Raw genomic sequence first — 138598 nt, 5'->3', positions numbered from 1 at the left:
GTTAATTTCCTTACTCACGAGTCTAACATACTTATATATGCAATTATTGAATTTGAATCGTTACTGCAATTGGCAGAGAGGAAAATGGGTGTGGAAGATGATTTAAAGAGATGGGTTTCAGATGAGCTGATTTCGCTCTTGGGCTCTTCCGAGCGGACTGTTGTTCAATACCTCATTGCCCTAGGTATATCTGTACTTATAGGAATTTTAACTCAAGAAATACTTAAAAAATAATTATTTTTATCCTTACTCTGGTTTCGTTTCATCAGCTAAACAGGCAAGTTCACCGGACGATCTGGAAAGCAAGTTCGTCGTAGAATATCAAATGCCATCATCCGCGGCGACCCGAGCGTTTTCCCATCAGCTTTTTACCAGAGTGCCTCGCAAATCCACTGCCGCTGTGAATGTAAAATTTCGTTCTTATCGTGTCTTTGTATATTATCTATGTGTGTGTGTACTAGAATGTAACCTTCCATTTCTATGGCTTCTTATTTCCTTAGCAATACCAAAAGCAAGAGAGAGAAGCGGCGATGATCACCAAGAAGACTTATGCCTTGCTTGACGACGACGACAATGACGATGAAGTTCGTGTTGCTGCCGAAAGGAAGAGAGAGCTGTCTCAGAGAGAAAGTTTCAGGAAGAAGAGTAAGAACGTTGATGAAGATTACGAGGTAGGTTTTATGGCTGCGTTTGTGTTTGTTGTTTATTATCGGTTAATGATAGTAATGATAATATTAATACCAACAATGGTTTCTTTCTACATGGTGTTGTACAGGAGATAGAACCTGTTGAAGAAAAGAAGCGGGTTAAAAGGCGTTCTTATTCAGACAGTGACGACAAGGAGGATTCCGAGGTAATTTCAAATATTGTATGCCCAATTTACCACTTCACAAAGCTTTCATTTTCTTTATCTTTAATTTTTTTTTTTTTTTTTTAATTTGAGTTTCTTCTAAAGAAAGTTATATGGTGGTTCTTTCATGTGCTTGAAGTTGTTGAGGAGCTATAAGAAGTTCGTTGGTGACCTGTTTCTTCTTCGGTATTTGATATGAATCGGGACTTTATTGCAATATTTTATTTTTCTTAATGTATGAATTCTGACATGCTTACGATGTTTATTTATGTGTTATGGCATTCAGTCGGAAGGAGAGTTGTTACGTGATCAAAGTGAAAGAGAGCAATTGGAGAAAAATTTGAGAGAACGAGACACATTAAGAACCCGGAAGGTACTATCGAACGGCTTATAATCACCAGCTCACATTTAAAATAAAAAAGTGATGTTTTGTATAAATCTAAACTTGCTAAACTTCATTATATTCTTCCAATGCCGACAGTTTGCACAACGAAAGCTGACCGAGAAAGAGGAAGGTGAGTAGAGTATCAAGATTTTTGCATTGTATTTCGGTTGATGTGTTAACGATACTGATATGCTTGTTATATATAACAGAGGAGGTTATCCGAAGACCAGAAGCTATGGAGCGAGATGGCTTAGATAATTTAAGGTGGATATCTTAAATTTAGAGTACTGTCAGATTTTTGGTTATTATATTTTAAAGAAGTTAGATAAGAAGATGGTCAGACTTCAGTTGTTAATATGATTTTGTTTCAGGAAAAAATCAAGACGAGAGTATTTGAAGAAAAGAGAAAAGAAGAAATTCGAGGAAATCAGGTATGGAAAGTTTATTTATAAAAAAATTACTGCTGCTGTTTGGTATTTAGTTCCATACTACTTCTGATCAGTATTTGATATTGAGTTCCCTTTAAACAAAATAAAAAATGTTTATTAATATTAAAGCATATTTCTAAGCTTGTTACTGCATCTTCATTGCTGCCCTAATATATGGCCTGTTTATGTTTATCTCAGAGATGATATCGAAGACGAGCAATATTTGTATGGGAATGTCAAGATTACAGAAACAGAGAGAAGGGAACAAAGGTAAAATTTCAGTTATTTCCAGTTGATGTTAATTGTCGGCTGTAAGAACAAGTTTTGGCAGTGGTTGTTAGACTAGTCTACATTTGATTCCTTCACTTATTCTGCTTAAATTCTTTAACGGAGTACAGTTAAAGGAATAACAAGTTATTTCTCGAAAGCCTCATTTGTTTGTATTTTTTTTTTCCCAATAGCTACAAGAAGCAAATATATGAGCTGGCAAGAGAGCAGACAGAGGACATTGATGATGGAAATGAGGTAATTTATTTGATGTACAAAATATTTAATAGGCTGTTCTGATTCTGAAAACTATTTTCCTTTTTTTTTCCTTCCCTTCTGGAGAGCAGTACAGAATGCCAGAGGCATATGATCAGGATGGTATCGTCAGTCAGGAAAATAGATTTGCTGTGGCATTTCAACGTTACAGGTCAGCATTCCACTCTTCCCACTATCCTTTTGAATGCGACCATGATTATAGTTAATTAGCATGACTGGGACTGAGTAGAACAAACTATCTAAAAGCTGATTATATGTGGGGGCGGAATATTTTGTTTTATTCACTGGGTAGTTTAAATAGATATACAGCTTAGCAATCGTAGTTGATAAATAGGAGATGGGAATCAAAAGAAAAGTTTAATAGAATCTTTTCGGATAACAACTAATCTTGTAGCGTAAGAACTAATTCATGGCTAAAGGCCAAGTCAGTAGACTAATTTACTATATCTCGATTAATACTAAGCCTAATTAACATCTGCTTAAATTGTGTAACATAGACACTTAATCATGACCAGCGTTAATACTAAGACTAATACACTGTGCATATTGACTCTATTTTATCTTTGTCTTTCTGTAGAGATCCCACTGCGACCGAGAAAAAGAACCCTTTTGCAGAACAGGAGGCGTGGGAGGATCAACAACTTGGTAGAGTTTTTTTGCTTCGATTTTTTTCTCCTTCAAATGTTCTTAGTTTTGGGTTCATTTCGATTTATCTAACATATATTTATTCTGAATTTGGCATTTTAGGCAAGGCAACTATGAAGTTTGGTTCAAAGAACAAAAAACAAGCAAATGATGATTATCAGTGAGTTTCTTTTCCTTCATTTTCTTATTCTTTAATGGTTCTGTCCTCATTTTTGAGGGAGACATTTTAAGATGCATATTGCGCAATATTTCAAGCCTGACCCTTTTATATAGTTAACACTCGATGCTTTCTACTTTAGGCTCATATTTAAGGACCAGATTGAGAAAATCGAGGATTCGCTTATGGATGGTGATGAGTTTATCGAGCAGGAGACTGAGCTACAGAAATCAAAAGCGCAATCAAAATTTGAAATACTTCAGGTTGATTTAGTTTTTTGATCTCGTGTTTCTATCAAACTATCTTTTTTCCATTTATTCATTCGGAACATAAGTAATTAGAAATATGTAAACTATTTTAGATACATATTTATATAAAGGAAAAAGTACTATAAACATATATGCTTTAGATGGTGTTCCATGAAAAAAAAAAACATGACTTGCCGCATATCGTTATTTCTGTAAGTTTATTTGTTTATATATAAAAAATAAAAAATAAAAAAAAAAGCAAAAAATAAAATAAGAAAAAATTCAGATGGCAAGTGTTACATTCTACTGATATTACTTTCTTTTTTTTTTAAACCATTCAGGAGGATAGAAAAACTCTGCCTGTGTTTAAATATCGTGATGAATTGCTGAAGGCTATTGACGATCACCAGGTTTGCTTCAATTTATTTTTTTGCTGTTTTTTTGTTTTGTTTCTTAAAAATGCTTGTCTAAAAGCGTTGGAGTGAAGTTTTTTGCAACGGATTATTATAAAATGTTTAAGAAAGCTAAGTATTTGGCATCACTATGGACATCAGCTAAGAACCTTTCAGCGATTTTTCGTTGTCTTTTGAACTAGTCTTTTCAATTCTGTCATAGAATAATCCTATTTCTCTATTTACAACAATTTCTTTGCTTTTGTAAGATCTTCCCATTCCGGGGTTTCACTAGTTAAAGAAATAAGATTTTGGAGCTGTTTTTTGTGATAGCATCATGGCACATGGAGTTCTCTTATGTAGGTTTGTTATGCCAATGGCAGGTTCTCGTCATTGTTGGTGAAACCGGTTCCGGGAAGACCACGCAGATACCTCAATATCTTCATGAAATTGGATACACAAAGCGCGGAAAGGTTTGGGTTTTCCTCATAATATACTCTGATAACCAACCAGCTCAAAAAAAAAAAAAATAAAATAAGAAGATGAAGAGTTGCTAAGGCAAATTATCTTATATTTATTTATTATGTACTTATCAGATTGGATGCACGCAACCACGACGAGTTGCTGCTATGAGTGTTGCTGCCAGGGTTGCTCAAGAAATGGGAGTCAAACTTGGGCACGAGGTATGTTTCCGTAGATATGCTTATTGTTTAGTTCTTTGCTATGAGATTGAGTGATCTGTAATCAATGAAGACAATGTTATTAGTTCTTCCTTGCCTGTAGTAACAAGTAACAACGTTATGTCAAATGCAGGTTGGTTATTCTATTCGATTTGAAGACTGCACATCTGACAAGACTGTACTGAAGTACATGACCGATGGAATGCTATTGCGCGAGTTCCTTAGTGAACCGGATCTAGCTAGTTACAGGCAAGTGCAAACATTTATTTATTTTTTAATTGTTTTCCAATTGCTTTTACGTAGAAACACAAATTTTATTGATAGGAAAAACAAAACGCTCTCTCCTCTCCCAAACTCTGATTTCTGCATCCTCGTACCGAAAATATGTCAGAAGGCAGTGGAAATTTATTTGTTGAAAAGTTTAAAATTGACAAGTACGAATTTCAGATGAAGGTGAAGCCAAGGTGTTAGCATTTTAACTTGGATTCTAAACCCTGAATTGCAGATTTAGTTTTCAGTACATCTTCAAATGAATAATATCTTATGATATCTCACTTGTGTCTTCCAATGTCGCAGTGTTGTGATGGTGGACGAGGCCCACGAAAGAACAGTCTCCACTGATGTGCTTTTTGGATTGGTAAAAGTAAGTAGAGAATGATTCTTCAACGCTTGTATATATTATTTTATCAATCGTTTGCTTGCATATTCAGCTAGAAATGTTTTTTTTAATCTGCCCGGTCGGATGCTTTAGGTCATAGTTTCATGTAGTATTGCTATTACTACTCAACAAGGAATTTTGGATTTACCCTATTGTTAACGTGTATAATGGTCTAGTTATTTGGTATATAGAATATTGTTACGTTATGATAGGAAGTAGTTATAGCTAACAAGTCCACAAGCTTTGTGTGTTTTTATATTATTTTGTGTATGCCAAAACCATTTGTGATTTTGTCACTAGTAGTGTACCTTCTATGTAAAATCCCAAGCCTAGTCAATTGCCTAGCTTACTTATATCTATATATAATTCTCTTTGAAAAAAATGGTTTTGCAGTTCCTTGATAGTGTTCTCGTGCATAGATTGTCTTTTTTACGTTGAACCATTCTTACCACAGAGGTTTGCCATAGTATGATATACAGGAATATATATATCTGACATTCATGTTTTCGCGGAACAGGATATCGCGCGGTATAGGTCAGATCTAAAGCTGCTCATCTCCAGTGCAACACTTGATGCGGAGAAATTTAGTGATTTTTTTGATGCTGCACCGATTTTCAAAATACCTGGAAGACGGTACCCTGTGGAAATACACTACACGAAAGAACCAGAGGCCAATTATTTAGATGCAGCGATTGTGACCACCCTTCAGATCCACGTGACCCAGCCACCCGGGGATATACTCGTGTTCCTTACCGGTCAAGAAGAAATAGAAACAGCCGTAGAAATTTTGAAGCATAGAGTTAAAGGTTTGGGGACAAAGATCGCCGAGTTGATCATCTGTCCCATATATGCGAACCTGCCAACGGAGCTACAAGCAAAAATATTCAAACCCACTCCCAAAGGGGCACGGAAGGTTGTTCTTGCAACAAACATAGCTGAGACGTCGTTGACAATCGATGGGATTAAATATGTGATCGATCCAGGTTATTTCAAGATGAAGTCTTACAATCCGAAGACTAGAATGGAGTCTTTGCTAGTGACTTACATATCCAAGGCATCGGCGAATCAGAGAGCAGGGCGTTCGGGTCGAACAGGCCCTGGGAAGTGCTTCCGACTATATAAGGCCTACAACTACAGCAAGTTGAGTGACAATACCGTGCCAGAATTACAGAGAACCAACCTTGCAAATGTGGTGCTTATGCTTATGAGCCTTGGTATTAAAGACTTGTCAAAGTTTGATTTTATGGATCCACCGCCTTCGGAGTCGCTGTTTGAATCTCTCGAACTGCTCTTTGAGTTGGGCGCCTTGAATAAAATAGGCGAGTTGACAAAATTAGGTAGAAGGATGGCAGAGTTTCCTCTTGATCCCATGCTCTCCAAAATGATAGTTGCGTCGGAGAAATACAAGTGCTCGGACGAGATCATTTCCATTGCTTCCATGCTTTCTATTGGGAATTCGATTTTTTACCGGCCCAAGGACAAACAAGTCCATGCTGACAATGCGCGCATGAATTTTCATTCGGGGGATGTGGGAGACCACCTTGCATTACTTAAGGTTTGGGATCTCTGCTGTTCACTTCACTCTCTTTTGTTCTTTTTGTGGTTGCAAATTGTATTTCCTTTCTTTTATTTGTTTAATATAGAAATACGATTAAACAGTCCTGATCAAATTTGCTCTTTATGATTTACCTTGTAGGTTTACTCTTCGTGGAGGGAGACAAATTATTCGACACAGTGGTGCTATGAAAACTATATACAGGTATGGTATTCTTACTTTTACTGCCTTAATTCTCATTGAGCTTCTGAAGTGATTATCTGGAAATTGGGGCGTGGCTTTAGCTGTATGTTGCTTGATTATCTAAGCAAACTTTTGGTGTCTGTTTAAAAATTGTTATAATGCTCTATTAATATGGAGTTTATTTACCGCTTATTTGATTTGCCAAAGTAGATCTCTGTTTTGGTAAAAACATCGTCAAAACTATTTCATACAGGAGGGCTCTCATGTAGCTGATAATGTTTGTAGGTTCGGAGTATGAAACGCGCAAGAGACATCAGAGACCAACTTCAGGGTCTATTGGAACGAGTTGAGATAGAGCTCGTATCGAATTCCAACAATTTAGAAGCTATAAAGAAGTCCATAGCATCTGGTAATTATCTTTTGTTTATTATCACCTTTTTAAATTCCAAATACTGGTCCAGATGTTGATGGTCAAAACTAAATCAGACACAATGTTCATTTTAGGATTCTTCCCTTACTCTGCAAAGTTGCAAAAGTGTGGATCGTACCGAACTGTTAAACATCCACAGACTGTCCATATTCATCCCAGCTCGGGGTTGGCTCAGGTAATAAAGAATTGCTCGTCTCCTTCTTTAGCTATCCTCGTTGGCATTTGGGACCTCATAAACATAATTTTCATTTCTTTGTTTTTATTTTTTGTCGACTACTAGGTGCTTCCTAGATGGGTGGTTTACCATGAACTGGTTCTTACAATGAAGGAATATATAAGACAGGTAACTTCAACCCGCTAAGGGAATTCATAAGCTCAATATTACCTTACCAAGTAGTTCTGTTTATATTTGGACTAATACACCTCTACCAAATTCCAGGTTACTGAAGTAAAGCCGGAGTGGCTGATCGAGATAGCCCCGCCTTATTACCAGCTAAAGAATCTACAAGACTGTATGATGTCTCTCTCTCTCTCTCTCTCTCTCTCTCTCTCTCGTTATTTAATGACTGATTAATTTATGTCTGAAATTTATATGCCTTTGCAGCGTCGTCAAAGAAGATGCCACGGGGACAAGGGCGAGCATCGCGAGATTAAGAGCTGCGAAGCTAGAAAATTGATAGAAATCGTTATGCTTGTGTATATACTAGTACACACGAATTCTGGTAAAAAAATGTGAAAAATATATGTTTGATTAATAATATGTCAAGGGTTTTGGACACTTGAGCCTCACATGGAGACTTTAATTTGCATAGGAGGATGAATGTAGCTGTAAGACTCTTTTTTGTCTCACACGACATGCACTGAATTTCAAAATAATTCTCGAGTATTAGTAATTTTAAGACACAGCAAATAGCGACTAATCAGTTTTAGATATCATAAAGTGAAATATCTGTATGAAGTAAAATCAAATGAAACTTCAAGGTTGGTCTAGTGGTGAGGGTGATTCTTGGGGTTTCTCCGATTCGAGTCTCTCGGTTGATAATGCCAAGGCCTTGTGAATTTTAGTCGGGTCTAACTCGGACACCACGGTTAAAAAAAATAAAAAATAAAAATGATTTCTGAGCCAGTCCGGTGTTTGTTGAAATTAAATGTAATCTTGTTTGGTTATCGTAGACTCTTGTTTTTGTTTCTCGCAATTGTTTGCAATGCTTGTCAAAAATTAAATAATACTAAATAAACATTGACATGAAATTAAAAAAACAAACAAAATTCTCTCATATATGAGTAAAATCAATATTTTTGCAATTTCATAAAGGAAAATGGCATTAATTAATAGTAATTTTGATAATTTCGACTAAAATAGTAATAATTATGTTTTTGAACATTTTTACTAGTAACTGTAGATTTAAATATTTATAATTGTTGTTAATTGTAAACTTGTAAGTCTACAGTTTATGATAACTGAATATTTTCATGTCTATAGTTACTAGTAAAAGTGTCCAAAAACATAATTGCTACTATTTTTGTCCAAATTATCAAAATTGCTACTAGTTGAGACCATTTTCCTTTCAGAAACATAATTCTACATTCTCATAAATGTGATTACCTTAACGAAATTTTTAAGAATGTAATTATTACATTACCTCCAACCAAACACACTCTTAACTTAATTAGGTAAACATATTTTGACATGAGAAAATAGCGGCATAAATACATGATGTTTGTTGGTTGTTGCACTTACATACCTATTGTCTAAAAGTCGGGGGATAAATACTTAATGTTTTTTTTTGTATCTCCGTTACTACCAAGCTGTTAACTTGGGATGTCAATGCCACATGTCAACATTTGGCAATTTTGATACTTAAAAAATAAATAATTAATCTATATTATTATTTTAATATATTAAAAAATTCAAAAAAATCCCTTCTCTACGCACACACAAACGGATTATAGGGCACTGCAGTTTAATAGCCAACAAAAATATTCATGTTTTGAAAATAGCCAGCGTTTGCAAACATTTGGAAAAAATAGCCAAACAGCTTAAGTGGCATAAATGATAGCTAATAAAAATTACTTTTATGACATTAGCTTTTTAAATTCTTCATTTTTTTCTCTCATAGTTTTGAATTCGTCACTTTCTCTCTCCTATTTTATTTTCTACTTGTTTTTCATAAAAACTTCAAAAATCTATATCTATCTCATATGAACTCTAAATTGAGTGATTCCAAAACGTTGGCTATTTGAAAATATATTATGTAAATATGTAGTAACATGAAGAACAATGGCCGCTCGAACAAATTTGAATATGAAACTGCCTTATTAAAATAAACTCGCTTATTTAAAGCGACTAATTCCACAAAACTTCCATAACTTAATGCTATTTAGTAGGGATTTGAAATTAAAAAAAAAATATAATTATTTAAATTCAAGCGAATAAGTCAAATTTGAAACGAAAATAAAATGAAAAGCAAATCAGGAAAGCCGAAAAAACCTAACATGCTGCCACGTTATTTTTGGCTATTTATCAAATATTTACTAAACGTTGACTAAAACGCAAACATTTATGTTTGGAGTGGCTAACGAATTTCCAAGTCAAAGGTGAAGCGATGTGTTGAATTCAGGGTGATTTTCCATTCATGTGTCAGCGTTGGTTATTTTAGAAAGACGACACAGCGTTGGTTCTCCCCGACCCTACCTAAGCTAAGGCCACTAAACTTAAGGATGTGACTAAATCAATAAAGTAATAAACGTATTGGTCCGTCCATCAATGGTGTCGGAACGTCGTTGTCAATATGTGGCTGATTACACTTTGCTTACCGCGAATTACGACAATACCCCTTCTCTTTATCCAGCTTATGCTTACCGTGACTGTCAAACACCAGTTAATTACGACAATACCCCTTCTCTCTATCCACTTATGCTTACCACTGGAAAACAATGAGAATGTCGTTTTCACAATACCCAGCGTCCTTCGCAGAATTTTACTTATATTTTTTCTTTCCCCAACCGACGCTAGAAGATCAAGATTTAAACTTTTGAGACTCGTTTCTTATATTATATATATATGCACATACTTGAGTACATGTAAACTGTAAACTATAACTTCATCCACTCGAGTCCTTTAACGGAAAGTATGTTAGTCAATACTCAATAGGAACTTCCTCCAAACAGCAATTTCTTATTTTTGTCCTTGTCACTTTTCTGTTTCTTTACTTCGTTTCTATGCAACTCATGTTCATTTCATTATTTACTTATGTTTGTGTTTATTTAAAAAAAATTGATTTTTGTGTAGTTAAGATAAGACTTAAGAGAAGTTTAATTTTCCTCCAATTTTTCAGTAGATTTGATGGTCTTTTTAAGTTTTTAAGAAGTTCTCTGCTACTCTCATTCATTCATTTGCAGTTGTGAAGCTAGATATATTGATCATAATTTTTTTTATTATATATTTTATAAGGTCCTAGAATCGAAGTGGAAATAAGAGGACGGTCAGTGCAACGGAATACGACAACAGATTCAATGTCGTTCAACGGAGTCATAGTGTTCATAATCAGTGTATTGTGTGCATTTATCCAAGTGGAGTTTCAGTCAAAAAGTTTGTCACCTTTTGAAACACACACTCGATTATTGCCCACTTTTTTTGTGGTGTTACTAGCTTACGTTTTCTCATGCGCAAAAACGACAACGACACCAATGATAGTTGAAATCTCATCCCATAACCATCCAAATGACAACGTTACAGCTACGTCGATCATTATGAGCAAAATAAGTATATTCTCCGGCGCTCTAGCTTCTATTTTGCTGATGATTATCGTATTTCCTATTCTAGGTTGGGTTTGTTTGGTGTTTTGGTGTATTTGTTTCTTTAAAATTGTATTGGAATTGATAAGTTTTCATGCACCTTTTTATGCCTTTGACGAACTGAGTAGAGCGATTGAAGGCCAATTCAAAGAGAGAGAAGAAAATCATGAGCTTCCTGTTTAACATCATCTCATTTCCTTTGTATATTATAGTGTTTTTTTTTTCAAGTGCCTATGAATTCGTGTCAGGTAATTTTATTTTGGTTCTTAAATTTTCCTTTTTGGCGGTCACCTCCTTAAATGATATATTTTTTTTTGTAATTTTAGATCCTCTATATATTATTGTTTAACAAAGTAACTCAAATAAAACTTTCGTTGTTTTAACCGAAATATATTTTTAAATGAATAACGGTTCAATAGTAAGGGTAGAATCATTTTAGAAACATGAGATACATGCTATATATTACAGAAATGATTTTGGAATTTGTACACCACGGCCCCCTTTTTTTTATGGTAGACACTTATTAGCAAGGATGACGCTAAGAATTTAGATTAGGGAGGCTGATTGCAAAAAAAAAAAAAAAAAAAAAAAAAAAAAAAATCAAGGGACTAATTTATAAATTTTTAGGATAAAAAATGTAAAAATTTATGAAAAAAGTGGAAAAAAAAGTGCACTTTTTTTGGGGGGCTAAAACTCTTCATGGACTGGCTCTGGCTTCGTCCTTGGTTATACTTACCTTATTTTAAGTTTTTTTTTTCCAATCAATAACTTTTTTTAGTGTAAAGTTATATGTAAATATGAGATATTACTATGAGAATGATATGAAAGAGGTATAAAAAATCTATTATTTTTAAAAATAGAGGCAATAATACCATTTTCACGATGATTTTGTAAGTGATGGTGATGCAAATGGTTAGGGAAAAATATGTGACTCTCATCACCTCCTATTTCCACTACAATTGGTTCAACATCTAGATTACATAGTCATTTAACTATTTACAATCTATCAATGGGTCATGTTGACCAAATTACCAAACCGATAACCTAATAAGTGGAATTTGTTGGATCCTTTGTGGCATAGGTTTAAGTTTGGCAAAACAAAGTATAACAATTGTTCAAGGCAAGACAAAGTATAACGGTTGTTCAAGGCACCTGTCATTTTCGTCTTCACCAAGAGATCAGAAATGTACTTTGCTTGTGACAGATAAAGACCTGTGCTATCTATGTAAGCTTCAATACCCAAAAAGTAATGAAGTGAGCCAAGCCTCTTCAAAGCAAACTGAGCATTCAGATCATCAATATGCCCTTAAATCACTTTGTCATTGTTTCATGTCACCAGGATATCGTCAATATAAACTAGTAAATTGATCAACACTCTGTCTCTTTCAAAAATGAATAGAGACATGTCAGCTTTGGAGTTTGCAAAATCCCAACCAACAAGTGTTTGCATGTCTCTCAAACCAGGCTCTGGGAGCCTGTTTTAGCCCATAGAGGGCATTCTTCAATTCGCACACATGATCTGCCTTTGTTGTGTTGATAACCTTATCCCATGTAGACTTCTTCTTAAAGCACGCCATTTAGAAAAGCGTTGTTGACGTCCAGCTGATGTATATCTCATCCTCTGTGCACAACAAGAGTGAGCACAACTCTCACTGTCTCAGACTTGATCACATGGATGAATGTCTCAGTGAAATCCACACTAGGATTCTGAGCATAACTCTTAGCCATGAACCGTGCTTTGTACCTGTAGATCGTGCCATCTGGTTTGAACTTGAGCTTAACACCCATTTGCTGCCAACAACATTTTATTATGACTTATATGGCATTGAGTCCCAAGTATCATTCTGCACTAGGGCCTTGATCTCTTCATTAATAGCTCCCTTCCGGTTGGGATTGGCAGTTGCTTGACACACAGAAGAAGGTTTTATTGGACCATAGGCAACGGTAAAGAGGTGCTTTATGGCAAGTAGGGCTTTAGGTTTGAATACTCCAACTTTGGAGTGTGTGGTCATGATGTGAGTATTTGTGATTACATGTGCAGTTCTTGGCTCGGCAAAGGAAGGTCAATGACAAGATTAGGTGAGATATTGAGAGGGTTAGGTGTAGATTGAACTCGCTGAGAATCATGCTGGTGAGAAGAGGTTGGTTCAGGTGTATGAGAAGGGCTTGGATCATTTGTGTGTGGTGAAAGGCATATGAGCTGATGAAGTTGGTGAAGTGTATAAACCAGATTGCACAGAATTTGCTGCTTCAAGAGATGCTTGCACGTTGGAGCTATCACTGTCACAGTCAATTCTAAAACTAGAGCATGGAACAAAGCTGTATGGAGTGTGATAGAATTTGACTCAGTAGATGAATTGGTTTTGAGGCCAAACAGTTCAGTGTAAGGAAATTCAAACTCATTAAAGACTGCATTTCTAGTGACTATATGCAACCTGATAAGCTAAGACATTTATATCCTAGAAAGAGACATTTATGTGACCTAAAATTCTACTTATGATTGTTGTATGGTCTCAAATGAGGAAACACAGAACTCCAAAAACCTTGAGAAACTGATAATCTGGCTTTCTGCAAAACAAATTTTGATAAGGGCTTTTGTTCTGTAACACAGGTATAGGAAGTGTGTTTATGACATAGGAGGCAGTATTAAATGCATCCCACTAAAATGACAAAGGAATTTTGCCTTGAGCTAACATTGTAAGACCTAACTCTACAATATACATATGTTTTCTTTCTGCACGCCCATTTTGATCATGAACATGGGGACAAGGGTGTTGAATATATATATTCCATTTTCCTTTTAAAAAAAGGCACAAAATATCCTAACCAAATACCATTTGGTTAAATTTAGCATAGAAGGTTAGGACATGCATAAGGTTACTAGATGCATTTCCTAACCTTCTATGCCACAATTACCACTTATCTGAAGCTAAATTGAAATTATTGCAGGTATGTGTACATGCATTACCATTTTGTTCTACAACATTGTGAACATCATGACAAACAAAACTACATTGTGACTCAACATTTGTATCTATTTGGACAACACTAAGAGACTGTGGTATAGACCTTGAGGGATGACACTGAGTTTGACACTGACTCTGATGCTTTTGAGAAGAATGTGACATGAGATAAAGTCTATTGTCAAGCACAACTCGAAGTAGCTCATTCCATGTTCTCTTTTCCTTGATCACACATAAATTTTGATGAAACTCAACATAAACAGTGTTATCAGCAGTTAGTTTTGATATACTCACTAGGCTCTTCCTAATATCAGTACTCTAAGGACATTTTTCTAGGCTACTGGTCTAGTTTTCAATTTGCTATTGCCAGGTAAAGTAGTAAAACCTACATGTGTAATGTTAAGCGTCTTACCATTCCCAACCATCAGTTTACCTTTGTCTTTATAGTCTGTGCTCAATTAAAAGCCATCGAGCTCTACAGTGACGTGATTGGTGGCTCTTGAATCCGCGTACCAGCTTGGATCGTAGACAGTCAGGACCGGTGAAGAATGCTAATGCACCTTTGGCATCAGTGTGTGTTGAGTTGCTGCAGTGGTTGTCAGTCGTTTGGAACGACTCATCCATTATGTTCTAGCACGCGAGCGCGGTGTGTCCCTGTTTTTCGCAGATTTGACAGTTCGGCTTGGAGTTCGAACCACAAACATACGTGTATTTTCAATAGTTTATATTGGCGCCTGGACAATTCTTAATATTGAGGATTATTTTGGTTCAACCCACTTCTTTAATACTCGTTCAAGTCCAAATATGCGATTTGGATACTGATATAATATTCAATATGTCTCATACAAACTATATAGTATAAGAATCAATAATTTAAACAACAAAATCTGTTTAAAATTTATAGAATGATATTAATATAGCGTTTCCTATATTTCGTTGGGAAAAGACTAAAATGTCGCTGGTTCAATGGTCAAAAACAGATGAATAAATTAGGGTAGAGCAGTTTTATAGCCAATATGAAACTTCATTTTGGCTAAACAGTCAACGTTTTTCAATAAATTACGTGAGGATATTTGTTATTGAAGTTAGATATTTGCGTTTCCTGAATAGAAAGCTCTTAATTATTAATTGAAACCAAAATGCCGAAGGATATTTCTATATCTTTATTTCGCCACATGTCACTACTTAGAGACATTTGTGATCCATATTTGTTTAGTGTAGGTAAATGATCCATATATTTTTCTTTTTATAAACCTCAGTTTCATACTATTGAATTAATTTTCTATTTATGGCTGATTTATATCATAGATTATCAAATAGCTGTAATGCATCTGATCTAAAAGGCGTTCACAAAGTCAAACCACAAACAAAGGCTATGAAGTTTGCTCTATGTTTTCTTTTGGAGCAAAAACAAGAAAGAAAAAAAAAAGGTTTGGTCTATGTTGAATTTGCTTAAATATTTATCCCAACTTAATTAATAAACACATTCAAGATTCAAGGCTTGTATCCTCTGAAGATGCTTTAAAAACGGCTAGATTTTGTCTTCCTTCTTTGAATCGCTGATTTGAGACCACAAAATCCACAGCTGACACCTGACAGTGATGAAGCATATACTTTTGCTAGTTTTCTTTTTCGTATATATTAATATATAGATATATATATATATATATATATATATATATACATATATAATATAAACATTAGAGCGGAGAAAAATATGATATCTTGCTAATTGCTATGCTCAAGCCTCAAACCCCACCAATCATGCACACAAGATTTTACTTCATTTTAATCCCGCAAGACGACATACACAACGTTCTAATCCACTGTCAGGTGGACTGACGGCCACCACATACGACATTTTTTCGTTTTTTCGTCATATGTCGTTCGATAGTTTGGCGAGACGACAAGTCATTCGGCTGAAAACATGCATAATTTCGGCGACAATTGAAAACAATCAAGGCAAAAAAACGCTGCGGCGATTTTCGGACTCTCCAAAAAAAAAATAACGGAGACGCTCAATTTTTCAGCGAGCTTCGGTGACAATAGCCTCCATCAGTGTCGTTTTGACACGTTGTAGTTGAAAACATGAATATGTCGGCGAGAATCAACGAAAGTCCGCGTCACTTTCGGAAATGTTTGTCTGTGTTGCGCTGTTTTCACTTTTTTTTTTTTTTTGCGCGGCGTTTTTGGTTTGAGCGTGTATCTAGAGCAATATAATGGTTGGAGAAGGAAGATATTAAAAGCCCTAGTGGGCCAAAATAAACAAATGCCCAAGTAGGCTAAATGAAAAAGAAAAAGTATAAACCCATTAAAGACAATGAACTTGATACTTACGTACTAAACGTATTTTTTAACAAAAAAATAGACGACATATATAAATAAATAAAATTACAAAAAAAAATTATAAATATGTGTATTGGGTAGAAATATATTTATATACACGTATTTATATATATATGTGCATGTATATATATATAATATGTGTATTGGGTAGACATATTTTGAGATATATATCTAAGTTTACAGATTGGAAAATATATGTATGTATATATGTGTATATATTTTAATGTATTCTGCAACATTATATGTGTTTGGTTTTCTATTGTCATGTCGGTTTTTCATGAAAAACGGTATATCAGTTGCCATTTTCCACATTTTTCCCGTTCAATTTTTCGTCATCGTGTCGGTTTTTCGTAAATCAGGAGGCTCGAAATAACGTCGAAAACGAAATTTTGAACCTTGACTCAACATTTAAATTTACATTTGATTCTGATTAATATTTCCAAAATAAAAATAAAAACTTAATATTTTTTTCATTGTAATATAAGTTATTAAACATGTCCATTGAAATCCTATGGAATTCATGTTCACGGACAATGGCGGAGCGTTCATAGAGATCAGGGTGGGTCAATGCCCCCTGAAATTTTAAAAATTACAAATTTTACCCTTAATTTTTTTACATTTTATAATATTTTTAGTTCAGATTTATATGATTTTTTTTTAATTTACCTTTTCTTATTTTTTTTTTCAAATTTTCTCTCCTCGGTTCCGTCACTGTTCACGGACATGCTTTGTCATCCGACAAAACAAATTAAGTTTGAGCTGGTTTACATGTCTGAAATTATGAGAGATTATAACTTTCTGAGATTTTTATTGTATTGTCCATGTTAAATGCTGGCTAATTGGAACATAACTTAATAGAAGGAAAACTTCTATTTTTTTTTTTTTGCCTCACGGAAGTACCATTTCCGTAGCTAACGGTATCGGAATGAATTCTTCCAATAGCGTTTTGAAAGCGGAAGAATGCTATCGGAAGTCATTCCTTCCGTTAATTTCCATTAGTCATTTGTATTTTTTAATTCAAAAAATTATGAACCGTTGATAATTATACATCTAACAGCTGGTATTATTTATCTCTTATTAATTATTATTTTTAATTAAAAATTGAAAATTACACCTTCCATTAAGCTAAAAAATTGTCTAACGGAAATATCACTTCCGTTAATATCCAGAAGGCAAAAAATTGTCTAATAGAAGTGCCACTTCTGTTAGACAATGGAAGGCACACTAATGGTATTTTCACTTCATTTCAATGTCCAGATGTGTCTATAGCGTAATTTGTGACTCTGTTGAAAATCAAAACACAAAAATTTTGTACCCTTCAATAATGATCACATTCACATGTTAGTAGTATTTGTGAGGGTGATGTTTATTGCTTGTCCTACAAACAAATAATGGAATTAGATATTCTGAACCGTTGATAATTATACATCTAACGGTTGTTATTATTTATCTCTTATTAATTATTATTTTTAATTAAAAATCGAAAATTACCCCTTCCATTAAGCTAAAAAGTTGTCTAACGGAAATATCACTTCCGTTAATATCCATAAGGCAAAATATTGTCTAATAGAAGTGCCACCTCTGTTAAACAACGGAAGGCACACTAATGACATTTTCACTTCCTTTCAATGTCTAGATGTGTCTATAGCGTAATTTACGACTCTTTTGAAAATCAGAAAACAAAAATTTCGTACCCTTCAATAATGATGACATTCACATGTTAGTAGTATTTGTGAGGGTGATGTTTATTGCTTGTACCTTCAATAATGATCACATTCACATAGTAGTATTTGTGAGGTTTGATGTTTATTCCTTATAAACAAAGTGGAATTAGATATTTTGTATAAAAAGTTAGATTGATGGTGATTGGTGGCCAAATGGGTCGAGCATATGCTACAACTCAAAAATGAAAATGAAAGGTTAAATTATTCACACACACAGCAAAAAAAAAAAAAAAAAAAAAAAAAAAAAAAAAAAAAGAACGAAAAGTTACATCATTTTTAGACATTGTAAATTTGTAGGAAAAAAAAAGGATATATTTGCAAACGTGTAGAAAAATAATCAATTACAATTATATTTGACTTAAATATCCTCATATTAAAGGTGCGATAATTAACAAAGAAAAAAGTAAATAATTTAAAAAATTCAACAATTAATGACAAGTGTTATGGGCTCCGAATTTCTAGAAATATTTTATTCTACTTTTTTAATTAAAAATAAAATTTTCACAAATTTCGTTTCTTAGCTTTATTTGTAAACCCAAAAACTCAGACTAATCTTCATTAAAGTTCCATTTATTTCTAAAAAAAATCCGAAAATTTCCAAGAATTTTTTTTTACAAAAATTTCTAGTTTTTCATAGACAGCGCTTGGAGTCTGAGCCGCGCGGCACTGAGAAGAAATGACGACTTAATGACAACCCTGGAGTTTTATTTTGCCTTAGTCTCGGAAACGCGGATCAAAGGAGCACATAATCGATGTTCGAGAGCGGGCCGAGAGAAAAAAAAGTGGTTCAAAATAAGAAAAGGGGAGAGAGAGAGAGAGATAAATTAGTTTGAGGGTTTAGTTATCCAACTCGTAGAAGAAAAAGTTAATTTGCACGAGATGGATGGGAATGACGGAGACAGCTATGGCGATCGACAGAGATCGATGACTTGTGGCGATTGACGACGATGGTAATCGACGATCGACGACGATATTGGCCACAGAGATCGACGACGATGGATATGGCAATCGAAGACGGTGGTGACGGAAATTGATGGCGGCATTCTCTAGATCGCCGACCTTCGATCATCAACGACGGCGGTTCCATGGCGGCAACAAAGATCCACGGAGATCGTGACGGAAATGAAAATCCAGAAGGCAAACGGAAAAAACAGCAACAGATTCCACGACCTATGATGAGAAACGGACACGAAAATCATGTTCTGTGAGACCGCCAACGCCACAAACAACTTCCACGAAAGGTACTGTAACATATTTGGTATATGAGTTCATCCGCGGAGGAAGCCTCGCAAATGTTTTGTACGGTCTGAGAAGTGAGGAGTTGGATTGGGGAATGAGGATGAAGATCTTTCAGTATTTGGCTCACACTGTTTGGTTTAGCATAATGGTATTTTTGTGAATTTTTAAATTTTGAGCTATTTTACCTCAATTTTAAAAAATTTAGTAATTTTGTTAAACTCAAACTTAAAAATGACTAAATAATCGCTTGATCCTTATATTAATTCAGTTATTCACTCACACAAAAGAAGATAAACTTGCTTTTAAAAAAAAAAAAAAAAAAAAAAAAAAAACCTTAGCAAAATTTGAGCTATCTACATCCAGTGACGGAGCCAGTATAGACCCAGCAGGGGCTTAAGCCTCCCCTCAAAAAAATTTTTTTTGCACTTTTTGCCCATTTAAAAAAAAAAATTACATTTTTTTCACTTGAAAATTTATAATTTTGCCCAATTTTTATAAATTTTTTACAATCAAGCCTCCCCTGATTTTTTTTTTTTTTAAATTAGCCCCCCTGATGGGTTTTTCCGGCTCCGTCACTGTCTACATCCATTCGTATATACATGGTAAAAAAAATCTCTAATTTCCATATATTACAAAGTCAAACGAATCACACACACACACACACACATATATATATATATATAGGACATAAATATAACCCCAGCTCACAACTTGAGTTTCAAATTAATGTAGCTTGGTTTGCAAAAATTAATAGATAATTACTTACGGTTATTAACAATAAAATACATTATAAACAGTAATTAACTAAAACTACTAATTACCTATAAAAATAAAATATGCATTACGAACACGAACATAAAAGTATACAAATTTGATTGATAATAGCTAATAGCAATAAATAATTGTTAATATACATTACGAACATAAAAAAAACACATAAAAATGAAGGGAAAAAAATACTTAATTGATGGATAACAGTTAATAATTTATAATACGGTAAATTTGAAAAATCAAGTTAAATGTTACTTAATATTTGAAAAGTAAATTCCATGTTGAACACTTCAGGAAAAAAATAAGCTCTTGATTAGATAAAATATTCAAAAATATTCTTATTATAAATATTCGAAACAATTAGAAAGATAAATACAAAAACTTCGAAATCATTATAAAAGTAAAGGCAAAAATTTTGAAAATAGATTACTTTTACATAGGTTACACTAGTGATTTCAAAAAATTTTGTTTAAATTTTTTTTTAATCGTTTAGAAGGTTTTGCCTTAAATTTATATTAATACGGGAGAGAAGCTTTCCTTATATTACAAAGTCAAACAAGTCACATTTAAATTAATCTCTTTATATATATATATATAGAGAGAAATTGTCTCATTTGTCACCAATTTCGAGTTCATATGAGATAAATATGATTTTTTTGAAGTTTTTATGTAAAAAAAAGTGTAGGAAAAAAGTAGGAGAGAGAAAATGACGAATTTGTTAATAAATAAGGGCAAATTAGACATTAATTATTGTCACATAAACATGTTGACTATTTCCCTAAAAGTTGTGAAACGTAAGTTAAAAACAAATTTTATAGTTTTATTTTGGTTATTTTGCTACAGTGCCCTTTAAAAATGGCTATATAATTGCTTGATCCTTATATTAATTCAGTTATTCACTCACACAAAAGAAAATAAATTTGCTTTAAAGAAAAATAGCAAAATTTGAGCTATCTACATCCATTCGTATATACATGGTAAAAAAAATCTCTAATTTCCATATATTACAAAGTCAAACAAATCACATTTTGAGAAGAAACAAAATCGGCCAATTACAGAGTAGCAGATAAGCACCATCTTTTAATCTTGCACCTCTGCTACCTATATACAAAGGACATAAATATAACCCCAGCTCACAACTTGAGTTTCAAATTAATGTAGCTTGGTTTGCAAAAATTAATAGATAATTACTTACGGTTATTAACAATAAAATACATTATAAACAGTAATTAACTAAAACTACTAATTACCTATAAAAAAATATGCATTACGAACATGAGCATAAAATGTATACAAATTTGATTGATAATAGCTAATAGCAATAAATAATTGTTAATATACATTACGAACATAAAAAAAAAAACACATAAAAATTAAGGGAAAAAAAATACGTAATTGATGGATAACAGTTAATAATTTATAATACGGTAAATTTGAAAAATCAAGTTTAATGTTACTTAATATTTGAAAAGTAAATTCCACATGTTGAACACTTCAAGAAAAAATAAGCTTTTGATTAGGTAAAATATTCAAAAATATTCTTATTATAAAAATTTGAAACAATTAGAAAGATAAATACAAAAACTTCGAAATCACTATAAAAGTAAAGGCAAAAATTTTGAAAATAGATTACTTTTACACTAGTGATTTCAAAAAAATTTGTTTAATTTTTTTTGTTAATCGTTTCGAAGGTTTTGCCTTAAATTTATATTAACACGGGATATAAGCTTTCCCTATATTACAAAGTCAAACAAGTCACATTTAAATTAATCTCTTTATATATATATAGAGAGAAATTGTCTCATTTGTCACCAATTTCATAACATTTTTCTACTTTTTATAAAAAAAAAAAAATTGGCCTAAAATACCATCGATATGTCAACAATGTTGACATCTAATAGTGACGGGCAAAAATAGATGTCAATATTGTTGACATAGATGGTGTCATTTTGGGCCAAATTAATCTTTTAGTGGAAAGTGAGAAAATGTTATGAAATTAGTGATAAATGGTTAATTTCTCTTTATATATATATATATATATATATATATATATATATATATATATATATATATATATATATATAGACAATATCTCACGAGATCGATCTTCTTCTTCACAGTTCATAGACACTCTCTCTCTCTCTCTCTCTCTCTCTCTCTCTCTCTCTCTCTCTCTCTCTCTGTCTGTGTGCGAAAGATATAAAAGAAAGAAAGAAAGAAAGATGGTTCTGACGACGGCGAGCCGGGAGGCGGAGGAGGAGTATCTGGAGTCGACGTTCGCGTCGCGGTACGTGCAGAGGGCGGTGCCGAAGTGGAGGATGCCGGAGGAGTCGATGCCGAAGGAGGCGGCGTTTCAGGTGATCCACGACGAGCTCATGCTGGACGGCACTCCTCGCCTCAACCTGGCCTCCTTCGTCACCACGTGGATGGAGCCTGAGTGCCACGACCTCATCCTCGCCTCCATCAACAAAAACTACGTCGACATGGACGAGTACCCAGTCACCACCGAGATCCAAGTAACTAAACTCACCTCTCTCTCTCTCTAACCCTATATATTCTCACTGCTTACCATCGACATGAAAAATAAGATATACTTTTGTTTTGTGGGTAAATATGTGTAATTTTGAAAACTTGACGGAGCTTCCTCGCTCGCGTGATTCTGCCGGGGATTTTTAGTCGAGAGGGAGATCCGGATCCATATGATATGAGTTCACTTGGGGTATTTATGAAAATAAAATATGATTTTGGGCTAAAGTTATAACATTGTGGGTAAAATGTAATGTTGACGGAGCTTCCTCGCGTGATTCTGCCGAGGATTTTGAGTAGAGAGGGGGGCGTTAGGATTTCTGATTATAATTTTTTTTTAAGGGGTGTTTATGAAAAATAAAAGATGATTTTGGGCTAAAATTAAAATATTGTGGGTGAAATATGAAATTTTAAAAAGTTAAGGGGCGTATATATATCCCCCGAACTTGCATGATTCCGCCAAGGATTTTCAGTGAAGAGGGGGAGTAATTCAAGAAAAGTTTTTTTTTTATTATTTTAATTAAATTATTATATGCATTACTCTATTTTCCTATTTCACACATTCAATTAATTAGTTTTGATAAGAAAGTTTATGATCTTAATTCTTTAATAGGGTCTGATAGTCCAAATCCTACCTTAAAAGTGGTGGCTGATCTACTTTTCTCTTTCTCAATAAATTTTGAGATAAACCTGTATATTCTTTCTTTTCTTTTTTTCTTTTTTTAACTTTTTTTTTTCTTTAATCCATCCTTTCGGGTGAATTGGTAAAGCGTCAGTTAAAGTTAAAGATGAATCATAATGATACAGAAAAAAAGGACTATATTTAAAGGCTGTAACGTTTTTTGTTGTTGTTAAAATTGATAAAATTTTACAAGATAAGGGTAAAAAAATTAAGTAAATTAGATACTAAATTAGTACTTAACAATTTATCAATTATTAATGCACTAATTTAGTTATAGACTCTAACAAATTAATATATATAACTAAGTTTTCTGTGGGAAAAAAAAAAAATAAATCCCAGTCATTGAAGTGAGATGACGACATGTTTTGAATATCATGGGAGCTTCCAATTCAAATTCCAATGAACTATTAATATTCCGATCAAAAAAACAAACAAACTATTAAATTAAGGAAGAAAAGAAGACATAGAGATTAATAGTTCCAACGTTATGAGTTATGGTGCTTGGACGTGGCTTCTCCTTGCCATATCCACCGGATACCATGCCCATTTGAATGACACGTGGACATACCAAGATATTTTTTTATATTTTCAACAAAATTTAAATTATTAAATTGACAAAAAAAAAAGACAAAAAATAATGAGAGAGAGATCGGGGTTGGACGAAGTTGATTGGTGCTAGTATCCACTAGCTTGACCTACTCATAACTTGAATTATTTTGCTACCATTATTATCTTATTTTATTTATTCGTCGGCAAACACTTTGTTCGTTCCCTTCTTTGTAGAATTTATTTATTATTTCATATTATTTTTCTAACAAAATATGACATGATTCTATTTCGAGTTTAAAGTAAACTGTTAACTTTGGTATATTTACGATAACACTAACAGTACTTTTCTTAAGTTTACAAATTAATTTATAACACAGAAAATAAATACAAAAAAAAAAGTCATCATCACTATTATCCCTTAAGTAAATAATTTTAAATTCAGTATAACATCCCACATTAATTAAACAAAAAATGATTAAAAAGCTAAGCTTAGTTTTCAAAATAACGTGGAATGGAAATGACATATCATTTAATCGCACTACATCAGATATGTTGGCTTTTGCGTATAATCTGAAGATTGGTTATATGTGAACTAATTATACACATTTTTTTTTTCTTAAATCGGATTATACACATTCAATGATGCAAATTTTAAGCAAAAAGTCACGAACGTCAATAATATATATCTAGACATATTCCTTCCTACAAGGACCTTCGAGGCTTCGACCCTAGTCTTCATGGTTTTTGGATCTCCATTGAGATCTCTTGATTTGATAATGTTTGAAAATTTATCTAACTTTTAATATAAATTTACAAATTATAGTTCAACTTGATAGTTTCCAATTGAATAAAATGAATATACTACACTAGCTGAAAAAAAAAATTACATACTATCATATAAAACAGAAATTTTGAAAAGACTGGATTAACCAAACTAAAAGAAAATTTCAAATAAAAATACTATACTAAATATTAATGAAACAATACATAGTACCAATTAAGCACCAACTGTAAAGATTAAACATGCCCGTTTTCTCGGTTAAAATTAACATTTTTGAAACTGATTATCCGGAATCTAACATAAAGATTTCTTGTTTTGCCCAACGCCGGCTAACTCGCAGTTAACTTTAAGTTTCACCTTTAACGAGGGTGTTTTAGATGAATATTTATGATTATTCACACACACACACACACAAACACACACACAAAATTGACTAAATTTGTTACATTCTTTTAACACCCTTCTTTTAAATACGCAGAATCGTTGCGTGAACATGATAGCACATTTGTTCAATGCACCTGTGGGAGAGACCGAGGCCGCGGTTGGAGTTGGAACGATTGGTTCGTCAGAGGCAATAATGCTCGCCGGTCTCGCTTTCAAGCGAAAGTGGCAACAGAAAATGACTGCCCTCGGAAAACCTTGTACCAAGCCCAACATTGTCACCGGAGCTAATGTTCAAGTCAGTTTCTCTCTTCTATCAAAGTCACTACTCATTATGTCAAGTAATTAAACCACATTGATTCATTGATCATGAATTAGTTTAGTGAATTATTAATTTATAAACTTGTTGAGCAGATATATATAATTATTAGTCAGCTTAAGAAAACAACAAACTAAAATCCTTGGACTGAATTATCTTTTCCTAAACATGTAATTGCACTTTAGTCATGCAAGCTTTTTTTTTTTACAACTTAATATGAACTTTTGATTTGGACAGTTTTTTCCTCTCTAAAAAATTTGTTTCAAAGTTTTAGTGAAAAATTACACATTTAAACACAAACTAAGTTTTAATGCCAATTTTAGCAAAATCCCTAATTATTTCATTAGAACAAAAAAGAAAATTCAAGTGAACTTCTCTTAGTGGGATATTTTATGAAATATAATAATTTATTGCAACTAACCAATCTCTTAACTTCTTTTAAGGATATAGTCAAAGTTTCATTTTATTAAAAAAAAAAAATAGTTCACAGTTTACTTTTGACAAGACTGATGTAAATTAAATTAATTATAACAGTTAATTTAATTTACTTCGATCTGGTATGTTATTTTCTTAATAAAATAAAACTTTTGCTATTTTTAAAAAATAGGATTAGCGATGGGACTACTAACCTAATTGACCCTATGAAATATTTAGTGATACTACCAAAATACGCATCAACAAGTAGTTATTTATTGACAAGTTTCATGTGCATTAGTTAGTTATAATTTGGAATTTAAAACACGCACATTTTCATCGAAGACATCAACAAAAGTACATAGGAGAGGTACAATTTGATCATGTTCCGCAAATAATAATAATCAAAACTAGTTGAATAACTAGGTATGCTGGGAGAAATTTGCTCGGTACTTCGAGGTGGAGCTAAAAGAGGTGAAGCTGAAAGAAGATTACTACGTGATGAACCCCGAAGAAGCGGTTGCGATGGTGGACGAGAACACGATCTGCGTCGCAGCCATTCTCGGGTCGACCCTAACGGGCGAGTTCGAGGACGTGAAGCTCCTCAACGACCTGCTCGTGAAAAAGAACGCCGAGACCGGTTGGGACACCCCAATCCACGTGGACGCGGCTAGCGGGGGATTCATAGCCCCGTTCTTGTGGCCCGAACTCGAGTGGGATTTTCGGCTACCTTTGGTGAAGAGCATCAATGTGAGCGGGCACAAGTATGGGCTCGTCTACGCCGGCGTTGGGTGGGTTGTTTGGAGGAGCAAGGATGACTTGCCTGATGACCTTATCTTTCATATCAATTACCTTGGCTCTGATCAGCCTACTTTCACTCTCAACTTCTCCAAAGGTATTTTTTTACATTTTTTTCTTTTCTTATTTTGCTCGTGAAGTAGTTATGGATAGCAAGTTAGTATCAATCTTTTTTTTCTTCAATGGAAATATAAAAAGCAAATAGCTTTTGTGATTAAAAAAATGTCATGCTAGTGACGGAGCGGGGTCTACTTATTTTTGTTTAGTGATTATTTTTCTAGAAAAAAACAATGCATAATTTTAATTTATTTGGCAGGGGTTAAAATATTTGATCCATATAGATTAATTTTATACAATTAAGTAACACGTTCCTTTCCACACAAAAAAAAAAATAAAAAATAAAAAATAACACGTTATAAATACAATGTTGAAACGACAATTTTTTTTTTCTTCGCGTTTGCATGAATAATTGAATGATGGTAACATATGCTTAATTCGAAGTTAATGTTTAACTGTCAATGTGACCCGTTTTTCACCATGTTGCTATACAGGTTCTAGTCAAATAATTGTTCAGTACTATCAGCTCATCCGATTGGGTTTCAAGGTATTTTTTTTATTTTCCTTTTTCCATATTTAAATTTCTTTAAGTCTAATTACTAATTTTAATAATCAAAACGACAGGGATACAAGCACATAATGGAGAACTGCATGTCAAACGCAAAGGCACTACAAGACGGAATCGAGGCAACAGGGAAGTTCAAGATCCTGTCAAAGGAGACCGGCGTGCCACTTGTCGCGTTCTCATTGAAGGACAGCTCGCAGTACACGGTGTTCCAGATCTCCGATTCGCTGCGGAAGTTCGGGTGGATCGTGCCCGCGTACACCATGCCCGCCAACGCGGAACACGTGGCGGTCATCCGCGTGGTGATCCGAGAAGATTTCAGCCGTACACTTGGCGAGAGGCTCATCGAAGACATCTGTAAGGTTCTGAAGGAGCTCGCGGCGATCCCGGCCCACATCGTGACCACAAAGACCGCACACGTGTCGGCGTCAGAGGATGGACACGTGGTCAAGAAGACACTCGCGGAGATTCAGGAGCGCGTGATCAACGACTGGAAGAACTTCGTCAAGGCAAAGAAAACGGGTGTTTGTTGATCAATTGAGAGACTGTCTATACGGACACGTGTGTGCGTGACGTGTGACTTGTCTCTCTATTAATGCTTGTTATGGTTTTTAAGTGTTTTATTTATAAATAAATAAAAAAAAGAAAAAAAGTGTATTACTTATTACATGTCTTGCTTGTGCTATGTCTTCCTGAAACTTGAGAGTTGAGACTATTGATGTTCTTTTGAATTATATGGGGCTTGTTTATGCTGTTGATTTTCTAGAACATTTTCTTCATGAAGTGAATGGATGAAAAGTAAGATGAATAATAATAATAATCAATTTTTATGTTTTTGTAGAGTGAATGCATATGAAAAGAGAGTGTCAGGGATTAAAAAAAACTATATGGATCTTTATAATTGATTTTAAGGTTTTTTTAGAGTGAATCTATATATCTATTAACAAAACTTCATTATTATTGCCCAAATATACCTCTTATTATTATTATTATTATTTATTTTCAAATTGCAAATATACCTCTTATTAATTTAAGGGTATATCACAATTTAGGCCATATTTAAACTTTTAGGTTAGGTTCATTTTTTCATTTATTTTTAAAATAATAATGATTATATATTTTGTGTTGTTACCTTTGTTACAAGTTACAAGTTACAACTTACATACGGGTCATTATTACACAAGAATCATAATAAATAATATATAAATTATTGTGGACACATAATTAATTTATAGATAAATATCTGCAAATAAGCTTGGACAATTTCGTGATTTAATATTTAATTGCCAATACCACAAACTTATTACTTTTCTAAACCATACCTTAATGTAAATGTGAAATACATTGATGAGATTTAATAAGAAATTAATTTGTAACTACCTATGCCATTTGACATCAGGTTTTGAATATAATTAGCATTTGAAAACTTATTAAAGAAGCACCCTTGGGTTTTGGATGAAAGTTTTTGAGAATAAAAAAGAAAAATGAGCGATCACTACAGAGAAAAGTCCATAGTTTTATTTATAGAATAAATGACATCTTTATCTCTATGTAATGTAGGTGTGTCGCTTCGGTCTGAGACGGCCCAGAAAGCACTTAATCAAAATCAACTTTGTAATAGGGTTTCTTTTTGAAAGACCTGTTCAAAAAACGAGTAGCCCCCTTTCTCGCTACCGACGGTCCATAATTTTTTTTTCTTTTGTTTTAAAGGTATTCAAACTATTTTTTTAGCGATTTAGTCATTGTGTCTATTTTTTCAACATTATCTCAGTTAAATGGGCATGCTTTTTCTCATGAAAGTGGGTCAAGAAGGAAAATGATTAAAATGCCCTTATAAAATTTTAAAAATTAAATATAAAATAAACATATTAAAAACATCTTTCTACAATGAAACAAGGCACAAACAAATGGGTTGATGTCACTAAATGGGCTGATGCCACTAAATGGGTTATGCTTTCACACTGAATCGAATCAAACAATAGATATCTAAAAGGAGCAAAAGAAGGTCATGGAAAATACTCAACCATCCTAATATACTGCCTCTGTTTTGCTCATCTTTCTTTCAATCTTCTTTCTTTGTATATAGGGAAAATAACACATTTATACCATGTGTTTTAGTGAAATGTCGACTTTAACCTTTGATTTTCAAAAATGTCGGGATCATACCTTCTGTTTAACTAAAATTATGAAATTATACCCTGAAATTGATAATAGTGTCAAAAATCTCACTTTCATTGATATTAACTCTTATATAAGAAAAACAGAATCAAATCCAAAACAGTATCCTAATTTTCAAATTTCCAATTTTGAAATAAAAATAGCCTTAAATTGAAATTAAATAATAAAATTCATATCTCCTAAGAGATGACTTCATTATGTGTTCGAATTGCAACTCCGAATCATGGGTTCTATGTTCGAATCTGCAATTTATAAGAAAATTAAAACCTTTTTCTTTTAATTTTATTACCTATATCAATTAATTTTATTTGGAATTAAAATTTGAAACCGTCCAAAATCTTTTCTTTTCTTCTTCTGCGTTTCTTTTCTTCTTCTTCTTCGTCCAAAATCTCTATCTCTCTCTCTCTCTTGCGTCCAAAAACCAGTTGTGTAGCAACTCGAAATTTAAGCTTCATTTTGTAAATTAAGTTTCTCAAAAGGACGGAGAGAGGGAGAGACGACGAGAGCAAGAGGAGCGGCGGCGAGAAGAAGACCGATGTGTTTCATCGGGACCGCGCGCGAAGCTGACGGAAAAAAAGAACTCCGTCGAGGCTTATCACGGGGGTTTCAAACCCCTAAAATTAGTTTGGGGTTCTCGTGGTTTGTCGCCGAGTTGAGCGAGGAAGAAGAAGAACGAGAATTCGGGAGAGAGAGAGAGTGAGAGTGAGACGGAGTTGAGCTCGCGGAGGAAGAGGAAGCTCGGCCGACAACTCAAGCCACCAGTTCTCCACCGTGCGCGCCTTGGCCGAGGAGACGAGAACGCTGCGCGTCGCCGTGGACACCGACCGGGAAGCGAACGCCGGGAAAGGAAGAGAACCCACCGAGGAGAGTGAATTTCACATGAATTGGGTAAGAAAAATCAAACCCGAAAATGGATTTTTAGATTAGGATTTGTTCATGAGATTGGGATTTTTGATTTTCTGGTTTGATTTCGTGAAATTGATGTACTCTGGACGTGATTTGAGCTCGGTTGTGATGTTGTTACTCGGATTCATGGATTAAGATTATTGTTTAGATTTTCTCTTGATTATTTTGGCCGAAAAATCAGGTTATGTTCATTAGAAATTGGGGGTTTTGATAGTCTCGAGAATTGTTGATATTGTGAGTCGATTTTGTGTTTGGAATTATGCTTGGGATTGTTGATTTGGGCTGTTTTCGAATTTTGGATGAATTTACCATGTATTTGCTGATTTTTGGACGTGTTTTGGACTTGGCCGTGTATGCTGTTTTTTTTTTTGCCGTGTGTAACTGAGTTGTTATCGATTTTGTTTGGTCTTCGTTTGAGTTTTGTTCTCGAGGGTCTAGGCTCGATTAGGGCGGGCTACGCAGAGCCCACAGCGGCGGTTCGGGTCGACGAGGACACGGCCCGAGACATGACGGAGCTGTCGCACGAGCGTCGGCGAGGCGAGGCCGGGTAGAACCAAGAGAACGTCGGGTGGATAACTGCGCCCAAATGTGTGTTTATACAATATTGTTGATTCTCAATTTTGATAACATGTGTTTGGTGTTGCCGGGGTTGACAGTAGCTGGTTTATTGACATTGATGTCAATAAACCGTCTAGTCAATAAACCATCTGTTTTATTGACATTGATGTCAATAAACCGTATATTTTATTAACATTGATGTCAATAAACCGACATGTTTGAGATTGATACTTCAACGTTATCATGTTATGAGTAACATTAAATTTTAAAGTATTAGATCATATTCAGAATTACAAAATGGTTACAACATTAAATTAAAACTTATTAAATAACACCATTTCCAGTACTCGGTGGTACAAAAGTCCACAGGTGGAAGGTTACGAATATGACATGCCGCAATCGCATGGGCGCATACTAAACTATCTGTTTGAAATTCTAAACATGAGCATGTTCTTTTTTTTTATTTATATTAATGTCAATAAACATTGGAACTTATTGGTAGTGATGTCAATAAAAAGTCACAGTGAGTTATTGAAAAATAATTAATTCTTGTTCTTTTTTATTTATATTAATATCAATAAACATTGGAACTTATTTGTATTAATGTCAATAGAAAGTCACAGTGAGTTATTGAAAAATAATTAATTCATGTTCTTTTTTTAATTTATTTATATTAATGTCAATAAACATTGGAACTTATTTGTTTTAATGTCAATAAAAGTCACAATGAGTTATTGAAAAATAATTAATTCCTGTTCTTTTTTTTATTTATATTAATGTCAATAAACATTGGAACTTATTTGTATTAATGTCAATAAAAAGTCACAGTGAGTTATTGAAAAATAATTAATTCATGTTCTTTTTTATTTATTTATATTAATGTCAATAAACATTGGAACTTATTTGTATTAATGTCAATAAAAAGTCACAGTGAGTTATTGAAAAATAATTAATTCCTGTTCTTTTTTTTATTTATATCAATGTCAATATACATTGTTTGTTTATATTATTTATAGCAAGATGATAATCTGACATGGAAATGTCTCGGCTCCTCAAATACAAGTAGCTTTTGACGTGGCTATCGTTTGTAATCTTTATTGGCAATGCCAAAAATGGTGTCTCATATTTGACCACAATGGAATGTGTGGACGGTAAGAGCCCCATCTCAGCATACAAGGCGTCCGTGAGATGGTTGTACTCAAAACTATCCGAAAGCACAAGTATAAACGATGCACCCTCCTTGTATACACATGGTTTAACCCATGTACCACTAAGCTTGACATACACTAAAATATCACCCATTACTGCATAAAAAGAGTGTAATCGGGATGTTAATTTCCTATTTTAAACGTTTAAAATTCATTTATAAAGATTTAAAATCATAACAAAAAAAATAAAAAAACTGTGAAGATTTATTGACATTGATGTCAATAAAAATGCATTTTTATTGACATTGATGTCAATAAATCTTCAAAGGATTTTCCCAGAATCGTTGAAGATTTATTGACATTAATGTCAATAAAAATGCAACAATGTCAATAAATCTTCAACGATTCCTAGAAATTTTCAGAATTTTTTCCAGATTTTCCATGCTTCCAAGAATCGTTCTTTCATTGTTTTTTAACTTCAAAGACCACAAAAACTTTTTTTTCATGAAAACCATTAAACCCTAATCAAAGTGATGAACTTTTTTCATGACGAAGCTTTTCCATAATCAAAGTGATAGATGAAGGAAAATGATAACAAACCTTCTTTCTATGAGCATGAATCCACTAAAAAACGAGTTGAAGATGAGAGATAGAGACATGAGATGAGAGACACGAGTTGAGAGAGAGAGAGAGAGAGAGAGAGAGAGAGAGAGAGAGAGAATAGGAATAAGAGTGGGGTTATTTTTGTACATAAAGAAAATAGGTAGTCATAGTTTAGGATAAAAATGGACTTATTTGATTTTGGTCCAAAATCATTGTAGAAGTCATAGAATACGAATAATCCCATATTAAATTCATTGCGACTTGCAAGGAATTCTACAGCTCAATAGGCCAAGCTCAAAGAAAAGCCCATCTAGATCGGGCCGGACCCAACTCTTATAAATAGATCCTTCACCCAGAAGAAAAAAGTAATTAATCTTAAACACAAATTACTTGATTCCAGAGTTCTTAAACACTGTCGATGACCATCCGAACACAGTTTCCTCTGATCGAGCACAAATCTCCTAAAATATTCTTAAAGTATCGGTGCCCTCGCCATGTTTTTTACTCTCGCGCTCGAATCCAAAGCCGAGGTTTCGCACACAAATTCGGTGGTGCTTTCTGATCATGGATCGCCATTTAGTGGTGGTTTCTGATTGTTTGAATTTCATATTTAGTAGCCAATTTCGAAGCTGCAATTAGAATTGAAGAGATATGTGAGGAAATGGAAACTTGGGAGGACAAAGAGACTGGAGAGAGGTGTGTGTGATCTATGGAAATTCGAAGGGACGAGAAGTCTACGGCGATCGATGGGAAATCGGAGACACCTCAGACGAGAGAATTTGCTAAATGAGTTTGAAGACGAAGGTGTTTTAGATACATTAAATTTTGTTTGGCTAATTGTTTAATATCACTTAAACCTTAATTATTATTTTAAAGGACCCTCATTAAGTAATTAGTTATTTTAAAATCTCTAATATTAATTGCGAACCTATGAGAAAATTAGAAAGCAAAATTTGAATTAATTACTACATAATCGAAATCAATTATTCTATTTAAACTCTTGAAACTTTTACTAATTTGCGATTTATTGAAGTCGCAGCCTTATTATTTTTCTTATTTTTTCTTTATCGAATAATTTTTCTTATTTAATTTCTTCAAATTTTGCGGGCAAACATCGCAAACTGAACCTAAAAAAAACTTGACCCAATTCAACGAGCTAGAGTTCCAAAGCATTTCTTCTTTAACTACTTGCCACTGACAGAACTCTTTTTTTTTTTTTCCCTCCTACAGCCTTAATAAACATCAAAAACCCCAATTTTCCCGCCAAAACTGCAACCCTTTGTCGCAGGGAAACCCTAGAGAGAGAGAGAGAGAGAGAGAGAGAGAGAAGATGAGCGGCTCGCTGGGGAAGAAAGTACAGAGGAAATGTAAAATCAGAGGCTATTCTCTCAAAGCCGACGCTCGCGACGAGATCGTCGCTTTCGCTTCTCGGTTCCCAGATTCCGACTCCGACGAAGCCATCGATCTTATCCTCGATCAGCTTCACCACCATACTCGTAACCTCTCTCTCTCTCGTTTAGCCAGTTTTTTTTTTTTTTTGTTTTTTTTTAGAGAATGTGAAATCAGTTTCAATTTTTGTTTGCTGTCTTTTTGGTGGTTGTGTATCAGTGAAGTCGTCGATTATCGATAAGGAAGCCGTCGACGCCATTGTCGCACTTTTGTTGAAAGCCGATTCTGCTGTCGAAGACGGCGAGGGACCGAGCGATGGCGTCTCTGCCGCGGGCACTTCGGCGATACGCGTGGTTGACGCGTTCTTGATCCCAAAATTGCGTTATGATTCAATCAAGAAGATCTTTTACGAGTATGTTGTACTTCTGAGAAATGGCAGGATTTTTTTTAAAATTAAAATATAGGGTTTGTGGTTTTCAATTGGGGAGTTTAAAATTTGGTAAAATGTTTTGGTCTTAGCTGTGATGGGCTTAGATTTTTCTCTGGTGTGAAAACAAAATTTCTATTACATATAGACTTGTTAGGTAAAAACCGAATCTTTCCTACACGTGTGTTGAATTTAAAAAAAAAAAAAAAAAAAATTCACGATCTGGATGCACTTTCTGCATTTATGAGATATGAATTTAAATTATTTAATCTTATTACATTTGTTCCCATATTTGTTTGGTAACATAAATTGGGCGTTCAATCAAAAGGGTTTTTGTTTCTAGGCACACTGGGAGTTTGCCCATTCACGGCGATGCTTCTGCAAAAGCATCCCTTTACCGGGACCGGTTTCTCTTATTGTTTCAGAGGCTCACTCGCGATCAGCATTTTTCTAAACCTGCTTTTGATTCAGAAATCTCCAACTCTGGGAACTGTGAGGTGATCCATATGTTACATGTGTTCTACAGAACATGAGAGGTTTTGGTTTAGCTGCTACCAGAGATGATTCACTTTTTTTTAATGGGAATTTCTTTGCAGATATCTCCAATACAGTCGTTGGTTGGGCAGATGGGCCGAAAATGGGTTATGGGTTTGATATCTCAATTGGAGGACGGTCACTTTTACTTGGAAGACCTTACAGCGTCAGTTGAGATCAACTTGTCAAATGCAATATCCTTTCAATGTCGTTAACATATCAGATAAATTTTGCTACTTTGTAGGTTCAGAGCTGGACTCATATCTGCATTATAGTTTTTTTTTTTTTAAAAAGGTTATATTAAATTTCAGCTTGTTCTTCGAGACTTTCATATCAGATTTTAGAAATTTGTACACAAATTTTGTAGTATGCTCTTTTTCTGCACTAGTTTTTTACAGGGAGATTCATTCCAGAAGAATTTTGTCAAGCTAATCCATTTGTGATAATTACATAGTAATTCAGGATGTTCTCCTTTCTTATCTACATCATCAGCTCTTAAACTGCTTGTTTATAATTTCATTCTCAAGTGAGATGCGCATTTGATTTTTTCCTTGACTAGTAATACAAGGTAACTACGGGATTTTTTTCGGAGAACACAATAGTTGTTGCCGAAGGGGAAATGCTTGTGGAGGGAATCTTTAAGGTTTGCGTTATTGTCCTTCTCGTGACTATTTAGACATTCGTTATATAAATATGGTTTAACATCTTGTTTATCATAGAACTATGGGACAGTACTTTCAGGATCATTGGTCTTTGGATATCAACTCTTAATTCTGACTTTTCGAGTTTTAGCCTCTCTGTTTTATCCCGCGAATGGCCAAATGCTATCTAGTTTGTATTTTTCCCCTCTTTTTATATATATTTTTTCAGTTTCTCTGAAAAAAAACATCATGTTTATCATAGAAGTTCTTCTTGATGCCTTCTGTTAGAACTTGTAGATGAATGCTTAGTTTGGTTTGTCGAGATTTAATATACTCTGTTTCTTGTTTGAAAAGGGCCAAACATCATAATACAATTTTCCCCCCAAGTTAGATTGCGAAATTTGGCGTGGAACAAAAACAATGTGAATTTATTTATTGATAATAATCAAGGTGTTGTGCTGTTCAAATGCTAACATTTTGTTTTTAATGAAGGTCATTACGTGTGGATTTCCTCCATTAGAGGACAGAGAGAAATCTTTGCAATCGCTTGCTGGTCATGACTTTTTTGGAGGCGGTTTATTAACAAAAGAGGAAACTGTATCCTACCAAAAAGTTAAATAAATATCTGCACTCAGAAGAATGTAGTTCATAATAGTAGCTCTAATTATGTAAAATCCACCATAAGTTGCTAGTTTTCCTATATGCTAATTAATAGCTCAGACTTGCAGATTTGGAGAAAAAAGCAGTTAACGACATGTTTGTCATAATCTCTGACTTGTGGTTAGACAGTGAAGAGGTGGTTGGCACTCCTTTTTGCAAATGATTAATTATATAGTGTAGTTTACCCTTGAATGACTTAATGTAACTTGGTTCCTGTTCTATTAGTGAAGGCTATGGGAAAGCTAACAACTGTCCTTGATGTCTTTGAGAACGAGGAGGTGGTTCCTTCCTTGTTTGTGTTTATGGGGAATTTCTCGTCCCACCCTTGTAACCTTTCGTTTCCTTCTTTCTCAAATCTCAGGTTGGTAACATGTAGAAAATTCTCTTCTTCATATAGGTCTGAAATTTGTTTCTTACACTTGCTCAAGTAATGATCAAATTGGCTATGCAGATCACAATTTGGCAAGCTAGGGGAGATAATTGGAACGCATAAACGGCTGAAGGAGCACAGTCGATTTCTATTTATCCCAGGCCCAGATGATGCAGGTATATATGCCTCCAAAGTTGTGACAATACCTTTCATTTTTTTGCAATTTGCATACATAGAGTTAGTTGTATGCCCGAGCCATTTTTTCCCTATAATTTTCTTATTTATTTATTTATTTTAGGCCCATCAAAGGTTGTACCCAGGTGTGCTTTGCCAAAATATTTGACCGAGGAGCTTAGAGATCACCTTCCAAATGCCATATTTTCGAGTAATCCTTGCAGGTTGGTTTCTAATACCTTAGTAGTTGAATTATCAAAAAAGAAATTATCGGTTAAATGAGTTCAATATTTCCATATTATCTATTATTTGTAGAGATATTTTATTCAAACTTGGATTTACAGGTTGAAAGGAAAGAACAAAGGCTTATTCTGAACACACAAAAAAAAAAAAAACAAAAAAAAGCCCACGTTGCTTCATTTTGTGTCATTCCACAGTTCCGTTATAATTTCCGAATCTGATGTTGACCAGGGTTATGGACTCAATTTCTGTTTCCCTATTCAAGTAGTTTTCTTTAAAAAAAAAAAATTATTGGTTTAAAATTTGGATCATTTCAAAACATTTCGAAGTTCTATCAGAGTGGGTCTTACAAGTAAACACACATAAACGAAAATATATCATGTCAAACATGAAGCTTGACGTGTCTTCATGCTCATGATTTTCATTTGGAGCGCAGAATCAAGTTTTATACCCAGGAGATTGTATTTTTTCGAGAGGATCTTCTGTACAGAATGCGACGATCGTGTTTGATGACCCCTTCTACTGAAGAAACTGAGGATTCTTTTGAGCATGTGAGACTATTCTTTCTCCCTTTTTTTTTCATCCAGTTTGTTCACTCGATTGCATAAAACTAACAAGACTCGAGTTTCTGTTGCAGCTTGTAGCAACCATAACCCACCAGAGTCACCTTTGCCCGCTTCCTCTTTTCGTGCAACCCATTATTTGGAACTATGATCAAGCCCTATATCTGTATCCAAATCCACACACGGTAATGCTCGTTACTATTAATTTTTCGGTTCAGTTTTAGTTAAAGATAAAAGTAATACCCACCTTGTATACACTGTTTGGAATTTTTTGTTTTCACAGCTGGCACTAATCTCACTTGCCGTTTCATGCGCAAAGATATTGTAACGCAATATACCATATCACAGTGAAAACCAACTATGTTGATCATACATTTCTTAAGCTCTTTTCTTAAATGTTTATATTGCTGATTGTTTCGTTTGGTGGAGTTGAACATTGAGCATCAGTCAGTTTCTAAACGTAGACGGTCAAAATTGTCGAAATAGAAGTTATTTGTCAAAGACCCTACTCAGATATTGATATAGGACATGCATTTTGTTTGTCTGTGCAGATAGTTTTAGGGGACAAGAGCAAGCAAAAAGCATTCAAATACGCGGGAATCACATGCTTTAATCCCGGCTCCTTCTCAGGAGACGGCACTTTTGTGGCATATCGACCTTGCAATCAAGAAGTTGAATTGTCTGCCCTGTAAGTCTCGATGTGCTAACGGCTAACTTAGCAGACCAAAATCCCAGCCTATAGCGATCAATCAAGCATGCCTTATTTGGTTGATGCAACGAATTAGATTCCATGTCAATTCTCAAATTGTTTTTGAAATATTCTTGTAACTTACCATGGTGTAAAAGTTTCAATTTCTGTTGTATAGTATATATATAATAGAAAGTGAATAATTATAATGAAACATCTAATTTTTGGTCTGATTATTTTTCTATTTCTGTATTAAACATGGAGTTGTGATCTTTTTGTCTGGTTATGACAAAAATAATGATTCATGCAAATCTCACTTGCCATACTGTTGTTTATTTTGTTACTATATGAAATTTTTTCAGGTTACTGATTTTCTATTGATGGCCTAATCAATCTCAAGTAGTGTATGTATGTCGACTGCAACGGTTTATTTTATTTTATGTTAATTTTAATTATATAAAACATGGATGTGCCGTATAAGAATGAGCCTTTTCCTTGTCGGCTAATGATATTTTATTTAGAGAAATTATTTCAATTAACATCATTTGATAAGTTTTTTCTAATTTTTTATTTATCAAAAGCTTGATTTGGCCAAAAATACTATTAAACCATTTTTATAAATACAATTTTACCTTCAACAATTGATGTCAATAATTTATATCAATTGTTCAACAATAGATGTCGATTGTTGACATCTATGTTAATAAACAGAGAACTCAAAATTCACAGATGTCTATAATAGATGTCAATTGTTGACATCATATTGAGGGTAAAATTGTATTCGTACAAGTGACTTATTAGTATTTTTGGCCAAATTAAATTTTTGGTGAAAAATTGGAAAAAACTTATCAAATGTTGGTAGTTGATGCAATTTCTCTTTTATTCATAGGAGTTTTCTTCCAGACGACGTCATTGAGTGCCATAGGAATATAAAACAATTTCTTCTAGCTACTCGAGTATTTATATTGATTGAATTTGAAATATCATGATATTCTTATAAGATTCAATGGAATACATTATCCACCTGCTTTTTTGAAAAACTCCTTGATTTAGTTAGAAATGCTAGCATAAAGTATTTGCCAAATCTATTGCTTTAATCACCAACAAGGAAATAGATGAAAAAAATGAGCATCATTCATTCGTGGGCTCTACACCATTATATTATTTGAACCACATGGAAAACACTGAGACTAGTTAGAAAAGGATATCATTAGGGGATAGAAACTAATTAATTTCGTTAATGGGGATTATTAGTTGCTAGAAAGAAATATATGATGACTACTAACAATATATGTATTTACACTAATCCATATTGACTAGTAGCAACAGGTTTCATGATTTTAGTGGTCGCATTCCGTTTTGCCCGTAGTTAATCATAATTAACAATTTGACTCTCAATTTTGAAATAAATGTTACAGTAAAATGGGTAGCAATATGAAATAACAAAAAATTCCAAATTAAAAGCTTTCTACAACCACAACTAAAAGAGATGTATGTACATATATGTTTGTCTCTTGGATGATAACAATCAAATAGTAAATGTACTCCACGGCGTTTTTCATAGAATATGTGTGAGAAATAGACAAATAATAAACTTTGATTATAATTTAAGACTACAATTCGGAATGTAAAAAATTACAACTAAAAAGAAAGTTTAACCAAATCGAAAACCAGAAAACGATAAGGCGTACGTGAGGATTGTTTTTTCACAAGGTGTTGGAATGGACGAGAATTGGTTTTTTGACACAACGGAATAGCATATGATCAATATAATAGCGCAATACGAGTTCAACTCTGGCGAACAAAAACTACTATTAGAATTCACACCAATTCAAAAATAAAATACTCGAGAAGAAGGAGTAGGTAGAAGACTTGTTTTTGTGTAGAGAAATAAATTGTACATTCAAACTGGCTATTTGAACTGTACATTTGAAATTTCATTCGGGAACTTACGTAAAATAAAAGCAATTCAAACGAAAAACTGGTATATTAGCGTTCGGTTATCACCGTCTAAATAATATATGGTGTAACTGATGTAAAAATTAAAACTCATGTTATTGGGAAAAATTACTCACAATAAGCCGCGTAAGATTTACAAATTGTAAAATATCCAATTTTTCTTTTAAAAAAATTATTCTACTCAAATTTGTACACGTTTCATAATCAATTACTCATTCTGATTTTGTCCTCCATACACGTTTTAAATGCAAATTAAATACATATTAATAATATTATTTAAATTGTGAAAGTATCGTCAAATATTGGCTAATTAGAAGTTTAGTAGTTTAATTTAACTTATTATATATGGCTTATTAATAAAATTTACAATGTTCTATTAATTTTTTTAATATACTTCAATAATGTTGAACGACCAAATATTATATAAAAAAATAATAACCATTTAATATACTAAATGATATTAAATGATCAAATGTTATATAATGCAAATAAATATTATTACATATTAATTTTTATTAATGATTGAATATATAATCAAATAATATATTTGAGAAAATTTGATGGCACTGCAACAAATACTAGCAACAGCCACGACTTTGTCGCGGCTGTTGCTCCGTTGTTGTTGCGGCTGATTTCGGTCATATTATTTTGCCAAAAAACCTATTTTCTCGTCATTTTTTTCCGCTCTTTTTTTCGGGTAATTTGTTGTTCCGCCAATTTTTAATATGCTTCAAATGTAAAAATAATTACACAAATAAAATCTTATAAACCAAAATAATATATATATTTCATTCATATGATGAATTCATAATCATACTAATAAAATGTCTCATACTAATAAACTAAAATATAATGTATTAACAAACTAAAATAAATAACGCACGCGGCGCTAATAAACCAAAATATAACATACTATCAAAGTAAAGTAAATCACCACTCGTACTGACTTCCCAAAGCAGACCGACCAGTTCTCATCTTAGCTCTCTTCCGTGCTACAATAGGCGCACTCCCAGAGCCAGATCCTCCTCCAGCTCGCAGTGGACGTGAAACCGAGGGCGGGGTCGTCTGTTGCCGAGGGGGTGCTTGAGATGGTTGAGTCCTCAGTGGTGGTGTGCTCTCCGAGCCTGGTTCTGCCTCAGGTGACCATTGACGTGACACTGGAGGTGGAATCCTCTGTGTTGACGTAGATTCCTAAGCTGGCATGTCTGCTTGAGTAGGCTGCGTCGGAGTACTACTAGCAAAAAGACCAGCACCGAATTGCGTACATAAGTCTACAAAATCATGAGAAATCGGAAGCGGAGCACCTGGAGTCATCATCTTGAATGGTGTCATGAGCGTACGAGACAACCCCAAATAGTGCTCGCGTCATCTGATTGGGCTTACGTTATGCTGATGGTGGTGTTGACGATGATGATGATGCGGCATCGAGTCGTTATGCATTGACCAGATCTCTGTGCGGCATAATCGGGCCTATCTCGGTAATATGAAAATAGCAACAATCACGACAAGTTGTGGCTGTATTATCAAAAGTCGCGGCTAGTTAGCCACGATTTATCGTGGTTATCTCCGAAAATAAATATTGTGGTTGTTGTCACTGTAGTGACATTTTTGATGAATTTAATCACCATTTAAGTATCCATTCAAATGAGTTAAATATTTTGCTGATTTTTTTTTTTGTTAAAAAAACACATAAAATCATTTAATTTATTCATTTAAATAATAATGACCTATTAATGATATCCCAACTACGATATAGCCAATAAAGCAAGAAAAGTGTTATAATTTTTTTATTTTTATATTTTTATATTTTTTTTATTTTTTTGTAAAGTTCGTTGTGGCTTGGACTTTTGCAAGCTCGACATATACACAAAGTAAGAAAAGTTTGCAATAGAGTATGACTTGTAACTTAAGTTTTATTGAAGGTTTAATGACGGCCTTTCCTCTTAATTTATAAATGAGTTTAATGTGACTAAAAAAAAATTCATTCTTTGGACTAATGATTTCGTTTACTGCAATATCAACCAATACTTGAGCCGAAAGAAACAATTTTTAGTGCACTTATCTTTCTTCGCAGTAATTTATATGTCTTTTGCTCGTATGCAATGTTTGAAGTTTTCTTCAACCACAGGTCCAATACATTTAACCTATATCCTTCAAATGTTATTTGTTAATTTGGTCAATAACTCCATCCTTGAACTGACCGCAATTCTCCAAAATTACTCAAACTATAGTGCCCCGTTATATGTAAAAAAAAAAAGAAAAAAAAAAAGAAAGATAATCACAACACAATGGAATAAAAAAGAAAATTAAAGCTTTTTTTTTTTCAATATTCAATATTGTGAAATGTAACCATAAATAATATTAAAAAAAAACCTATTTAATGACTCTTTGATTAATGAATTATGATTTCGCTATTTAATGACTCTTAGATCACCCAAAAATCAATTTAGGAGAAAATCGTTACATGTGTAACAGTTCAGAGTGCATTGATGTCATTTATCCTAGAAAAAACTAACATAAAAATTAGAGTTGTAAACGATTATTTGTTCAGCATAAATGTATGTCAACAAAAATTAATAAAGAAGCAAGTCGTTACACACGTAATAGTTCAGAAGGCTGTCATTTATCTTAATATATAATTTAGTAACTACAAGGCCTATATGGACTCAAGTTCTACTGCTAAAGAAAATGTAAAAAAGGTGCTATATTACATCACGGTTAGTATATCCATCACATGGCCAAAAAATAAAAATGAATTAATTACAAGTAATATTGTATAAACAATTACATATATTTACATGTATATCCCTGTCCTGTACCTAATGCCATCTGTAGCTCAAGCTCAAAAAGTGATTTACACTCAAAGATGCACTTCCGTACATTTTCATATAATATAAATATTTTTCTCCTTTACAAGACAATTAATGTTTCTGTTATTTTATAACAGTATTTAAATACTCCAAAAGTGTCACTAGACTAGAGATATGAACCAGCAGACCTTATTTGACATTTTTCAGATCATATGTAAACATCGTCTATCTCTTTCCACATTTGAAGTAAAAATAAATAGTATGAGTACACAAGATTTATTGTTTTGAAGTTTTTAAGCACCATTTAATTGACGTATTTATTACCAAAAGTCCAAGACATGACTTTTTTTTACTGTTTATCAAGAATTAGATTTGTCAGTCTCATCCATACCTAATACACCCACTAAGTATTATCTAACCCCTAATTAAGCTAGATATTGATTGAGTTCAACCAATTAGAACTGATCGAAAGTTTCACTAATTTAATTGGTTAATAATATTATCAATTCCATAGGTAGTTGTACTAATTCCAGGATCACAACAATTTCAGGAAAAAAGAAGAGATAAAAGGAATGTGCCTATAAAAATCTGTTTTTTTTTTTTGGATGGTTTTACAGCTGAGAAGTTCAAATTACTTGTGGACCCAGAAACACCCTACATCCTAATTAGGTGACCTAGTGTCAAATCTATTCAATTATAGTTTCAAGTAACAGTTAGTCAAAACCTGAAAACTAATTAATGACTTGTTAGAAAAGAAAAGAAAAAAAAAGCCTGAATCACGATTCACATTTAGTGTAGGTGTGTGCACATATAATATAAGTATATATGTAATATTTCATTCTTACATATATATATATATATATATATATATATATATTTATATAACTATCATATTAGTCGTTAAAGTACAAATTACATTTGATGGAGTTTTGATCGTTGTCATTTCGAAAAGATCACATGGCATGTATGAGGTCTTTTAATACAGGCTAAACCAGCTGGATATAAGTATTAAGAGACTAAGTATATATACAATTATCATACAATAATATAGGGAGAGTTAAACACATGACACATATTTATCTGTAAAATTTTAGTCTAATTATTTAATAATTAAAAAAGAACCTAAAGTAGTAAGACAATACGTATGTGACATTTATAAAAGAATTAAAACTTTACTATAATTTTAATATTTAAATAATTAGACTATAATTTTAATCGAGTGTAACTTCTTCGTATACATTTAGTTACCAAGAAATATTGAGTTGGGTATAGTTTATACAGAAAATCTTGACTTGCATGGGCAAACGATATATATAATATCTAGGGCTTGTGATAGTGTTGGATATAAAATTGAAAGCTATAAGAAATCCAATATTTCTTGCAACGTGCAACAACTGTTTGATGTTCTATAACATAACCGTCACATTTCCCAACGAAATAAACAAGAGTTGTGGTACAAGCAAAAAGAAAGTACAGAGAATTAACTCTTAAACCTCTTTTGGTAGTGTGTTGATTGATGATATAGTTGCTGATCTGATGATGACCCGGAAAAAAAATTAAGTTGGTGAAACAGGTGAACAGTCAAAAACACACACACAATTCATATATATATATATATATATATATATTATATAAACCATCACCAATGGAACAGTATATATATTGACTACAAATTATTTTGCATGAGTACCGTTTTAACAGTATAATATATGTTAGAACTGTTAGAACGAAAGACTTTTATTTCAAGCGCTTACTAATGGCATGAATATCGATAATTAATAACTATACAATATATATATAACATAGTCAAATAATTAAAACTGCCTATTTAAATAGTCGCTGAGAGGTAATCAGTCAATAACTGTTATAATAGACAAGATGGTCTTGTAACTCTTTATGAATTTTTTATTTAATTTTTATTTATTTATGAAATTGATACAGATTGTGTGAATTTAAAGTCAGATGTTGTATGTGTGCATTATGGTTAGTTTGATAGTTGAAGAAAACGGTTTTATTAGTTGCAAATTATTAAAGGACAGTTAGCAAGGTTGGAAGACATTGAGAGTTAGATATTTAGAGATGGTAGTTGAAGAAAGGAATGTCTGTATGTAATATGTATACAATTAATTAATATATTTTCTTCTCTTTTTTTCCTCCTTTGTATCAAAGCTATTCTCCAACTTGGCAGAATGTTAGGCCAACAGTCAACTGAAACCTTAATATAATACACGAGCATATATATTTAATTGATCTATGTCGCATTAACTTCATAATTCAGAAACTTGATGGTATAGTTTATCTGTGCCAAACATTTTAAGTAAATTGCATTCAAGTGATCGCTATACTTAAATGAAAACTTATAGGCGGTGGTTTTTTCTTCTTCTATTTATTGAAGTGTGATGTAATCTTTTTATCTCATTCACCTAAATTAAACTTGTAAGCAAATTGGATCATAAGGAAACTGATATATGAAGTTAATATATATATATATATATATATATATATATATATATATATATTCTAAGTTGTTAATTATATTAGAAATACCACGAGTATAAAAGAATATATGAATTAGCTTTGTCTAATCAGCGATCAAATTTGACTTATATAATCGTTTAAGTTAAAATTTAACAATTCATTTAATTTCTCTAGTATATTATATATAACGTCACATTATAATGATAGCTACATTAAAATTATTGATTGCATTATATAATACGAATATGGATTTCTAGTATGATACATTGACTATATATTACCTAACTTCATATATGTTACTCACCGAAATAACTCGGAAGAACAACTTAAGATGATCCGAGCGGACTAAGTTCGAGGTTAAAAATATTAGAGGAACAACTAGTCTATAAAGTAAAGTAAGGACATATTCTTCCTCATTGTACTTGAAAAAGAAGTTGATACGTCAAAAAGACTAGTAATCTAAAGAGAACGTGACCATCAACTAATAATAAATAACACACCAAGATATGTTTTCGAGTATTCACACATAACGAAACACAAGACAAAAACTCGGTGATTATCGCGAGATAACCCTCTGAAGACGCGTGAATGGTTATCAATTAATAACCGCAAGATCAGTCTATGAATTACCTAGAAAACTTAAAAATATAAAATGTAGAGTCAAACAAAAGGACACAACGACGGTCTTACGCGCAGAGAGACCCTTTAGTATCTTCTCTATAGCATAACACCCTCGTCAAATTTACTTTTGCTTTCTACTATTAAATTCGTTCGTATTTAGAGACAATCCTACTTGAATATTTTTTGGGCTAATACCTTGTCCGCGTCGCAACACAGTTGTTATAATATTTTTATTTGTCAATGATATATAATTTTCACAAGTGTGTAGTAATTGTTTGGTGAGTGATCACCATTAAAGCTATTATTGCAACCTTTATTATGGCTAATAATTAATTGAGAGTTTTTATTCTTCTTTTAATAGAAAATTGAGAAGTAGTTATAAATTCAAGAAAATAGGGAACAAAACTTTAGTGACAGAAAGAACACAATAAGCTTCAGAACTTCATTCCCTTAACATCATATTGAATGAAATTTCAGTAGTTGAAAATGCACATTTCATTCAAAAATTAAATGTCCCTGGTGTAGATTATCGTTTTACAAAGCTAGTCATATTATCTTCAACTTTTAACTTCTTGTTAATATGTACAATTAAACTAGTACAGCCTATCCTCATTTTAAAAAATAACCCAAGTTTGATTTTATTAAAAAAAAGCTCAGGTTCACGAAATTAAATTAACTAAGAGTAAATTAAATTAACTCTTACTAATTTAATTTACTGCAGACTTGATTGACTATTTTTTTTAATCAAATAAAACTTGGGTTAAAATCTTAAAAAGAACTAGTGAAATGACTAGTTGCAACACATTTTTGTTGTTAATAAAAGTAACACTCTTGCAAGTTGTAGCTGCTTATTTGCAACTTGTAATGATACTTATCGTTAAACACTAGAACGTGTTGATTCATTCACATACATATACATCAACCAAGTATATGAAGTGAAATCCGTTAACCCTCGATCCGTCATAGGCTATATCCCTAACCGTCAAGGTAATTATCTTTTAATTCAAGTTAACTAATTGGATTTGATCAAGAATCGACGATCCGTGTTCACTTCATGATTAAAGTAATGTTCAAAAGACATTATTACACTAGAATCAATTGGGTCTTTAGCTTCGGACAACTTTTGGATGCGACAAGTCGCATCCAAAAATATCACCGAGCATCACCAAATAATAGTCTTATGCGACAGTGACATTAGTTACAGGATATTGGATGCGACATGTTTCGCATCTGATCATTGGATGCGATAAAGATGATTTTGTGTTCCTTCTCCCATTGCTAATTAATTTCGAGAGGAAACTTCAAAATTTTAAGTAATTCATTTTATTTCATTTGAAAAATATTACAAATTGGGTTTAAACTATTTTGAATGTTTTTTTTTGTAACTGACCAATTGGGTCTTCTTGTTTGAGATTTTTTTTCTTTAAAAAATCATAATATTAATATGGATCGAACTTCTGTACACGTGGCGGAGAGAGAGAGAGAGAGAGAGAGAGAGAGAGAGAGAGAGAGAGAGGTTCGTAATTTTCTTTCTTTTAGTTAGTTGAGGAGGTTGCCATTGTTGTATTTGTTTGCTCGTTTTGTTGCGTAATTACCCTAAGATACATATAATGTCTCGAATGCTACATTAAAGGCTGACAAAGTCAAGTAATCATGTATAATAGTGACGATGACGTGTTTCTCAAACTTAAGGAGATTGTACCAAAGAGAACAAAATATTAAACTTTACAGTAGATCTCACCACGTGTATATATATATATATATACATATATATATATATACATATATATATATATATATAGATATATATACCAATCTTCCAACGTAATTCGGTTTATTAGTTTAGACAATCGTCAAGTTTTCTTGCACGTAATAATAAATAACACACACATGAAATCTCTAATGTGATACAAGTAATCATATATTCGAGTTATGTAGATAGAGTAAAATATATCGTGGCCCAGTTGAAATTCTAAGATTAAAGGAAGTATGTAATTTTGAAATTATTCAAGACCAAAATAAATATTTTCTCTTCTAAAAATTATGATGTTATATAGTGTTACAGTTTTCATGTAGATCCATATCCGGGGGAGAGATTATATCTATATATATATATATATATATATATATATATATATATATATATCAAACTGTTAAAAGCAACAAAGCAGCTATAGCTATCTATGAACAAGAATAGAGACCATATGTTTGACTTGAAAAGTAATGAAATTTTGTTGTCTCAGAGTTATTATTAGTCTTCTTTTCAAAAAAAAAAAAAAAGAGTTATTATTAGTCTCCACGTACGTGCAATTGGAGGTTAAATTCTAAACTAAAGTGGTTAGTTAGGTCTGAAAGCCGTTCAAAACCTAAAACGTTATTAGAACACCCCTATACACATACGTATGTACAACTTCCATCTCAGTCTAACATGATACCAACTACATTTGTCATCTTTCACCTCTAAAAGAGATGGCTAATAATATATATATATATATATATATATATATTATATGAATACATTTCAGTAACTTTCAATTATAAATTTGTATTTAACTATATTTTTCCTTTGGTCAAACGGTATTATCATAAGAGTTATACTTATTTATATGTCATAATAGGTAAAAACTTGCAATAACAAAAAAAGAAGTTTATTACATTATTAATATTCAATTCAATGTAATAGAAAGATAAAGTAATCAGGTAAATTAGTTTCGGGTGAAGTAGGGTTTGAAATAGACAAAGACGTAAATTTAATTCAGACGTATTCTTAAGCTAAATAGGCGTTTTTTGAAACATTGCTAAATTGCCATTAATTTCCCACTGCTATTATCATGTCATAAAATTAACTTCTTTTTAGTTATTAACTAAATATTCGTTAAAATATAATTTATAAGTTTTATGTCGCTTAATTAGTTATAATTTTATTATTTCTTATTATTATATTATTATGTCAGTCTATAATTTGGATTAATTTTGACGAGGAGTCAAATAATTGTTTTAAAAAAATATATATATATATATAACTTAAGAATGTAAAATACGAGAGGTGGCGAGATAGGTGGGTTATAAAGTAGACGTTGTAGGTTAGAAACGTGGGAAGATAACGAAAGCAGAACCATATTTCACCACATGAAGCAAACCCTTATATATATATTTATTTATTCTCTTTTTAAAACAAAAGACACAGACACACATATATATTGATAGCTATATATATATATAAATAAAAGGGGGCTAATAGGGTGTTTTTATTGTTAGCCAAGACGTTGCATCAAACGCAGGTGTGTGAGGTCTTTCCAAAACTTCCCTAATTCCCACTTCTCTAACGGAAAACACTTTCTCATCCACATATATAAAATTCACAAGATTTATTCTTTCTCGTTCTTCTTCTCTCTCTCTATCTACTTCTTCAATACCCTTACTATTCATTCATCTAGGCCTCATCAAATTCTAGTCCTTATTTTTTTCATTTCCAGAGAACCCTAATTGGTACATATTATAACCCTTGATTGGTTTTGATTTGCTTAAAACAATACATACCAAAAGGGAAGCTTTTAATTTGTAGTTCATCTATAGCTGCTTTTAAGAAATCATGTGCACTAGAGGCCATTGGAGACCCGCCGAGGATGAGAAGCTTAGAGAGTTGGTCGAACGATACGGACCTCATAATTGGAACGCCATCGCCGAAAAGCTTCAAGGAAGATCAGGTACTTAATAATTAATCAATTAATTATATGATCATCAAACACTCGTTTTACAACTAACTGATTGTTATATTTCAACCCTTCCCAATTTTCTAATTATGTATTTACATATAAGAATGATCAATTAGCTAGCTAGGGTTTGGCTATAAATATCAACAAATATAGACTAGTAGCTAGGGTTTCTGAACAAGACTCGCCTCAAGTAATTATTTTCTTTTGATCTAGATACAAAATTAGTTATATTATAATAATATTTTACAAAGAAAACCGACAATTTCTTAATTGATTGGAAAAACAAAGCTAACCAGATCATATTATATATCAATTATTTAATAAAGTATATAATATATGCAGGGAAAAGTTGTAGGTTGAGATGGTTCAATCAGCTAGACCCAAGAATAAACAGAAGCCCATTCAGTGAAGAAGAGGAAGAGAGGCTTTTGGCTTCTCACCGCGTCCACGGAAACCGGTGGGCCGTGATTGCGAGACTCTTTCCGGGTCGGACCGACAACGCCGTCAAAAATCACTGGCACGTCATCATGGCCCGCCGATGCCGAGAAAGATCACGCCTTTTCGCCAAAAGGGCTTCTCATCAAACCCTAATCCACGGCGACCCCCGAAAATCGCTTGCCAATAATAATAATAATAATAATAATAATGAAAAGCAAGATATCAATATTCATAATAATAATAATAATAATAAGAATAGTCACTTCTCATTACTTGAGCACATGAATTGTAGTACTACTCAAAGAATATCACTCCATGATCATCCTCACCATCATCACAAGTATACCTTCAGTTTGAGTAAAGCACTTTTCAACAATAATAATCCTCTCCAGTTTCCCAAAGGGTTCTTCTGTGTTCAAGATTCAAGTAGTCCTTGCATCACAATGCTAAATCAAGGTACGCGCGTACGAACAACTATATATAGGGTTTCTAAAAAAGAGTAATATACACTCTAATATAATTATATAATTGTTTTTTGCAGAGAAAACTCAGCCTACTGAGTTCTACGACTTTCTCCGGGTCAATGCGGAGTCGAATCGGAGCGAAGTAATCGATAATAACGCGAGAAAATTGGAGGCGGATGATGAGGTGGATCAGGAAGCAATGTTAGGGCAAAGTGGTAGTGACGGTTCGTTTATAGACTTCTTATCTGTTGGAAGTTCGTAATCAAAACGAACACAATGTGATGGTACATCTTATATAATTATATGTTTACTGTTCATTCATATACATGCATAATATATATATTGTAATATATGTAAGGCTATATTATACACGTATAACTTAAGCTAACAATTTAGTGTTTTAGTCATGAATTCATGCCATTTTAATTTCTGTTGTAATTATATTCGTGACATTTTGTAGGTTAAAGTATTGAATAATCAATGATAATGAAAGCAATATTTACACGAATTTATAATATTAATAATAAGGACAACTTTCAGCAGTATATATATATACATATGTATCTCCTTCTTTCTGATTGTCATTTTGTTAATGATCGATAGTTCTTAACTTCTCAAGTATTTTTGCTCGCATATTTTCACATGCATTTGTCCGAGTAATATAGACGTACATTATTACACTAGCGAGTTAACTTTTATGTGAACATTACATACTGTTTCCGTATGATTGGATATATTGTTGTGTGTTATATATCATATCGATTTATAATTATTGCAGAAATAAATGTGAGTATCTCCTGAAAAAATACACTAATGCAATGTTTATATGACTAGAACTTTTCGTGAAAGTTCAAAACCTCATTCGTTTAGTTAAAATCATAATTTTTTTGTTACTAATACCGGATCATTTGTGTAATTTGAATAATAAATTTCTTGCATATAAAAAAGTCTCATTTTTTTTTCTTTCTTATAAGTGTCACCATAAACAAAATGATCATATATATAGGAACTGTACCCTATAACGGTGCGTTTTTTTTTTAATTGTTGAATTTGATCAAATAAATAATTGATTTTCTTGTTTTGTTTTCATTTTTTCCACATCTACTTATCCTTGATTGTATTTTAAAAATTCAGTTATAACCGAAGTCTATGACCTTGGGTCTGAAATAATTAATGCGGTCTAAAAATTTATAAATATGGGAACATATCTGAATTGTTAGTACATACATATACATAAAATCATATCCTTATATAAAAAAAAAAAATACGCCAATTCAACACACACACACAAAATGTATCCATATTTTATTAGTTTAATCATAAATTTATCGACTACATATATCAGTAATTTTATATATTTATCACTCAATAAAAAAATTAATATAAATATTATAAAAGTTTAACTCGATTTTAAAGTTCAATGTAAGTTAGAGTTTCAATATTCATTAATTCCTTCAAAATAGAGTTATATATATTTGAGCATAAAATGAAGTAAATTGGAGATCCTATAATTGTCTAATAATGTTGCTATACTGAGAATGGCCAAATGTTTTTCTAATGACTGCGAACATTGTGATGGCCAAAAAAAAAAGAAAAAAAAAAAGAAAAAACACAAACTTTGCAGGTCTTCAAGATATTATATACAAATGACACATTACTATATGCGTATAGATATAAATCCTAGAAAGGAGGATTCTGTTTTTTGTCTGTTTACAATGTAATAGCAATTCACCAAACCTGAAATTGATCTAATAATGCAATCTTTGCGTAATTCAAGTACTTTGATTTATGGTGAGCCCTGTTCGGAATTTTCGAAACATTCACACATATGTTCATAAAATAAGCAAACGATGGTTTTAGATGGTTGAGCTATAATTTTTAACAGACTTATAGAATAGTTGTGATCTATAAATCAACAGAATGGCAGAATATCATAATAGGCTTGCGAAAACCGGGTACAATAAAATGATACACAAGATTGAGAGTTTGATCTTCACTCTAAGCACTTAAGGGAAAACAATCTATGAATTAGTTTTCGTGTGAGGAAAAAAAGAAGTTAATGGCTCATGCAAGCACTTTGAAATAATTCTACTATTTGTATACTAAGCGATATATTATGTTACATCAAAAGCATTTTCTAAGACACAAAATTAGAATAATTAAACAGACCAACATTACTTTGATATTTTCTTGAGATCTTTAATTTGATTTTGATTCCATTCGATTGCTAGTAAAATATTAATCCAGATTCCTATGAAACAAGGGTCTACTCTTAAAAGTTTAGTCTTTCATAATGCATCTGATCTCATACCTCTCGTTAACTATTCCTATACATTTTCATCCTTTTTTTTCTTTCAGAAAATATATATATGTACAAATAAAAATAGTATGAGATTATAATTTTAATGGATGTTTATCAATGAAAGAAATTGAGCGAGGAAGTCAGTACTCAGTAGTAACAAAAGTAAAACATAAAAGCATTCCCTTGAGAATTATACAAAGCTGTCTTTTGGTATGTTATTTAGTCCCACATGGACAAAGAACAGAGATTTCCAAGAGTTGACGTGCTATAAAGCGCCAAAGAATTGTCATTCCAATTCATACCTTTCTCGGCCTTTTGGCTAAGATCAAGTGTAGTATCTGTTCTTATCAGTTTAATATCTGATATGTGGGTCATTGACCCACACGATATTAAATTAATTTTTTAAGGGGGTGGGCCCACCACAGTAGCTTGCTGCTGGGGCCCACGAGCGTCGCCCATGCCTTGCACTACTGCTTGGGCCGGCGCACCCCTCCAATCTTGAGTCAAAATTTAATGAAAGTGCCCAAGACCCACAGAAAGTAGGTCTATTTAAGATGATAATATGGTGTTAACAAAATAATTTATTTTCTTCTCTTTGGAATATTTATAATTGGTCTCTACTTCGTTGTATGGAATTTATAGCGTTATTGTGTTAATTTTGTAGAAATTTTTTAGATTTTAACGAGTTGAGAAGCATTATATGTAGAATGTGTCATTTTGTGAAATGTCTCGTCTGTGCTTAAGCCGTGCAAAATGCCTAGTGCATAGCTATTGTGAGGGCTATTTACAGAAAACAAATTGCTATTTACAGAAAACAAAATACTATTTTTTTAACATAAAAAAGGTATCTTATTTGCGTACAAAAATGGTTTTACTAGAGTTCCAAACTAACACATTCCTCACCCCAAGAAACCAATATTCACACACTATCCAAATCAACAAACCATATGCTATAAGATTATCAGATGTGGCATCAGAGATATAAATACAACAGTGCAAAACTTTGAAGAGAGAGATGATCAGAGCGCAATCTCGTCTTGTAAAAGGATCTCGTACATGTCTGTCCTCAGATTGAGTTCCTTGTCCCGCATTACATCTTGCAGATCTGACAGCTCTTTCGGAGACAAAATGGAGTTCAGTTTCATAAAACCGTCCATCCACAGCTTTTTAGACCTGAGATTTTAGACACTAAGTTATAGACCCGCCAAAACAAATTTGAAAATTCCAAATATATGTGTGTTTAATCTCGTCCAGCGAGCCCAATGCCATAGGAATCCAACACAAGTTCGAATATTGAAAAATATTACATCCTAATCGTAAATGGTTTACAGTCCCACTAAAGCTGTTGATACCAAAAGAAATGGGCCTAACTTATAACTTCTGTCAATCTTTATATACTTACCAATGCGCTTTCACATGTTAAATTGAAAAATAAAAATAAAAACTTTCACAGAAGATTCATCATAAGAGCACATCATGTCAGAGCAGAAGAAAATGTCCCATCTTTGAGATTATGAAGATATCACAGGTTTTCAGAGATCAAAATATCAAAGTTTGAGAAGGTTCTATGCTTACCAAGGACAAGCATGTATCGCCCGGAAGAAAATTCGCTTTGCTGCGGAGGGATTGCATGCAATGTTCGCCTCATAGGCGATGTAAGACCTCCAAAGTAGAACCGAATTCCTCATTTCGTAGTTTCCCAGTGCTCTCTCAAACAACCCACAAATCCTGTGTGGACACCCTCCTCTACTCATCTCAAATGATATCGAAAAAACCCACATAATCACAGATTGTTTCCTGCCAAGACAAACACTACGTTTTAGACCCCCTAATGATAAAAACAATATAAGAGAAGACAAAATAAATATATGTATAATTCTACAGCATGAATTGTGAGGTCAAAAATGTTAATTGGAAGAAATAAGTGATGAGGGAAAATAAATCGATTAAAGGAAACTCTCTGCCTGGTCATGTTTCTTGCTAAGTGAAAAATCACGATCACCTAAAAATAGTACAGACATGAAAAAGTACATCAAGGGAAACATCTCTCACTTTTGACAGTATTCGTCGAAGACCCGGCGCAGCTTATTGGATGTTGTGTAGAGATGCCCAGTGTGAACCAAAGCACTACAAAGTTCGGCGTTGAAAGGAAATATCTGCAGACCCTCGGAGACGGACTCCCAGCACTTTGTCTGGCTTAGCTGATCCAGGTGTCTTTGAAGCATCCTCACACAAAACTCGAATAAAAACTCGATCTGATGAGTCCGACTTCTTCTTTCTGTAGGTTATGAACAGCCCGTTATGACTCATGATAAAGTATTTGTTGAAATTGATTATAGTCGAATAATACTCTAATGAATATGTAAGGTTATAGGTTACAAACTTCAAATTTTATAAACTCGTAATTTTCCTTTGGGCGTTGTATTAGCTATGCTATGTAAAGAACAATGTTTATTTTTCAGATAAAAAAAAAAAAAAATAGTTTCACTTTTAATTTTCATGTTGCTCTACAACTGTTAACCTAACTAATATACAATCCCTTTTGGTATAACTCTCGGAATTCATATATTCTTTTTCTCATTTAAGAGACCATATTATTTTATTATAGATAAATTGCTATTGTTTGCAGAAAAATCCATGTAAACCAATTTGCTAAAGTTAAAGGGTCTTTTCTTTCTTCTAAGATATGTATGAACGGAGGATTAAAATAAATGTTGCACTTCATGAGTTACTAATGTGTTCACTACTAAAATTAAGCAGCAATTTAAAACACGCGTACAGGTAGATAGGTCCAATGATGTTCATAACTATTGCTGAAACAGGTGTTTCTAACTAGCTTCAAAAAGCTTGTACGAGCAATATTTACGATTTGATCTTCAAGATTAGACAAAAACCGCAAAGGGGCGTGGAAACGGAAACACATAAGAACTCTTGAATGGAAATGAAAGAGATCAACGCAACAGGAATATATATGCCCCTTCTAAAAACATGGCTTAACAAATGTTATGTGTTAAAATTGAAGATCATGAAAAGATAACACTATATAGGTTAGAGGTAGTGGAGTTGAGCTACACTAGAAGTAGAGTCGCAAGGAAATTTTATACAGTAGTAAAATAAAGTAGGATTTGAGAGTTAAACATACCTGGAAGGACCATTGCAAACGCTTGATCTAAAACTTGAATACCCGCTGTCCATCCAGATGATAACTCTTCAAATAAAGCTGCTGAGCATACAAGAGAGACAGATTGATCGTCTATAACGCCATGGACCCAGGATGATCTCACTGCTTTCATTTTTTCTTTGAAGCCTTGGTGTGCTCTTAGCAATTGCGTACTTGACGGTTGACCTCTGAACGGGCTATATGTTTCACCACTTCCTAAACAGGATAATAAATGCATTACACGTAACGATGATTCACTACTCTTCAAAGGATCATTCGCAAGCTCTGCCTCCGCATACCAGAAATAAAGAAGAGGGGCAACGGACTTCAGTTCCTGCATATTATTGATATTCTTATTAAAATATCAGCACTAAAAAACTATAGTTAACTGAATGAAAACAAAAATACACTCTGCAAGTTTGAACTTTGAACCAAAACCTGATAATTAAGCAGGTTGCAAACTAAAAGGCAAGCATGAAATGAAAGAAATACTATATTGATATTACTCTAAAAACCGGCGCAGTTATTTAATTGACCTAATCTTAAGCAACCAAAAAACTTGTGCAATCAAAATATTAGAATAATTTTATATTTTTTTTCAACGTCGGGGCTTTTCGTTTGTCATTTCACCCAACCTACGATCTTTGGGAGAAGGAAACTTAAAAAAATTACTTGGTTATTTTCTTTCATTACAAATCAACCCTCACACTGCATAAAAGCACACCACGGAACATACCATAAAATTGATCCCCCACTCAAACTTGGCATTAAATTATTTCCAAGGCTATAAATTCTCTAAACATTGCATATAAACTAGCACAGGCCAATCCACCATCAACCAGCATCCTTGTGGCCAGGTAGAAGTGAATACAAACTCTATATATGCGACTCAGAGGAAGACATCAACAAATATACTATCTAGAAGTTAAATCACGACACAATGGAGCGTGAAGGGCTGTAACATTTTGGTAACATTTTATATAGGGATTCCTTATCTAATTATTTTTGGAAGACACCTTACCAAAGGCAGCCCCTCGATCGATGACAATGCCATGTCAAACACTCTTCTTGCAAGTTCAATGTTACCATAACAAGCCTCTCTTCGTGCATAAACTCCACATAACAATATATCCTATCACAACAAAGTAGAAATCGCTTTTTCAGGGATATTATCATACGAGCATAATTAGGATTCACGCAAAAACAACCCAGGAATAAGGAAAAAAACGTACAGGCACAAATTATGATATATACTGATATTCCTAAGAGAACCACGTTTTAACAAAAATTACATCTCTCTGTTCAGTCTCTTCTTTTCTATGTCCACCTTTCCTTTCAAAAGTATTTTTTTTTTATTGTTTTTCAGTCCTTTTATTGGTTTATGGCTATGATTGTCAATAACCAATATTTAAAAAATAATTACATAAGAGTTTAGTGTTTAGGGTTTAGACTGGAAAAGACGGAGGTTCGCCTGTAAAAAGCTATAACAAGACATTTTAACCTATTGATATAAAGACGAGCAGCTTGTTGGATATATCCACCAAAGGATGATAGTTTATAGTGAATAATTTTTACAATTGAAATAGTAAAGCACAAGCGGATCAGTTATTAAAGATAAAATAATTCATCCTTTACCTGTCGATCAGCTTTTAAGAGACGCTTCGCCAAAGTTCGGCAAGGGGTAACTGAACACGCTTCGGTGTCCATTTTAGTATTGGAGAGCTCTTCAGCTACTAAAACAGCTTCCTCCAAGATATGGTTACGTGGAAAAGCAGTTAAGCATGCCAAGGTAGCATTACGAAGAAACTTCATCATTTCAGTCCTCTTATTGATATCGTTGGTGCCCTCCAAAAGAAATTCGAGACTGAGATTTTGGGTATCATTTTGAAGTTTGCTCAAATTGTGGACCTTTCTCAAAATCTCAAGCAAAGATTCTGGCAATTCCTCCATGCTACGACTTTTCTCGATCCAACTTGGGTTGTTTGAGCAGATCCTGTTGAGAAATGGAAAGAATGTTAACACTAAAACTGCATACATGTATGTTAAGCATGGAACCCAAAAAAGCCTGCACTATGAACGAAAATTCAGCTTATTCTGTTTTAAAAAAATTTAAATTCTCAAACAAGATCAATAAAATTAGACTTCAAAGCTTCAGTTACGGAGACTAAAGTGAGCATTTAATTTTCTAGTGATATATGTCCGATACGGAACAGGAAGATTCTTACCATTGGGGTATTTTACCACCAAAGAACTCGACAAATTGGGATACAAGGGACAAACGAGCCTCAAATGAGCTCAAAGAAAAGAGGAACTCGTTAACATCTTCATACATTATAACTCGGGAAAGGTGCTCATCTTCCTCAGCCTCAGGAATACTGCCAGAAAGAAGCACCCCAGCTGTTTAAACAGTCAAAGCTAAGATTAGTGACACGAGTGAATATGAATAACACAATTACTGAACTGAAATTAATAAAATGTTGTAACAGATGAAAAAATAATATCCGTAAGAACTCTCTTTTTTACAGTCTTAATACTTTAGTTTTTGTGTGTGAGTGTCTCACAGAGATTATACCTCTAGATTTCTCACGTACTGGCATCCATTGATCATGATCCCTTGACAACTCTTCTTTCGACCATCTGATCCAGGTAGAAACGTCCTTGATTTCGGCATTTGATGCAGCATCGACATCGATCCCCAGTTTCTTAAGCAAAGCTTCGGTATCATCTTCTTCCTCCACATCCTCATCTTCTAAACCCGGTTGAAGCTCCTCGCCTTCCATGTTGTTGTTCACTTCGGTGTCTGTATTCCCTTCGTTTGCGTTATTTTTGGCAAATGGTTCTGACCAACCCGTCCAACCACCTTGAACCTCGTCAGCCGAGGCCTCCTCTTTTAAAATCCTTTGCCTATTTTCTTCTTCCTTGGCCAGCCATGTCGACCAACCAGAACCACCTTCTTCTCCTACTCTTGCCCCATCACTGTCCCAAAAATGCTCAAACAGTCTTTGTTTGCTCTGTTCAGTGAGGAATAAAGAGGGGCAAAACAAACTGTATTCAATTTCAGCCTGAAATAAGCCCGTGGCCAACTCTTGATAGCCAGTCTGCCATTCGAGCCTGCAAAGACTCAGAAAAATATCTACAAGACCAAGTTCTAGTTCAGCCAGAGTAGGATCCAGGGTTGAAGATGTAGCTTCGTGGGCCTGCATCAAATAGAAAATATTTGAACAAAAAAGATTAAAAATCTTAGACAAGCAGGTAAATCAGACTCGCAATTAGTGTGCATGCTACAGAAACAGACCACATACTCCACCAATAGAGAGTTAACTGATATGATACAAAACGAAATAATGCCATGCAGATACAGGCCCACAAAACATGTTACTAGTCGATCGCAATAGTCATATATATTGCATGATACAAACAAAATTGACTCGATAAAAAAGTATAATAATATACAGCTAAGCAGCGCAAGTAAAACACAAGCTAATTCGAGAACCTGCCTAGAGTGCCTGCTGCAAGAAGCAGAGAGAGCTTGAATTGCGGTTGAGTACATCTTTCTCATCTCCGAAACCTTGAAGTTAGAAAACTCTCCCTGAAGAAAACTCAAGAACTCTTTCCAAAGCCTGCAATTTCCTGAATTCCGTAAGAGTATCTTTTCCCACCGACCAATCAACACGTCAGTGCTATCTCTTCTCCGATATGCCTTGAGAAGACATAACAACAACTCTTCGCTATCTGGGTTGAGCTCTGTCGCCTTCTCTAGTACACTGATCTTCTTTTCGAGAGTCTGTAACCGAGCGCCTTTGTGGGATTGCATAGAAGCAACCTTGTCTTGGAACTCGGCGAATTCCATCCACGCCTTTTCATCGTTGGGCCGTTCCCGAGTCATCTTGTTGAACTCCCGGGTCTTCCGTAGCACTTCGTCTTCCCACGACTCTTCCACCATCGAAGTTTGAAGATCCGAAAATGCAATGAAATCATCGGACACTGTCTCCGAAGGCCTTTGGGGGACAAGTACGCGGAGTCGTTTCAGGTTTTTCTGAGACTCCATAGCCATGTATTTTGCGGACCAATAGCGACCGCCAGATTTCAACTTGCTGTCCAATGCCTCAACATCGCCATCTCTATCAAGGGTCGAACTAGTTCGTTTCCACCGACTCAAACCACGAAAATCACGCCTAGATGATTCTCCCGGAACAAGAGGCTTGTAACGGGCAACATCCATTCTGCCAAAGAACAAGCCAGATTATGAGTTCCGTCCGTGATTCCGAGGACCAAATTCGATCCATTGTAAGACCCTCGAATCGAAGCAAACGCTATAGTACCATAAATAATTACATAAGCCAAAAAAATACCAACCACGTTATTAATTTCATACTGAAAAACAATGAGGAACTAGCCAAAAACAGAAGCATGTATATCAATGGTAAACTAGACAATCAATCGAAATGTTAAAGTTCAAGTATATCAATGGCAAACGCTATCGTACCATAAATAATTACATAAGCCAAAAAAAAAAATACCAACCACGTTATTAATTTCATACTGAAAAACAATAAGGAACTAGCCAAAAACAGAAGCATGTGTATCAATGGTAAACTAGACAATCAATCAAAATATTAAAGTTCAAGTATTAGAATTCGGAAGAGGAAATATACCAATCAAAATTCCAGACCAATACAAACAAGACAAATCTAGTCAAATCATTTTAGTTATTGAACTTCCCATAGGCATAGCAATGTCAAAATCACACATAAACAGCGAATCCGAGTGTAACAAGTAGACTTTCTTGGCAATCACATCAAATTCCTGAACTTCCGATGAGTAATACACAGACAAAGCATACAAAAACAATGAATTCGAATACATTAAATACCTGTACAAAGAACCAAAGGCCAAGTTGTCAAGATCGCCTCTAGAATCGAAGAAATAGTCCTTGTTGGAGACGACCTTCGAGCTATAACCGCCAAGCCCTATACCTCTTTCGTCTGAGCCTCGTCCACTTCTCTTCGTCTTTTTACTCTTCCCCTTCCTCCTCTTATTCCTCTTCCTCTCTTCGCCGGAGTCCGACGACGGAGACGACTCGACCGGCCGGTACAGAGGCGGCGGGGGAATCTTGGTCTCTACGTCGTCTCCGTCGGCTTCGTCTTCGGAATGCGAGTCGAGGCGGTGAGACGAAACGGCGTCGTTGATGACGGAGAGGTCGGTGGTGAAGCTCGAGTTTGAGAGCCATTGAGACTGAGACTGAGCAACTGAGGCAACAGGAAAGAGAGGGAATAGAAGCGGTGGTTCGGCTTCTTTTTCTTCTTCTCGCTCCCCTCTATCCGCCATTGTTGCGATCGATTTCAAGACAGGATTTGACGAAAATATGGTACGAAATGGAAGTGCGGCTTCTTAATCCACCAAAATTTGGTTCGTTAGATAGTTAACTTTTTTATTTTTAAAAAAATCGTTAACCCTTTTTTTTTAATTAATGTGTATTCTGTTAATTCGAACTATTTTACTAATATTTGAATATTTAAACTATAATCTTTACAACATATAAACCAACTCATTTTTAAACTTTACGATTTGATACATAATCATATTCCAAGTTCATTTTATATACTGAATTTTCAATAATAATTTTTTAATAGTGTAAATAATTTCACATCCTTAATAAATATTTAAAATCATAAAATATGTCATTTACTAAAATATTAAAATCTAAATATTATTGTTATATTTTAGCTTTTAATCATTTTAGGTAGTGACGAGGGTGAATGAAAGTTGTTGGTTGTCTCCTTAGTACGTTCAAACTTACTAAATGAATTTCGATCAAACTTATACAAGGTATCAAAATGACGAAGAGAGACATTCAAAAATGCTTGCACACCAAATATCATACCTATCATTGAATATAATGAACTCACTCATTTTTTTATAGATAAATGGAAGTCTTCAAAAAATTTCCACCCCCTAAACATGTGCGATGGAAAGGAAGGAAAGAATACCCTTGCATCACATTAGAACGTAGTCTCAGCTAAATTTTTGTTCCGCCCATGGGGTGGTACTTCCCTTACAGCAACGAAAAATGGAAAATTTGGGATTTCAAAGCCTATCTACGTAACTCATGGCCGTCGAATTCAAATTCCTCGTAATCCAAACGAAAGAAACTGACAAAAAAAAAACATACTCGAGTCTAAGATACTAGCATAAAGAGCAAAAATCTTCTAGCCTGGGCAAGGTACACGCCTGACAAGAGCATGCATGATAATTTGAAACTCACTCATTGTTTAGTGGTTTCAGGCTTTATGTTATATGAGAGAGCGAAGGAGATCAAATTGAGCTAGGGGCTCTGGAAACTACATGACAACATATTTCACGACGATGAAGGTCTTGATTGGATATTGCAAGTCAGGATCACTCGGCATCACAACTGCTCATATCTCGATGACTCATTTTCGCTCACCCATACGAGCATCTTTGGATTCCATGTGTCTTGTCGTCATGTACAACATGACGACACACAAAAGACGCTAGAGGGGGTTCGCCACAAGTTCCATTGCCTATTATTGAACGACTCCGTGAAAGATTACGTTCATAAATGCTTTATTTTCCAAACTAAATAAACAAGATACACTACATCTCACGAGACTTTTTCAGCCACTCCCAATTTTATCCGCAATTTAGTAAAAAAAATCTTGATGATGTCGAGGAGAAACTGCCGGTTGACGAAATACATACACTCTAATTTGTTTGGACATCCACATTTGACTACATAATGTCTACACGTTACCCAAAAATAATGTCTCGGATCGGGACTAGATTTTCTTGAGTCGGTTTTGGCATGAGTTGTTTCATTTGTCTGGTTCGAAGTTAGCATTCTTGTTCGTCTACCACCCACTACAACAGGAAGACCAAGGTTGTAAATCGAACAGTGGAGATATATCTTCGGTGTTTGGTGGTTGACCAGTTGTGCACATGGCTACAAAGTCTTCCGTGGATTGAGTATTGTTACAATACATCATTCAACACAATCTTGAAAACTCCCCATTTTGTATTGTGTACAGCAAGGAGCCACCACACCTAATAGACTATGCCGCATGCTCAGTCAAAGTTGTCGACCAAGCGTTGACAAACTAGGTTAAGACACTTTGCCTCGCTCACAGCTACCTCGCACAAGCACAGTTCCAAATGAAGAAGGCATGTGTGATGCACACCATCGACCAGTCAAGTTCGAGGAATACGATTATGTTTGGGTAAAGCTCCATATATACTGACAATTATTTGTAACCAAGCAAAATAGTGCGAAGATCGCCCCGAAGTTCTATGAGTCATTTCAAATTATCGCTCATGTAGGTACATTGCAGTATCGCTTAGTGCTACTCAAAGCCCGTATCATGATGTGTTTCATGTATTGCTCCTTAAGAAACTGAAAGCACTGGACCCGGCGTGGCGGCAATGCTTCGCTTAATCCACGACGATCACACCATGACAACTCCACAAGATGTGCTACCATCGTAACTCGCCATGATTGATTGAATTTGTTTGTTTGTTGGGTATGTAGCATGAAGGACGAGGCACCATGATAGGATTTGAAGATGTCCGAAAAAGCATATCCCGACTTAAAACTTGAGGGCAAGCTCAATTATGAGAGGGAGATTGTTGTTATGGACATGTTCGTAGGTAAGGATATCATCTCTCTCAACTCCAATGCCGGATTTTCTTTCTAGTTATTTGCTAAGAGAGACGCTTACCCGTGTATTCTGATCATCCTCCCACAAGGATTAATGTACCCGCAGATGTATTGAAAACTATCTTTTGGCTGATTTAGAAAAAAGAGATCGTCTTTTTCCTCCAATTTATTCTTTTTTATTGCAAGACCATACAATATAATAAACTCTCTCTCGGACGTCTAAGTGTAATTGGACGACTGAAATTGCAATTAAATTAAAGTTACCTTTAACTTGCAATAAATTAAACTTAAAGTGACTTTTAATCAAAACACAAATTTTTTTTTTGTTACAAACTCTCTCTCCCGGCCGTTTGGTAGATCCCATTCACACAACCCAAGAAAGCTAAGGAGAAAGAATGTTGGATCAAATTCCGTGTTTGCCCTTTGTCTTTTCTCAGACTATTCTTCATTGTTTCATGCCGTAAATACCAAACCAAAGAAAAGAAAAACCCAGTTCTTTCGGGTCTTCTGTGCCACCACCACTACTGTACAAACAGTAACAAAATCGCAAAAGAGTCAAAAATAGTAAAGCAACTTTCTTCAGTCAAGCCTCAGATCTGAGGCCACGCAAAAAATAACCTTAAACCCCTGTAATCAGTCATGGGTTTTTGACCCTTTGAGCTAAGAAACAAAACCCAACAAAAAAGTTGGATTCTTTCTTCTTCTTCATAATCTGGGTCTCGGAATTAAAAAAAAAAAAGTAAAGATGATTCAATTGCTGTTCTTGGTTCTGTTCTCGGAGGGCGTTGTGGCGTTTCTGTTGCTGGTGAAGATTGGCCCTTTGAGGGAGCTCGTGATAAAGAGCCTCGATCAACTCAAGATGAAAAGAGGGACTGTGTTGACAATCGCTGGGACTATGTTCGCCATTTTCATGTCGAGCTTCTTCAGCATTGTTAAGATCCAAAACAGAGGCGCCAAGTTGGGTTCGATGTCTCCAATGGATCAAGTTCTTTGGAGGACTCACTTGCTTGAGGCTTCACTCATGGGTATGTAATTGTATGTATCTTTATATTATTATTTTTTCCTACTTGATTGGGTCCTTGATTAAAATACCTCTTAAATGGGAATTGAATATTCATTTTTGGTGTTGCTTAAATCATGAAAGGTTAGAATCTTTACTATTTGTGTTTCTTCTATAAATTGGAGACTATATACTTAAATTGAGTAATTGTTTAGCTATCAACCAGGGAACCAGGCGAGTAAATGTTGCGTTTATATTTGATATGAATTTGGCAAAGTCTTGGGGCTTGAATTTGAAATAACCACAGAATCTGATCAGGGATTGATAAGAATTCGATTTCGATACAGTGAGAATTGTTTTTTGAGTTTTACAAACATTTTTATGATTTAAAAAGGCGGGCAGATTTAGGGGATGAAAGAGATGAAGTGGAATGTTTGAGAATTATAACAAGAGGATGTTGTTAAATTTGGTTGTTTGGATTGTCAAAGTTGAGATGTTAGCGATAAACTTGATCCGTACTGAAACGGAAGAGCAAATAAATTTTAGAGAACGGTGAAGTGTTTTGTTTCACCTGATTTTATTAGATCTTAGGTGAATTTTTGGATAGGAAAATATGGTGCCTAGTCAATGATCTTTTCTAATGTCCTAATTTATGGTTGATGAACTTCGAGAAAGTAGTCGTAGAGACCGGAGAAATCAAGGGTTTATGCCGTTGTTTTGCATTGGAAACAGATGGGCAGTGATCTTTGTTTTACTATTTAGTCCCCGCTTCCTTAAGGTTCTAGAGCGTGATCATTTTTCCATTTCACAAATATGTACGAATGTTAGAGGTAAAATTATTGAAAGATGGACCAGAAAGCTTACGGTGTGTGGATGGTGTATTGATTCCCTGCCATGTTCATTGAAACAAAAAAAAATTCCTAACTGTAGCTAGAAAATAATTCTTCTTTCGGAAGTTACATATCATCGCTACTATATCATTTTTTTTTTCTTTCGTCTTCTTTCTTTCTCTTCATTGTTTTATTTTTGCATTTTTTTTCTTTCCATATTTTCTTTACACTTGCATTATGGTTTGTACTAGCTTTTGCTTGACTCGTTTAATCTAATAATTGTCAAGATGAACTTTTTTTTTTTTTTTTTTGCGTGCTAGTTCATTAAACTTTTGCTTTTCCTTATACGTTTATTTATTGTCGAAACATTAGAAAGGCTTTTCTTTCTTCATATTGCATCAAGCTGATAGAGTTTCAAGTTAGTGAATAGCGACAGAATAATCGACAGTCATAGAGGAGATACATTAAAAGATTTGAAACTGCATATAAATTTAGCGACATCAAGAAAATCACTTCTCTCAAAATATAGTACTTCAAAACAACAACAACAAAAAAAAAAAAAAAAAAAAAAAAAAAAAAAAAAAAAAAAAAACATTCAAGGGTGTATATTTTCATTTCTTCTAAAAAAACATACTTGTTAATTGTTATAGAGATTTACAAGCATTGATTCCTCATCAAGCACGATGATTCATTTTCTGAAACGCCGAGTTCAATTTCATGTTACAGGTTTCACCCTATTTCTCGGCTTCATAATCGACCGAATGCATCACTATCTCCGAAAGCTTCTGGGGCTGAGGAGCAGCGTGGGATCGTCTAAAGAGGAGCTCGAGAGGCTTCAAAAGGAGAGAGTGCAGCTCAAGGAGAAGGAAGAGAAACACTCCAAGGAAATGAAATCCCTGAAAGAAGAGGTTTCAGCGTTATCAGAGAGCTTGAAGAATCTAAAATCCGAGTCTGAGGCAAAGGACAGAAGGGTCGAGACCGCCGAGTCTCACGTCACGGCTCTCCAAAAACAGGCCGCGGATTTGCTCTTGGAGTACGACCGTCTCTTAGAAGACAACCAAAATCTTCAGAGCCTATCTCAAGGGCATAAGAAGAGCTAACTTAAACTAAAGATGACTCGAGTGATGTTTTCTCTAGAATTGGTGTGGTCTTGATCGGGTCTTTGCTTGGTATTCAATCAAGAAATTTTGTAATTTTTCTGATGAAAGTAGTTATTATTGGCAATACTGTTGGGTCTTTTTGCATGGTTTTATTACTGATCTGCTTGATTCTGATGATGATGCCCATTTTTTCATCTTTTCTATTTAGCCTTTTGAAGAGTATTTTATGGGTTTTGATTTCTTTTGCCTTACATTAAATTTGTGTGAAGAAACTCTTAAAGGCGGTTGAATTCGGTTGACCATATCAATGCAAATTCTGATTTATAATCTTTGCTGAATTTGGCTTCTTTTTTTTTTTTTTTTTTTTTTTGCATCACGGCCCTTGAACTTATTGGGATTAAAACGTTGGTATTTTTTTAATTCTTATTGCACAAGAGGCTATGATTTGTAGAATCAAGAAACTGGAAATTAGTTAAAGTACCGGTATGTTGAAACAATTCGGTTCAAACCGAATCAAACTATCTTTACAAACATAAATGAAGGACCGTCAAGGCTATAATCTGCTGTTGTAAGTGCAAAATTCGTCTGTTGGATAATAACAGAGTTAACTTGATGTTAAGTAACTGCTGTAAACGGTCAACTTATGATTCTATAAAACAAACAGATAACAAAATTCGGAGAGATATAATCTTCATTCCAGAACTAAGTCTCGAACGTATCGAGTTGAGTGTGAGAGAAATGAGAAAAAAAAAAAAAAAAAAAAAAAAACTTAGTTTGACCACTTTGTGTTTCTTTTTCCTAGCATCAGATTTCTCAGTTTGAACTTTTAGACCAAACAGCTTTCATATCGGAATGAAACCCTTTCGATCCTTCAATCCTCGAAGCGTCACAGTGCACGACCCGTGCTTGAAGCTGATCACGCGTTCTTTCCAATCGAATCGTATATCCCCGAGACTAGCGAGCCACTCGTTGCCGAGGACCACATCGACGCCCTCGTTGAGCTCAAACGGCAAGAACTCGTCGTAGACCAACAGATCTTCGATCCACAACCGAACGCCCTTACACACGCCGCTCCGCTGCAGTGACGGGAAGCCCGAGCTGCCTCGCCTTTGCGGAGGAAACAAAGCTGTTGCTTGTCCCCGAAGCAACAAGGACGATGACCTCAGCGCCGTGGATTTTGCCCCGAAACCTCGGAGACCCGACCGCGCAGGTGAAGCCTAGCTCGACCACCGCCGGAAGTGGCGGTGGCTGTAGCTCGGCCTCGTCGGAACCGAGGAGCGACACTCTCGGAGTCCTTTCTTGCTGCATATATGATCTGTTCATATGGGCAGAGCCAGAAATTAAATTTAGATAAAAACTGATGGTATAATGTATTGGGAGTAATGAGTCTGGGTCAAGCTAGTCTGTTATGATTTTGCTTATATTCCTTACTTGTCGCTTGGTTTGTTTACGACAAGTCGTTTTATTTGCGAGCTTTTACTCGCTGACTTGTATAAATATTATCTGATTGTGTTTGAATTAAACACATCACATCAATATTCATTTTTGATCAGAGAATTAATTCTTTTCCAAACATTCTCTTCTCTCTTCTTTCTCGTTCTTGTCCAATCTCAAGATCGTGAAATGCAATATGGTATTAGAGCGCAAATCCGCAAAATCGTGCACTCTTCTCAAGCTTTCTTGACCTAGTTCTCGTCACTGCCTTCAAGCCACCATGGATCAGAGCGCACAGGAATCTACTGATTCTCAATCGATCGTTGCGACAGAGAAGCTTCCGATCGATGATCCGATGGAGAATCCCTATTATCTTCATCACAGCGACAATCCAGGAGCAATTCTCGTCTCTCAGCTGCTCAATGGTGATAACTATGCTTCTTGGAGTCGATCGATGCTAATCGCTCTTTCTGTCAAGAACAAGTTGGGATTCATCGATGGAACGATCCCCAAACCAGAACCGAATAATCCAAGATTCAACGCCTGGAAGAGAAACAACAATATCGTTGTCTCGTGGCTCCTCAACGCCGTATCGAAGGAAATCGCGGCGAGCATCCAATTCGGCGATTCAGCTGAGGCGGTGTGGAAAGATCTTCGAGAGCGTTTTCAGCAAAGCAATGGTCCTAGAATCTTCCAAGTCTTGAGAGATCTTGTCAACCTAACTCGAGATTCCAGGACCGTATCCACACACTTCACAAGAATCAAGTCTCTGTGGGAAGATTTCCAGTCATTCAAGCCCAATTGTTCGTGTGGAGGCTGTAAATGTGGAGCGACGAAGGAATTGGCTACGTTCAATGATAATATCTACGTCATGATATTCCTCATGGGATTGAATGACTCATACGCTAGCTCTAGAGGTCAAATTCTGCTCCTGGATCCAATACCGCCAATTAACAAGGTGTTCTCTCTTGTTGCTCAAGAAGAAAAGCATAGAGCGGTCGGATTAGAATCCTCTACTCAGGAGCAGTCAAACACCAATGCCATGGCGGTTAAAGATGATTCCACCTCTAAGAAGACCAACAAGAAGGATCGCCCCTACTGCACTCATTGCAAGATCCCAGGCCACACGGTGGACAAATGCTTAAAAATCCATGGCTATCCACCAGGGTATACACCAAGATCCAAGGCTTCAAGCGGCAACTCAGACGGACAACAAGAGAACCATTGAAGTGCCTCCATCAACGCCCTCACAGATGATCAGTGCCACCAATTGATAGAGATACTCTCCAACAAGCTCACCTCAACCTCATCTTCCTCTGCCAAGACCAAAGCTGATGCAAATCTTGCATCCTTCCAAACATGTTTTTGTTGTTCAGTAAAGGTTTTACATTCGACAAGTAGGTTTGGCAAAGCATGGATTCTTGATTCTGGTGCCTCAAAGCACATTTGCAATCAGAAATCCATGTTTACATCCTTGAGTCCTACATATGGGTCGACTGTTACCTTGCCTAACAACAATGTCATTTCAGTACATTACATTGGAGATGTTAAAGTAAACTCTGAACTTATTCTGCGTGAAGTCTTATATGTTCCTGTTTTCAAATATAACTTGTTGTCTGTTAGTGCCATCACTAAGAACAACAATGTCGGAATAGCCTTCACTGATACAGGATTTATTATACAGGATTTACTCAGTAAGAAGATGATTGGGAAGGGTGATCAAGTGGATGATCTGTACGTGCTGACTGAAGACAACACTAATCCCATCAATGCAGTTTCAGCACGAGTTTGGCACAACCGATTGGGACACCCCTCCTACAAGAAAATTCTTTCACTCAAAAATGTTTTACGGTTCACCTCCTCTACTCAGGACTCTGATCCTTGTATCATCTGCCCTATGGCAAAACAACACAGACTTCCTTTTACTAACTCTGTTCATACTAGCGAACATGTTTTGGATCTCATTCATGCAGACGTGTGGGGACCTTTCCACATTGTTTCACACAATGGTTACGGGTTCTTTCTTACCTTAGTAGATTATTTCAGTCGGTTTACATGGGTTTATCTGCTTAGAAGCAAGTCTGATGTTCTCAAAGTTCCTAATTTCATTACCTTCATTGAGAAGCAACTTGGAAAACCTGTAAAATGTTTTAGATCCGATAATGCAAAAGAACTTACTTTTATTGATTTTTTTGCTTCGAAATGGATCATGCATCATTTCTCGTGTGTTGAAACTCCACAACAAAATGCAGTTGTGGAGAGAAAGCACCAACATCTCTTGAATGTTGGAAGAGCTCTTTTGTTCCAATCTCATTTGCCTATAGAATTCTGGTCTGAATGTATTCTCACCAGTGCTTATTTGATTAATCGCACCCCTTCATATGTTCTGAATGAAAAAACCCCTTATACTGTTCTTTTTGACAAAGAGGTTGATTACTCTAGTCTAAGAGTCTTTGGCAGCTTGGTATTTGCCTCTACCCTGCACAACAAAAGGACCAAGTTTGAGCCCCGTGCAAGAAAATGCGTTTTCATAGGGTATCCTTATGGTGTGAAAGGTTATAAACTTCTTGACATTGATACTCGAGAAGTTTTTGTCTCGAGAGATGTTGTTTTTCATGAGAATGTCTTCCCATATGCTGTTAATGGTTCTAAGTCTCATTCACACTGCAATGATCTTTTCAGTGACATAGTTCTTCCAAAACCTCTTAGTAGTGTTGATGCAGGTGAAATATCTGTTAGAACTAACGTTGACAGGACTAATCAGACAGCTGCTCTCAATGACCAAGCCATCATCCCAATCGACTCAAATGAAGAGGAGTTATTGCTTAACATGCACACTGACGAACCTGCCCTATCCAGTGCACAAGATGGAGATTTTACTCAACCTAGCCACGATGCCCAGGCTGATGCTCACCCTATCAGAAAGTCATCAAGGATTTCTAAACCCCCACCTACTTACAGGATTATCACTGTGATCTTGCTCGAGCAGAGACACAACCTCAACCTGCCTTCACTTCTCCACATAGTCTTAACCATGTGTTGTCTTATGATAGCTTATCACCTGCATATAAGGCCTTTACTCTTGCTATTTCTTCTGCTTTTGAACCAGAGTTCTATCATCAAGCAGTGAAACATGAGGAGTGGAGGGCAGCTATGGATGAGGAGTTGGATGCTATGAAAACCAACAGGACATGGTCCATTGTCCCACTCCCGGCTGGAAAAAAGGCCATTGGATGTCGATGGCTGTACAAAAACAAGTTTCACTCTGATGGGACTTTGGCAAGACGAAAGGCAAGGCTTGCTGCGAAGGGATATACACAGCAAGAAGGATTGGACTACACAGAAACCTTTTCTCCAGTGGCTAAATTAGTCACTGTGAAAATGCTATTAGCAGTAGCAGCAGCAAAAGGGTGGAGTTTGGCTCAGATGGACGTCAATAACGCGTTCCTCAACGGCGATTTGGATGAGGAGGGTTACATGACAGTGCCACCAGGAGTTTTTACTCAGGAGGAGTCAGTGAACAAGGACTTAGTGTGTCGGTTACACAAGTCCATCTATGGTCTTAAGCAGGCGTCTAGACAGTGGAACCTCAAATTCACTGAGGTGCTTTTGGCTTTTGGATTTTCATAGTCCAAGGCTGACTACTCTCTTTTCACACGTGGACATGACTCTAGCTTCGTGGCCATTGTGTTATACTTGGACGATATTGTCATCGCTGGCCCAAGTCAGTCCTTGATTGAAGAAGTCAAAAGCTACTTGAAGACCAAGTTCAAAGTCAAAGACCTTGGTGTGCTGAAGTACTTTCTCGGATTGGAGATTGCCAGGTTTAAATCAGGAGTATTGGTTAGTCAATGCCAGTATGCTCTGAACATCCTCAGTGATATGGGATTCTTAGAGTCCAAGCCAGCAAAGACACCTATGGACCCGAGTGTGACTCTCAATGATACTGAGGGTGATTTGGTCGAAGATGTTACCACATATAGACGGTTGGTTGGGATATTACTTTATCTCACAATTACCAGGCCGGATATTACTTTTGTTGTGCACCAACTCAGCCGTTTTATCTCAACGCCACGAGAGCCACATCAACAAGCTGCGCACCATCTTCTTCGATACCTGAAGAGTCAACCAGCATTGGGTTTATTCTACTCAGCGACTTCGACTATGCAGTTGCGTGCTTTTTCAGATGCTGATTGGGGCACATGTCCGGACACTCGTCGATCTGTCACAGGCTTCTGCGTGTTCCTTGGTGATTCGTTGGTGGCGTGGAAATCAAAGAAGCAAGCTACTGTCTCGCGCTCCTCTGCTGAATCAGAGAATCGAGCTATGGGGTCTGCCACAAGTGAATTGCTTTGGCTTCAACAGATCCTTCGAGACTTAGGAGTCACGCAACAAGTTCCTACAGTGCTCTACTGTGATAACAATGCTGCCATGCACATAGCTTCAAATCCGACCTTTCATGAGCGGACTAAACACATCGAAGTCGACTGTCATTTCATTCGTGATCACCTGAGGCGTGGAAATTTGAAGTTACTTCCTGTTCGAACAGCCATGCAACTGGCAGACATTTTTACTAAGCCACTAGCTTCTCCTCTTCTTCATCACATGCTGGGCAAGATGGCTCTTAAGAACATTTGCGCGCCATCTTGAGGGGGAGTATTGGGAGTATTGAGTCTGGGTCAAGCTAGTCTGTTATGATTTTGCTTATATTCCTTACTTGTCGTTTGGTTTGTTTACGACAAGTCGTTTTATTTGCGAGCTTTTACTCGCTGACTTGTATAAATATTACCTGATTGTGTTTGAATTAAACACATCACATCAATATTCATTTTTTATCAGAGAATTAATTCTTTTCCAAACATTCTCTTCTCTCTTCTTTCTCGTTCTTGTCCAATCTCAAGATCGTGAAATGCAATATAATGAGCTATTTCTTTTTCGAGTTAATGGTACGCAATGTTTGAGTTTAGCGCCACTTAAATACTCAATCTTTTTTTTTCACGGAAAAAATACTTGAGGTTCGGGGTTTATACTAACATAAGTCCCAGGTGGCGTAGTTGAAACTTCTCACAGAATAATTAGAGTGTGATTCTTGATTATAAAAGGTATTTGGAGGGATCGGTCTTTAAATTTGTTAGATAAAGAGCATAGTAAACACTATTAGAGTAAATATATAAGAAAGAAAAGTCCGTTATCAACAAAAGTCCGTTATCAACAAAAGTCCCTTGTTTCTTTTAACAAAAAATTATATATGTAAGAAAGAAAAATATTAAGTTTATTATGTAAGAGAAAAATATAAAAAAAAGGGCGACATGGGCGGATCCAATAACTATTTCAGTATGTTTCTTAACTATAAAAATATTTAAAGGGATTAGTTTCTAATTTTATTTGACGAATAGCGAAATAAACACCATTAGAATTTAGAATAAATAACAAAAGCAAAAAAACTATATTAGTATGTTTCCTAATTATAAAAATTTAGAGGGATATTTATCATAGATAAAAAAAAATAAATACCAAATATTAATCTTATCATGTTAACAAATAAAATAAGCGCCAACATATAAAAAAATAAAAATTAATTCCGGCGATACCTGCCGACCACTCTCCGTCGTATCGGAAGCACAAGCCGAGCTGGAGATCCGTCGACTCCGAAAAAGCTGAATAGGCCCATTACGACCCATAACCTTATGTTTTATAATCAATTGTTTTGCCTATTAACCTAGCCAATAAAAGTTCATCAACAAGTGCGAACCTACGCTCTTCTAATTTTAATTCTTTTTTTTTTTTACTTATATTTCACGAATTTATTTTATTTTTTATTTGACTTTCCTATTTTAAAGGATTCTGTTAAATTGCTAATTAATTTGAAATTTCCTGATTCAAAAAAAGATATTAATCGGTTTCAATTTTTATTTTGTTTCCATCTTTTTATTAAATAAATGCTAAATAGATTGCAGTTTTACTAGCTATGATTAACCTTATTAATAGGGCATTAAGTGCAATTCAGAAAAAACTTGTAGTTTTGCTGCTTTTAAAAAAACACAGGAGTTTCTATCAATGTAATAGTTTGTTTTTTTGTTCGAAACAAACAAAATAATTAATATAATTGTAAACAAACAACAAGAGGCATTTGCGCCCGGAATCGGCCACCGGGGTGTAATTCTGTGGGAAATTCTTTTTGGATTTGTGAATGTCTTTCATGTATTCAGAACATTGTCTCAAATGATTTAGTTGTTCATATTTAATAATGGCCATTCCATTAAAAAAAAATAAAAATAAAAACTTTCGACTATAAAATGACCACACTTAACACTAAAAAAACATACAATGGTCCGTTTAAAAACAAACACATTTATTTATTTATTTAATAAGTAACATGGGCTATTTGTTTTCTAACAAACCGATTCAGTTTTACAATAATCAACAAATAAAACCAGTAATAAAAAAATCATTTATTTACACAAATCCATTTATTTTTCTTAGAGGTGTTCATGAGAACCATCAACCCAAACAACCCGATCATCCAAATCCAACCGCATTATTTTCTAACCCGGCCCATTAAAACCCGAAAAAATTTGGGTTATATCCAATCTAAACCGCAAGTGTTTCGGGTTGGTTTGGTTTTTTATAGTCATAAGATTGGGCAGAACTAAACCAACCCGATATTGTTAGATTTTAAAAAAATCAAGAAATATGAAAATATTTATCAGTGTAAATAATAAAAATATACAATATTAATGAAAATGCATTTTTGAATTAATTAATTATTTTGTAGGTGTATTTTTATGTTCGCGATAGTTGACAAAGAGATACAAATAGACTCAATATGATCATAAATACCTATTTTTATTAATTTTTTAACTCTTTTTTTATTATTAATATATGAATTTTTCATGAGGTATATATTTTTCTATGGAGTATGAAAATTGAAATGAAACATGATTTATTTATTCTTAGTATTTGCATGGTTTTTGTTGAATTTGATTCAATGATTCTATTTTGTACTTTTGTTGTCATAAATTAATAATCCGAACAAACCGACTCAAGCCATCCCAAATGAACTACACCAAACTAATCCGACTATTATTAGTTCGGGTAAGTTTAGTTTCAATACTATAAACGGTTAGAATTGGGTTATAATAATGACAAATTGAAAAATTGCGGGTCGTGCTTGATACTCTATGTAATTAATTGGTCAACCAACTAATCACATTTAATACCCCAATTATCTCCACCCATGTATAATAAACCTCAAATAACAATCTGATTTCGAATTAAAGCAAATTTCTTTTTTTTTTAATCAATTTAATTTATTTAATAAAAAATATCAAGGAAATTTTAGACAAATTATATTCATTAAATCGGCTCATTGACTATTTATCTAGCACTATAAATATATAGCTAATTTGTAATGGTCCTTAAAAAAGCTAGTTTTAGGGCCGACACTGGATCGGTTCGGTTCGATTTTGGCCATTTTTCATATTCGAATCCGAATTTTTGTTTTATAAAAATTTGGTCAAATAACCGGTCCAATTTAGTTCAAATCGAAATTCGGCTATCCAGTTTCTTAAATCCAATATCCAATTTTTAAAATTCTGTTATCAAGCTCTTTAAAATCCCGATCCATTTTTAAAATCAGTTTAAAGAAATCGATTATCCCATTCTTAAAATCTATAATCACTTTAAATTCATTCCTCGTTATAAAACTATTCCAATGATCAAAATCCGGGTAAAAAATGAATCCTTTCATCCTAGCGTGATTATTATTTTTTTTAAATAAAAAATGATCGATTAAATATTTTATATCCGATTTTTTTCAAAAATTTAAAATCAATGTCCGATCCGATTTTTAAAATTGGATCAGTTATACGAATTCATAATATTTCGGTTACATTGTAGCACCAATTTTCGATTTTGATATTAATTTTATCTAATTTTCGATTCGATTTTGTACGATCATGAGTAATTTTCTTACTTGCCAAAAAAAAAAAAAAGAAGAGAGAACACGAGTAATTCTCTTACAGCAATTAACTCACGCTGTCATACTCTTCATCTTCTCTTTTGTCATATGTTACAACTTTGCAACACCCCAGTGGGGATTGAACCCACGACCTCCACACAGGAGGTGGTGTGGAATTACCACTAGGCTATCCTAGGTACCACAACTTTGCAACACCCTTCTAATTGCGATTTGCGAAATGGACATTGCTGCTGATTGGTCTGATTAAAATTAAGGTCCCACATAGAAAAAATCGCCGTCTGTGGGAATCGAACCCACGACCACATGGTTAAAAGCCATGCGCTCTACCAGCTGAGCTAAGACGGCTTGTGATTTTGTCCAATTAACATTCTAAGAATAAAATAAAACTAGTCTAAGTCTAGTCTAGTCAATAAAGCATATTCTCTTTTTTTTTTTCTTTTCGTAAATAAAGCATATTCCCTTTCATGCTCATGATTCATTTGACGACTAATTTATAGTCCCCATTCTTTAATTTTCTTATGGCAACCATCAGTGACACATTTAATCAAAGTTATCGATCTCATACTTTGATCTCATTTTTTTTTTTAGTGTTGGAAAAACGTTGTAGAAACTTTATAGCAAAGAGTTTCAAAAACATCTAAAACTGTTCTAAAGCAATAAATGTTATCTTTAAAGAAAAATAAAGGTTTAATTAAACTTTGATTTTACAACAGTAGAAAAACTACATTCTAAACTTTGTTTTTTTACATTTATACCCTAAACTTTAATTTTGAACAGTTTTAACTCCTTTGAAATTTCGTATTGTCGCACCAAAAAAAAAAAATTGCCTGCTTCTCTTTCAACTAGTTTTTGATGTTTGGGTACCAAAAACCCTAAAAAAAAAAGGATAAAAGTAAATAAATAAAAATCAAAAGAACTTAAGACGAAGGACAATTTTAATGGCACATTTTCTCTTGCCATAACAATGATGCACATTAAGAATAGGAGCCAAAGCCAAAACTGGACTAGGGGAAGATATTTCACAAGACATTACTAAGAAAAAACGACCTATAAGAATTATCACAAACATGTACAACTGGAATTTTCAAGATCTCCCCTCCACTAAGAGAGAACAGATAAAGAAAAAGAAAAAAAAAATCAAAGCGAAGAACCTAGTAATACAACACGTGCAAAATTACATTCCGACGATAACGGTCAAACATTAACCGGGTTTACAACTTGGTGAGGGTAACGGATTAAAAAGGGTAATCACCAAAAAGCCAAAACACACCCTTCTTTTTCTTCCTTTCCAACACGTTGTAGAGAGAAATCGTCACTTTCTAGAAAATATAGAGATAAATAATCCAAATGCCTCGGCTCAATTACCTCGCCGCGGGACACCCGAAAATGAACCATCGTCATCAAAGAGGAATTGTGGATCAAGCCGATATGGGCTCGTAGGGATATGATAGCCACGGGTGATTTAGAGCCTCCAGCGCTGATGGGCGCTTCTTTGGGTTGACCTCGAGCAAATGGTTGACAAAGTCAATGAACCCTTGGTCTCCCATCGGTAGTCGATGTCTCAAAGACGTCTTTTTCGGTATCAAGTACTCCAACCTGTTGCTTTCCTGAGGAATGAAGACCACTATAATATTCAGTCAATTCCTTCAATATATATATATATATATATATATACACATATATATATATATAATGGCCAGTCTACATGACCACAAAGATTTTTTTTTTCACCCTATTGCTGCAAAGATCCTTTCTGTATATAAAGCCCGAGAGCCTCTAAGAAAAACTAGAAAAGAAAAATAAAGAACTGGCAGATCATGTGATTCTTCTCAATCTTATGGAGATAAAAAAAATGAAAGTATAAAACAGACTTGTTTGACCTGAAAGATGTTATGCTCCTAGCCAATTGTTCTAGAAATATAAAAGATTTTTGTTTTAGATAAAAGGAACATTTATATAAATCGACGAATCGTATTTAAGATATAGAAGTTTTTTTTAGGAGATAAAAGAAACATTTATATGAATCGACAAATCTTAATTAAAATGGAGGAAAAAACTTAATACATTAATGGGATTGAGAGGTCCTGATGAGCAAAGCAAGTGCAGATACGGACCATAATAGAAAATATTAACTAAATAGAAAACAGATGTTTCTTTCTTATTAACAAAAAAAAAATAAACGTTTGAACCAGCAAAAAAAATTAAAAAAACTCAAACGTTGTAATTACCTGATTTCGTTCATAGAGCATGTGATTTTTGGTGAAATACTTGTATGTGTCACGGCCTTTGGCTAACATGGCTTGTTCAATGGGACCTATGATTCCTATGACCCGTGCAAGTAGCGTTGCAGGCGAATCATTTTGGAACAACACCTGCATCAAAAAAGCAAGCTTGTTGTAACAATTATGTACCGAACTCCTAAGACTGAAATAGACAGCATATTATTTCATATATTCAGAATAATTAGAGAAATACATATTAGTTCTTTCTTCTTTTTCTCCGCTTTTGTTATTTCATCACATGCACGCTTATAATGATGGCTTAAAGATTTAAAAGTAAAATTTGAAAAGAAAAATATAATATAAACAGCTACACATGCACAGCGCCTGGTTCAGAACATCTACCAATTTTCCTTCGACCAATCGAGGGAAAAAAAAAATCATCGAAAATGAAAGCAAGAATCACTTACATTCCCAGTACACAGTTCTGCCAAGATGCAACCGAGTGACCATACATCAATCTTCTTGTCATATGAGAGTCCCAAAATAACCTCTGGAGCGCGATAAGATCTAGATTGTACATAAGAACAGAGATGATCGGTTTCGAAGCAACTACTCCCGAGATCGATGACCTTTATTTCGCACCTACTGTAGCTTTTCACCAATATGTTCTCAGGTTTCAAGTCGCAATGTATTAGACCAAGACCATGCAAAAACTGAAGAGCCTCTAAGCACTGAATGGTAATCGACTGCCCAAAGAATAAAGAATAAGATGAGTAAGTAAGAGCATACTTAACAAAGTCTACCATTTTTCCAGAACCAAATATACCTGCAATCTTGGCATCGTAAAGTAAACCTCTCCACCCGATTCTCGGTTAAATTTATGAAATTCGTACAGGTTTGCCTTCAAAAGTTCGCACACTATAAGCAAATGCTCCTGCAAAATAAAAACAAGAATTAAGGACTGCTAAGACATGGCCCTTTGATTTGTGGTAGGACTTTAATAATAGTCTTTTGTCATAAATAAAAACCCTTGGTATATGTCCACTAAGAAGAGAAAAAAAAAATTCCACAACGGGTGAAAAAAAACACTAAATTAGCAAGTAAATGATGTCACTGTCACTTACTCGATAGTAAAAGTAGTCGTACAGTCGAAGGAGATGGTACTTGTCGGCAGGATCATGCTTGTTGACATACTTAAGAAGCTTAATCTCATCGAGGCTTTGATCAAAGAAGTCCTTGTTGTTTTTTATAATCTTTACACAGACATCCATGCCTGTGTGCAAGTCGTGTGCTTGTATTGCTTTGCTGAATGCAGCTGATCCAAGGTACTCAGTTACGTGATATCGACCGGCTATTACTGAGTTCAATACAACATGAAAATTCTTGTCCTCCTCAAATCCAGTCCTGACATCATACAACCCAAATAGCTATGAAAATTAGGATAAGTTCATCAACACAACTTTTTTTTTTAATCAGAACCAGCGTGAAATAGGAGCTGAAAAGCGATGCAGTAGGACTAAGGCGAAAAAATCAAGATGACCTTTTCAAAATAATTATCACAATCCTGAGAGCTGATTTTTTTTTTTTTGTTAATAGGCGTGGGGTACCAAAAAAATATAGCATTTCCTTGAAAGGTTTCTGTCAGATATTTCCCAACTATTATTCATGAATAATATTTTTGTTATTTTCCCCGCGATAGCATCGGATTCATAAAGAATAAGATTTATTTATCCCCTGCTGGTGTATTGCAAACTGTCTAGGGATACACAATAAAAACAGAGTTTCAGTGAGCTTTACCCGATAGTTCTCGCACTACCAGTCCATAAGTTGTTCTTAGGTTTTGTTATACTACTTCTTAGGTCTGTTTCATTATATATATATATATATATATATATATATATATATATATATATATATATAATTATACTGTTTCTGAGGATTCATCATCCCCTTCCAAAGACCTCAAAAAAGAAAAATAAAAAAACAAATACAGCGACATTTTTAAACATATAAGGTCTCATGCAATACATGTATTCACTCTCATGGTAAAAAAAAAAAAACTGTTCAGGGATGAAAGAAAAATCTTTAAAATTTCTGATTTAAGAAAGCTATACCTGTTTTTCCTGTGCACAATTTTAAGGTTGAAGGTCTCAAACTCTTCCTCTTGAGCCTTAATTTGCCTCACTTGCTCTTGGACAGCAGCGGCTTCCTCGTCCTCGAGCGATGTAGCTGTGTCTTCTTCCCTCGCAACACCAGCTTTCTCATCGTCTTCCTTCCGAGCGCGCTCTCGCTCCGCATAAGCGTAGTTCGAGAGTGTCGACGGAGAAGAATTACCGGACCCGATGGCGTTATCTTCATTATCCTCCTCCTCTCTAGAACTCTTAGCAGGTGAAGAATCGCTGCTCTTCCGCCTCCACGAAGAAAGCATATCATCAGACCTCATTAAAGCATTTAAGCATTCATCAGTATCATCACCCACAACAGCATTAGAGTTGTTCAACTTTGACCACGCAGGTTTACTTGAGCTCGACTGCACCAGAAGCTCGTCTCTTGACGGCGGAGGAAACGAGAACAAACCCTCCGTCGGACTTTTCATCTCCATCGATGTCCCCACACTATTCCCAACAACATATTTTTTCAATTCTTGCTTAGCCACTTTCTTTCTGTCTCTGGCATGTTGTTTCATGTCTGGATCGTGTCTGGACAAATTAAACCCGGCATCACGATCCCGGTAATATTCAAGTTCTCCTTCGCTCCCGATCAAACTTTCCCGTACTTCACTGCCGAATTCTGCGGCATCACTGTTGATTCCTACACCAATTGATCTCACCGAACCGTGCTGATCTTCTTCAGCGCAAACATCATCTAATCGCTGTCTTTCACTGTCCTTCAGAGTCTTTCCGTCGCCTAACATGACAAGTTCATTTGTCTGGGTGACAAAGCCTTGCCAGACAGGCTCTGCGCGCATCAAATTTAGTTCTTCTACATCCATCAAGTGTCCATCGTATTGAGCTATTAAGTCGTTATTATGATCCCTTCCGTACATTTCCGTCACAGATAGCCCAATAGGATCATCCGAAGAAGTGACCGGTTCGACATTTTTAGACTGAAAATACTGCTCTCCGGAGAAGTAAGAATCCTCCTCGGCAAAAGATTGATCATCGTCATCGTCTTTGGTTTGATCTCTTTCCTGAGGATCTGGAACACTACTAACATGCCCAGTTCCTTTTTCGTTGTCGCTTGGATAATCAATTTCGTGAGCCAAAAACCAGGCCTCGTCCTCGATAGGTTGCCTCATGTATCCCACATCGTCATCATCGTCATATTCATCAGAATCCCAGTACTCATTCGGATAGTCTACAGATTCACTCAAGCCATCACCAACAGTGGCAAAACCAGAAACCAGATCAGATGTATCCTCTGCAATGCCCTGACTTACCGATAGCCAACTGCCTCCACCAGTTCTTTTCCCACCTAGAACAATAGTACAGAAACAACTTAGCCTTGTCTTCATTAAGCATAATGTTGAGAAAATACTATGTCGAATTACAAATACTATGATCAAATGAGAAAACCTAATTTGAACAAATATATCGAGCAAAAGTTTCACGGACTCTTTCATGATAAAATTTGAAATTCACCTTAATCAAGCGAAATTTCAGGCTGATGGAGGAACCTAATCGACGATGGACTTAATATATTATCAGCCAAATGCCTAAAGTTACATTGGATACAGGAAGGGGAAAAAAAATTGTTTTTCAATCACTATAGGTTTTCCTTGGAAAGTCGCATTAGAAAAAGATATTATCAAGCATGCCTCTGACAAAGATCTCATTAACATGTCAATAACAAGGATACTCAACCCCAAAACTAGAAAAGAGCGGGGATATGAGTGTATTAACCTACCAATGAAAACTTCCAGGGTGTCTAATAATATTACGAAGAGACAAGGTATTATGAAAGAAGATACTACACCAGGTTTATAGTTTTAACTAACCTGCAGAACTGATTTCCTGCCCAATGGGGACGTCTAAATACGACCCTATTAGCAAGGAGCTGTCAATAGCACTGAGCTGTGAGACAGGACAGTCTCGATCATACTTTTCCTCCCAATTTACACTCATCAGCTTGTCCTCCGACTTGAGCTTAACCGGCGGCAACCTCGGCAACTCTTCTTTATGCTCAGAGCTTCCTTGTGTTTTTCCAAAAAATAAAGTTCTCCCCACTTCATCAACCTGCTCCTTTATCGCTGCCCTAACATCATCCGACACTGCTTTTCGCTTTCCCTCCTTTTTGCTGGAACCCGAACCACTATCATTACCAACTGACGCGTCTACTTTGGAGAACGGGAAAACAGTTTTGACAGGACAATCTTTCCACACATCTGAAAGCAATGGTGCGGCTTCCTCGCTCCTCGACCACAGACTATCAGTGAAGCTGTCCTTTGGGAATCCACCGCTAGTCTTGAGATGCTGATCAAGTTCCTTTGATTCACTTATCTGGGTCCTTTCGTGTTCTTGCTCGGGAACATGTTTACTAGTACTTCCCGACCAAGGAGTTTTCTTTTCACTTGATAAACTAACACCCTCTTCTGGCTTCACGGTAGTCTTACCAGCATTTGTAGAATTCTCACCGCCAGCATACTGATTAGCCGTACCGTTGCTAGAGCTGAACTTCCATGAATGCAAATCGAGAACAGTGTCCTCTGAATTTTTATAAAACGTAAATCCCTTTTCACCCGGCTTGATTGCTTCACTCACTTTACTCCGCTCACCGGAAGAAGAAGAAGAAGTAGAAGCATTTTTCCACTTACTTTCAGACCCATTTACACCAGTTCCACACTGGATCTCTTTAACTATAAGTTCTTTGGCAACTTCACCTGCGACACTTGGCAACCCTTGATTCTCCACAACTGGTTTACCCCCATTCTCTCCGACCACGGAATTGCTCGAGTCCTTGTTTTCAAGACTAAGCTTCTCGAGCAAACCATTCAAATCAGGGCGATTACCAAGTTCAGTGCGTAAAGCCGCCTCAGCTCCAGTGAACCGATTTTTACGCAGGAAATCAAGAACCAAATCAACCGAATTCGTGTCAGCCATTCTCTTCTCGACCGCCAACACCTACAAAAATCCCAGAGATAACCACCAGAGAAATCTCATCCTGAACCAAAACAGATACAAAAGAACCAAAGAGGAAATCCAAACTTCAACTGTATGCTCACACGGAAGCGACTTCAAGGTACAGAAAAGAGAAAGAAACAAAAATAGTAAATTTGAAACAATCGTGAACCAGTTAGGCAACACTTACCTCAAATCAGGTAAAGCCAAGCACCAAAATTCTTTCTTCTTGAACTGTCTAGATCCTCCTGAAAAGTGGGAGCAAAAAACATGTGATTAACAATCCAAAACTCATTTTCTTTCAAAAGAAAGAAAAAAGAAACACAAATAACTACTCTGAACTGTCCAAAAGAGAGCATCGCTCAGAGGCACCAAAAAAAGGTCAAGCTTTTAAATAATAATAAAAAGTCTTATTTATTCGAAACGCCAAACGAAATTCAATTAAGAAAAGTCTTTTGCCGGCCAAACTATTTATTTTAAATTATATTTAGAATATTCACAACTCGGATCCGGAGCCGATATATGAACCAGATTGCACTCTCCGGAATCCACTGATTCCAAAACTCACAGCGTCAATTGAAAACCAAACAGAAAAAGCGAACCCAAGAATATATACTCCAGGGTTTCGCTGGGGATTTGAGCAGCAAAACGAGACTCAAAACGCAACTAATCCTCTACTAATGCACACGTAAAACCAGAGATCTGTGAAAAACCTAGTTCCGAAGTGCTTCTACGTCGTGACAGTAAAGATATGAAGGGAAAAAAAAAACTAAGATTGAAAAAAAAAATCAAAGAAAGGAATAAAAAAATGAAAGAGAAAGAAAGAACAAACCTGACTCGAGAGATATTAGATATAACCGTGTCTTGTGCAATATAAAGAGAATGTGAAATTGCAAAAATGTGATTCGCTTCGCTTTCGATCTTTCTCTGGTTTTAATTTGTTGCTGAGGAAGAGAAAGGGCTTTTTTAGGGTCACGGCTTTCTGAAGCGAAAATGGTCAGTTTTGAGAGAGAGAGAGAGAGAGAGAGAGAGAGAGAGATTCTTTGGATTTTGGATTTCGGACATAAACAAAATCTAAAATGATAAAACCCAAAAACATTGAGGTCACTTATTTACGAGCTTACCCTTCGTTTCTCTCACTCGCTCCCGCTCATTGAGCCCGAATGTGCTGTTAAAGAAATTAACAAAAACAAAAATAAAAACATTTCACGTGTACGTTACTGGTAAATGTTTTTTTTTTAATATTGTCTGCTGTTTTTTAAAGAAATGAGTTTTATTGATTACTTTTGTTTTTTTATTATTATTATACTTTGTTGAGTATGCAATGGAATGGTGGTGGTTTTGAACTTGAATGTGGATTTTAGACTAGCCCACAAAAAATTGTTTTTTTTTAGTTTTCATCTATTTATTTTGTTTATACTTTTATATTTTATTGTTGTTTTAATCAAATAATATTTATTTTACTTTCCAAGTATGCAATGGTGATAGTTTTGGGTCTAGAATTTAGACATGCCAGTGATGCTAGCTTAAAAATTATATTGTCGTTGGTTTTCATATTTTTATTTTATTTGGACTTTTATTTTTTATTGCATTTTATATAATATATATTTCACAAAATATTGATTACCTTGTTTGTTTGAAATTCTAAGAATAAGACTCTTTAAAAAATCATTATGAATCCATACTAAATTATCTCGTGAACGTCAATATATTTCTTCGATAATTCCAGTCTTTCCAATTCGTAATACCTACTACTCATAATTTGGCAAGTGGTCCTGAACCTAGACATGATCGCTCCCAAATTAAGTAGATGTTTTTAAGTTGCGACCACTATAAGCTCAATACCGATGCATCAATTCAAAAATATTTAAATTGCATTAGTGTCGGAGCCTTCTTTTGCAACTCTCTTAATTTGGCAATGGTTGCCTTGTCTTGAAATCTTTCGAGCTAATTCACTATCAAAGAAGCTGAAATTCTCACTCTTTTTGGGCTTTCGTAGTGCTTTTGTCTATCCACTTTGTGAAATCATATGCTAAGATGGTGGTTTAAGCCAAGGATTTAAAAGTCGGCGAATTTCCAGGAAATTCGTTTCTGGCGAGTCAGCGACCGTCAACAGGGTAATATGTCGTCTCGTCGTCGTTTTTCGCCGATATTCGTTGTTTTTCGTTTTTCGTCGATTTTCGTCGTTTGTCATTTTTAGTCATTTTTTTCCCCTGAATTTTTTTTTGCTGTCGTTTTTTTAAGAAACAAATTATAAAAAATATTATATACAATGTATTATACATTAATAGCACAAATTTATAAATATTTTCTATTAAAAAAAGATTATATACATAATGTATTTTCTTTATATATGTTTAAATAATGAAAAATATATGTATGTACTACATGTATATATATTAAATATATTTTGCCACATTTTTTCCGTTCGGTTTTCAATCGGCTTGTCGGTTTTCCATGGAAAACGGCATTTGAAAACGGCAAATCGAATGCCTTTTTCCGCATTTTTTCCGTCCGGTTTTCCATCGACTTGTAGATTTTCCGTAAATCAGGAGGCTCGAAACGACAACGAAAACGGCATTTCGAAAACATTGAAGTCACTTATTTATGAACTTACCCTTCGTTTCTCTCACTCGCTCCCGCTCATTGAGCCCGAATGTGGTGTTAAAGAGATTAACAAAAAAAAAAAATCACGTGTACGTTACTGGTAAATGTTTTTTTAAATATTGTCTAAAAGGAAGAAAATCGATGTTTTGGTATATTTTGTTTTCCAGCCAGCTATGAGATTTTTTATATTGTATTTTTATAAGAAATTATATTGTATTTTTATAAGAAATTAATTATCTCTCCTCCATTGAGTAATGCAATTGTCAAGTTTGAAGTTTTTGTTGATTTCGGGTAATTGACATGAGTTTAGTAATATTGATGTGATGACCCGATTTTTAAACTTTAGAAAATTCTTTAGAAAACTTGGAGGAAATTTTTTTTTTTTAAACACATCGAAACAAGGCGAACTAAAATTTTGAAGATCTTAAAAAGAAACAAAACATTTAGAAAAATTTAGCTTGCATTTAAAACAAATTAATTAGAAAAATACTTAACCAAAACCGAAACCAATTTTAAACAAAACATAGCGGCAATAATACTACAACATAATCCGTATTCTAAATCTCAACCAAATTTGAAAACTCTTTGAAACTTCGACGTAAATGAAAATAAAAACATTTAAAAATTATTTCTTAAAAACTCGTATCGGAAGACTTATTTCTTAATAACGAAAACAAAACTTTAAACTTTATTTCTTAATAACTCGTAGCGGAAGACTTAATTCGTGAATGGAATCCATGACCTAACCCTCTCGCTATCGACGCCGCTGGTCCGCCCTGCTCATTTCTTTGCAAGTTGTTTACCTACAACACAGACGTATATTTTTTTCGAAGAGCTGAGCTCACGCTCAGCAAGAATAATATAAAGCTCACAAAATAAAAAGAGTAATGCAATGCATGAACCGGTTATTAGTATTTTAAAACTAAACGGTGACTTGATCTTTCTTTTCTTGATTCTATCAACTTTTAATTCGGGGGTGCCCCTAGGGTAGTCGTACATATTTCAGTGCACACTTTAGAGACGAAGATATGGGGTTGCAAGGTCCCACACTTCGCTCTATCTTATAAACTTATTAGGGCCTCGGCCCGAGAAATTTCCCCATTTGGGCCCGTAAGTCGGCTCGATAAATTCTCCTTAAGACCTCCGTAGCTCGAGGCGGTACGACTCCCTTGCTTATCTTTATCTTTTCACTTTTTTGTTACATGCACGAATGACGTATGACATACAATAAACATGATAACATGACTAGAAAAAGAACATGATATAAGTAATCTAATTTATAACATATCATCACATAACATATCGTACCATATCATATCATCACATAGCATACCATACCATACCATAGCATATCATAAACTCCGCATACATAACATATCATTCAAAATTTATCATATCATACCACACATATGTCAACAATCACATATAATAACAATAAAAAAATATTATTAACTCATTCAGATCGTATACTTATCGTATTTTATTTTGAACTAATCTGTATTGCAGTGAGATTATTCTCACATTCATTTCGGAAAGTACGATCGTTGATCGTGGACGGCTCGGGAAAACTAGACGGCTCGGAAAAGCTAAGCGGCTCGGAACCTAATCGATGGAAAAATATTATTAAGCTACTGTTGAAGAAGTTCTAAAGACAACTCAGGTTCTGGAAATTTTCAAAAACGACTTTCAAAGTGAAATTACCAAAATACCCTTGGATATTAGGGTTTCGGTGAAAAACTAAAACTCTGAGAAAACTTCTGTAAAAAAAACAGTACGTATAAAACATAATTTTGATCACTTTTTGTAAAGGGATCACGGCCAAAATAAGTTTCTAACTATTTATTAAAAATAAAAGAACTGCTAAAATCTAACTTTAAAATTTTTGTTAAAAACTGTCTGCGCACCGTTTTTAAAATAATCAGAAAATATTATGTATTTCACAAAAATATTTTTCGATTAAAGGTTTAGATAGAAGACATTTCAAACTAACGTTTCCAAAAAGAATCAATGCAAAACCAAAATTTTTGAATCCACAATAAGCGTTTAAAATCCGAAAATCGGAAATAGGTCTCAGGTCTGTGCACTGATTTAAAAATAATCGGAAAATATTATGTATTTTATAAAAATATTTTTCGATTAAAGATTTAGATAGAAGACACTTAACCCTAACTTTTCCAAAAAGAGTCAACGCAAAACCATTTTGTTTAAACCGGGGCAAGAGTTTTAAAAACCGTTTTCAAGAAATCCGAACCAGATAGAAAATAAAACATACCTATTTAGAGCTACGAATTTACAAACAAAGAGAGGAATAGGGGATGGAGAGCATAGAATAAGCGTTAAAAGAAAAAGATGGGATGCTTATATATGGTTTAATTAAACTCTAAAAGCGCAAACCCTAAAAGCCTAAATCCTAAAAACCCAAACTCTAATCATTCTTCTAATCTTAATATATTACTTATTATTATTATTATATATATATATATATATCTATATATAAACGTATATGTATAACCTAATATATATATATATATATATATATCTATATATAAACGTATATGTATAACCTAATATATATATATATATATATATATATATAATCCTACTACTATATATACTATGTTTTACATGACTTAGTATAATATTATTATATTATTATATAACATAATATATAACCTAATTATATATATGTACATACATATAAAAATACATATAACGTACATGCATATATATAACTTAACAAATTAATTAAGTATATAATATATATATACATAACTTATTTATAATATATAATTTATATACAATATATATCAATAATTTGTATTTTAAAGAGTATATTAAAATTCAAAAACACACCAAAACACACATAAAAAACTAAAACTTCAAAAACTACCACGTAACTAAATCATTCACTGCTACTTTATTAAAAAAAACTAACGTCACTCGAACACCAAAATTTTATCTTTTTAATTAAACTTAAAAATTTGGGATTTCACAATTGATGTCAAATTCACGTAACTTAATGATATAATTTATTTTTTTTTTATCATGGCTGCTAGAGTATGAATATGGCTACATCTCCATGGTCTTTAGTCGATTATGGTATGTTAGGTTTATACTAGTTATAATGATTGATAATTATTTTTTATAGTTATGTTCGTTGAGTGTTACTAATCGCTTACGGTTAATAATCATAATAAATGTTAACCTTTTTTTTTAGTTTCTATGGTTTTTGAGTTTTTTTCTTATAGATTGTGTCCCGCTAGTGTTTGGTCAAAATTATTACTCAATTTTTTATTTACAATACTAACATTGATTTTTTTGGGTTTTTTCTTCTAAATTATCATTGTTAATAATTTGTTTTAAGCAGTTAATAATTGTTAATAGGTCGACAACTTCATCTTCTTATGCATATTTTTATTTCTTCTCCTTCTTGATGGACAACGAAAATGACGAAGAATAAAGAAATTTTATTTGAAATTAAAATTCTTGTGTATTTTGGGGTAGTTGACTAGTTGTTTATCGTTTTACGGGATTCTAATTATCACAGTTATTTATTCATTTTAGTTTATTTATATACTTAAACGTGCAAATGCGCGGGATCTATATTAAGGGCATTCCTGATAGTTTTTTGCAATCAATAAAAACAGCCGGCTAATTTCTAAAATTTCCAAAAACATTAGCTAAATTAAAATTTAAATATTTTAATTTGGTGGGTTTTCTATTGTGACGACCCGACTTTTCGGACCGTCTTACTTATCTTACTTTTTAAAACTTAAGAAAATTTGAGGTAAATTTTAAAAAAAAAAAAAAACATAACTTAAAATATAAAGTTTGAAAAACTCATAACCTAAAAAAAATAAATTTTCCTTTAAAACTTGATGAACGAAAACAACCAAAAAGTCGAAGTTGCATAATAAAAAATAAAAACCCAAAAATACCATAGTAAATAAACAGGGCCGGTCCAAACTCACCGGGGACTCTAGGCGATTCAATATTTTGGGGCCCTATATTACTAATAAAAAATGTAATTTTTTTAGCAAATAGGCCAAAAATGTAAATTTTTAGGGTAAAAAATGTAAATTTTCTAAAAACTAGGCAAAAAGTGTCAAATAATTTTTTTTTTTAACCCAATTAAATTGGGGGAGCCCAAGGCACAAGCCTTGTCCGCCTTAGGTCAGGGCCGGCCCTGTAAATAAATACCATAAATAAAGTCGTAACCTTTAACGGAATTGAAAAACATAACTTAAACCATGAAAAATAAAACCTTGGGTTTGGATTATTGAAAAACTGAAAGCAAAGCGGAAGTCTTTTATTTTCGAAAACGGCAACCATAACCCAACCCTCTCGCTATCGCCGCCGCTGATCCACCATCCTCACTTGTTCATATGTTGTTTACCTACAACACGGACGTATATACATAGAGTGAGCCAACGCTCAGCGAGAATAACTATAACTCACAAAACAGAAGTAATAAAATAAAATGCATGAACCGGTTATTAGTACTTTAAATTTAACTGTGACATGAGATACCCTATTAAATGTCTATCGTATTTTAGTTCGGGGGTCCCCTAGAGTAGCCGTACCGATTTTAGTGTACACTTTGGTAACGAACCATGGGGCTGCGACCTCCCATAGAACGCCCCGTCACATACATAAACATATGAGGAACTCTCTATGTGAGCCCGTAGTTCGGCTCGAGAAATTCCTCTAGTTACCTCCGTAGTTCGAGGCGGTACGACTCCATTGCTTACTTAACTTATTAATCGTGTTTATTACGTTAAAAGCATGAGCGACATAAGATAAAAACATACATGATAACATAGCTAGAAAGATAAGACGTGTTATAGTTATTCTAATACACAGCATAAGATAATAACATAACCTCACATATCGTCATATCATATCATACCAAGCACATTCCGAACAAACACACACACAAAAATTCACACAATACATAAATACTTCATATCAAATAATACTTAGTATATTTTTTTTAACTAATCCTTGTTGCAGTGAGATTATTCTCACCTGAATATCGGAATTACGATCGAAGACCGTCGAAGGAAAAAGATGCTCTCAACGACTCGGAACCTAAACGGAAAAGGTTGACTATTACTTATCGGTAAGAAAAGGATTTGATACATGACTTAGTTTCTGGAAATTTTCAGAAACGAGATCCGACGTGAAATTACAAAAATACCATTGGCTATTAGGGTTTCGGGGAAAACTAAAACTCTGGAAAAAAACTTTTGTAAAAATTCCAGTACGTATAAAATATAATTTTGAGCACTTTTTGTAAAGGCATCACGGCCAAAATAAATTTTTAACTATTTATTAAAAATAAAATAAGATGCAACAATTTGACTAAAAAAAAGAACTTGTAAAAACCAATATGCGCATCGTTTCCAAAATTCTTATACCGTAAAACTTTTTGATTGAAACTTAAAATAAATTACATATTTAGAAAAACGACACATAGTGCTAACCATTGCAAAAACTTTCGAATAAAAATAATAAACAGGCAATTCACACTAAGCGTCTGAAAAACGATTTCTAAAATTTGATCAAAACTGTAAAACTGGTACGCGCACTGATCGAAATAAATTCATAAAATATTATGTACAGCCTGAAAATATTTTTCGATTGCAGATTTAAAAAGAAGACATCTTAAATAGTGTTTCAAAAAAGAATCAACGCAAAATAATCAATATCAAAACCGTAATAAGCGTATTAAAATCGGTTTTCTCTTAATCCGAACCAGAAACCACTTTAAAAATAGTTTGCTTATAAAAAGAGAGAAGAATAATAATATTCTAGTATAATCTAGTGATGGAACACGAAATACCTTAATAGAGAGGATGAAAAAGTGCTTCCTAAGAGTTTTACACTCCAAAAAGATAGATCTAAAAGTCCTTGGTGGCTAGGGTTTTATGAAAAGGAAAAGTAAGGGAGAGGGAGAGAAAGGAAAATGGAGAGAAGGCTGAGGGATAGAATGGCGTGAAAAAGAAAAGAAAATGGATTATGGGGTCTGATGTATTTATAAAACTTTTGGCATAAAAGAAAACCTAATACAACTACGCGTAAAATAACAAACTCAAGCGCAACTTTTCCTGTGAAAAAGTATATACGTAACTGTGTAAACAAGTAGCCACTCATGAGGGGTCTTTTAAAATAATAGCCAACGTTTGTTTTTTATTAAGAAATTAGCCAAAAAATAATAATATACCTAAAATGCCCTTTTCCCCGATTCATCAGACCCTTTTCCCCAATTCACGTCAGAAAACCGTAACTGAGAGAGAGGCCAAACCCAAACCCAAACCCAAACCCTCGCCATTCTCGCCGGCATCCAACTTTGCGATGTCCTCTTCGCGTTCATCCTCTGTCTCCGACAACCATGGATCGCCCGAATCCGCCACACAATCCCCGTCGGAAGCTCCGATGTCCTCAAATGGAGTCGGAGTTAAGCGTGAGATAATGAGCGACGGCTTCGATTCCGCCGTGAGCGGAGTCGAGCTCGAAGATCTGTCGAACCCTAGAAGCAGCGGATATGCAGGAGGGAGAGGGAGTAGCGGCCGCGGCTCCGGGATCGAAGAGATCGACGAGATTCAGACTGTCGGAATCGAAAACCCATGAGCGAGTCGCAAAGCTCGTCGATAGCGTGCCGTTTCAGAGCTTTGGCTGGGTTAGTGTTTCCACAGACGTTCACAAGAGCGTTCTGGCTTCCAAGAGCCGGTTCTTCGCCGATAAGCTTCGCGGTGTTGCTCACTCGGTGGAAATCAGCGATTGCGACGATCTGGAGGTTTATGTCGAGACTGTCGTGTTGATGTACTATGACGATTTGAAGAAGAGGTTGATCAGAGAAGATGTCTCCATAGTCTTGGGTTTGCTCAAGTACGCTGAGAAAGTAATTTGACTTTTGGCTTTTAAATATTTCTTTGAATACCAATAATCTTACTTGAGCAAACCCAAGACTATTGGCTTTCATCCCCACGAGGGGATCTTTCATCCTCACGGTGTTGTGTCAATGTTGGAGACCTACGACTCAATATACTTTCAGTATTTTAATTTTCCTAGCATTAACTTTAATCTAGGTGATCCACTCGAGTTAACTAAGTCATATTAAAAACTCGAGTGTTTCTAAGCTACCCTTAAAAACAGATGTTTCGATATAGCTTAGTGATTAGGAATTCGTGACATCTAGTCTTGATTATCCTAAAAGTATTCCATCATGGAAAAACTCCCAGTAGAGAAGGTGAGACACTAGGTCTTCTTAAGTACCTCTCAGCTTAGCCTCTTATCGGCTTGGTGACAGAGCTCTCCGATCCGTTCAACTCATTCATTAATTAACTATCCTAATCCAATTAGACAATTTTAATGAATGAAAGCCCATGACAACCATTAACATACGATACATGATCTAAGTTATAGCATACAAGCATGGCATAGTAATTAAATAAACAAGCAAGAGCATGCAAGAATGGTTTGATTCGGATTGATCGTTTCCTATTTGATTCTATAAAGTAAATCAAGATGAGCCCAATCATATTGGCCCATGGATTCAATTGGGCCCATTTTTATGTCCCTTAGAAAAATAAATCAATATCAAATTATTTAATTTTTCTAATTTTTTATCGAAAAAATTAATTAAGTAAGGGCACATTCCAATGTCCCATTTAAAATAAATCGATATCATAATCATTTATTTTGTAATGTTTTAAATAAAAATCATTAGAGCTCAGCCCATATAATTAATTAAATAAAACATTTAAAAACTTTTTTTTTTTTTAATGAGTGGGCCCGTGGGCCCACTAGGGTTTCCGGGCTGAGACCCGGACGAATCCTCTAATCTTGACCTAGGTCAAGATTAGACTTGAGGCTGCACCGGACCGCCGCTGCCACGAGGGCGCGGCCCGGCACGAAGAGGACGGCCGAAACTTGTCACAAAATTTTGTGACAAGTTTTCTTGTGGCGTGGTCGTGGAGGCTTTCTTCGTATTGTATCCGTCTCTCGCCGATCGTCGTGATCAAGAACGTCGCACCATCGGATTACAACAATAATAATAATAATTACATAAAACCTATACCCTTTGAATTTCGGGTTTACAAAAAATCTAGAAAAGCGAGAATCAAATATTCTACGATCAAACCACGAATCACAATTCACATATCATATATTGAATTGCATGAAATTCACATCCACATATAATTTCATTCAAACCATATTTAAATTAATTACAAGAACGAATCGATTAATTAATCATAACATCTAGCTCTGATACCACTTGTTGGTATATCGAGCGCGCATCGGACACGAACGATCGCTCCGACGCGCCTCTTTTGAGATGATTCCACCATATAACCATATTAATGCGGAAAAAAATAATTAATTACGCTGATCATAAGCTAATTAAATTATGGTTATAATTAACAAGATCTAGTTATGTTTAATTAATTTAATTCACGAGAGCATATCTACCAAGCAACCGATTATAAGAGTAAAACGAATACTTACAGTTTTTGGCTCACGAACTGAAAGCTTTCACAATCCGTCTTCGTCTTGAGTCGTCTTGATGAAGGACTCGAGGATGACACCTTAGTCTTCCGAAACGTAATCTCCGAGACGAATAAGAAAGATGAGTGGGCACAGTCTTTATCTCACTAGATCACGAAAGTAGGTGTTTCGAGATCTTGCTCTAATTTTACTAAGAATGGAAACGAATTTCCGAGGGGAAGAGAGAGAGAATTTCGCACGGCCAAGGAGGCTAGAATGCACGAAATTATTAGGTCAAAATCCTTAATTTTTGCCTTCTCATGAACCCCTATTTATAGTAGTAAAAAAGAGATATTCATGGAATCTTCCAGAATATTTTATTTCCTTTTATTGTGTTCACACTAGTGGATTAAATCTAGGCCATTGGATCTCAGCAAGTGAATCCTACTTTTTCTCTCATCCACCAGATCAATATCTATGGGATATTATTCTTTTATTTAAATAGAGAATAATTTATTTAGTGAGATAATAAAGGAGAATATATTATTCTCCTAAATACTTTCCTTTAAATAAGGAGAAAATATATGACAATATCTTATATTTTTCTCTCTCTTTTATTTAAACAACTAAAGAGAAAATATTGGTAAATACCAATATTGAAATTTCGAACTTGATGGCACACGGCCAAGGGGATTTGCGCAAATTCCTAGTGCCAAAACCCTAATTCGAATTTTTCATGTGTGCAAGGCCCAATTGCTTAAAACCCAATTAATTATTTATTTACTTGGTCCAACAATAAACAAATAATTAATAATTGTTTATTTACTTGATCAAACAATAAATAAACAATTCTACCATAAATATTTATTTAATTCTGCGAATACCCGTTTTCCATAATTAATGCTGTCAATCACAATTACAGCAAGTGAGATTAATAATGATAGACATTATTATACGAAAGTTCTTATCCGCCTTTATCAGAGCCGAATCGGGGACTATGGACCTAGTAATAGGAGCTTAACAAATCCGATGAAAAAGACGAAATAGTCATTTCTCTTTTGTCCATCGATTCGTCTAATCTTGGTCAAATACTCCACCTTGTAAGCCAAGACTGAACTCTCCTTTATACTAGAATTATATTTACTCATCGTGACGAGTGTCCACTGATATAGTCAGTTCGTGATCAAGATCCTCCAGGTTCAACCCGTGTCAAGAGAAGTCAATTTTTCCGTTATACTTCTCTTGATACATATCAGCCCTAAGCATTGTTGCTTCCCCAGCGAAAGATTCTTTCGAACGTTACTTACTTCGAAAGTGCTAGCAATCTATCGGTTCTGGAATCAACCCTTAGGTGAGTGAACATTAACCTTCTTTCAGGAAGGCTGGATTCCGTATCTGTAAATCACTTCCCACTCGAATCATGCTCTGAGAAAACTCCCAAGACATAAGATGTGATTAGCATGAATAACCTTTTAGCGAATGAGTCAAAGAGCCCAGTAACATAACCCAGTGTCCATGATCACTTCAGGATTTAGATCAAGTCTCACTGTGACCATCATAGTGACCTCGGTTAGTGTGTCGTAACGGTCCTTAAACGACACATCTACACCAAGACCTGTCCAAGTCGTACACTTACCACAAGTGTAGAATGCTCCCACATAGTGATCAGCCTTCACCTATGTGTTCCACATATATGACTTTAGATATAGCTTTCCAGGCGTATATCAGTCATCGACCATGTTTTAGCACACCGCCCGAACTCAGGTGCCCAACACGTGACTCAGTTTAATACGGAGGCTATGGAAGATAGTTGTTATTGATTCTAATTATTTAGAACTCAACCCACTAATCATATAATGCTAATAAAGTAATCTTATTATCGAATTTAGTAATCATTTATTCATTATCTTCAAGTGGGCAATATTCCTAACAACGTCATCATACCGAAAATTCGGTTTGGTTAACCGATCTGATTTATGAAACTGGATCGATTATTGGTTTTGAATATCCAAAAATTTGGTCATCGGTGATTTAACCAATTTTTTTTTTATAAAACAGATAACCAATTTTGAAACCGGATAACCAGTTATGAAACTGGATAACCGGTTTCAATCGGATAACTAATTTTGAATTTTATTAACCAATTTTTTATTTTTATTTTAAATTAGTACAAAATTGTAGGAAAATAAATTGGTTTGGACCGGAAAACCGGTTATGAAACCGGTTAACCAGTTCCAAAACTGGATAACCGCTTTTCATAACCGGCTGATATCGGTTTGCATAATTCGGTTAACGAAAAATTCGGATAACCGAATTTCGGTTTTGGACCAATTCGGTCCGGTTATTGGTCTAGCAATTTAAAAACCGAAAATTCGGTTCCGGTTTGTAAAACGGGCCAAAACTTAACCGAACCATTTTCAGCTCTACAAATCGGTCACGAACTAGTTGATTCCGTGACACATTTAGTCACTAAATGATTGATTCTGTGACACATTTGGTACTAAATGTGTAAATATTTGGATTTTAATTGATTTTTAATAAATGACAAATAGTTGGTATTATTGATGTCAATTTTTCTATTAATTAATTGGAGATAAGTGTCGCAAAGTATCATAATAACAAATGACTTACAGGTACAAATAGGTGGGGACGTTGTTCTTTTATTGTAGTTGTCCTTTTAGAGATAATAATTACCGTTATCCTATATTTACTTTAATTCCATATACATCCATACAAACTCCCAATTATTTGATTAAACAGGTGTATAGTTTTCCAAACATCTGAAGATCAGATCACAGTGTTTTTTTTTTCTTTTTTTTTGTAATTATTATCATTACAAACAAACACATATTATAAACATATTTGTGGGTGCAGCCACATAGATGGCTCGTTTATTTTGATCTACTTTTTCAAATAAAATTCCTGAATTTCTTCTTTCTTCTACGAGTAGAAGTTTCATGTCAAGAGATTTCAATGGTGACGAGGAATCAGACCGTACATTTCAAGGAACCAATAGAGCTCCATTTTCTTCGTCTTCCTCTTCGATGGCGTTCGGTCTTAGCAGATACTCGATGATCAAAATGGAATCGTTTCTTGAGTTGAATTGTTTACACTGATATCAAAACCACCGAATTGGAATTCATTATTAAAGTTTGTTCTGAGATTAACATTGAGTTTAGAGATAATCAGGCTTGAACTGATGACTTCTACCACGAGTGACATTCTCTATACCGCTCTTTCACTCTTATTGGTTCGTGATGAATATGTTTGTTAATTCGTCTATTGTTTGCTTATTTTTTATTGCAAGTTTGCTTGGAAATATGTCGTGCATCATGTTGCACTTTGTGCTAAGACATCTTGTCCCTGTACATTAGTATATATGTATTTCTGGCAAGTTTTCCGTTTTGCCATAATGGTTCGCGAAAGACTTTCTACATCGGTTATATGCGCATGTATGAGTAAGGAAATCCTAGATTGACTTCAAGAGATGTTTACTACTATAAAAACCGTGCGCTTTTCCCTTAGTAGTGCATACGCTTTCATTCATACTTTTAGGGTTTCTAGACGTGCCTGATCGATGGATTGGAAGCTAATTGTTTGATGAATGTGATGTAATTATCTAAACGCATCTTTTGTTCTATTGAGTGTTTGAGAATTGTTGTGGGTGTTGTACTTGCGTGATTGCTTGTTCACGTGCGTTGATATTGAGATCTACCAAACACACGGGATATTGTTTGAGAATGGAAGTGAGGGGAGCTCAGATTCAGGGAGAACCTGAGTTGAAATTCACGGGTAGTATAGGTAAAGGGCATTGAAGCATGGTTCATATAAGTCCATCGTTGTACTTGTACTACTTTTCATATAGAGAATTTCCTTTCCACTTGGGCATACTGCCTCCTCAGAGTAGGTGACATTCCACTGAACTGAGTTACCACATCTTGTGTCATTTTGTTTTCGCAATGTCTATTTATTTATCCGTCTATTATATCAGTTAAAGTTGTCACATACATTGACTCTGTATTGTGTGCGTTATATTGAGACTGCCTAAACATAATTTCAATGTTAGAAAGAGCCATTGAGAAATATAACTAGTCATTTCGAAGTTACCTAAGGAGAAACACCACAAATCTTATCATTTGCAAAGGAACTGTAATTACATATATCTATTTTTTTCATTGAATAACAAAGAACAAGAAACTCGACATGGAAAACATGAATAACAACATTATAAATCTTCTCGGAATGCATCGTATTTCATCCAATAATATCAAGATCAACTCCTTTGTCGAGTCATTGTTGCATCTTAAACTTAATTTTTGAAAGTTTGGATCCGATGACTTTGGATGAGAAATTAATCTTAAATATCGGAAGTCATCGAATTCTAACTTTTAAAAATTAAAATTTAAAGGGCACCATAAACTTTAAAATGAAATTCTACCACCCTTTAATATCATTGGATGTAATCCGATATATTCCAATTAAATTTGATGAAATGCAATATGTTCATCAATAATAGAGTTGAAAATAAAAAGAACTTGATTCTTTTAAAAAAATTATATTTTTTTGCTCCAAAAACGTGTAAAAAATCAAGTTTTACGCGAGAGGATGGAAAGAGTCCGAGGGTAGCGAAAGGAGAAGTGATAGAATGAGAGAAAAATTTAGTTTTTTTTTTTATTTTTATAATAATTTATTAATTAGGTTCAAAGGAGTATTTTGGCCTGAAAACATGATAGACGTCTGTTTTTTTTAAGTTGGTCTACAAAATGAGATTTCTCTTTTAAAATCATATTCATGAAGTTTTTATATATTTTTTCAATTTTTAAAAATAAAATCTATATTTTATCTTTAACCTTTTTTTACTCTTATCTCTCTCCATCTTCCTTCCAGAAAAAAAGTTATTTTTATAAGTTTGAAGATATATATTATTATTCTTCAGATTGTGCAAGTGTTCAAATATTCCCGCTTGCTTATGGTGTTGGTGAGTCGGAAACTTATTGCTTAATATTATGAAATGAGTTACAAAAGAGGAATACAAAAATGAGGTACCTCCTAAACCCTCTAGGTCCTTAACAAGGCATATTCATCCATAGCATTGTCATTCATTTGGACTTCCAAACTAAGTGGTGTATTTGCATGGTAAACCTCTTGTCCTCCTCATGTTTGTGTGTTGTCCTTCTCTTGTCCAAAACCAAAAGAGTGGTCAATCTCATTTCGTGATACATAAGTTTTATGAAATCACATGTTACTAGTGTCACTGAAGACTAACTCTTCATCGTCCCAAGCTTGATGGCCCTGTGTGTTTTCCACAACCATTTCCTCCTCTTGCCATCCTAAAAACGGTCAACATCAGTGAGTGACATATAAGTAAAAAAATTCAGTCATTTCATGACAAATGTGTCATCAAATTGGGCGCGACTATGAACGCGTCATCATCAAAGTTCGCCGTTGGAGTACCGCACTTCTTTTTTTGGTCTCCGCTCATGTCCTTCCTCTTGAGAGACGACTGGGCTTTCGGGTCCGTTTTCAAAGCCGACCTAGGGTATCGTCGGATTTTCTTTGGCGCATAAGCTTCGGATTTCGATACCCTCGTCATAGTAATAGTTTTTAAGGGTTTTCTGATTTTGTTGATGGTAATGGAGAATAATTTAATGGAGAAGAGAGTCGATATCATGAACTTTGAGAGTTGGAATCGTTAACAGAGAGATGAGAAGCCGTTGAGATAAGGTTTTTTTTTTTTTTTTTTTTTTCGAAAATGAAAGGAATGAAGGAAGTCAAGAGTCAGAATCCCAATCGTGCATAGTTTTGAAAAAGAACGTGGCAGAGAGAAAATTAATGTTTTATTTTTTTATTTTTGTTTAAATGATATGTGAGAAGTATATTTGTGGATAAATGACATTTTTGGTCCCTCATCTTTGACCACTTTAACAAGTTGCACCCCGAACGAAAAAAAACTGCTTTATCAATCCTTTATGATAGTCACTTTTTCACTTTCAGTCATTCTGTTAGCATTGTTGTTAAAATTGACTGAAAATTCTCACGTGTAGAACAAAAAAAAAAGAAATTATCAGAATACCCTTAACTATTATACTTCATAATTACTGTTAATAGATAAATAAATAAATAAATCTTCTCTCTCTCCCCACTACCGCCACCTCGTCATCCCCGAGTCCCTTCAGAGCCACCCCGCCAGAATCCTCACCTTCGAGGCCAAAACACGTTAACGAGTCATAATTTATAATCATCACTACGAACTCGAGTCAACAAACAATAGCAAAACACTCTCAGATCATAAATCATCAAAACCAGAATCTCAATTTAACACCACACGGCCAAAGACAATTTCAAACGGTCAAAACCAAAACTCACGGCCAAAACTGAAATTCCACATCCAATGTCCAAAGTTCAAACCCAATTCAAACATATTCAATCAAATACTCATCAAACCATCTCAGAATCATCAAATCTCGTTTAGTAATTCAAAATCTCCAATTTTTTACAATTAAGAATCCTAATTTCCATGATTTCGGCCAAAAATTTAGGAGAAAAACCAAATGACCAATTTCAACACACAATTCGAGTACTAAACATCACCAACAAGTTCAAATAACCTCTCAAGCCAATCAATTTCCCGGAAACAAGCAAGACAAACAAGAATCCCAAATTTTGAATCTTAACCTAGGTTTTCAAAATTCATTCCGAGTAAGAGAGATTCTCACCTAATTCTTGTGAGATTCGGCTTCCTTGGTGCTCTCTCTCTCTCTTTCCCGGTGTCTTTTTCTCGGCGGCGGCCGTTTTCCCTCAGCCACGGCGCGCGCTCGAGATGGGTTTCAGGTCTCGGTGACTTGCTGTCGGCCGAGCTTCCTCTTCCTCTGCGAGCTCAACTCCGTCTCACCTTCTCTCTCCCTCTCACTTGGTCCCTCTCTCGCTCTCTCCCCCGAGTTCTCTTTCTTCTTCTTCTTCTTTCTTTTCTTTCTTTATTTCTTCTCTTTCTTTCTTTCCTTTTTTTTTCCTGGTTTGCGTTTTGCCTTAGTCGGCCAAGTGATATACATCACTTACAAAAAGGTTCTGATACCGAAGACACTGAGGATCGACGACCCGGCCGAGGCGGCGAAGAGCTCGATTTGGGCCATGCTCGGGATCAGGAACGTAAATCCCGCGGCCATGTCGACGGAGAAGCAACGCGAGAGAGAGAGAAGAAGAAGAAGAAGAAGAAGAAAAAAGAAGAAGATATTTTTATTTTTTTTAACTATTATTTATTATTTATTTTATTAATTTTAATTGTAATATGATTTGTTTTTTTAATTTATTATTAAAATACGATTTTGTCCTCATTTAAAAAGCACATGATAAGCACATGATCCATTTTTCATCTGTTTTGACGGTTTTTTTAACAGAAGGACTGAAAAGTGAAAAAATGACAATCATTTAGGATTGATAAAACAGTTTTTTTCGTTCTGGATGCAACTTTTAAAGTGGTCAAAGATGAGAGACAAAAAATGTCATTTATCCTATATTTGTCTTTACTGTCAAATTTGAGATTTTGGGTGATATTTAGCAAGGAACAAAATGCCGGAGAAATTCCCGGAAATTCGCCTGGAAATTCCATTTCCACGGGTCAGCGGCCGACGGAAGTAGAAAATGTCGTTTCCACGTTAGATGTCGTTGGAATTTCCACGAAACGACATTTCGTTTCCGTCGTTTTATGCCGCTCCATGTCGTTCAAAATTGTGTATAAAAGCATCCTCATTTCCAGGAATTTCGAAGAAACTCGAAGGAAAAGAAAAAAAAAAAAACGACACGGGGCTGGGAAGGAGGCAACTCGGCTGTCGGAGAAATTCCACGTCCATCGGCGAATTTCCATCATTTCCGTCACGGCGAAGGTATAATTCAACAATATGTCGACGAATTTCCAGGAATTTCCAGGAATTTCCAAGGAATTTCCAAAACCCTAGATTCTGAAACTTGAACCTTCAATTTCTTGAGTAATATGATTTTTTTTCATGTAATCCTCTTCATGAAAGTTGTTTGTAATGTGACGATCTATCATATATATTTTTTCCAGATTTTTTGGTTAAATTCCGGCGAACCTTGAAATTTTCCGGCGAAACACCATTTTTTCCGGCGAACCTTGAGTTTTTCCGGCGACTGAAAAAACCGAATTTGATGTTTTATTTCTGTTTTTAAGTAAGGTTTTGTGTTCACTTTTTATCTTGTATATGCTATAAATGAAATTATTTAAGACTTAAGTGTATGAATTTATTGATATATTGAAATTGTTACGTTTTGAATTGAAATGAAATTAGTTTGAATTTGAATAGAAATTTTTGACATGTTGAAATATATTTGTTGCATGTTTAAATTAGATTATGAATTGAAATTGTTACGTTTTGAATTGAAATTAAATTAGTTTGAACTTTGAATATGAATTTATTGATATATTGAAATTGTTACGTTTTGAATTGAAATGAAATTAGTTTGAATTTGAATAGAAATTTTTGACATGTTGAAATATATTTGTTGCATGTTTAAATTAGATTATGAATTGAAATTGTTACGTTTTGAATTGAAATTAAATTAGTTTGAACTTTGAATAGAATTTATTGATATCTTGAAATAAATTTGTTGACATGTTTAAATTAGATTATGAATTGAAATTGTTACGTTTTGAATTGAATTGAAATGAGTTTGAATATAAGTTGTTGATATGTTGAAATAAATTTGTTGACATGTTTAAAGAAATTTGTTGACATGGTGAAAGAAATTTGTTGACATATTGAAATGAAAGTAGTTTGATACTTTGATTAGAATTTTTTGACAAGTTGAAATTGGATTGAAATGTTGAATTCAATATGCAGGTATATCGAAGATGAGCGAGGAAGGAGTTCGTAAGCATTGCACCCCAGGTGCAACAAACCCGTTCCACTTCACGTGCAATTATTGTGGGCACGTTACCAGTGTATTCGCATTTATTCATGTCGGAGTTCACAAACAATGTACGTATGATGAATATGGAAAGTAATATATTACATGCTTAACAGACCCGGAGAGTACTTTGACTTTGAGACCGGATCGTATTACGGTGGAGGAACACAGAGAGCGCCCACGCATTACATGTCTTCTGGTAGTGAATACGGCGGTGACTTCCAGCAAGGATATGGAGCGTACATGTCATCTGGCAGTGAATACGGCGTCGATCACTTGATGTCTCAGTTCGACACAATGTCATTCACCACGTCAGACACACAGAGTGACGGTTCGTATACTTGTCCTTCCTACCATTATCCTAACCCGATAGGAGTGCCACAGCCACAGGTGAATTCGCAAGGACGTGGACGTCGTATGTACGGTGTACGCGGAGATCGGTTCGGTGCCGAGCACATCATAGCATGTGCACCGGGATGCCCACTGATAAGTACAACTGTGGGGTACGATCAAGCCGACTACGACAGACATGTTCAAAACTTCCAACAATCGTACCAAGGAAATTTCACTTGGTCTCAGTATTGCGAGCTTCAAGAAAACCAACCGAGTTTTATCCAACCGGGACGTCCATCGGGATTCTATTGATACATTTTTTTTTATATTGTAACTATATGGTTGTGAAACATATTTATTTCATGAACAAGTAGAACATTTATGCTAGATATGTATGATTTGAAGTGTTTTAAATTTGAACTACATTTAAAAATATATATATTTATGTGTTTGTTTCGCCACATTATTTCCGTTCGGTTTTCCGTCGGCACGTCGAATTTCCATGGAAATCGGCATTTTAAAACGGCATTTTACTTGCCCATTTCCACACTTTTTCCGTTCGAAATTTCATCGGCATGACGAATTTCCGTAAATCAGGAGGCTCGAAACGGCAACGAAATCGGCATTTTTTTCCTTGATATTTAGTATGGGGAAAAACATTGGTATTATTAATGTCAATTTCCCTTTTACTTGTGTTTGGCGGTTAAGGTGTGTTGTGTAATATATATTATAAATGTGTGTTTGTGGTATGAGACGGAGCCACTGAAGCGCGCAGCTAATTTGGGGCTAAAAATCCACTTCCATTTCCCGCTGCGTCGCTCTCTCTCTCTACGCCCAAGGGTCGATTTTCGCTGCTGTCACTCCACACATACATGTACTGAGATTTCGATTCTTCTTCTTCTTTTTCGTCTTTTTTTATTTATTTTAATCCCTTCGCGAATTCGTTTTACCGATTCCAAGGGTTTACCAAAAAAAAAAAAAAAAAAAATTAACATAAGAAAGCTTCGGTTTTGAGATTATTCAGCTCCTAAGAATACAATAACAACAACCAAATCCGAGATTAATGAATTTATGTGTACTGTATTCGTTCCTCGCAAGATTGATTTAAAATCTTCCTCTTTCCGGTATCAATTCATTTACTTGTTTGTTTGTTTGTAAATTGCAATTGTGTCTGTGTAGTGGTAGAGTAATAAATAGCTGAAGCATATTGAATCGATCAAATTAGACAAAGAGAAGCCTCTGAATAAATGGCGGCGAGCGTAGGAGTGGGAAGTTCTTGCCTAGACCCTCCTCAATTCGTCTCCTTCCGTGGCGGCCGATTATCCCCAAAACTGGCCCTAAACCCGTCGGCCCATAAATGCCTCGCCAGACCCAATAGACTCAGCCCAATCAACCTCCGTCTCAGCCGACCCCTGACCACCCGTCCCATCACGCCGCTCACGATCCCGACCCGCCCGAAGCGCCCGGAACTCCACGGCTGTTGCTGCCGAGCTTCCTCGCGGCAGCGGAGGAGGACAAGAAGAGACTTTTCCGCGGCCAGCCTCGGTCCCGACGAGCCTCACGCGGCGGCGGCGGCTCCGGCGATCGAGGCTCTGGAGGAAGGGGTTTCGGCGGAGGAGTTTCTCGGGGCGGGATTGCCGTCGCACCCGAAGGTGCACCGTGGGAGGCTCCGGAACGGGCTGCGGTACCTGATCGTGCCGAACAAGGTGCCGCCGAACAGGTTCGAGGCCCACATGGAGGTTCACGCGGGGTCCATCGACGAGGACGAGGACGAGCAAGGGATCGCCCACATGATCGAGCACGTGGCCTTCCTCGGCAGCAAGAAGAGGGAGAAGCTTCTCGGCACCGGGGCCCGCTCCAACGCCTACACCGACTTCCACCACACCGTCTTCCACATCCACGCCCCCACTTCCACCGCCGACTCCGACGGAGATCTCATGCCCTACGTCTTGGACGCCCTCAACGAGGTAAAGTTTGACCGACCCCGAGTTTGTGATACTCATACGGCTCGGGATTCAGGTCTCGTAATGGGATCCGTTAACCTACTAGTTGCATAATAAAACCCTAACTAGCCTAGATATTTTCACTTATTTTTTTTATTTTCAATTTCCGACAGATTGCTTTCCAGCCTAAATTCCTTACATCCAGAGTTGAGAAAGAACGACGCGCTATTCTTTCGGAGTTGCAAATGATGAATACGATAGACTATCGTATTGACTGCCAGGTATCCTCTTTGCCTCCCGGCCCGTTTGTTGTTTATTTTTTATTTTATTTTTATTTTAAGTGGAGTCATATTCATAATGTATGGTTCCCTGTTGTTGCATTCGAGTGCAGTTGTTGCAGCATCTACATTCGGAGAACAAGCTAAGCAAGAGATTCCCTATCGGATTGGAAGAGCAGATCAAGAAGTGGGATGCCGATAAAATTAAGAAATTCCACGAGCGCTGGTACTTCCCGGGAAATGCAACGTTGTACATCGTCGGAGATATTGACAACATCCAAAAGACCGTTTTCCAGATTGAGGTAATTTTTTGTTTTGTTTTTGTTTTTTGTTTTTTTGGGGTTTATATATTTTTTCGTCTGGGATGTAATCAGTATTTAATTGCGTGTGTCTTCAGGCGGTCTTTGGACAAACTGGGCTAGAACCCGAGCCAGTCTCTCCTCCGACAACCAGTGCTTTTGGGGCAATGGCTAATTTCCTTGTTCCCAAGCTTCCTGCCGGACTTACAGGAAGCATGTCCAATGACAGGTCATCGAGTTCCGTAGAAAAATCTAAGATCCTAAAAAAGGAAAGACACACCGTTCGACCTCCCGTGAAGCATAATTGGTCTTTGCCCGGGAACAGTGTGGATCAGAAGCCTCCGCAAATTTTTCAGCACGAGCTGGTTCAAAATTTTTCTCTCAATATGTTCTGCAAGGTACTGAAATAATTAGGTTTCTTAAACAGGTTTTACAAGTCTCGAGACTAAGGAATATCAACAATCATAACAGGGATTGAATAATTTGTCAAACTTTGTGCAGGTTCCAGTGAGCCAGGTTAGAACATTTGGAGACCTACGGAATGTCTTGATGAAGAGAATATTTCTCTCTGCTTTGCATTTCCGGATTAACACCAGATACAAGGTAACAAAATGACTGTTTATTTTCTGCTTTTTCTGTTTTATGAATTTGGACTTCTCCTATGTTCTCTTAGCTTTTGACAGATTGCTTATTTTACTTTTAAGAGTTTTTAAGGGATTTTCGAGGAACTATTTTCTGCCTTTGTCTTTAAGGTGTCTGATAAGTTATGAAATTGCAAACTGACGATTTGAAAATTGCAGAGTTCGAATCCGCCCTTTACTTCAATTGAATTGGACCATAGTGATTCGGGAAGAGAAGGATGCACTGTCACTACTCTTACTGTTACAGCCGAACCCAAGAATTGGCAAAGTGCTATAAAGGTTGCGGTTCAAGAGGTGTGTAGCTGTACTATACCTACCCAGTGTCTCTTTGCATTTATTGTATCTTCTCGAACCGTATTCGATCCAGGATAAGGAAAAATAAAAAGAAAAGAAAACGCAAAAGTTACTGATCATTCCATTGTGCCACATTCTTTTGTCGCTGTGCTATTGCTAACGTTGTCTAGGATAATACTCCAGGTTCGCCGGCTGAAAGAGTTTGGGGTTACAAAGGGGGAACTAACTCGTTATTTGGATGCGCTCTTGAAAGATAGTGAACACTTGGCAGCTATGATTGACAATGTGTCTTCTGTTGATAATTTGGACTTTATCATGGAGAGCGATGCTTTGGGTCATACGGTTATGGATCAGTTGCAAGGACACGAGTCTTTGGTTGCTGTTGCTGGAACAGTCACCCTTGAAGAGGTAGATAATTTTTATCATTTTGCTATTTTTTTTTTCTTCTTCTTCTTACTTTTTGCTGTTGTAGGTCCAGTAGAAATTGACTAGTTACAACACTACACAAATTTTTCTTCATTTGGATTTTCAGTCTTTTATTTTTCCTCTTCTCTTCTCATCGTAATGGGTTTCTCTGAGTTGCTTTGAGATGTCATTTGGCATGCCTTTGTGTGGAATGAGAAAATAATTCCCAGATATCTGAATCCATGTAATTTAAAATTTAAACCAAAATTCGTGTTGAACTTTTCTTTCAAGGAGGTAGAATGCCATTTCTTGATGTGGCTATATGTCCACTGCACTGGTTCCTCACTGTAATGTATGCACAGCTATAGCTGTTCTAGTATAGTAGATTTTTTCAATCACCCAAATCTTTCTGAATTTCGGGTTTGAGGGATGATGAGAAGAAACCAAGTTGGTTTCATCAGTATCAATCCTGTGGTTGCAGATCTGTACTCTGTGTTACGTGTTTCATTTATCCTCTTTCGACTTACGTCATTTTTTACGTGTGTACTGTGTTAATCAATCCTTTCCTGTTGCAGGTGAATTCCATAGGTGCAACGGTATTAGAATATATTTCAGATTACGGAAAGCCTTCTGCTCCTCTTCCCGCTGCAATTGTTGCTTGTGTTCCAAGAAAAGTGCATGTTGAGGGAAAAGGTGAAACTGAGTTTACCATTGCCCCGAGTGAGATCACAGATGCTATCAAAGAAGGACTATTGCAGCCTATTGAGGCTGAGCCTGAGGTAAACTATCTTTACTTTTGTAGTTTCTGTTATTAACTATTAACCCCCCATTGTTTGTTTATGCCGGTTGAGGCTTGATCTGAATTTTTCGTTTCGATTGGTTGTGCAGCTTGAGGTTCCCAAAGAGTTGATATCTTCGTCACAACTACATGAATTATGGATGAATCGTAAACCATCTTTTGTTCCCTTGGATCGAGACGCCAGTATGACGAAGTTCCATGACAAGGAAACAGGGATTACTCAATGCCGTCTTTCAAATGGAATTCCCGTGAACTATAAGGTACGATATTTATTAGGTGCTCAATCCAAAATTTTCGTGGAACCTAGTTTTGTAGGATTACAAGAGATCTCTGTATAACATTTTTCCTTCAATACATACTTTTTTCTTTTTTGCAATCGCAACGTAGCTTCTAGCGTTAAATGTAAGATTCTATGATATACATGCCTCCCATATATATCGTGATTGCTGGTAGTCTGTAATTACATGCACAGACCAGGTTGCAGATCTTATTACGATTGTGTTTCTCCATGTGCAGATCTCAACGACTGAATCTCGGGGAGGTGTGATGCGGCTTATAGTCGGTGGAGGCCGAGCTGTCGAAAGTTCAGATTCAAGAGGGGCTGTTGTTGTTGGTGTTCGAACTCTCAGTGAGGGGGGTCGAGTCGGAAACTTTTCGAGGGAGCAGGTATGTATGTTTTACTCTTGATTGCCTTTTTTTTTTTTTTTTTTTTTTTTTTTTTTTAATGACTTTATGTTGAAGTATATGAGGGATTTTTTTTTCTCCTGTTTGTTATATTGCTTACCTGGAGAAACCATGATACCAAAGTTATCTAAATGTATAATCGCAATTTGTATATCATGCATAAGTTTTCGATCTTTTTCAGGTTGAGCTCTTCTGCGTGAATCATCTGATAAATTGCTCTTTAGAGTCCACCGAGGAATTTATTGCCATGGAGTTCCGTTTTACATTGAGAGATAACGGGATGCGCGCAGCTTTCCAGTTGCTCCATATGGTGCTGGAGGTATTCCCAAACCCGATCCTTATCTACATTTATTTTGTTTCGGGCATCCCAAAAATATGCATTTTCACTCTCTTCATATTGAGTTTTACTGATATTTGTTTGTTTGTTTGCGTTTTTTTTTTCTTTTCAATAATGAATTTTGCTAATGCAGCATAGTGTATGGCTAGAGGATGCATTTGATAGAGCAAGACAGCTGTATTTGTCGTATTATCGGTCTATTCCGAAGAGTCTAGAGCGCTCCACTGCGCACAAGCTCATGCTAGCAATGTTGAACGGAGATGAAAGGTTTGTCGAGCCGACACCAAAATCGTTACAGGATTTGTCTTTGCAGTCTGTAAAGGAGGCAGTTATGGAGCAGTTTGTAGGAAATAATATGGAGGTGTGCGATTCTCATTCAAAATTGGGTTTTGAGTGTTGGACTATAATAAGCCTTGTACGTAAGTGAAACAGCAATAACTTTTCATATTTCCTTCTTGAAGGTAAGTATAGTCGGCGACTTCTCTGAGGAGGACATAGAGTCGTGTGTTCTTGATTACCTCGGCACGGTTAGAGCAACAGGAAATACCGAAAGGAAAATAAGTCACGAGCCAATAGTGTTTCGACCGTCTCCTTCCGATTTACGGTCGCAGCAGGTAATAACTTTTACGACATTATTTTACTCTGCCGTCCTTCTATTTACGGTTGACTTTTTTATATACTTTTTTATTTTTTATACTTCAGGTATCCCTGAAGGACACAGACGAGAGAGCATGTGCGTACATTGCGGGCCCGGCACCAAACCGCTGGGGTTTCACTGTCGATGGAAAAGATCTCTTCGAGTCGATTACTAGTATTTCAACCAATGAGGGTGAGTTGTTTGCTTGCGTAGCTAGTGAAACTTGCTATATCCATTTGCCTAATGTAGAGACATTAATTTACCGCGATGCATGTACGCAGAAGCGGAACCCAATTCTGAGGAATTACTTGTCGAGAAGGATTCACGGAAAAAACTTACGGGTCATCCACTTTTCTTTGGCGTCACAATGGGACTCCTTGCTGAGATAATAAACTCCAGGTAGTTCACGGAACGACACTTGTCAATAGGTCTCCTTGCGTCAAAATTTGTTCTATACCGTCATGGAAAATCTGTAAAAATTTAAAAATTCTAAGAAAAACTCTAGGATAGTCTTGTAGGGCTGGAAAGTCATAATCAGAACATCAGTTTCTAGTGTTTTCTTTTCTTGCTATGCCCTATTAAAAGTTTGTCTTTTTATTTTTTTTTTATTTTTTTTTTTAAATACAATTTATTTTCAAGTTATTAAATGCAAGGGAAATAGGCGTCTGAGAAGATTTCTCAAGGAAAGTGATAGAATATATGCTCACTGGCTGTTTTTATACAGGCTCTTTACAACCGTGAGGGATTCTCTTGGGCTGACCTATGATGTATCATTTGAGCTAAACCTATTTGATAGGCTGAGTCTTGGATGGTACGTCATCTCTGTAACCTCAACTCCGGCCAAGGTGAAGATTCCATATTCTCTCACGTACAATTTTTTTTATATTTATTTTTCCCCCTAGTATTTTATTATTTATATTAAAACTAAATTTACAGGTTCACAAAGCTGTCGATGCATGCAAAAAGGTTCTCAGAGGTATGCACAGCAACGGCATCACTCCAAGGGAACTGGACCGGGTTAGTTCCAATGAATTCTTTTTCCCGCCCCGCGTGTATCGAACGAAAATTACCATTGATGTTTCTCTTTCCTTATCGTATGTTATTTACACGATCCCCAGGCAAAGCGAACGCTTTTGATGAGGCACGAAGCTGAAATCAAGTCGAATGCCTATTGGCTTGGATTGTTGGCTCACCTCCAAGCTTCCTCCGTTCCGAGAAAGGTAAAAAATGCGGACCCGCCTTGTGTCTCAAGCCTGTAAACGATTCCCGAACAAACCCAAAATATTTCCTTTTATTTTTTTCCTCTGGTTCAGGACATATCGTGCATCAAAGATCTGACGATGCTGTATGAGGCTGCGTCTATAGAGGACATAAACATCGCGTACGCTCAACTGAGAGTCGACGAGGACTCTCTGTACTCATGCATCGGGATCGCCGGAGCTCAGGAAGATCAGGAAATCACAGTCGGTACGGTCATTTTTGAACTCTCGGTTCCCAAGTGCAAAAGCTCCTTTCTTTTGAAAATCAATATGACGTCGAATCGATAGTGACTTTCGATGTGTGATCATAACAATTCAGAACCGTCAGTCGAAGAGGACGAGGGTTCAGACGCAGGGTTTCCTGGGATGACTCCGGTCGGCCGCGGACTATCGACAATGACACGGCCCACAACATGACGAGATCTCCTCAAAAGCTTTGCCCAACAATTATATGTATATTGATTCGCCACACATACGATGAGATACGATCTCATCCAAAGGTGCAATTCTTTGCTGATTCATATGCCAAGTGAGAAAGTGCTTGCAGAAGATGTAAAATATCAGTAACCAAATTAGTAATTGATGATTTAGATTGATTCGGTGGTGGAATTAAACACAACCATAATTAATTCAGCTAGAGCTCCTCTAGCTGAGTTTTTTTTTTTTTTTTTTTGAGCTATAGCCTCTATTATTATTGTCTCAATTATTTTAAGGATATGTATTTGTTTGCCAGGTTTAAGGGCTTAGAACATTATAAGAGACAGACACAGCTTAGGTGGAGCTGGCCGTGATGGCTGTGGCTGCTCGGAGACTGCATTTCTTACAAAACCACAATTTTTATATTTATTTTAATATTTGTTTTTTTGCTGTCCTTTCACTCACCAACAAAATAAATTAAAAAAAAATGATGTAATGTTGCTGTGCAACGCTGGTGCTCTTGGTAATCGCTATTTTATTGGGTGTTGTATCATTGATTGTACCAGTGCTGAATAAAAAAGGATTGGGTGATTAATAAACGATTGCTTTAATTAATATTATGCCTGAAAATCCTTTACTAATTAATAATATGACTGAAATAGTTGACTGAAACAGTTGACAACTATCCTCGCATTTGACCGGGAGTAGGTCTCAAACGAATTTCCATTGCATCTTTTTTATTTATTTATTTATCAAACTTGCGTGGTATCTTCTACTTGCGACGTCTGTTAAAAAGCGAAATAGCTATTTTCAAAGTCCGAAGTTTTTTCTTCATTCAGTAGTCTGCAATAATATTAATCTGCTCCAATGTGAAACTAAAAATTACATGTATGATCTGTTGATTTTAAGATCTGCAAATGAGGTATTATTACTTCGCCTTAGTTGGTTAATGTTGGTGTTGTTATGCCGTCTTTTTCTTATGGTAAAAACGACGTCTCAATTGCAAAAACGACATTACAATATATAAGGACAATTTAGTCAAATGCTAAAAATACGCATGACTAAAAACAAACGACAAGCGAATTTTCAACAAGCGACAAGCGAATTTTCAACAAGCGGCATGTTTTCCCTATAAATAGCTCACTCACACAAATCAAAATTCAATTCACTCTGAACTTAGAATCCTCTGAACTCAAAATTCTCTCAACCCCAGAGACTCTCAACCCCAGAATTCTCTCAGTCAAATACTCTCCCAACTTCAAAATTATCCCGGATCATAGACAAAGACCGAGAGCCACCTCTCGGCGGGAGGAAGAAAAACAAAAATCCAAGAATCCACTCACATAGCAAACACACTCGCCCTGAACTACGTCATGACCTGATCCCGCAAAGCGGGTACGTAGGCAGCTCACGAAGAGCACTGTCACGCCCCCCAGGATCGACCTCCAGCCAGGTTCGACCTCCAGGCGAGCTCGACCCCCCAGGCGAGCTCAACCTCCAGGCAGGCTCGACCTCCAGCCAGGGTCGACCTCCAAGCCAGGATCGACCTCCAGGCGAGCTCGATCCCCCAGGCGAGCTCAACCTCCAGGCAGGATCGACCTCCGGGCGAGCTCGACCTCCACGCAGGCTTGACCTCCAGCCAGGTTCGACCTCCAAGCTAGGCTCGACCTCCAGGCGAGCTCGACCCCCAGGCGAGCTCAACCTCCGGGCAGGCTCGACCTCCAGCCAGGGTCTACCTCCAGGCCAGGCTCGACCTCCAGGCGAGCTCGACCTCCAGGCGAGCTCGGCCTCCAGCCAGGGTCGACCTCCAGGCCAGACTCGACCTCGAGGCGAGCTCGATCTCCAGGCGAGCTCGACCTCCAGCCAGGGTCGACCTCCAGGCCAGGGTCGACCTCCAGGCGAGCTCGACCCCCCAGGCGAGCTCGACCCCCAGGCAGGCTCGACCTCCAGCCAGAGTCGACCTCCAGGCCAGGCTCGACCTCCAGGCGAGCTCGACCTCCAGGCAGGCTCGACCTCCAGGCCAGGAATCAAAGACGAATAACGCATTCCCGACGAAGAAGAAGGCAAAGCATTATTTCCCTCTTTGCGATTCTAAGATCCTCTGAAGCTCTTGGACGCCTTGGGCTTTATCCCGAACTTCCTTGAGTCATTTGGACTCTCGAAAAGTAATTTGGGCCGATCCAATACTAGGCACGTGACTATTCCAGGCACACCACGTGTACTCAAATGTTAAATCCAAAAAACGGCTTAACAGGTGCTGCGACGAAATCTTAATTTTTTATTTTTTTTTTATTTTAAGAAGAGCACCTATCATTTCATTAGAATTAGGATTCTATTAGAATTATGGTAACGCATTAAATCTAATACTAAATGCACGTAATCGTTTGATAAAGTTTGGTTTGTGTATTCTTTCAACAAAAAGAAATGACATATAGCACATTGAAAAATACTAAATTAACCGCATTTCAATAATAATTGAAATTATGATAATTTTTTACCAGTATAGATTAAATCTAACAAGAAGTTCAAATTGTGATACCGCCTTTTTTGCGATTTACCCTTGCAATATGTTATACCATACGACACGGTATACTAGTAACATTAATCAAATACCGCATTATATCATAGGCAATACGCAAATTACCCATAAAATCGAAGGTGCAGCGCATCTGCAGTAAAATATATTTTAATCTTTGAAAACAAACAACAATTAAAATGTTGATTAATTTGCGTCCTGTGATATACTACAATATTTGACTAATATTACTGATATATCATGCTACGTGATGTACCGTTGCCGTATGAGTAAACCACAATAAAATATGATTTTTTTTTTTTTTTCATGAATGTCCCCTCTTCTGACATTTTTTTTTATTATTTTAAATATTTGTGCTTTTTTGTTTGTTTTTTATTTTATTTGTATTGATTAGTATTTGCGTGTGAACATAGCTTAAACTTTCGATATAAAAAAATCCATAAATATTATACGGTTTTGAAACGTGTTTTGACGTTAAGTTAAAAGATTGTTGACCAACAACAAGAATAAACTTCGGAGTTCGGAGAGGATAATTATGTAATGAATGATATGTAGAAAATGAAAACTGATTTCAAAAAGTATGCTGACAAAAAAAATATATTAAAAAATAGTAAAAGTCCTTATAAGATTCTTTGTCAAGTTGTCTTTGAAGACCATTAAAAAGGCTGGAGAATAATGATCATGGAAATTCATATGTGATTGTGAATATTATCAAAACATTTAAGTACACTAAATTTATTTCTTTGTGCCGCGTGAACTGTTTTCAAGCGTAGACGATGGACTAAAGGCACAACATCTCCGAGCTGGGTTTTGTGTGTGTGTGTAAAATTTCATTCTTACATATATCATATACAGAAACACAATAAGTTTATATTGGATCTTTAAGCATAAATTAAGAGTAATGACTTTTGAACATATATAAAGGGGTTCGACGAATCATCACATTCCATGCTTCTTCTTCAATGAGATTGATCTAATTTGATCTCGAAGGATATTCTTTTCATGACACCTAAGTTGTCTATAGTTATTTCCGGTTTAACTTTAGAACGAGTATAAATGATTTCATTCTTATATTTTGAACCATACATTTATTATTTACTTTCCATAAATGAAAGAAATAGTTGCTTTCCATAAAATAAAGAAATATGACAAAAGACATGTTAATTTATTAAATAGGCAAAGGAACATGAAATTAGGAGAAGGTTGGACTTGGGTTCAGTTTTATTTGAGAGTTGTTGGGATATGATACAATGAGAAATATCACGGGTATCTATATTAGAATTTATTGACAATGAGATGACCCTATGACCTTATAAACTTTGTTAATTCCTAATTTTTTAATTTTATTTTATTTATCAATGAGGGATTCCTAACACAATAATATATCGATATAGTTCTTAGAATCATAAAGATGTTTTGAGAGGCGATCTCGGCGACTCATATATCTTCTATGAATATCAAGGAGTCAATTGAGTCAAATAAACGGATCATAACATAAGAAATCTTTGGGATGAACTCAAGAGAACGTCGACCTTAAATGTATATTTGCGTGCGATTATATAAAAAATATTATCCGGTCAAGATTCTCGAATTTGATTTTTTTTTTCGGGAATATAATAAAATCGAGAAAAATCGAGATCATCAACCATATTTGCCTTAAAATACCTTTGAAGGTGGCAAGGTCGAGATTTAATTTTAAGACACAAACAAAAACCAGAACTATGGCACAAATATATAACAACAAACCTCATATTAATTTAGTAGGAGAATAACGTTACAAATGTTAACTTTCATCACATGCTTTATTGCTCGGAAAGAAAATGCCTAGAGAGGTATACAAATTTAACTTGGGAGTTGTAATAAACCGAAGGGTAAAATGGTCACGTATGAGATGCTTTAGCAAGTTACCTTATTAAAAGTTAAAACGTTTAAGATGTTTTGTTACAACTTACAAAAATGCGTGGCTATAGAAATGCCATCTGTAGCCTTCCATAAATATAACCAGGGCCCTCACTATATGTATCATGATTCATGTATCAATATTGTCTTGTCATTCAGAATTCTTTTAGTACAGACGTATGTTTCGTCATCAAATATTGAAATATGGTATATTAAATAAATGAAAAATTTGTTGTAAGAGTCCATTCTCTAGGTTTTTTTTATTTTTTTTTAATTTTAATCAAAATTTTATTTTGTTAAGAAAATGATTTATCAGATCGAAATATATTAAATAAAATATTTAATTTAATTTACTTCGAAAATAATCCACCGAATCAAAGTAAATTAAGTTAAATAAAACAGTTGATTTAATTTACTTTTGCCTGATGTGCGATTTTCTGAAACTTGAGATTATACCACAAATATGACATTCTCAATAATTTTATACCAAAATCCAATAAATCTATTTTAATCTAAAGTATGACTACCCATTTTATGTATTTACATTTTTAATCCTTTACTTCTCTCTCTCTCTCTCTATATCTATCTCTCGTGAGTTGCCGAATCCTCACGACGTTCACCTTCGTTCTCATGGAACCGGTTGAGATTTTTTTTTTTTTTTTTCATTTGAAGAATCTGGAAATTCGCTTGAAGATATACTGATATTTTGTCACTTTATTGACATGGATGTCAATAAAAATACAAAGATTCTGAGAATTTTTTGAAAATTTATTGACATCTTTGTCAATAAATTATATGAATGTCAATAAATTTTCAACGAACCCATAATCTTCAAACGAATTTTCAAAATCTTTGAAGAAATTTTCAGAATCTTTAAAAATTCAAACGAGTTTCCAGATTTTTCAAATGAAAAAAAAATCATCAAATGGTTTTATGAGAATGAAAGTGAACGTTGTGAGTATTCAGCAACTCAAAAACAAAAAAATCAGCCATACATGAGAGAGAGATAAGGTTAAAAAAGTAAATGCACAAAATGAGTAGTCATATTTTTGGATTAAAATATACTTATTGGATTTTGGTCTAAAATGATTAGAAATATCGTACTTCTGGAATAATCCCATGAAACTTTGGTTATTTTTTAAAGAAAAATTACACAGACTAGCCAACGTGACGTTGGAATTGCAAAATAGCCAATATTTCTAATAAACTAGTTGAATAACCAATTCTGATGACATGACAATTAAACAAAATATTTGTTTCTGATTTTTCCCTTTATTTAAATAATTATATCTATTTTTAAATTAAACAAATAAATAAAGGAAAGATTGACTTTTACATTAATAGTGTGTGTATATATACACATGAGACAGAGAATCATTACACGCCTATTCTAATGCAACATTAACCTCACTAGAAAGAATATATAAGATATAATTATAATAATCAACTTTTGAATACGATACAATTAATATATAATATTTCTTAATATCTCTCTTGATACAATTAAATATGATTACAGATTTCTCTGCTCTCTTAATAAAATAAACAAACACACGATTACATATCTCCAATACCAATGATAATTTAGCTACAAATCAAGCATGTGCGTTATCGACAGAGTGATGGTTTACCCATTGGCGCCGCTCGGCACAACCTCTAGAAGCCGACGGCGTCGGCGAAGACGAAGACAAAGGTCTCGTCTGAGAGATAATGAAGCAACACGATTTTTGGAAGAAGACGACTGTGAGCTTGTCAGAATCAAGATCTCGGAGATTCGATTGGGCTCCTGATTGCTGCCTTTGTGAAGTTTTTTGAAAATGGTCTTCATCTTCTTCTTCTTTACCCTTTTAATCGATTTTTCTCTCACTTTCCCACTGATATTCTCAGCCTATAATCTTGCTTTTTTTTCTTTCGTATTTTCCTTTTCCTAATTTTGTGTCTACTTCGGTTTATTTATGTTAATTTCAGTTTATTTGTATTAATTTTGGTTTATTTGTGTTAATTTCAGTTTATTTATTTATGTTGATTTGAAAATTAGTGTTGATTTGTGAAATTAGTGTTAGTTGTGTTAATTTGTGTTTATTTGAAATTAGTCTCTTTGGAATATGTTAATTTGTGTTGATTTGTATTGACTTGTTGTTAAATATGTTGACTTATGTTATTTCTATTGATTTGAAAATTAGTGTTGGTTTGTATTAATTTGTGAGTTAGTGTTGAAATATCGTTGAAATATGTTAATTTGTGTTAATATGTATTTATTCGTATTAATTTCGATTTTTATTTGTAGGAGAATTGGCGACTCTGTGTCTCCTGTCGGAGAATTGGCGGTTCGAGACGGATCGACAGTGAAGATCAACGGAAAATTGCGCAAGTTGACTTGACGTTGAAGATCGGCGGTGAAGATCTCGTAATATATTTAGAGAATATTTTAATCTATTAATGAAATAGTTATTTATTGTAATATTTTTCAAAAATTTATTTATTTTTGTTATCTAATTTATATCTGATAACCCTTCATTTGAAATGAAGGGTATTATTGTCTCTTCAGGTTGTTTTATGTGGTTTATTGACTATTGTACAAAATAAACTTAACGTTAACTATTTTGACAATTTTATGTTTCAAATTGGCTATTATACTAAAGCTCCATTTTTTTAAAAGTAGGGTGGACTGACCTAATTTTCTTTAAATAAATTATAAAAGACTACTTATTACAAATAAGTCGTCTTTAAGAGTTATTTTGGGTCTTACTTCAATAAGACTATAATTATTTCATTTCCATTTTGATATTGTTTACTTACTATAATGGAAAGTGGCAACAGACATCTTAAATGGATAAAGGAAAAAAAAACAGAAGAAAACCAAGAAAAGGTCGGACATTTGTTTGATTTTAAAATGATAATTCTTTAAATACCTCCCATTTTCAAACTATCTATAAAAATCTGATTTATTTTATATTATACTTTCAGAAGATTTTTCCTTTATTACAAAAAACTACTAAAAGTGTGTAAACAGTAAAATAAATAAGTCAAATAAAACTCTAAACAGTTAGAAAAATATTGAAAAAGTTATAATAAAAAAGAAATAAATTATTCGAGGGATTAAGTTTGAAAAGAACGTATTAAAAGTAATTTATACTTAAAGAATTAATGATGTATTTTTTAATCATTAAGCTGAACAAATAAGAAAACTCATTATTTATTAATTTTAATTTCATAGTTGAAAATTTTCGATTACCTATGAACAATTTTTTTTAAACTTGCGCGATTAATGCATACATAATAAACTGTAAAAAGGACATACAGATAATAAAGACAAAAGGGGAAAAAAGCGTGGACTTGGACAATAACGATGACACCAAGACAGAAAAGGACCGGAGAGAATAGAGCTTGAAGAGTAATGACGTTTAGCCGTGACGAACAAGTGTAAGTTGTTGAGAGTTGAGATGAGAATATATGTAGATTATTTTATTAAAAACCATTCCTCATGCGAAGTTCCAAGCAATTACCCATATGCCCAATTAGTAATCTCATTTCTACTTTTCAGATATATATACCCAAAAAAAAGACAGCGTTTTTCTCCTTTTATAAACAAGTAATGAAATGATCGATGAAGCCAAAACCAGTTCGCTATGTATGTCTTACTCTTATGTACCAACTGACTTTTCAAAGTCTTTCTTTCTATTTTATCTTTTGTTTTTAGTCAATCACAATAATAGAGCCTCAAACTCTTTTCTCTTCAACTCTCTGTCTCTCTCTCTCTCTCTCTCTCTCTCTCTCTGTATTAATGGCAGTGTAAAGAATTTTTTCCTAAGCTTCGGCTCCAAGTTCCAACCCAGAACCAGGTTTTTTTTTTTTTTTTTTCCCTATCCTCTCTACACTCCTTAAAAAATTCTCAAACCAGATACTATAGTGATTAAAAGCTTCCATTTTTTTTAGCGAGTATGATGAATGGGATAGATGGAATAATGCAAGAAAGAATCGGGGGTTTAGTGTCTTAATCTGTTAAGCAAACAAAGTTTCTAAATTTTTAAATTTAATTCCTTGTTTTACGGTCCATTTTAAGTGTAAATTATGGAGTCTCTGAGCACAAGTTCATAATTTATTATTATTATTATTATTATTATTATTTTTTTTTCCCAGTAAGTTCTTAAGACTTGATCATGCTTAATTTTGCATATTCTAACTCAGAGAAACTCAAAACTTCACTGAAACTGCAAATATTCTATTTCTCTTTAATTCAAACTGAGTTGAAAAGTTTTACATATCATTGTGAAAGCATAAATAAATACGCCAGTCAAAATTGATTAATCAAACCACACTTTATGTCGAAACATAGTTAGAACATTGATTGCTTCACAGGGTAGAGAGAGAGAGAGAGAGCTAGGATGCTAATTCTGTCTTTTCAACAGGTCTAGCTCTCGAGAGACATGGCTGTTCCTCCCGAGAGAGACGAGGCTCCGATGCTATCCCACTCTCACTCCCGGTCGGAGGATTTCAGAAGGTGGCCGAGAAGCTCTTCGCTCTCCATCGAAATCCCGGAGGAGAGGGAGACGAGCTGGGTCGGCCACACGGGCCCGCTGACGACGAGCCGGGCTCCGTTCGTGGCCATGAGCGGCCCGCTCTCGAGCACCGCCCGCCAGGTGGTGGGCCCCGCGGCCGCCGAGCCCCCGCAGAGGGTCGAGAGGTTTCCGTCCTCGATCGAGAGGTTTCCGTCGTCGATCGAGAGGGACCAGAGCGAGTGGGCCCAAGAAAACTCGGCGCTGAAGAACGAGCATCTTCTGAGGTCGGGCCAGCTCGGGATGTGCCACGATCCTTACTGCACAACTTGCCCGTCTTACTACCATTACAGGCCCGCTCCCCGAAAATACTCCAAGATGGGCTTGTTCGATTCTCACGTATGTTTCTTTACGTCTCTTTTTACATGATCGGATTTTTGAGGCCAGTCTTAGTCTTATCATTGAAATGCATTACGAACCGCTAGGCAAGGAAGGTATTGTTATGGAGTTAGTGAGGGAGGCCTATAAGGTCTTGATATGTCAAAGACGGACTAAGAAATTGCACATGTACAAGCCGAGTAAAAAAATTACTCTTTTTTATATGGTTTCCTTTTAAACAGAAACTGCTCGTGGGTGATGATTTTTCAGAGTTCGAAGAATCATTTTTTGGCGGTTTCTTTTTGTTTGTGATCTTTCGAGAGAATTTCTTTGTCCTTGCCCACAAAAAGAAAAAAAAAAAGAAAGGAAAAACAGTCTCCTGAAAGGACCAAAATATTCAAAGTTTTAGATCAAGTTATGCTTGATTTTCAACTTCTATTCTGACTTTCAACAAATTTATGCAAAGTGTTATAATTCAAAATTGTTTGTAGTTTCACAGTGCATACGGAGACGCCAAAGGGTGGGCCAGAAGAATTTTCGCCTTTCTCAGTCCTCATATTTCTGGAGTCATAAATCCCCACGCGAGATTTGTGCAGCGATGGAACAAATTCTTTGTCATATCGTGCTTGATCTCCATTTTCGTAGATCCGCTATTTTTCTTTGTGCTATCAGTTGATGCGGTAAGTACTCTTTGTTGAAGCCTTCTTCTTTTTTCTTTTAATTTTTTTTTTTTCATATTTCTAACTCTAATTAATTTCGACAACACTTTGGAATACAGACGAACAAATGTATAGTCTTGAACTCTCCCATAACCAAAGTTCTTGTGGTGTTCAGAAGTGTGACTGATTTAATATACTTTTTGCACATGCTTCTTCAGGTAACTAATCATTTTCCATCGCCATTGTTTTAGATTTTTTTTCACATCCAAGACTTGTATGATAAACTTTGTTTGAGCGCTATTTGTTTTATTTTTCTCAGTTCAAATTGGCTTATGTGGCTCCTGAATCCACAGTTGTTGGTGCTGGGGAGCTAGTTGACCATCCCAGGAAAATCGCTCGCAATTATCTCCGAGGATATTTTTTTATTGATCTTTTTATTGTGTTGCCTCTGCCTCAAGTAACTCTTCTCTCTCTCTCTCTCTCTCTCTCTCTCTCTCTCTCTCTCTCTCTCTCCGTAGACTAGTGAGCTTCCCGTTGCTTGAGTTGGGAAGGACGAGACAAATTTTGATTTTGATAACTGACTAAAATCCACAAGGTCATGAATACGGAGCAAATCATACTAGCAGAGAAATACCTTACGTCCCATTATTTGGGTTGACGATATGTATGGAAGAGCTTGGCTTTTATTAGAAGGCTTGGTGTATTCGTATGGAAGTTTGGGCTCTTGAAATTACTCAAGAGTGCTCTGAAGAAGCCTGAGAGATTTAAGTTTCGGATTGCCAACTTGGTTATTAGATAAAATTCTTAGTTATCAGATGCCCTTGTGCATGTATTGTACTATATTTACATTGTGATATGTTTTTCAACATCTGTAGATCATCGTAATACGAAGATTATCTCTTAACTTTCTATGCAGATCATTATATTATTAGTTCTGCCAAAACACTTGGGATCATCAGGAGCAAATTACGGGAAAAACCTCTTACGCGCTTTCATCCTCGTTCAGTATATACCAAGGCTCTATAGGTTCCTACCATTGGTTGCCGGGCAATCCCAGAGCGGTTTCATATTTGAGTCGGCGTGGGCTAATTTTATCATTAATCTCTTAACTTATGCATTAGCGGCCCACTTTGTCGGATCATGCTGGTACCTCTTCGGCTTACAGGTCTGCTAAACTCTTTGAATTACATGTTTGTTATGTTCTAATAATGAATCCTTAACATTCCTCTTCAAGATGATCACCGTATGAGCTCGCTCTCATTATTTTTAGACTCTTTGGTTTTAGATTTATGGGCTTATGAGCTCCCATCTCAAATTCAATTGGGACCAAGAGAAGTGACTCGTGATCTTATAAACGATGTTAAGACCCAATATGATAAACCAATGTCATTCTTTTAGTTCTTAGTTCTTTCTAACTAATTCCAGATATGATATCATGAATATAGGCTCTATGTAGTTGAAGAATTCTTCTTTTATTTGCAGAGGGTTAATCAATGCCTTAGAAACGCTTGTCACAACACGGGGAACAAGTTGATGTGCAATTTCATAGATTGCGGACACGGAAGCAAGGATAATGAATTTCCACAATCGGAAAGGGAGGCATGGAAAAACAATACAAATGCCGGTGCTTGTTTTGATGAACAAGGCAAGTTCCCTTATGGAATCTACGTCAAAGCTGTTTCCCTTACAACCAAAGATAGCGCTTTTACTCGATATCTATATTCGCTATTCTGGGGTTTTCAGGTATATATCACTTCACGAAATTTATCAGAAAGCTCAACTTGATATCTGACCTATCTGTTTGTAAATATCATGTGCTTGAATTACATCTATGAAGCAAATCAGCACTTTGGCTGGAAATCAAACACCGAGCTACTTTGAATGGGAGATCGCTTTCACAATGGCCATTATCGGCCTTGGCCTCTTGCTTTTCGCTCTCCTTATTGGAAATATGCAGAATTTTCTCCAAGCTCTTGGGAAAAGGTTTTCTTTTTTATTTTTCACTTCAACTAATTTTATATATGTATTAGAGTGCTAGCTAGATCTGTTTTTCAAAAATTATTATTTTAAGAGATTGTAAATCGAAGAATATACTTATATTACAAGAACTGCTCAAACTAGTCCAAAGATGTCAAAAACGTCAGCGTGATAGCACAAAGTTTGCCAAAATATAAGTTTTTTTTGGATGAAAGGTTTTCATTTTTTGTTTTATAGGGACTAGAAATACAAACTCAATATTTTTTTGTTCTGCTGCAACAATGTGTAGGAGACTAGATAGGTCACTTCGACGCCGAGACGTTGAGCAATGGATGAGCCACCGCCGTCTTCCAGTTGTCCTCCGAAGGTATTATTAATATACATCATAAAATTTGGTTTCTATGTTCACAAATTAGTACGGATTGAGATTTTGATATTGGTGTGTATTATAGGCGAGTACGGGAAGCTGAGAGGTATATTTGGGCAGCCACCAGAGGAGTCAACGAAGAAGTTCACTTGGAGAATTTGCCCGAAGACCTTCAGAGAGATATTCGACGCCACTTGTTCAGATTTGTCAAGAAGGTCAGAATCTGATCATTCATTCATCAAAGATTGCATACAAAATTACTCTGCTTTGCTTAGATAATCAAAGTGGCATTTGATTTTGTACTTGTTGAACGAGCTATTCGATTAGAATTGATGTGATAAATCTTCACACTCGTTACATTAGACTTGGAAATTTGACTTTCGGGTACTTGATCAAACCAATGTTCAAAATATCGATACCGATACCCATACCGAGGTTCTGATTTTACGGATATATCGAGTATCGACGGATATATCGACGGATATTCTATAACAATTTTAATACCGACTACCGATTATATCGGTGATATATCGATGATATATCGATTATCGACGGATATATCGACAAAAATCTTATAACAAAATATAATAAAATATGTACCACTATTTATATTTTTAAATTTCTAATAAAACAATCAAATTTAAAATATACCTATAAGCTATAACTTTTTTCTTATAGATATACATTATTAATATTTACATTACTTTCTCAATATTAAAAAATGTAATAAAATATTTTTTCAAAGAAATTGTAATATTTTTTCTACTACATTACAAATATTCTTTAAAATAATAAAAAAAAGAATAGTATTATATATTTAATTATTTAGTCTATTAGTAATTTAGTATAGATATTATATATATAATACGTTATGTATCATACATATATTTATATGTATAATAAAATATAAATAAAGAAATATTGATAATATCATTATACTAAGTAAAATTAATAAGTAAAATGTATAAATAATAAGAAATAATAAATAAAAAATAAAATAAAAAAAATTAAAAAAAAAAACGATATTTTCAAATTTGGACGATATTTTGTCGATATTTGTCGATATTTTGGATTTTTTAACTAAACGATATTTTGTCGATATATCATCGATATTTTACCGATATTTATAAAACGATAACGATTACAACGGATATTTTACCGAGACTCTTCAAAAAACGATATATCGGCGATATATCACCGATATATCCCGATATTTTGAACATTGGATCAAACTAGTCCCAAATTTGAATTTCAGTTACTTGACCTAAAGTTTCAGGGTTGGTTTGACCAAAGATTTTACCAAATACTAATAGAATTATAGAATGAGGCTTTGGTGAGCGCCAAATAGACTCTTAGCGTGCTTCAAATGTGCATATTTTTCTGGGTCCGTTCGGTATATAGCCATATTTACAGTTTCATATTGTTGTATAGCCAACGTTTCGTAAATCTTTAGTAAATAGCCACGTTCATGTATTTACACGCGTAAATTGACGTAAATACCACACCCTTTTATTTCAATGAAAGGGCAAATCAGGAATGCCACGTCATCTTTAAGGCTATTTACCCAAGATTTACGAAACGTTGGCTATATAGCAATCTCAAACGTTTTAGTTGACTAGTTACCTAATTTTTTGTTTTTTTTCTTAGGTTCGAATATTTGCCCTCATGGACGAACACATCATAGATGCCATCTGTGAGAAGCTTAGGCAAAAGACATACATCAAAGGAAGCAAAATCCTTTGCCGCGGCGGTCTGATCGACAAAATGACTTTCGTCGTGCGCGGAAAAATGGAGAGCAGCATTGAAAACGGGATCGCCGATCCCTTATCCGAACGGGATGTTTGCGGCGAGGAACTACTCACGTGGTGCTTAGAACACTCCTCCGTTAACAAAGGTAATATTCTATATTTTAGTTACAAATTAAGAGTTTTATAACCCAAATGTACTTATTTCCTATATTTGTAGACGCAAAAAAGATTAGACTCCCGGGAAGGAGAGTGCTAAGCAACCGCACTGTGGTATGTGTGACGAATGTGGAAGCGTTTTCGCTCCGGGCCACGGATCTTGAAGAAGTTACGAGCCTCTATACAAGGCTTCTGAGGAATTCCCGCGTCCAAGGAGCCATAAGGTACTCTATTTTTTTCTGTTGATTTTTGGCCTGAGTTAATCTTTTAAGTGTATCTTCTACCACTTTTGAGAAGAAGAGAAATAAAATAGGGAAATTTCAAACAATAATATTTTTACCGTTTACATATGCTTCACATTTTTTTTGTTCTCAAATAATTTAAGGTACGAGTCGCCTTACTGGAGAGGACTCGCAGCATCAAGGATTCAAGTAGCGTGGCGGTACAGACAAAAGCGCCTTAGCCGTGCAGATACTTCTCAGTCTGGTCAGTCGACGAGCAGTCGGGTTTGATTTTTTATTTTAATTTTAGTCTCTTTCAAATTGCTGTGAGATAAGAGTATCAAATGTATTCACCATATCGGTGAAAATGTAGTTTGTGTATGAGCTAAAATAATGTAACACGTACAGTTGGGTAGAAGTTGTTCAGAGTCAGCTTTGTTAGCAGCAGCGTGATTTTGTTGTGAGAAAATAGAACTTAATTACATAATCTAGTAATCTAGGCCACTTGAAACTATTTCGATTAGTCATTATCTCACTATTTATACAGTGTTTGTTTGTTCGTTTTACTACTTTGCTGTTGAGGTTTTTGTGTAATTTCTAAGGCTAGATTGGTCGGGCAAAACATAAAATGGCTCTATAGCAAACTTAAATCTTGTTAAATAACGAAAGTTTTGTTAATTTTGCAAAATAATCATGAACTTAAATTAATGAGGATCAAATATATAAAATACCATTCATTAAACATTTTAAAGTTAAAATAAAAAGCCATAAAATGAGTTGATCATAACCACATTTAATGACACTTTTCTCTCTCCATCTCTCTCTTTCTACGATGAGTTTCTCTCTAAATTTTATTTTTCACTGTGATAAAGGTTGTGTTCCCATAAACACAAATATGCCAAAATTAACACAATTTATCGATATTGATACAAAATATACATAAATATGTCAAAATTAACACAAATTTATATACATAAACCGACACAAAACACAAATAAACACGACAATAAGAAAAAAAAAAAATCCAAACACACGAGAATTCAGCAGTTGAGGGGGTTTCTGCGACGGAGGCTGAGGCCGTAGAGTTGTCTAACCTCGCCACCGCGAACGAAGCCAATCCAACTCTGCCACCGCCAGGAGATATTTTGCGGCGGAGATTCAACCATCGAACGCGCCCCTCAAGGAGACGGCCGAGTGTGCTTTTTTTAGAAAAGCCATGGAAGTTTGTCGATACTCAAAAACGAGGAAAAATTCAATTTTTCAACGGAGAGAGAGAGAGAGAGAATAAATGAGTTTGAATGTATAATCAGAATAATATATTTTCATTAATTATTTTTTAATCAAATAAACAGTAAAAAAAAATGCAAGATTGGAAGCAAAAAAAATGATTTAATTGCCATGTCATCGCAAAATTGTCTATTTAAATAAAATTTTGAAACGTTGGTTAGTTTGTAATTCTAACGTTTCACGTGGTTTAGTTCGTATAATTTTCAACATGATATGAGTAAGTGACATTATAATTTGAATGGATTCTAGTTTCGCATTTTATATTGTGATTTCATGTAAATTTGTTTTTGTTAAACCATGTATGTATGTGTATATCGTGTTTCTTGGGTTTCCTATATTATTTGTTACTCTTCCGAGTCTTCCCTAATTAATTAGTGAATCAAATATTCAATTTTAGTTCCACCAAATCTTTCATTTAATGAAGCTAGTCTCTATTTATTTAAAAATAAAGAAACTATGGTTATGTAATAGTCAAAATTTTGAATTTTTTTTTCCAAAGCAAAATGATGCTAAAAGTTATTTATTTTAGAAAAAACAATCACTTAAATGGTCAGAAAATTGTGTTTTGTGGTGCATGGTAAAGCAGAATTTTCATGGAAAATCAACGATATTTTGGAAAAAAAATATCCCTTTTCTGTTTTAATGAAAAAATGATTTACGTAAGTAAAATAGAATTGAAGAAAAAAGTTTTTTTATTTTTATAAGTTTATATGAATTAATAAATTATAGGCTAATAGCATGTCAACATATTACGTTCTATCTTAAAAATTTTAGCAACTAGATAAATTTTAACAACGGTAAATAATTAAGCTTGTTGATTTTTTTTTTGTTTTTTTTGAAGAAATCTTTGTTGCTAATGAGGATTGAAACCATAACCTCCACTTTAAAGGTGGTGTGGGATTACCAATTAGACATTTTATTATCTATAATTAAAGTGAAGAATATTTTTTTATTTGATGTCTAGTTAAATTCCATTCACATCCATGGTGATTTTTCTAAATATCTTAAGGTTTTAAATATTTCATCAATTACAAATATTTTTAAATTTCAGATGTTTTTGCCGTATTATTTTAAATGAAATGGTAATAACATGAAAAAGAAAGCGTAAAAGCGAGAATTATCAGAATAAAGTAAGACATTCTCAGAATAAAATGAAGAAGAGAAATATCCACGGAAAATGTTTTTAAAGTTAGGCAGCGTAGATAATTTCCACTTGAAGGTATCCGGTAGTTACTTTTTGGCCCATACTAGTTTGTACCTTGCATATTATTTAATCTAGTAATTTACCAAAATAATTTATATAAAAATTATTAAATGCTCGTGGTACTAATCTATGAAGTATATATCAACATATAATTTTTAGAAGTTATTCATTTGGTCGAGACTTGGCGAGGGAATAAACCTTGCTAAAGCCCCAGTGTCTTGTGGGAGCCGATGAACCCGACATAAAAATAATGAATATGCCAAAAAAAAAAATATGTCTACTTTGTCATACATAATGAAGACAGAGAATCCATGTTAAGCTATTGAATGCCCAAAATCAAAAGTTCAGGGCGGTGAATTAAAAAGGAAGAAGATAAAGGTTAGTAACAACTCCGACAAATTTAGGACAAACACAACAAGAGGGGATAACTCAGTTCGTAAAGCATTCTCATTAAGGCTGTGCTTGGTCTCAAACCGGTGAGAAAACTGGAACGGACCATTTAGTCGGGCCATCGAAAATTGAAATTAAAACGGACCAATGAACAAAATAATTGGACAAGGATCAATCCCTCCAAGAATTTCTAGACAGAAAAAAATACAAGTGTAAGCACATAGAAAGTTTCACAGTATAGTCTATAAAACCTAATTCATATAAATAAATGGTTTCATCCAAAATCACTAACAAACAATCACCTCATTTTTTTTATGTTCATTGGTCCAGTTCGGTTTAGACCACGGTTTTATATTTTTAGACCCGACTGGACCACTTATGAAGATAAGCCAGACCTGTAAGACTATTTAAGACCAGACCGCTATTCTAAAAACCAACAATCCGATCCAGTCCCTGTTTTTACGGTTTTTTTGCACAACCCTAACCCCCGTCACCTAAATGAAGAGAAGGGTTCGACTCACCGTGAAAACGAGTTGGTATAAAAAAACTTTTAGGGGAATAGCTTTAAAATTATAGACGTATTCATAGAACTTGTGGACATGGTTAATACCTTAATAATAGTCATCACACATCTCTATATATTATTCTCATATAGAGCTTTATAAAAGGAAAAAAAAAAAAGAAGCAAATTTGTCAAGATTGAGTTATTTTCTTGTATTGATATTTATAAATTTCCCCTCTTCGGCATCCAGATGCGAGCTATGAACCTCGAATGTGAGAAATTTTATTTCAAAAAGAGGTAAATTGATTTTTGACTCCATTATGCTATTAGATTGTTCCGAACAAGGTCTAAAACGTGTGGTAATACGAAATCTCCAGTGATTTGTCTGTATGTCTTAGCTACTGACAAATCAACAAGCGAAAACACTACGCTAAAAATAAATCAAATAAATGTATAATATATTAGAATGGAACGCTCTGCTTGTTCTTGAGCTCCTTTATGAATGTCTTGCTGTCTCCTTATATAATGATATACAGGACGTTTCAGAAATTCGCCAATTTCAGACCAAGGAAAACTGCATGCATCTCTGCTTCTTAGGGGGAATTTCCAACGATTTTGTTGTTAAATGACATTTAATAAATTGAAGGGAATTTGACACGAGAATGATTATTTTGAGGACAAAAGACCTTTTTTTAAAAAAATTATTCAAATTTTGGAGTACCATCTCAAATATTGAGTGTGTATATATATATATATATATATATATATATATATATATATATATATATATAATTCTTTTCAGTTAAATTTTTATGTTTATATTAAAAAATATTATTTAATCTCTCTAAGAATTTTTTGTTTCAAGTTAACCCCCCCCTTCTAAAAGAGAAATTTCATTTTGTAGACCTAAAAACTATCAAAATATCAAGATTAGACCCATTAGTTGAATAATATATGAAATTGGACTTTTGGACACTTTTCGGATAAAAATGCCATTGAAATTCAAATAACCCATATTCCTCTCTCATTTTCAAATCCAATAACCCATATTCCTCTCTCATTTTCAAATCATCTTCATCACAATTCTTGTCACATTCTAATTGGTTGCGCTAGGATTAGAACTTTCGATTTTGAGGGTTTCGCATCGTTTCTGGAAAAAATTCCATAGTTAGAATTTGAAAAAAAAATGAAAAAATCCGATGAATCTCATCGGAGATCATCGGATTCCGACGGAATTCATGGATTTCCGATGAATTCCGATGATCTCCGATGAGATTCATCGGATTTTTCCATAGTGAGAGTCTTTAAAAAAACTTGGAAAAATCCGATGAATCTCATCGGAGATCAAGGGAATTCATCGGAAATCCATGAATTCCGATGATCTCCGATGGGATTCATCGGATTTTTCCGATGACCTTCAACCCAAAATTTGTGTTCAAATTCTGATGAAATCCTCCAAAATCCGATGAAATCCGATGTTTTTTTTACATATATGGACTTGCAAGGGTATTTTTGTCTGAAAAGTGTCCAAAAGTCTAATTTCGGATATTATTAAACTAATGGGTCTAATCTTGATATTTTGATAGTTTTTAGGTCTACAAAATGAAATTTCTCTTCTAAAATACACCTCGGGCTCCATCCCTATATATACATTCGTATAAACTTTTATGTAAATGTATGCAGATGTTGTTTCATGTGCACAAACGTTTATATAATTTATGTTGTATGGAATCCTTTAGAAATGACTTCTAATTTTTTTTTTTTTTTAAAGAAATACATTGTTAGCATTATTTTTTGGTTAACATTTAGAACTGTCTATGGTTCGATCTAGGGCCGAACCCTATGATCGAACGTTGGTTGGGTTGCGGTAAAATCTTCTCTTTTCGTCGCCCCTGCCTTTCCAGAAAGAGGTTTCTGGTTGTTCGTCTCCTCATCAACAAGTCGCCTTCTTGTTTGTCATGTTCTTCGTATTCGTCGTGTTAGTCATGTCCTTCCGGTCCTTGGATCTTTGAATCTTTGGGTCTTCACGTTCTCCGTCTAATCCTTGAGTCTTCGTGTCTCCGAGTCTTTAACCGTTAGAATCCTTCTTCGAATCTTCACGCCTTCACCAAGGAAATGGAAGACGCATAAGGTTTTCTCTCGGCGCGCGCTCCGACGCTTAATATTAGTCGAAATTTATTGTGGTGAAATGAATTTCAACTCGTCTCTAAATTTTTTTAGAGAAAGAAGTTGAGGCGATGGTTAGACATAGTTTTTCTTAGTCAAGAAGAACTTACCTTGTTTGTGAGTTTAGATGGATATTTATAGTGCACTTGAGGCTTATGAGGAGGTTTACTTGTGTCTTGAAAACATGTGGACCAAAATATGGCCATGATATAGGGGTTGACGACATGTACATTGGCGGAAGCTTGGAGTTTGGTGGCTCAAGGAGGTTGGTGGCATGTGGGTTGGCGGCACACTTGAGTTAACGGCGTTCATCGGGTTGACAATATCATCAGGTTGACGAAGCTCATCAGGTTAGTGGCGTCATCAGGTTTGTGGCCCTCATCAGGTTGGAGACAAGAAAATGAGGTTGGCAGAAAGATTGGATTTCTGGATATTTTGAGGAGTTGAAGGCAAGGAGAAACGCTTGAAGGCAACTCAAACTTTGGCGGCCATTTGGGGTTGGCGGGATCAAAGAGAGTTGAAGCAAGATTCAGGTTGAAGATGAAACCCATGTTGAATGCGAAACTCGGGTGGAAGGAGAAAGTGTTTGGGAATCAAGGGGGTATCAGACACGAACAATCGCTCTGATACCACTTGTCGGTGGATCGAGCTCGCATCGGACACGAACGATCGCTCCGATGCGACTCGTTTGAGATGATTCCACCATATAACCATATAAATGCGGAAAAAATAATTAATTACGCTGATCATAAGCTAATTAAATTATGGTTATAATTAACAAGATCTAGTTATGTTTAATTAATTTAATTCACGAGAGCATAAAAGTCAAGCAACCGATATAAGAGTAAACGAGTACTTACATTGATTTTCGGTTCAGCTACAGAACGCTCCAATCCAATCGCATACTCCTTGCGTCGTCTTGATGAATGACTCGAGGATGACACCTTAGTCTTGCGAAACGTAATCTCCGAGACGAATAAGAAAGATGAGTGGGCACAGTCTTTATCTCACTAGATCACGAAACTAGGTGTTTCGAGATCTTGCTCTTATTTTACTAAGAATGGAAACGAATTTCCGAGGGGAGGGAGATGCTGTTTTGCACGGCCAAGGTAGCCTAGAGTGCACGAAATTATTAGGTCAAAATCCTTAATTTTTGCCTTCTCATGAACCCCTATTTATAGTAGTAAAGAGGAGATATTCATGGAATCTTCCAGAATATTTTATTTCCTTTTATTGTGTTCACACTAGAGGATTTAATCTAGGCCCTTGGATCTCAACAAGTGAATCCTACTTTTTCTCTCATCCATCAGATCAATATCTATGGGATATTATTCTTTTATTTAAATAGAGAATAATTTATTTAGTGAGATAATAAAGGAGAATATATTATTCTCCTAAATATTCTCCTAAATACTTTCCTTTAAATAAGGAGAAAATATAGGACAATATCTTATATTTTTCTCTCTCCTTTATTTAAACAACTAAAGAGAAAATATTGGTAAATACCAATATTGAAATTTCGAACTTGATGGCACACGGCCAAGGAGATTTGCGCAAACCCTAGTGCCAAAAATCCTAATTCGAATTTTCCATGTGTGCAAGGCCCAATTGCTTAAAACCCAATTAATCATTTATTTACTTTGTCCAACAATAAACAAATAATTAATAATTGTTTATTTACTTGATCAAACAATAAATAAACAATTCTACCATAAATATTTATTTTATTCTGGGAATACCCGTTTTCCAGAATTAATGCTGTCAATCACAATTACAGCAAGTGAGATTAATAATGATAAACATTATTATACGAAAGTTCTTATCCGCCTTTATCAGAGTCGAATCGGGGACTATGGACCTAGTAATAGGAGCTTAACGAATCCGATGAAAAAGACGAAATAGTCATTTCTCTTTTGTCCATCGATTCGTCTAATCTTGGTCAAATACTCCACCTTGTAAGCCAAGACTAAACTCTCCTTTATACTAGAATTATATTTACTCATCGTGACGAGTGTCCACTGATATAGTCAGTTCGTGATCAAGATCCTCCAGGTTCAACCCGTGTCAAGAGAAGTCAATTTTTCCGTTATACTTTTCTTGATACATATCAGTCCTAAGCATTGTTGCTTCCCCAGCGAAAGATTCTTTCGAACGTTACTTACTTCGAAAGTGCTAGCAATCTATCGGTTCTGGAATCAACCCTTAGGTGAGTGAACATTAACCTTCTTTCAGGAAGGCTGGATTCCGTATCTGTAAATCACTTCCCACTCGAATCATGCTCTGAGAAAACTCCCAAGACATAAGTTGTGATTAGCATGAATAGCCTTTTAGCGAATGAGTCAAAGACCCCAGTAACATAACCCAGTGTCCATGATCACTTCAGGATTTAGATCAAGTCTCACTGTGACCATCATAGTGGCCTCGGTTAGTGTGTCGTAACGGTCCTTAAACGACACATCTACACCAAGACCTGTCCAGGTCGTACACTTACCACAAGTGTAGAATGCTCCCACATAGTGATCAGCCTTCACCTATGTGTTCCACATATATGACTTTAGATATAGCTTTCCAGGCGTATATCAGTCATCGACCTCGTTTTAGCTCACCGCCCGAACTCAGGTTCCCAGCTCGTGACTCATTTTAATACGGAGGCTATGGAAGATAGTTGTTATTGATTCTAATTGTTTAGAACTCAACCCACTAATCATATAATGCTAATAAAGTAATCTTATTATCGAATTTAGTAATCATTTATTCATTATCTTCAATTGGGCAATATTCCCAACAGAAAGTTGGGTGGAAGATGAAAGTCAGGTTGAAGGTGAAATTCGACAGTTCTCGCTCGCAAGTTTGTTTCAAATGTTTTGTTTGTGCATTTGACTTGAAGGTTTTGTCAAATAATTTACTTGAGTACTTCGTTTGAAAGTCTATCTTGAGAGCTTCACTATATACGTTGTCTTGGGGATTTCGTTCAAGAGACTATATGGTAAGTGTTGATTTCAAGGTTGACACGAAGGTTTGGGAGTTGACCCACGGACTTGGTTTTGAGCAGTCACGAGGATTTAGAGTCAAATTGTGGACTTTGGTCATGACTTTAACGTTTGAGGAAAGTCTTGTCAATTATGTATAAAGAGTTTGACTCGAGAGCTTGACCCTTGTGAAACTAAATGACTTCGCTTTGAGCTTTATGTGTGGACTTGTTTTGTCGTATTTGCTCTCGAAGTAAAAATGACATAATAGTATACATCGTAGGGGTATCTGGTGACTTTTCAAAATGCGAGATTTTGCGCGAGATACCCTTATCTCATGCGGAATTTCAATCTTTGGTTCATATACAATTCCCTTAAAATAGTTAACAAGACAATACCATTAGTAAAACAAACAAAGATTTAAAATAAAAATGCTATAAATGACTGAAATAAAATGCAATAAAGTATACCCGTGTCTATTTTGATTTACTAAGCCCAAAGATCCAGGAAAAGGTAGACCTTAAATGGTAATTATGTTCGATTGTTTACTTAACAGTTTCACAATAATAAGTTAAAGGTGGCAAAAATACTAAATGTTTACCCAAAATGATATTTATATACTTTTTTTTTGCGCTGGTAATAATACTTAAATGTTATTGCTCCGTAGATATTTCCTCCGTTAAGTTCGATGAAAATCCACATGGCAACCTCTGATTTGATGAAAAATAAATATATATATTTTTAAATCAACATTAGATATATATTTTGATGATACAAAAAATTAAAATAAAAATCTCTCACCTCATGAATATACAAAAAAGACCTCTTCAAACTAATTAAATATTAGTTTATAATACTACATATTTAATAACTATATTTTTTAAAACTTGTAAAGATTAATTATATTATTTTATAGCACAAAAAATTATTACTAAGTATGATTAAATGTTTATCATATCATTTTATAATAGAAAACATATAAATAATTTTTTTTAACAATGATAAAATATTTTTTTGGGCGTTCTAGAAATATGACCAAAAGCAAACTTACTTTTTTTGTTTTAGCCCATGTTTGCCAAACTTTAGGAATATAGTCAAACAGACTAATAAGCAAAAAAAAAAAAAGGTCTGATTTTGTCCTTATTTATTAACAAATTCGTCACTTTCTCTCTCTTACTTTTTTTCCTACATTTTTTTTCTTCATAAAAACTTCAAAAAATCATATCTATCTCTTATGAAGTCGAAATTGAGTGATTCCAAATCCTACGGATTCGTGACGCCGAGATCTTCAAAAATAGATCCATTGTGTTTGATGAAAAATTATGTTTATTGTCATAAATGTAGAAAAATCATGTTACTGCCTTAGACAATGAAATAACTGAAAATTTTCGGATATCATCTGGAAATAAATGGAAACGTAAACATGATGCATTAAACATGATTTTTCATCAAACACAATCGGTTTATTTTTGAAGATATCGGCGCCACGAATCTGTAAGATTTGGAATCACTCAATTTCGAGTTCGTATGAGATAGATACGGATTTTTGAAGTTTTGATGCAAAAAAAATGTTTGAAAAAAATAAGAGAGAGAAAGTGATGAATTAAAAAACTAGAGAGAGAAAGTGACGAATTAAAAAACAAAACGTCATATTTATTTAAGGACAAATATGAAATTTTAACACATTACCTCTAGTGCCACCTCATATAATTGATTATTTTTCTAAAACTCTTCAAACGTGGGCTAAATCTCAAACCTTGAGTTTAAGGTGGCGTAGTTAGTTACAAAATTCTATTTTTTGTATTAATAAGGAAGTAGACTTTTTATCTTTCAATTTTTTTTGCATTATACAATGATATGATAAATATATTTTTTTTCCTTTGTAATTTTTTGTATTATAATAATTAATGTTGAATAAATTTTAATAAAAAATATTACTCTTTCATTAAATAAGAGCTTGTTATGTATTTTTCCATCCAACTTAACGGAAGAAGTACTTCCAACGCAACTAAAATGCAGCATTAACTATTATTGCCGAAGTGAAAAAAGAACGAATCTATAAATATCATTTTAAGTAAATATTAAATATTTTTACCGCCATTAATCCTAATAATAATAACAACAGCATTAAAAAGTTGCGTTTAAACACAGAATGACATCTAAATTTTCCATTATATGTCGTTTGCATAAGTCACAATTACTCGAGACTTAATTTTGAAATATAATTAACCGTTTCAAATGAAAACAAATACAAATAACGAGAGTAAAAAATTAACATACAAAACAATCACACGGCAATTTTTTTTATTATCTGAATGTCAAAGATTGACTATTTTCCTTACAGACTTTGAACCTTAACAATTGTCTTGAAAACTTAAAACCTTAGATAATCAATTACTTTTAAATAGTTATTTTATCTACTTTATCTATCAAATTACCGTATTTATCTGAAAAATGCTACAACTGAAAAAAGTCAAATTCAATTGTTAGGTAATTATATATTTTTATTAAATATAATTCAAAGTGAAATATTCTTAAATTTTGAGAACCAAATAAATATACACTTATTTAACTGAGGATTGTCATAATAGTATCGTGATCCACATTGGAAAGACCGGATAAGTTGTGCAATCTCACATCATTTGGAGAAAATCAATCTTAATGATTTCAAGATTGTGTAGCTATGAAACTACACAATTGACCTTGAATGGATTGATGAGTACCAAACAATATGAATATTATTCTTTTAGGAAGTTCATATATTGAGAAAATTTAGTAAAATAGTCAATTTAAACGTTGAGAATTGCTAAATAGCCAAGGTAATTTGGTATTAGTTAAATAGCCAATTTTATATATTTATAAACGTATATATTAAGTAAATAGCCACTGCTATATTAAACCACGTCATCATTTATGGTTATTTATTTAATATTTATCAAAATTTGACTATTTAACAATATCGTTTAAATTGGCTATTTTTCTAATTTTTTGTTCTAAAAATTAGTGTGCTGAGCCAAGAGTAGTCTTGTGTGACCTCCTTGAAATTCAAGTGACGTTAAAGTTTTCCTTTGCCCTCGCGTTGGAAATTGGAAATACTTAGCGATACATGTAGAAGTGTTACTAGTGTATAAAACTGCAAATTCGTAGATTGAGATCTACTAAAAACTTATGCTAATGTTTATCTAACTAAACGGATTTTCCTATAGTTTTTTTTTATAACAAATAGCAGAACTGACGTATATATATATGTGTGTGTGTGTATATATATATATATATATATATATATATATAATATAATACACATTAAAATTTAAAAGAATTCAATTCCTACCCTCCTAAACAAATATACCTTTCAGAACAACAGAGTGATAATTGACTTGGCGGCTTCCGTAAATATCACTAGCTAGCTAACACAATAAAAAAAAAAAAAAAAAAAAAATACGCACACACACACACACACTATAACTAAGCCCGTGCTGTAGTGACATAATTTGATGGATGGACAAATTCACACTTTCCTTCATAAATAAGGATAATTCTTGTAGGTACATTTGGTGAATGGGAACAAGGAAAAGCCAAAACTTGCACATGGTACATTTGTATAATATGTATAATGAATGTGACAAGGCAATGAACAACAAAAGAATGATTTAATTTCGTGTACTTGAGGTTAAGGCCGTACTATAAATACCGTGATATAAATATTATACTAACAGTCAACAGCCAACAATATAATGTGACAACGCAAAACTTGAATATTGCAAGAAGAGAAAATAATAACTAAAAATAGACGAGAGAAAAATATTGATATGGTTAAAATAAATATTTGGGGTGGACCATAAAAA

General features: G+C 34.8%; 9 protein-coding genes and 2 non-coding genes across 12 annotated transcripts in view; 8 read left to right on the top strand and 3 right to left on the bottom strand.

Moving 5' to 3' along the window:
• LOC149383992 (pre-mRNA-splicing factor ATP-dependent RNA helicase DEAH1-like) overlaps positions 1-8057 on the top strand; it is an 8343-nt gene extending 286 nt beyond the window's left edge. Inside the window, exons 2-27 of the mRNA XM_089628410.1 lie at positions 77-184; positions 270-406; positions 501-671; positions 776-853; positions 1137-1223; positions 1332-1365; positions 1445-1499; positions 1607-1666; positions 1862-1933; positions 2125-2188; positions 2278-2357; positions 2784-2851; positions 2954-3011; positions 3151-3271; positions 3598-3666; positions 4032-4121; positions 4245-4331; positions 4462-4577; positions 4905-4971; positions 5504-6541; positions 6683-6745; positions 7010-7133; positions 7229-7329; positions 7435-7497; positions 7594-7666; positions 7759-8057. Of these exons, the coding sequence (XP_089484536.1) occupies positions 85-184; positions 270-406; positions 501-671; positions 776-853; positions 1137-1223; positions 1332-1365; positions 1445-1499; positions 1607-1666; positions 1862-1933; positions 2125-2188; positions 2278-2357; positions 2784-2851; positions 2954-3011; positions 3151-3271; positions 3598-3666; positions 4032-4121; positions 4245-4331; positions 4462-4577; positions 4905-4971; positions 5504-6541; positions 6683-6745; positions 7010-7133; positions 7229-7329; positions 7435-7497; positions 7594-7666; positions 7759-7808 (3126 nt within the window). The 5' untranslated portion in view covers positions 77-84 and the 3' untranslated portion in view covers positions 7809-8057. The remainder of the gene's footprint in view (positions 1-76; positions 185-269; positions 407-500; positions 672-775; positions 854-1136; positions 1224-1331; positions 1366-1444; positions 1500-1606; positions 1667-1861; positions 1934-2124; positions 2189-2277; positions 2358-2783; positions 2852-2953; positions 3012-3150; positions 3272-3597; positions 3667-4031; positions 4122-4244; positions 4332-4461; positions 4578-4904; positions 4972-5503; positions 6542-6682; positions 6746-7009; positions 7134-7228; positions 7330-7434; positions 7498-7593; positions 7667-7758) is intronic.
• A 14029-nt stretch (positions 8058-22086) lies between these two features.
• On the top strand, positions 22087-27835 carry LOC149383991 (glutamate decarboxylase-like). Its single transcript, XM_089628159.1, has 5 exons — positions 22087-22511; positions 25012-25212; positions 26074-26542; positions 26997-27049; positions 27127-27835. The coding sequence occupies exons 1-5, from the start codon at positions 22218-22220 to the stop codon at positions 27598-27600; spliced, it is 1491 nt and encodes a 496-aa protein (XP_089484285.1). The 5' UTR covers positions 22087-22217; the 3' UTR covers positions 27601-27835.
• Positions 27836-33559: 5724 nt separating this feature from the next.
• DPB2 (DNA polymerase epsilon subunit B2) lies at positions 33560-38462 on the top strand. Its single transcript, XM_089629665.1, has 13 exons — positions 33560-33956; positions 34069-34261; positions 34620-34773; positions 34873-35005; positions 35377-35453; positions 35944-36048; positions 36167-36247; positions 36342-36472; positions 36563-36657; positions 36780-36879; positions 37332-37446; positions 37533-37643; positions 38010-38462. The coding sequence occupies exons 1-13, from the start codon at positions 33791-33793 to the stop codon at positions 38148-38150; spliced, it is 1602 nt and encodes a 533-aa protein (XP_089485791.1). The 5' UTR covers positions 33560-33790; the 3' UTR covers positions 38151-38462.
• A 10810-nt stretch (positions 38463-49272) lies between these two features.
• On the top strand, positions 49273-51117 carry LOC149383989 (transcription factor MYB52-like). The gene is made up of 3 exons (XM_089628843.1): positions 49273-49721; positions 50073-50624; positions 50710-51117. The coding sequence occupies exons 1-3, from the start codon at positions 49607-49609 to the stop codon at positions 50892-50894; spliced, it is 852 nt and encodes a 283-aa protein (XP_089484969.1). The 5' UTR covers positions 49273-49606; the 3' UTR covers positions 50895-51117.
• Positions 51118-53232: 2115 nt separating this feature from the next.
• LOC149383988 (U2 spliceosomal RNA) lies at positions 53233-53427 on the top strand. Its single transcript, XR_016301949.1, has one exon. It is a non-coding gene; the product is annotated as a U2 spliceosomal RNA (small nuclear RNA).
• A 290-nt stretch (positions 53428-53717) lies between these two features.
• LOC149383987 (uncharacterized) lies at positions 53718-61473 on the bottom strand. Its single transcript, XM_089628746.1, has 10 exons — positions 60968-61473; positions 59588-60317; positions 58667-59291; positions 58320-58491; positions 57730-58087; positions 57116-57226; positions 56077-56428; positions 54987-55212; positions 54510-54731; positions 53718-54107 (listed from the first exon to the last, which is right to left on the bottom strand). The coding sequence occupies exons 1-10, from the start codon at positions 61420-61422 to the stop codon at positions 53954-53956; spliced, it is 3405 nt and encodes a 1134-aa protein (XP_089484872.1). The 5' UTR covers positions 61423-61473; the 3' UTR covers positions 53718-53953.
• Positions 61474-64127: 2654 nt separating this feature from the next.
• On the top strand, positions 64128-66823 carry LOC149383986 (uncharacterized). Its single transcript, XM_089628152.1, has 2 exons — positions 64128-64794; positions 66326-66823. Exons 1-2 carry the CDS (start codon positions 64515-64517, stop codon positions 66697-66699), a joined length of 654 nt encoding a protein of 217 aa, XP_089484278.1. The 5' UTR covers positions 64128-64514; the 3' UTR covers positions 66700-66823.
• Positions 66824-76386: 9563 nt separating this feature from the next.
• On the bottom strand, positions 76387-76459 carry TRNAK-UUU (transfer RNA lysine (anticodon UUU)). Its single transcript has one exon. It is a non-coding gene; the product is annotated as a tRNA-Lys (tRNA).
• Positions 76460-77088: 629 nt separating this feature from the next.
• Positions 77089-84502, bottom strand: LOC149383984 (Protein kinase superfamily protein). 2 transcript variants are annotated; one of them, XM_089628401.1, is made up of 9 exons: positions 84286-84502; positions 83644-83701; positions 82334-83456; positions 80451-81810; positions 79461-79740; positions 79163-79270; positions 78804-79082; positions 78343-78486; positions 77089-77721 (listed from the first exon to the last, which is right to left on the bottom strand). In XM_089628401.1, the coding sequence occupies exons 3-9, from the start codon at positions 83433-83435 to the stop codon at positions 77533-77535; spliced, it is 3462 nt and encodes a 1153-aa protein (XP_089484527.1). In that variant the 5' UTR covers positions 83436-83456; positions 83644-83701; positions 84286-84502; the 3' UTR covers positions 77089-77532. The 2 variants fall into 2 exon arrangements, with proteins under 2 accessions (XP_089484527.1, XP_089484526.1); XM_089628400.1 differs by having other exon boundaries at positions 82334-83496; positions 84286-84501.
• Positions 84503-104519: 20017 nt separating this feature from the next.
• On the top strand, positions 104520-112413 carry LOC149383983 (Insulinase (Peptidase family M16) family protein). Its single transcript, XM_089628436.1, has 22 exons — positions 104520-104679; positions 104985-105772; positions 105922-106029; positions 106140-106328; positions 106424-106723; positions 106827-106928; positions 107126-107260; positions 107444-107668; positions 108241-108444; positions 108554-108724; positions 108981-109130; positions 109330-109467; positions 109619-109846; positions 109947-110099; positions 110188-110314; positions 110404-110521; positions 110847-110967; positions 111059-111139; positions 111241-111342; positions 111436-111589; positions 111701-111881; positions 112115-112413. Exons 2-21 carry the CDS (start codon positions 105053-105055, stop codon positions 111796-111798), a joined length of 3624 nt encoding a protein of 1207 aa, XP_089484562.1. The 5' UTR covers positions 104520-104679; positions 104985-105052; the 3' UTR covers positions 111799-111881; positions 112115-112413.
• Positions 112414-119927: 7514 nt separating this feature from the next.
• On the top strand, positions 119928-126801 carry LOC149383982 (putative cyclic nucleotide-gated ion channel 20, chloroplastic). The gene is made up of 13 exons (XM_089628765.1): positions 119928-120075; positions 120643-121128; positions 121599-121787; positions 121886-121984; positions 122086-122223; positions 122683-122931; positions 123249-123509; positions 123604-123749; positions 124033-124110; positions 124196-124325; positions 125758-126004; positions 126076-126238; positions 126400-126801. The coding sequence occupies exons 2-13, from the start codon at positions 120661-120663 to the stop codon at positions 126524-126526; spliced, it is 2295 nt and encodes a 764-aa protein (XP_089484891.1). The 5' UTR covers positions 119928-120075; positions 120643-120660; the 3' UTR covers positions 126527-126801.
• The last annotated feature ends 11797 nt before the right edge of the window (positions 126802-138598 follow it).

The sequence above is a fragment of the Urtica dioica genome, chromosome 10 (genome assembly GCF_054948205.1).
Source record: "Urtica dioica subsp. dioica isolate 48M chromosome 10, U.dioica_male_clone48M_v1_H2, whole genome shotgun sequence".
Taxonomy (NCBI): Eukaryota; Viridiplantae; Streptophyta; class Magnoliopsida; order Rosales; family Urticaceae; genus Urtica; species Urtica dioica.
This window is presented reverse-complemented; position numbering and strand designations above follow the sequence as displayed.

Bases quoted from the DNA above. Each gene is read 5' to 3' on its own strand.
- LOC149383991 (XM_089628159.1), top strand. From the start codon at position 22,218: ATGGTTCTGACGACGGCGAGCCGGGAGGCGGAGGAGGAGTATCTGGAG. The intron at 25,213-26,073 runs GTCAGTTTCTCT...TTGAATAACTAG, and splicing joins TCACCGGAGCTAATGTTCAA to GTATGCTGGGAGAAATTTGC. The intron at 27,050-27,126 runs GTATTTTTTTTA...TCAAAACGACAG, and splicing joins TCATCCGATTGGGTTTCAAG to GGATACAAGCACATAATGGA.
- DPB2 (XM_089629665.1), top strand. From the start codon at position 33,791: ATGAGCGGCTCGCTGGGGAAGAAAGTACAGAGGAAATGTAAAATCAGA. The intron at 34,262-34,619 runs GTATGTTGTACT...TTTTGTTTCTAG, and splicing joins ATCAAGAAGATCTTTTACGA to GCACACTGGGAGTTTGCCCA. The intron at 35,006-35,376 runs TATCCTTTCAAT...ACTAGTAATACA, and splicing joins GATCAACTTGTCAAATGCAA to AGGTAACTACGGGATTTTTT.
- LOC149383989 (XM_089628843.1), top strand. From the start codon at position 49,607: ATGTGCACTAGAGGCCATTGGAGACCCGCCGAGGATGAGAAGCTTAGA. The intron at 49,722-50,072 runs GTACTTAATAAT...TAATATATGCAG, and splicing joins AAAGCTTCAAGGAAGATCAG to GGAAAAGTTGTAGGTTGAGA. The intron at 50,625-50,709 runs GTACGCGCGTAC...TGTTTTTTGCAG, and splicing joins CATCACAATGCTAAATCAAG to AGAAAACTCAGCCTACTGAG.
- LOC149383987 (XM_089628746.1), bottom strand. From the start codon at position 61,422: ATGGCGGATAGAGGGGAGCGAGAAGAAGAAAAAGAAGCCGAACCACCG. The intron at 58,492-58,666 runs GTATAATCTCTG...CTGTTTAAACAG, and splicing joins AGTACGTGAGAAATCTAGAG to CTGGGGTGCTTCTTTCTGGC. The intron at 56,429-57,115 runs GTAAGGTGTCTT...AATAATATGCAG, and splicing joins CGATCGAGGGGCTGCCTTTG to GAACTGAAGTCCGTTGCCCC.
- LOC149383986 (XM_089628152.1), top strand. From the start codon at position 64,515: ATGATTCAATTGCTGTTCTTGGTTCTGTTCTCGGAGGGCGTTGTGGCG. The intron at 64,795-66,325 runs GTATGTAATTGT...TTCATGTTACAG, and splicing joins GCTTGAGGCTTCACTCATGG to GTTTCACCCTATTTCTCGGC.
- LOC149383984 (XM_089628401.1), bottom strand. From the start codon at position 83,435: ATGGCTGACACGAATTCGGTTGATTTGGTTCTTGATTTCCTGCGTAAA. The intron at 79,083-79,162 runs GTATATTTGGTT...TTCTTTGGGCAG, and splicing joins TTACGATGCCAAGATTGCAG to TCGATTACCATTCAGTGCTT. The intron at 78,487-78,803 runs GTAAGTGATTCT...TTTTTGATGCAG, and splicing joins CAGAACTGTGTACTGGGAAT to GTGTTGTTCCAAAATGATTC.
- LOC149383983 (XM_089628436.1), top strand. From the start codon at position 105,053: ATGGCGGCGAGCGTAGGAGTGGGAAGTTCTTGCCTAGACCCTCCTCAA. The intron at 106,724-106,826 runs GTACTGAAATAA...AACTTTGTGCAG, and splicing joins CTCTCAATATGTTCTGCAAG to GTTCCAGTGAGCCAGGTTAG. The intron at 110,315-110,403 runs GTGAGTTGTTTG...GCATGTACGCAG, and splicing joins TAGTATTTCAACCAATGAGG to AAGCGGAACCCAATTCTGAG.
- LOC149383982 (XM_089628765.1), top strand. From the start codon at position 120,661: ATGGCTGTTCCTCCCGAGAGAGACGAGGCTCCGATGCTATCCCACTCT. The intron at 121,129-121,598 runs GTATGTTTCTTT...AATTGTTTGTAG, and splicing joins TGGGCTTGTTCGATTCTCAC to TTTCACAGTGCATACGGAGA. The intron at 121,788-121,885 runs GTAAGTACTCTT...TTTGGAATACAG, and splicing joins TTGTGCTATCAGTTGATGCG to ACGAACAAATGTATAGTCTT.